A 144179-nucleotide genomic window follows, 5' to 3' on the forward strand; every position below is an offset into this window, starting at 1 on the left:
GTGGTGAAGTGACGAACAATTCACTCGTTCTTGCAAAAATTTACAAACTTCGCTGAAATGTACTCTTCATCATTATCAGTTATCAAGCACTTGACCTTCTTTCGACCACAGTTTTCCGATGCTTGAATGTATTAAATACATATGCGTTTTTCTTTAGATCCATACCTTATTAGATAAATCATCTATGAAGGAAACAAAGTATAGAGATCCACCTTTTGAAACAACCGATGCAGTGCCCCATACATCTGAATGAATATAGTTAAGAATGCCTTTTGTGATATGTTTTGATATGTAAAACTGCACCCTACACTGCTTACCATAAACACAGTGCTCACAGAAGTCCAACTTGCACTTCTTCACGCTATTGATCAATTGACGGTTGCTAAATTCCTCTAAAGTTCTCTCCCCCATGTGGCCCAAACACATATGCCACAACTGAGTTCAGTTAGAATCACCATCATCAGATAATAAAGGTAAACTTTTAAGGGTATTTATAGAGAGAGAACATTGTAGAGAAAAGGCTTTGTGAGAGATTGAGTTTCTGGTTCTCTCAAGTAAGTTGCCTTGTAATTTTCTTTATTTGATTTACTGGAAAAATAGTGATTGTTTTCGCTCATGGATGCAGCCCTTCTAGGATGAACCATGTAAATCTTTGTGTTCATATGGTATGTGTTTCATGCTTTATTTCTCGAAATTTATTTGCCAAAAATTAACCCATCAGGCTTCCGTGCGCAACAAGTGGTATCAGAGATTGGTTTGGGGTTTTCAACATGGCAATAAAAGTTTCGAATGCAAGGTTCGAGGTGGAGAAATTTGATATCTAGCATTATTTTTAAGCAAGAATAATGAAGAAATTTATTTGGCAAAAGATGAAGAATCCATAAAGCCATCCAATGAATGTTGGCATGGTGAGCAGGTGATTTTGATATCAAGGAGGAGATTATTGGATTTGGTGCTATCCAAAATCACCCACATTAAAAAATCCTATATATCATGTGGGATTGAGATATTATCCTATTATGTGAGAGTGAGATATTCTCATATTATGTGGGATTTAGATATTTCCTTATTATGTGAGATTGATATTGATATTTGATAAGTTTTCTAAAGCAAATAGAAATAAAAAGAGGATTAGGACTCTTTGATATATCTCTTAGTCTTTTGAGATATATATAACATTTATAAGAAATTTCTTATTTAGTATGGACTTCTAATCTTATATATATAGGGTGAAAGTGTAGAGAAAATTTGTGTGCCCTATTTGGGTCATCATATGAGAATGGTGGTTCCTCTACAGAGAGAGGGGGGTAGGACCTCCTGTGCATAAGATGCAACGTCTCCTCTTAGAGAGAAGACAGCTTCTTATGAAGAGAAATATTGATGGTGCCTCCTAAAAACTCGTGCAGGATGAGATGTTGGTTTCTTGTAGAAAAACGGTTCCTATGGAGATTTTGGGTTGTTCGCTTTTTAGTGAGATAAAATATCATTTGCTCTCAAAGTTCTCTTCCTAGATATTGGTCTAGTTATGGTCTCTTCCTAGACAATGGTCTAGTTATGGAGTTGAGATAAGAGATCAGCAGTGGTGCTATCGTCGTTTGGGAGAGCAAGTTCAAAATGGTTTGCTCGACTTGGGTTTTGTTAAGGTTTAGAGAGGTAACTCTATGTTTCAAAATCTTTGATGTAACTTTTATTGGAATAATGGATTTCTGTTTGCTGTGCCCGTGGATGTAGCCCTTTTAGGATGAACCACTTAAATCTTTGTGTTCTTGTGGTATGTGTTTCATGTTTTATTTCTCGTAGTTTATTTACCAAAAATCAATCCATCAAGTTTAGAGCTCCCGCGCAAAACATAGGGAAGCATAGAAAACTTGCCCTTTATCTAAACCTTAGATGTTGTTTTCTGGCCCTTACTCTAAGAGCCCTGAACTTATTCAAATTAACTTTTGAGTGCATAAGGAACTGGAAAATTATATGGAAGCTAAATTTAAGGGTGAGAATTAGGCTTTTAGCATAAATATAAAGTAAAGCTTCACCACAAAAACCGTTGGAGGATATAGTTTCAGCATTGGAAACCCCAATAGTAGTTTCACGAAATTTGAGAAATCAAATGTGTCTAAACCTAAACAAAAATTAAAATATATTTTTTCACATCCATAATTGTTGAGATAGAGTTGATCAATTTTATAACAACATTTTTTGCCATGATATGAGCGGCATCCCTATTCTAATGATTTCCTTCACAGGATGTGCGATGTTTAAATAATGGTACTCATTCAAGCCCCTACAAGTTTGTAGCTAGTGGGAATGGGGATGAGGTCATGGTGGTAGCACCACCTGAGCGTTAGCTATCGATTTAGGTTTTCATTCTCATTGGCGCAGTCAAAAACTACTAATTGGTCTTAAAACAGGTCATATATTCCCCACGAATTACCAAAAAAAAAAAAAAAGAAAGAAGGGAAGTTTAAGTTAGTTTCTAGGATCTCACTCCAATTTAGTCCAAGTAGATTGTTAAGCCAATTAATATGGTAAACACTATCGACCCAAAATATGGTAAACACTATGTAAAATATCATATTTAACAAGTGTTTCTATCCTTCTCGATAAGTTGTAAGAATTGGTGGCAGCACTGTTGTTCATTGTCTCCGTTGCAGTTCATCGTGTGTTGACAAAAGTAACAGACGACCCCCTCTGAACATCTTATCCAAATTTTGTCTTCAATACTAACATTTCCGATCAAAGCATGTGAGAGGCACTTTTTAGTTTTGTTTGCTTTCATGATTCATCTCCTCGTCGTGATCATTCTTAGTTTTTATCGCTGTTTGACAGGCGGTCCGAGTTCCGAATCCTTGAGCCTAGTACTCGGGCTCACTACCCTAATGAGCCTGAGATTTTTTGAGTTGGGTGTTTCTTTCGAGGATACTTAAAAAAATTCAAAAAATTATAATAAATTCCAAAAAATAAGAAATTTATCTGTGACATGTCTTTTTATGTTTTCTATCATTTTTGCAAAGATGAGAAAGTGTTTTGGCTATGAATGCTTATTTTTACATTTTTGTTCATCTGTTTTAGATTATTTCAAAAATACCCTTAATTACAAATTGATTCTTCATAATCTATTTTTTTTACTATTTTTTTAAGTGAGGTTTTTCTTCATCTTACTTTAACATATATTTTTTTATTTTTTTGGATTTTTCATATTTTTTTTAAAAAAATTTGCTGCTATAGTACTCTGGCCGAGTTACTCCAACTCGGTCTAAGTACTTGTATCGGGCACGGGCCGAGTACTCGGCCCGATTAGTGGTTCCGAATACATAGCTCCAATTTTATTTCACATCCTCACTTTGAATCTGAAACCGAAAGTTTGAACCACATAGAAAAAATAGTTAACGAAATTTAATACCACTCATTTCTAATGTCTCACTAGGCTTGGCTAAATTTGGTAGTTCAAGAATTTTCATTCTCTTATTTCTTTTTAGAGAAACAATTTCTCTCTCTCTCTCGTTCAAGAATTTTCATTTTTTTTTGAACGATAAGAATTTTCATTCCCCCTCTCTCTCTTCGTCTGTCTCTCTCTCTAGTTCAATAATTTTTATTGTCTTAGTTTAAGTTATTTGAACTTAGGAAAAGATCATGGGTTTAATTGGTTAGCTTTTGATAATTTGCAATGCTATGTCCTAGGTTCAATGGGTTTAATTGGTTAGCTTTTGACAATTTGCAACGCTATGTCCTAGGTTCAATTCCTACCAAAGGTAGGAGCTCTCTCCCCACTTACTCACCCCAAAAAAAAAATGAAAAAAAGCTATTTAAACTTGACCTAAACATTTTCTGTTTTAATGTTCTCAATCTTTCAACCAAACAACCCATAATTTGGATCTTCAAGATCATAAATTGGCTTAGTGATTTGTTGGCAATTTTTTCCAAAAGTATTTTTTTATTTTCAAATTCCAAAAACTTTTTAATTTTTGGATTTTAAAATCCAAAAATATTCATGGGAAAAAAAAAAATCCATGAGCATCTTTGGATTGGATTTTTAGAATATGAAAGTTAAAAATTTTCAGATTTTCAAAATAAAAAATTGCTCCTTGCATGCTTCTAGAGAAAAATTGTAAAAAATTAGGGCAAGTGAATTTCTGGATTTTTTGAATATCCAAAAATTCCAAATAGTTTTTAGACTTGAAAAATCTAAAAAAAAAGACATTTTCAGAACAAAAGAAGAAAAAAATAAGAGATTGGTTTTGAAAGCAAAATTTGAACTTTGGAGGGCACTTTTCTAATAACAAAAGTTACAAGCGACGTATCTGTAATTTATTCTATGCTTTATATGTGAGTGATGTCACAATTAAAGCTTTTTCTTTAGAATTAGTTATAAACTGATTTTAAAGTATAAAAACTTTTTGAAAGATGAAATTTTTATAGTTTAAAAGTCCTTAGAAAATAATTTAATAATTCATCAATGAAATTTAAAAGCATTAAAAGTTCAGAAATTAAAATTTGAAAAGTTTTTAAAACCAATTTTTTATTTATTGAAATTTATAACAAGAAGGGAAGTTTTAAAATTCTGGAAAAGAAAAATAGAATTGAAAGTTTAAAAATATTGAAATATTAATAAATTAAAATTACAAAAAATATTCATAAACTATGTTTTATATACTTAAAGTTATAAATCCTAGAATTTTTTTTAAAAAAGAACAAACGCTAGAGTTCTTAACTTGGCATAGCTAGGTAAGTTTGAACAACTTGCAATCTAATATGGCCCCAACTTCAAGTCTTCGGGTGTGTTGGGTTGATCGGCCCTGCTAGGTAAGTTTTTGCATTTCATGTTTATTTCCTTTAATTTAGTTTTTTATTCAATTTTACGTTAACTTAGTTTATTTTTCAATTTAGGGTTTTTCAGTAGGATTTTCTTGTGATCTTTAAATAAATTTAAATATATATATTTTAAATTGAAAAAGAAACTAAATTAATAAAAAATTAAATGAAAAAATAAATTAAAGGAAATAAACATGATCAAAAAACTTACCTAGAAAAGCCCATTAGCCCAGCACATCGAAGACTTCAAGTTGGCGCCATATCAGACTGCGTGTTTACACCGTGGTCCTTCACTTTTTCTTAAACAATTTGGTTAATAATTATTAGGTTTTTACAATTGTTTGAAATAGTGTTGGAGGTTTTACCCTGAAATAAGGTTTTTGAATGACCTAGGGTTTTTAGGTTTCTGGATATAGGGTTTTTTCTCTCTCTAAGGTTAGGGTTTATGACTAGGGTTTATACGGAGACTTTAGTTCCCAATGTTGAGCTCACCTACTTAGAGCCATGTCGCACGAATGCGGATATACGTTGCTGAACCAAGATATATGAGACACAAATATGCCAAAGTTGATGTGTGTATGAGTGGGAAAATATATAATAAAGTATATAAAAAAATAAATCTTATTAGCATCAGATTTACATGGTTCATTTTTGCATACTACATCCACAGGAAAAAGAGACGAATCCACTATTAAACTCACAAGTTACAATATTCTTCCAAGAAACAACCTTTCTTGGGATCATCGATTTCATCTGCAGACTTCTCTCACTAGGTTTTTCCTTTCTAATATCAAAGACTTTTAAAAGGTTCTCTCTTTCTCTCATTTTCCTTCCCTTCTCCCTCTTTTCTCTTTCAACAAAGAAAGAACTTGAGAAGATAATTACTGACTCTCTTTCATCTTACTGACTCTCTTTCATCTTTTTCTCTTTAAGAAAAGAATAACTCTCTCACTTACTCTCTTCTTCTTTCGTAGAGAATGATTACTCTCTCTCTCTTCTTCCCTCATAGAGAAGGAAGAATCTCTATTTTCTTCTTCTCCATCTTACAAAGAATGATGAATTTCTATTTTCTTCTTCTGTACAGAAGGAAGCTTCATATATCTCTGATACATCAAGAAAAGTCTACCCAAAAATGCCAAAAAGATGCATGCCCAAAAATGCCCTAGAGAGGCTCACACTTAAAAATGGGCTAGAAAGGTTTACACCCAATTTGGTTAGGACAAATTCCATTGGTATCCCTCCCTAATGGGATGTGATGCCTAACAATCTCCCCCTTCAATCCCAGGAGGGATGTCTCCCTTCGCAGATCAACCCGATGCTCAAATGGCACTTGTGCCATCCATGCTTCTCCATGACTTGCTTATATTTGGCCAAGGTCTTCGTCATCATATCTGACATGCTCCTGTCGATACAAGTTTTCCTTGGTTTTAACAGTTTCTCACTCTTCTGTAGCTTGGACTGTCATACAATAACTCCCCATACAAAAGTAATTGAGTATCCCAATATTGACTTATTGGAGTATAGTTCTCCAGTGATGTCTTCATTTGTGTACCAATGTAACACATATTTCCTCCCCTAAAGCACAAATACAATGTAGATGATCCTCTGAGATACTTGAATATCAAATTAACTGTTTTCTAGTATTCCTTGCTAAGATTAGCTATACTTGAATCTACTCACGATGCTACTGTCAGTCCATAGAGTCACTGGCGGTTAAAGTGATTCACTGTTGGTCAAAGTGGTGATTGACGATCCATTGGTCAATACATTCTTTGTACAGTGGTGATTCACTGTTATACAAGGTGATGAGTAATGGTCCATTGGTCAATAACTTGTTTGTACAATGGCGATTCATTGTTGGTCAAGGTAATGACTAATAATCTGTTGGCCAAGACTTTCTTTGCGTAGTGGGCAGTCACCGACAATCTCTAACAGAGCTCACTATGCTTCTGCTGTTGTGCTTCCTACGACCGACCCATAGGGAACTTTCTGTGTTTATTCATTCTTCCTCTTGGTTGAAGGGATCTCCTGGCACTTAACTCTCGTTCCTTCTTGCCTTTCAACAATTTTACCAGGTCATAGGCGTGATTTTTATGTAAGGATATATCTCATCTTACGTAGCTTTAATCCACATCCCTTTGTGTTTGTCGTCCTTCCTGGTAGATTTTTTGTCCACTGCTTACGAGGTAATTGATAGAGGGTTTATGTCCCCTAGAGGACCTTCTTAGTTCAATTGTAGGTGGCATTTCTTGAACATGCTACTCCCTCTACTCCTCATCATCTTGAACTGGCTTGTCAACTCTTTGGACTCATCATCTTGTTTTACTTTTCCTCCATATTTAGTTACCACGATGGAGGAACTATGACCGATTCTAAACCATTGAAGATTCGTGGCTTTGCTGCATTCTTCACGTCTTCAATAGTAAGGTCTTCATAAACCCATACCCCTGATCACCTTCCTGTACTCAGGATCCCACAGCCTACAGTTGAACTTTTCATCAGAGTATCCTTAAAAGATGAATAAGAGTGCTTTCTCATTCAACTTGGATCTTTGTTTCTTAGAACGCGCATTAATGCCTCGAACACTGTCAAGTGTGAATAAGAGATATCCTTTTCAGTTCAACTTCTCTCTGAGATTTGACCATCTAGAGGAAAAAACTGGATTGATATTAGGTAGCATGCTGTGATGACTGCTTCACCCCAATGCGGCTTGGTGGTGGATAACATGCTCTTAACTTTGAGACACTTTAGCAACTCGCGTGTCTCCTTTTCCACCTTGCATGGAAATCCTGAAAGATCTCAAATACCTGATCTTTCGATTTCACCCATACCTTTCATGAAGCATCATCGACAAAGGTGATGAGGTATGATGTACCACCAAACGATTCTGATGCTCCAGTATCCACAACTCAATTCGAGTTGCATGATGCGATATTAATGCACCCTTGACCACAATTTCCAACCACACCATCATTTGTAGTCATTGGAGTAGTTTGCCTGCCATCATCCATAGTATTGTCATCATTCTGCTCATTCTTTCGCTTCCAGCAATCTTTCTTGATGTGTCATTTCATGTTACAATAAAAACATTTGATTCCTTTTCTCATCTTCGATTAGATGTGGTCCCCATTCATGGACCTTCTTCTATTTGTGACAAGGGCTTGCGAGTACGATGTGTCGGAGGCTTTTCTTCTCTCCTCCTCATTCAGCAGGCTACTAGTGACCTGACTCATGGTCACTTTCCCATCCTGTGCTGAGTTACTCACAAAGAATACTAGAGTCTCCCAACTGTCTGGCAGTGAACCGAACAAAAACAATGCTTGTAGCTCATCTTCCAGGAACAACTTCATCGTTGTGACTTGGTTAACAATGCTTTGCACCTCATTCAGGTGCTCTGCAACAGATTCCCCGTTTTGAACTTCATGTTCACTATATTCCGGATCAGGAACGCCTTATTCTTGGTGGTCTTCTTCTCGCACAAGTCGTGTAGCTTATCCTACAATGACTTTGAGGATGTCTCCATTGACACATGGTGAAACATATTTTTTTCTAACCATTGTCGGATAGTTTTGAGAGCCTTTCAGTCAAGTCTCTTCCACTCATCATCTATCACACCTTTGGGCATGTGTTATACTCCTTTAATGGGTATAATAGATTTTCGATCTTTGGCTTCTAGATCATCCAGTTATTCCCATTGAGCGAAATCATTCCGCTCCCGATAGTGGAATCCATCTATCCACACCATAGTTAGCAAATTGACGATTAAAAGTTTATTTTTTCAAAAAAAAAAAAAAAAAAAAAACAGAGCTTTTATGAAAAACGTTTAAAATGACATTCTTTTGAAAAAAGTTCAGGAAAAAAGCACACTTTTTTAAGAAAAACGTTAAAAATGTGAGTTTATGAAAAAACGAATTATATAGGACAAAAAAAATCACATCCATTATTTTTCTTTTTTTGAAAGATAATTTTTTTCCCTATTTTGTGTATTTCTATTTTCATGCTTTCTAAAAAAAGTATGGTTAAGAAGAAAAATTACATATTACATATGAAAAAAATCACCTCTTCTTTTTCTCTGTCTAAAATCAGCTCCACCATCTCTTCTTGTCTTCCCAAATATCTACAAACATAGCATGGATAGGGTTTCTAAAATCTCTATCAGCTCCACTATCTCTTCTTGTCTTTCCAAATCTTGCCCGAGCCCTAAAAATGAGTACCTAAATCTCTACCAATAGTGAGTGCATGGCTAGGGTTTCTTTCTCTCTCTAAAATCTTTAAAATCAGCTCCGCCAACTCTTCTTGCCTTTCTAAATCTTGCCTGAGCCTTAGGGTTTTTTTCTCTATATAAAAATAGTGATCCCAAATTTTTCCCAATCCTGGTTAGGGTTTCTTTCTCTCTTTAAATACGGAGCAACGGAGTTCCGATTGTTGCCCTGCTCGAGCCCTGTTTTAACCTTCTTCAAAACATTGTATTAGAGGACATGAGCTTTCAATATTACTCATTTCACAAAAATGAGGACAAAAAAATTATATGCTTTAAGGATCATAGTGTACTTCCACACTTAATTAGAAAACATTATTGGGATTATTGTTAAGCTACCATGCTATTTTATGTTATTGGGATTATTATTAAACTACTATGCCAAAAAACTATAATACAAAATAAATATATATTTATCTAATTTTTTGACTCCGAATTTTTTAGCCTAGTTTATTTATTGATAGTTCCTGACTTGCTAACTATGGTCCACGCACACTGTCTATCCCCCGTGCGTTCTAGTTATTAATCGCTTGTACGTTATCGTTAACTGCCGCCCGATTATTACTATTAATTGTCTCTTGATCATAGTGTCGCTCTGTCGTTACTGCCACCTAATCATTACTTCTGCCCAATCATTAGTGCCGCCCGATTGTTACTGTTTCGCGATCGTTAATTGCAACTTGATCACTACTACTGCCCAATCGTTGTGTTGCCCAATCGTTACTGCCGCCCGATTGTTGTGCCATCCCGATCGTTGTGTCGTCTAATCGTTACTGTTATCTGATCGTTATTATTGTACAAGACTCAGTCAGGCCTTTGCAAAAAATTTCATAAAATTTTGTCAAAGCTTCATGAGGGTTTGAATCCCCCAAAAGATCTCCTAAGCCCAATTAATCGGAAGTAAAGCCGGGGCAAAGTCCAGAGCGGTGACTAAGATTAAAGGAGTGGGATTTGTTTTCTTCCTTACTCGTCCTACGACAGCTAGGTTTGCTTTAGGTGTGTTTTTAGTCACATATAAAACTAAGTGTGTTCTAACGAACGCTTGATATATTGAAGATGCCAATATAAAGCGGAGTTTCTAACACGCGCTTGATAACTATCTTAACATACGGACGATAAGATACGCGAATGATTCTTGATAATATTTGTTCAGATATGCCCCATGATATGAATATATGATACTCAGGATTCGTGATATGAAGGCCACAATATACCTTCGGAACCCTGACTCGTCAGTCAACCTTTATATATTCTAACTCATGATCGATAACATATATGATAGCTTGTTAGTTAAGATCAATGGTTTAAAAAACGTATCGGTGACCCGGATCGGGCTCTCAAAAAACTGATCCGCATCGGCGAATCGGCGATCCGGATCGGGAATCGGCGATCCGGATCGGGAATCGGGTGAATCGGTCAGAATAAAGCTTAAACAAAATCCGAAAAAATTATTAAAATTCATTATAAATATCGTTTTTTAGGAATTCAATAAGAAATGAGGGTACTCTATTAAGAATTTTCATGTTTTTGAATGAATATGCGAATATTGATATGTTCTTTCCCTGCATGAACCGCCATTCAGCATTTAATTTACATCACACAAAAGGATAAATATAGAATTATCATGGAATAAGTATATCAATATACATGGACTACAATAAAGCATAAAATTAGTAACATATGATCTAAAAATAAAATGATAGACGACGTTATTGTTCTTCTTGGTCACGCTGGTGCCATTGATTGAATTTGTTTAACAATTCATTGATTCGATCTAAAAACGAATCATCGATATTAGCAAGCGCTTGACTATTCCCAAATCCCTGAGTGTTAGTGTTTTGTTGTGTTCCCAATCTAAAATCCCCGAAGATTGTCCATCCTTCATGCTCACTTGCACTGTCGTGCTCATCCCTACACTGTTGCTGTTGGGACTCGATATGTGAATAATATGGCTGGGATAGGGTGGCCTCAGAATCATCGTCTCTCTCATTTTTTCTTTGAATAATATGGATTAAAAAAAAAAATTAACAAATTTTCAAAAAAATAGCTCATGGATTAAAAAAAAAAAATCACAAATTTTCAAACAAATTCTATCATGGATTAAAAAAAAAAAATCACAAATTTTCAAAAAATTCAATCATGGATTACATAAAATTCGATCATGGATTACAAAAAAAAAACAAACAAAAAAAACAAAAATTTCGATCGTGGATTATAAAAAAAGAAAAAAACAATTCAATCATGGATTACAAAAAATTCAATCATGGATTACAAAAAACTCTATCATGGGTTACAAAAAAAACAAAAAACAAAAATTCGATCATGGATTACAAAAAAAACAACAAACATTTCGATCATGGATTACAAAAAAAAAACAAACATTTTGATCATGGATTACAAAAAATTCTATCATGGGTTACAAAAAAAAAAAAAAAAAAAAAATTCGATCATGGATTACAAGAAAAAAAAACAAACATTTCGATCATGGATTATAAAAAATTCGATCATGGATTACAAAAAATTCTATCATGGGTTACAAAAAAAAAAAAACCAAAAAATTTGATCATGGATTACAAAAAAAAAAAAAAAACAATTCGATCATGGATTACAAAAAAATCGATCAAGTATTACAAAAAAATCTATCATGGCTTACAAAAAAAAAAAAAAAAAACCGTACCGGACTCGCCGATTCCGTACAGTGAATCGGCGAGTCACTGTGCAGAATCGTCCGGTTCTCTCTAGAACCGGACGATTCCCGTTTTTTTTGCCAATTCGATCCGTCCATGATGATTCTCGAGTCGAACCGGGCGAGTCCGGTTCTACTCGGCGTTTTTTTAAACACTGGTTAAGATTGTTAAAGTTTAACTTACGGTCGATGATAAAAGATATGAAGGCCATCTCATTTTAAGACAAGTTCTAGGATACATATACTCCTAAGGCCCGATATGCATATCTATGTACTATGTGGAGGAACCTGATGCAATTTGATATACAAATTTTCTTAAATCAATCGTTACTTATGCATGTGCATCGTAACTTACAGTCTATAACAAAGAGATCATGAAGATATTTCAATTTGAGACGAAACTCTAATATACATATACTCCTATGGTACATGGATACCTCTCTACTAGATATTTGAGGAGTTTTGGGTTAGATGTGATATGATTTTTTTAACCCGTCAGTTAAGAATATGAGGTTTTAATAGACGGAGCATATGAAAACCTCACCATATATTGATATATTATAGTAAATCCTTGAAGATATACATGTTAAGGCCTCATATGTCTTAAAGTTCAAGAGTGATATAACTTGGGCAATGTTTGGACTTGGCTGAACCCATGTCCATATTAACCGAGCAGTTCGGATATGCCTTGACTGACACCTCTAGAAATTCATGTTTTGGAATTAAGTTTCATATCAATCGGAGGTGGCTTTACCCATCATCTACATCACTTGGCAGTTGGAGCCTTAAAAGCTCTATCCCTTGTGCGTTATAACTAGGATGACATCTAGTCACCAAAATTGGGATTTCTCCCTATATATGAAAAATTATTTCATGGAACTAAGACCGTTGGATTCGTGATTCAATTCTTTATCATCCTTAAAAGGTGCAACATTTATCGACTTGTACATTTGAAGTGGCTCATCCGTAATCCGCTAGTTATGCTAACACAATTTCCAATAGAAACACAATAAATTGGACGGACCATATCTCTCTCATCTGAGATCCATTTGAGGCACGAATTGGACCATTGTCTTCATCTCTAAGTCCTCTACTATATTACCAAATTTTATATCCAAAGGATTTTTCATTTGAAAGCGATTGCACCCATAATCCACTGGTCTTGTTGACACAATTTCTAACAGAAATAGGTTAACTTGGACAGACAAGATCTCTCTCATTCGTGATCCATTTAAAGTGAGACTTGGACTGTTGAATTTGTATTTAAGTCCTCTTTCAGCTTACAAAATTTCAAATTCAATGGATTTTCCATTATGAAGCGGTTGCACCTAAAATCTATTGGTATCATACTGGTTCTGCTGACGCAATTTACAACAGAAATAGGTTAACTTTGACGGACGATATCTCTCTCATCCATGATCCATTTAAAGTAAAACTTAAAGCATTGTGTTCGTATTTGAGTCATTTTTCATCACTCCAAATTTTATAATCAATGTATTTACCATTTGAAATCAGTTGAAGAAATACAAAGATATGTTGGGATTGGGTTACCTAACAAAATTCTTGATTTTTCTTATGTAGTGTCCTTGTTAGATCTAGGATCCGTGAATTCAAATTGAGAATGAGCATTAACTAAAATATGTGATTGTCATCTGTAGACATCTGTACGACGATTTGAAATATATAGTTATCACTTTGAATACTGGATTAACAAGGCGAAGACGTATGATCAAAACGTATGCGATGATAGCACTTTCGTGCTTATCATTTTGTAATTTTGAGGATGCAGACAAGTAGATGGATAAGGATTGAAGATTTTATGGTTAAGAGTTGATAAATCTATATAAATCTCATTCTTTGATGATGAGAGGGGTACGATTCCTTTGAATCAACGTGATAGTGAGAGAGAGAGAGATAGAAAGTGACTGTATCGCCAAAATCAGTCCCTTCTACAACTGTTTTCTTAGCCATATCTGATATAGAGCGATATATTATAGTTTTTAAAGCCCACTTAAAGCCTAATATCGAAGAAGAACATGTTATACCACAATATTGGCCCATATGCCCCTGGTGTTGTTTTCATTCATGTATGACTGTATATTGTCTTTCCTAGAGTCAAATATATAGGTTTCAAGGCTCGAATCAAGGGTAATTGGCCTAAGTCAGATTGATGTAAATTGTAATAGATGATTAAATCTCTGGAACTTGTTTGTTCCCATTATATGACATATGAAAAACCTATGTTTCTATTATATAGAATGCATGGGCGAATTTGGCCCCAAATGTGTAATTATCAGGTTGTTCACTTTAGAGTCATGGGTTTTCTTAAAACATTGTTTTTAGTTGATTACGTTTAGTAATTCACTTTTCAGAGCATCCATCGCTATACCGAAAAAACGGTGACAGGGAGAACCAAGCAACGAGGGAAAACACACTCTAATATTATTTATTGGGCTCACCCACTTAGAGCCCTCTCTCACGAATACGGATATGCATTACGGAACAAATATATATGGGACACAAATATGCCAAAGTCGATGTACGCGTATGGCATACAATAAACCATCTAAAGAAATAAATCTTATTGATACCAGATTTATGTGGTTCACCTTTACAGGCTACATCCACGGGAGAAAGAGACGAATCCACTATTAAGCTCACAAGTTACAATAGTCTTCCAAGAAACAACCTTTCTTAGAATCACCGATTTCATGTAGAGATTTCTCTCTCTAGGATTTGCCTCTCTGATCTCAGATACTTCTTTTCTTTCTAAAAGAAAAAGTTATCGTTTTCTCTTCTTTTTCGTCCTTTCTTCCTCTTTTCTCTCTCAACAAAGAAAAGACTTGAGAAGAGGAGTGTTGGCTCTCTTTCATCGTCTCTCTAAGTAGAAGAATAACTCTCTCAAAAAATGATAACTCTCTCTTCTTCTCTTTCGGAGAAGGATAACTATCTCACTTCTTCTCTTATAGAAAATGATGAATCTCTATCTTCTTCTTCTCTACAGAAAAACGCTTCCTGCTTCTCTGATACATCAAGAAAAGTCCGCCAAAAAATGGCACAGCGAGATGCGCGCCCAAAAATGGCCCAGAGATATTCATTCCCAAAAATGGGCCAGAGAAGTTCACGTCCAATTTGGTTAGGACAAATTTCATTGGTGTCCCTCCCTCATGGGATGGGACGGCCAACACCCAGTTTACCCTGTTTTTGGTCCTCTTATAAAACTTATAATCCGTGTCCAAAACACGTTTATAAAAGCTTCCATTGTGTTTATCTCTAAAAAAATTTGACCGGTCAAACGCATCCTAAACGGCAATGTATCTGGTGTCTGGATGCATTTAGGTCAGACGGCACATCTTCTGACGTTTGGGACAAAATTAGGTAAATTTGGTCTGCACGATGGACACTTTGGCGTTTGGATTTTTGCAACACGAAACATATATCATCATCTGAAGCATTCTAGAATTTTTAGCAAACAATTTTGTACGGGCCATAAAGTTTGAACTATGTGTTCGATTCGAACAATTCTTAGACAGTTGGAAAGCTCTTGAAATTTTCTATAATTTAGAGCCTTGGCCCCAATTTGGATAAATTTTGAGGGGTTTAGAAGGCTAGGACTTTTGTGTATCAGTATCAGGTATTAGGCTGTTGGATTGATATATGGGTTGGTTTCCTATGTATATTACGTTAAGGGCTATCTAGCGTGATTAATTTAGGACTTGCATAAGTCTAAAGTTGGGTTTTAGATTTGAAAAGTGATTAAGGTCTACTAAGATATTGTACTCCCTAGGGTTCAGGTACACAAGAAATATTGCCGAATTTTAAAATGGGGTATATACAAAAAATACCAAGTCACCATTATTCATAAAAAAAATTAATTTTAATATGATTTTTCTTAGTTTTGTTACTTTGTGAGATTTTCGCATGTGTTTAATAGCATTAAGCATCATATAAAGAAGGGAAAAGTTTATATAGAGCCAAGGCTCTAAACAATCAAAATCGAGCCTACCTATAAAAAAAACATGGGATGCTCTTTAACTCAAAATTGCAGAAATTAGCAAATAAGTATAAGGGGAACGTAAAAATTACTAGTATTCATGAGATATGAAATTAAGCATTTCAAAGAAAATATCTTTAAAATAATATCTTGGACCAAAATTGATAGACGAGTGCATATAAAATTCAAATAGAATAAGTACGTACCTTGGCAAAGGTAAGGTTTATCTATAACAAACTCATTGCAAACTTGTTTTATAATGCACCGGAAGTAATAAAATTTATAATAAATAAAAAGAAAATCGACGAACTTATCTTTAAAGCTGAATATGTTTGACCTTGAAAGTTAAGGCAAAAAATCTATAGGTGAAAGCGGGCATGGACTCGACTGGTAGCAGTTGACATTCTATATGTCAAGTTCGACTCGTACCGCTAAATTACAAAAAAAAAAAAGTAAAAATAAAAATAAAAATAAATAAATAAAAGTCTATACGAAAATACTTGTAAAGTTCAAAAAATATTAAAATAAAAATAAAGGACATTTGGGAAGGATATTGAAGTTCAGATTGGTTAAGACATGAATTAAAAGACATATTTTCAATATTGTTATAGAAACTTAGAAAGTGTCAATAGTACCATGGAATGTGTGTTGTGGGTGTAAACAATGCATCCTTACATGAGAGAGAAATGTGTTGTCGGTAGAGAGAGAAGCTGTGAAGAATGTTATAGAGAGAGGGAGTTTGGATTCTAGGTTTGGAAGCAGTTCCAGCTCAGAGGGAGAGAGAGTATGGATTCTGGGTTTAGGGAGAGATTGGATCTTGAATTTCATTAGAATTAAGTGTCATAGTAAAAAAACTTACCACTCATTAAAATCTGCATATTAGGTAGTGAATTTGTTCAAAGATATAGATTTCTATCAGCAAGCCTCATTTGCAATTTTAGAGAGAGAGAATAGAAGCTTAAGCTCATCTCCATGTAGAGAGAGAGATAGAAAGAGGTGTCATGCTTTTTCTTGTAAAAAATCATTTCAGGTAGACTCACTCTCTTGCAGACCTATAGATAGGATCAAACTTCTCAACTTTTTAGGCGGACTCCTCTACAAACCTAAAAAGATATAGTATGTCCTCCCAAACCCTTAACTTCTTGTCCTTATGGCTGGTTTATTTTTTTGGGTGTCTCTTCTCCTTTCATTAGGCATACCCTTCTTTATTTCCCAATTGTGCAAAGAGTATATAACAAGTGCATCACTTGCATTCCTTGACAAGTATTGGAAGATGATAAAACAAAGATAGAGTGCGTACTCTACTCTGATATTTGCACTGTTTGTTTACAATAAATGGTTTAAATTGCATCGAAAAATCAATATTTCGATGTAATCTGCAATATTTATTGTAAGTGGACATTACAAATGACAATAGAAGTCCAACAACTGTATCCCCTGACACACTTTATACTTTTCCATAAAACAAAAGAAATTTCTAATCGTTTAGATGAAGTATCAAAAGTGATTTTTAAAAAGGTATAAGCAGGATACTTGTTAGCAAGAATACCTATTTGCTAAAAGTTTATATAAGGTTGCAACCTTAAAATGGAGAACTAAAGATTCACTTCAAAAATCCATCATAAAAGGTTGTTTAGATGTTGGAAAACCCTCAAATTGATCATCTCGATATCGAGATCCATGAATATGAAAAGAAAACAATATTTCGAGTCCACAAAATAGTGTATCTTGGAACACATTATCTGGACTGTCCATTTTCAAGATTATCATGTGTTTATAGATCTACTTGACTTGAATTATTTTTAGAGTTTAAAATTTTATAATTAGGGATAAAAATAGATTCTCAAGCCATCTTAAAAAAAAATTATCTCAAAATTACATTTATGATAAAATTTAGAGGTGCACCTTAATTTTATTGTTTAAGGTTGCAACCTTATGCAAACCACACCCATATATATTTCTATGAGGAGGCATCAACTAGACATTGCAATTGATTTCTAATAGGAAATAAGTAGGGAAGTCCTTTTAACGGGGGAATTGATTTTGAGCTCTCAGTATCCTAGATATAATTATTCATCATAGTCCAAAATCGACTTTAGAGTGGAAGTTGATTAGGAGGAATTCGTAAGCTCCAAATAATTGTCATTGCGGTTCGAGATGAGTATAAGATAATTTAGAGTTTTATTGTTAAACAAATTCTTCTTGGTGATTTTGACATCAGATCAAATGTATAATATCGAAAAATAGAACCACAAAACTTTCTTTATTTTAAATTAACTTGGACTTAGTCACAAGAAGTGTCCACTAGCGCTCGATGCGATCTATTCGTAAATAGTACACCATCCATCCGGTACATGAGCCTCATATAATCTCTATGTTTTGTGGAAGAATCTTGGATTAGGAAGGTTGTGGGAGCTCTCATGTTTCAATTTGTTTCCAAGTTAAAGTGCTTAAGAGCAAACCTTAAAAAATGGAATAAGGAAAAATATAATGGCGATTAAGGATAGGTTGGATTATATTCATGATGTGCTTGCTATTACCCCTGGGAGTTCTCTTCTTTAGGATGACGAAAGCCGGATTACAAAAGAGCCTAGGGAATGAATACCTGAAAAGAAAATTATATGGAGGCAAAAATCGAAACAGAAGTGGCTGAGGGATGGTGATTCGAACACCAGGTTTTCCACCTTCTATCGTAGTGCGGAGAAGACAACGTAGGGTATCAAGGATTCGGGTTAATCATGGTAATACGATTTTAGGGGATAAGGAGGTTAGAGAGCACATTATGATTTATTTTAGGAACTTGATGGCGACCGCATTCTCAAGATAACATTTCTTTTAATTCTCATGAGGGCTTAACTAGATGCTAATTTCATATGATGACAAAAATTGGTTTATAAGGGAGTAGATAAGGTGAAAAAAATAAATTGGGAAATGAATAGTGAGGGTGCTCCTGCCCAGATGCTTTTAATGTTTACTTTTTTAAAACTCAACTAGGATATTATCTCCAAAGATTTCTTAACAATCTTAGATTTCTTCAAGAAGGGTATTGTATATCTACTTCAGTTGATTCTCTGTAATTGCTCTTCTTCTGGTATTTTTAAGGCTATTAGAGGTTTTCGACGAGGTGACCATTTATCTTTATACTTGTTTCTTTTTGTAATGGATTATTTTAGTAGGCATATTGATAATGGCATGAAGAATGATATGTTGACGAGCCCTTTTCCCTCATGGAGTGATTATGGTGTAAATAATTTTGTTGTATGCAGATGATGTCTTATTGTTTTGTAAGGATTTTACATCTTCAGCCTATGCGTTCCATTCCTTGTTAACCAAGTTTTGTAGTTCCACTAATCAATCCATTTAAATCTTCGAAAAGTAGGGTTTTTTTCTTTGGAATGGGGGGTTCCTTCAAAGGTCAGATTTTGTCTATCTTGAAGTTCAGCAAAGGGTCATTTTGTCTCTTTGTCTGTCTCTTTTCATGGTTGTCTTAAAGCTTCACAATGTCCTGCAGTTGGAAGGACATTTACCAAGATTGGTTCATGGCAAGCCTCGAGTCTTTCCTATGCTGGGTATCTGCAACTACTAAAATCAGTACTTTGTGCTTCATTTATGTATTGGTTGCTTTCCTTTATTGCTTCATCTAAAACATTCCTCTCTATCGAGTAGCTTCAAAGGAATTTCTTGAGGGCAGGTAGCAAAGATTCTTGTAGTTATCATTTGTTGAGCTGGAATACCATTTGCCTCAATTGAAGAAGGGATCTTGGGATAAAGAAGATGGGAGACTTTACTAAAGTGGGGATCATGATGGTGGCATAGAGGATAATTACAATTGGAGTAATAGTACATCTCTTGATGTTTACTTAGCTTATCCATGTCATCTGCCAATCAACATTACTGAATCCTTACAAAAGAAAATCATTTCCTTGAAAAGTAGCGAGTATTCTATTGTTACTTGGAGATATCAGAGGTATTCTCTTCATGGCCTACCAGTGCTCCAGATCTGGGTTGGTTTGGTAGCTACTAGTCCTACAACATAACTAATATCCGGTCTCATACATTAAACTACCTACTGCACTTTTACACAAGATATCTTATCGGCCTCTATTTTTTGACAAAGATTTAGACTTAGGGCATGAACCTTTTTTATTGGGGTATCAATGGGAGTAGAATCATGCATTGATAAGTCACTTGAGACAAACAACAAACAAAGGAGCCTTCTAGAACAATTGTGCTCAGTCTTAATACCAAGCCACATAATGCGCCTCAGTCATGTTGTTCATATCAAATTTGGAGGACAATCACTCTTTAGTAGCATTCATCATCTCCTTGTAATTACCTATCACAAGGATATCCTCCACGTATGGTATGAAACACTCCTTCTGGCATTTGACATATCATAGTGGTCCTACACAATCATTGAAAATCCATATCTATAAAATTTCATGTACCATTGTCTAAAGGATAGTTTAAGTTCATTAGACTTAGCAAGCTTACAGATTTTCTACTCTTTCCCATGGATTTCATAGCCCTTTGATTATTTCATTTGAAACCCTTCCTCTATATTCTTGCTAAGGAATATCATCTTAATGTCCATTTGGTAAAGCTCCAAATCTAATTATGCCACAATAGCCAAGCAAATTGAGGTCATTCTCACCATTAGGGAGAATGTCTCCTTGTCATCTACCCCCTCGATTTGGGTAAACACTTTTGACACTAAATGAATGTTGGACTTATCTATTGTTCCATCGGCCTTGCTCTTAATTTTCAGAATCCACTTATTCCCAATGGCCAACGACAAACTTGTTTATATTTAGTGATCTCAGAACTCCCTGATGTGAACCTAGATCATCATCATCGATGGAGATGCATGTCAAGCCTTCCCCTTCAATCTCAAAATGTCTCCAGGGGATTCTGCCACGTGTACTCCTATGAGTAACTAGAATAAATGGTAGCTCACTCTCACTATTCTCAACGATTATGGGAACACTCCCACTATTGTCCTCTGATGGAAGAATCTTATAACCATCCCCCATTTGAGATTCTATTATCTCTTAGAGGTCTAAGGTCATCATAGGTTGCTTCTTGCTTGGGATCTTCGACTTAATGAAGTCCACATCATAGGATTCGATCTCTCTCAGTCCACCCTCTTCAAACTCATAAGAAAGGACCATACCCCTTAGGCTTCTTGGGATACCTAATAAAAGTACATTCCATAGACCTCATGTCTATTTTACTAATCAGCTAAGATGGGATATGGACAAAACTTGTTGATCCCCAAGTATACAAATAGGTGAAATAAGGTTTTATGGTAGTTCATAAGTCATAAAGGATTTTAGACAACAATTACGATAGCATCCTATTTAATATGTACACATCAATTAATGGAGTATCTCCTTAAATACTCACATAGACATTTGTTTATGCCATCATGGACTTCACCATGACCATAAGGATAAAATTCTCTCTCTGCAATACCATTTTTCTAAGTAGTATATGACATTGCTTCCTGCCAACTAATCGAATTATCCTGACAAAACCTCCTAAACAGTTCAAAGGTGTACCTACACCACTTGTTATTTTTGGTAACCTTAATTCTCTTTCCGTTTTTAACTTCTAACTTAAATCCCTTGAAGCAATCTATTGCCTAAGATTTACATGAGATTAAGTACACATAATGATAGCGCGAGGAAGCATCGATGAAATTGACGAAGTATTAGGATTTATAGCAGGCCTTCACAATAAATGGATCATAAGTTTCTGAATGCACAATTTCTAATTGTTATTTTGATCCTTGGGCCCTCACAAAATAACTCTCTAATTGATTTTCCCGATAAACGAGGTTCACATTGAACGTTGGACAAGGTGATCTAGCACGATGCATATCGTTTTCAATTTTTCTTTCTCACCGACTAGAACACATACAAAGGGCTAAGTACAATAAAACTCACTTGAAATAAACAAATAGATAACCAAAAATAGTTCCCACTTACTACCACTAATTACAACTTCTTTTATTCAATGAATAAAACCAACATAATGTTTGTGGGAATAAAAAAATATAATAAATAAAATACTACAAAGCACAAAGCAAGATGCTTAGAAGATTACTTTAACCAGACTTAATACATCTCATACCGAGTTTTATCCTCTAATGGTACACATGATCAATATTTTATCTCAGATATTTGAAGCATGAAAAAGCCTTGGCTACAACCCTTAATCAATATGAAAGCACCATGGGACATCACATAAACCACAAGGCCTCAATACCTTGTATGTGTGGGGTGTGCCCCCTCTCTACTCCTAGCGTGGGGCATGCCCCTATTTCTAACTCAATAAATATTTTTTTCAAAGGAAAAAAAAATCTTAGAGAAAAGAGAGAGAGAAAAGATGTAAAGAAATTATAGAGATTGAATTAGGGTTTTTTAGGGTTAGCCATCTTATGGAGGTTAGATTACTATTAATTATAGGAGACATGTGGGGTGAAAGATATGAGTCATCCATTCCTTAGATTAGCCAACATGATTCAAAATAAGGTACTGGAACCTTATTATCTAAGTTCCTAAACCTTATTTCATCAAATATAAAAAAATATGAAAAATATTAAATAATATCAACCTTGGTATAAATCCTTTTATTTATGCATATCCTTTTTAGATATCCAATCTTCTTATATATTTATATATTCATATGTCTTATTTAATTACCTTAGTCAACAAGATAGGATTACTAAATAATATATCCAATACGGGTGGTGTGATCATCTAGCGGCTCCAAGTTGGCCCCACACGCACGTCCCATAAGGATCTATGGTGGGCCTTCATAGGCCCCCATATCCAATAGGATTTATAAAAATATAAAATAGATTTTTAGAATACAGAAAATAAATTTTATTTTCTTTGATTATTTAAATACTGAAATATAAATCTATTTTGTAAAAATAAAATAACTAGATACTCACAAAAATTCAAATAATCATTCTAAAAAGCATTAATCATCAAAATAATTAAATCCAAATGATTTTGATGGGAATCATATTCATCTAGGTCTAGGAATTCTTATATCGTCGAAGTACTCAATCTCCTATTATGGATTATAATACATACTTGCTTTCTAAAACTAACCCAGCAGTTCCCATTACCCACAAATCACTGCAAGGGTTCAAGATTTGGCTATCAAAGTCAACCAATACGCAAATGGACACAATCATAGCCTACGTATTACATGTTCTCCCCTTAGAGATGAGTCCAATATTATATAGACCTGACGCAACCACAGTTCTATGATGCATAAGGGTAATATCTCGCACATGTATATACTTCATCCTCAATGGTGACTCGTTTTTATGATATAGCTATCATATGTATATGTCGTGTGATGGTTAAGTAATGAGGTTTGGGCCCTCATCTCTATAGGCCAACCATCACACACAAGGGTCATACAATCCCTTGGCTCACACACTCAGACAACTCTGACCTCATCAAGGGATAACTAATAATACCCTCTTCGGTTTTTATTCCATGCCCAGGTAACGAGGATTTTCCAACTCAACTGATTTAGCTCGTCGAGCCAAGTGTGAGTCCCTCTGAACCGCACTAACACATGAATTCTATTGATTCACCATGTCAAGTATTGATTATATGCTCTAATAAGACCTTTAATGGCGAAATAAATCCAACACACATATGAATAGGTCTATTTTGGTCAAGGACCCTAACAATCATCCTATGTTTAATCTAGTCATCTTATCTTTACTTATGTGCCTGAATCTAGCATGTCACATGATAGAAGGAAAGACATCATCATGCACGAAAAAAAATAAGTGAAGGTAGGAGGGACGATACACCATTAACAAATGAAAGAGAAGAAGAGGAAGTAGAACACAAACAATCTTCTATATCCAAAGTAAAAAGTCCATCAACTAAATAGCTAACGAAAATTGAATCATCCTTAAGTTTAATTTTTACATTATTGTTTTAAAAAGAAATCAAATGCGTTGCCTGAGAGAATTGGGAGACAAAGAGTAGGCTCCTCCACATCCTAGGAGTGTAGAGAATATCACGAAGAAGCATGATTTGACCATATCAAAATTGAAACCTAAAAGTCCTCATGCCCACCACATCGTTAGCAATGTTAATGCCCTTTGAACATCTTCATGCCTCTCACTGGAAATTGATAAACCTCTATGGATCCATCTACATCCCTCGTTATGTGTTTCACCTCTCCTGAATCTATAATCCAACAATTAGAAAGTGGATGAGCAACTAGCGCCTCTATGTGCACACTAGCATAATCAATGGAATGAACCTTTGTACGGTTCAATGCATCCACGAGTAAAGTTTCGAACCACGCATAGTGATCAAATTTGGAAGCAAACTTTATGAAGTCACAGGAAAAAAAAAAATCTAAGAGCGGACCTCTATTAGTGACTTCAATATTAATATTAGATACCATATGCATCCTAATGCAGCAAAAACTACCATAAAAACTCAAAAACACAGATTGGATGGAGGTTATGTATCTTTTCAGGCTTCATCTCCCTTTTGAGATGGAAGGATTTGAACCTCATAATAACATGAGTAATATTTGTTGTTTTATAACTTGGCCACACACGACTTAACAATGAATACTAATATCAGTATTGGTTGTTTGTCAGTGTCAAACTAAATATCTTTTTTATAAATAATAAAAAAGTAATAACATATTATAGTTATATAAAACAATATTTTTATTACAAATAGTTAACTTAGATTCAAAGTATTTTATTTTACTAATAAGTGTACTTTTGGCCTCTCGCGAGTTTATTAATTGGGAGGGCTTTCTATGTGAACCCACCCACATATATGGTATATATGTGAGGGAAAGGCCGAAGTTGTACAATAGAGATAAATTTGAGATGTAGTGTAATCCTAAGATACTACACCATACATATACTCCCTCATGTGGAAACTTATTCTAAGAATATTTTTTTAATTTAAATTTACGATGTTAAAGAAAAAAATAAAAAAAAAAAGAAAAGAAAAGAATGAGATTAAAATTTTCAACACAAACCCATTGCTCAAGATTTATAAAGCACACCCTCTGGGAGAGTAGAGCTTCGTAAAATCCTAACAAAACCCACTTAGCAATAATAATAATTATAATAACAAAAACAAAAACAAACCCATATGATGTTTTATTTAGGGAAAATTGCTGAAAAACTCCTAAAATATACTTTCTAGACACTCTACCCCCACCCTAAACTTTTTTAACTTCTTTTTCTCAAAAACCATCTAATACCCCCCAACTCAAAAAGTGATAACTTTTTTGACGAAAATACCTCTTCCCGTACCTTCACCGCAAGAACAAATCATTTGGACGAACCCCAATAATACTTTCACCAGACCGTGGTTGTTATTTGCCAGGCTGCTTATTTAGACAGTGATACGTCGGACCGTAGAATACTAACGTCGGACCACCCTACTCACGTATCTAAAACGTCGGACCGAGACCATGAAATGCGGAACTTACGTCTCCAGTAGTAAAATCACCAGAGTGAAGTTCGATAACGCCGGACAGCGAGTAAGATATTGCCAGACTGCATCATCTCAGTGTCGGATAGATTGACCATAACGCTAGAGAGAAGCTGTGAAACGCTGGACTGAACATCATTCCAGAAACGCATGTCGGACCGTACATTGCAAATGCCGAACTGACCCATTCCAGTAAGTAAATTGCCGGAGCACTACTTCAAATCGTCGAACTACCCACATTACAGTAAACATATCGCCGGACCGCATACATACACTGCCGGACAACTGCATCAAAACCCCGGAGTGATTTTATTATAGTATGCAAAACGCCGAACCGCACCCACAGAATACTGGACTGCCTATGAAAACGTTGGATCGACGGTCACAAAATGCCGGACTGCCTACGCAAACGCCCTTTTTAACGTAGAAGTTAAAAGGGGGGGTACTTTTGTCTTTATTTCTATTTTTTTTAGGTTGGGGGGTATTAGTCAAAAAAGATGGTTTTTGAGAAAAAGAAGTGAGGAAAGTTTAAGGTGGGGGTAGAATGTCTAGAAAGTATATTTTACGGGAGTTTTCAGCAATTTTCCCGTTTATTTATCCGAACCTCTAACCTAACTTGGGAAGCTATTAAAGTATGCCGCGTGTGCACAAGCCTCATTCATACTTTATATGTAAAAAATTAAAGGACCCGGTTTCTATGTGGGCAAGCTCGCATATGTAGAAATGTGGGCCTCTTATATAATCTCTAACATGGAGATCACAAATATGAAAAAATAAATAAATTTCAAAAACTAAAAATAATAATTCTAGTAAGAAAATATTTGGATCGTTAGCTTTCATTGTGTTTAGATGAAATACCTACTTGCATCCATCCATAAGATGAACGAAAAAGTTTATATAAGGTTGCAACCTTAAAATGTAGAATTAAGGATCTACCTCAAAAATCCATCGGAAAAGGTTATTTTCATGTTAAAAAACCATCTAATTGATCATCTTGACATCGAGATGTATGAATATGAAAAAAAAAAAAGATTTTACATCCTAGAAATAGTGCATCTTGCAACACATTATCTAGACTGTCCATTTTCAAGATTTTCATATATTAATAGATCTAGTTGATTATAACCATTTTTGGAGTTTAAAATTTTATAATTAGAGAAAATAGAATTTCTGATAATCCAAATAATTTTTTACACCAAAATTATATGTTATGATGAAGTTTACAGGTGCTCATTAAATGGATTGTTTAAGGTTGCAACTTTATAGAAACGACACCTTAAGATGAATGCTTTCCACTTTTTGGACCGCATATGTAGAAATGTGGTCCAGCCCGCATGAAATAATTTTCTAAAATTTAAAATGAAAATTTTTATATAAAGTTACAATTTTATTTGTAGAAATAAAGTGATATTAATTTGTATCGCTCATTTTATTTAGACAGTGTAGATTTGACACTATTTTAAAAGATGTATCATGTATTAATATTGTTTTAAAAAATGTGTCAAATTTACACAATCCAAATAAAATATACCTCAACCGTATTTCTATAAAAGATAAAGTTGCTATAAGGCTTAGGCTTTACAAAAATGAAAGAAAGTCTAACCTCAAGTCCTCATTCAGAAAGCATTTTGGCAAAGGAAGTCTCTATGATGTTCTAAAATCAATTTCTACAATTGAAACTAAAAAAATGGTACAGATCTTAAGAGTCTATAAATACTTATTTTAAGATGTAATAGACCGTCTAGATAATTTGTTACAAAAATACGCGAGCCTAATTTTTTTTTTGTTTTTTCTTTTCAAAATTACAATGTTCAAGCCAAGCCGAGGTTACGGATATAAAGCATTTCCAATCCTTAATTGTAATTTTAGACGAGTTATAAAGCGAAGTTTTACTTATTTTGAACTATAAAACCATTTTTATTATGTAAATAAAGTTGCCAGACATAAAAGCCGCAGAGCCTTGCGCAAAGGGCTAAAGGAAAGTGCTTTATATATGAAAAATTGATATAAGAATCTCTGAGTCTTGAGCAAGGGGCTAAAGGACAGTTGAAACTCTGCTTCTCTCCAGCTTCGATCTCCTTCCCGTCAAATACTATGGATGTAATAACTCAACCATATCTAGTTTTCAGTTTTTCTTTTCTTTTTTTGTCATTGTTTTATCATGGTTTTGTTCTTCTGTTTTGTTCTTCAGTCTCTTGCTTCTGATCCTGTAAACCAGTGCACGGCGACGAGCTTTGAGATGGACTCACAGAGGACACAGTAAGTTCTCTCTTTTTTCTTTCAGGTTTTTTCTCATAAAAGCCTAATTTCTTTTTACCTATAGACGATTATGTATAAGTTCTCCGGTTTGTTGGTATCTTTGTTCCTTGCTTTTTATTTTCTTCGCAAATATGGAACCCTTATTTACAGTAGTCGGACTCTGTTAATTTAGATTAGATTGGGTTGATTTCGTCTGCCCCTTCGAAATTAACAATTTGTGTGGAAGTTTGTTGAAAAAGACTGCGTGCTCTTTCTAAGATGTTGGTGAATTTCTAGAGTTTACTCCTTTATTCAGTCATGTGATCGGTTGAAATTGGGAAATTTATGCAGACAACGGCACATTATGCATGTTTTTCCCATGGATAAATATGTGAATGATCTGTGGTTCCTTTTCTCTTTTAATTTTATTGTTCGAATCTTTTATTGAATGGTGGTGTTCAATGCAGGTATCCATATGTTACTGGGACCTCTGTGATAGGTGTAAAGTATGAGGATGGGATTCTTATGGCTGCTGATACGGGAGGTCAGTTTCCAAATTTTTTCTAATTTTATGAATTGCATAGGATTGGGTAACATAATATTAGATTTCAATTGAAGGTTATGTTTCTAAAGGTAAAAAAGGTGACACTGATTTGATTTTATATTTAAAATTGAGTTACGTCTGCATCCAAAACAACCTCCTGACATTGCAGCAGAATCATGGGCATAGGTTATTTGTTTTCCATGTAGTGAGTCACTTTAGACTAATAAATTCACTAAATAACAAATTCAAGGTGCTTTCCCATACTGAATGATACATAATGTGTAGCCTTCTTTGAAAGTTACTGTCTCGTGGGAGTCGATTACCTAGCTTTGTTTTTTGGACCTGATAAAAAAAAAATTCATTTTTTATTCTATCTTTTTATTTTTTTATTGATGGAGTTAACTGATTTTTTACTCTCTCTTAATACATGAAAGAGAATCAAGATGGGGTTACTGATGCATGTTTTCTTTGGAAAAATTCTAAATAGGATTCGTTCAAGAAACAATGTTTTCTATGTGGATTAAGGCCACTCTTGTTTCAGAAGAATCTAGCTTTTAAGGAGAAGAGATTTGGTTACCAATCCAATAAGCTGTATAGATAACTTACTTTCATTATTCTAGTGTTCCTTTGAAGGTTAGTGGTGGGATGAAGAGATGTAGGTATTTAATCCATAGACTCGGGGAAAAATTTCTGGCACAAGTAAAACCTTATTCAGATCTGTACAATTTTGATGTGATTGTCTGATTGAGGAATAAATTTTTTCACGGTCATCCCTTAGATTGCCACAGTCCGGAAATGAGGTTCCGAATTAAATGTGATTCTTTACATGCTCCTCCTGCTAACGAGTTAACCTCAGAGTTCGCCTTTCTAAAAACATGGTGAAAAGAGATAGGACAGTTTAAAGTTGAGTTGAAAAATCCTGACTCTTTGAGCCTCCATGGGTCATCACACGTGGTCCTGACACCTGACTAGCCTAATACTGTTATAAACAAATCACCTTCCATCATGAGGGGGTAACACAAATATTTTGTTTTCCCTTGGAAGGTATAATGCAAATTTGGTATTGTGTCTCAATGACCACTGAGTAATGCTCAAGAGTCTGTTCTTTGATGAAATGTAAAACCCACTAGTCCATAATAGGCATAGATGTTTGTAAGGAAATATTCCGTCCTAGTTAGCCTCGAGAACCCTCTATTTTCTTGAGCCCCTTTATCTCATTTGTCTCCTTCATTCATTACTTATACTCAATAGACTATGTGAGACATTGTGAGAAGAGAGGTCCTACAATGCTCATACTTGGAGAAGGTTCTCTCATGCTTTTTACTAGAGACCTCAATTTTTGGGTCTACTAGGATGCACTATAATGATGTCTTGAGATGAGGCCATCTAAGAAGTTCATGTTTTTGAAGTTACTTTATGGTGGGAAAAGTTGCGGTTTTGCAGTCCAATACCACTGTAAAACCACCACATCTTGTATAGACGATCTTAGTCCACTAACACAGCGAGCTAAGGATTATTCTTCCCCTTCAACCACATCACTACAAGCTATCGACTCATAAATTTATTGGTATACTCCTCTACACCATTTTCTCCTTGATGAAGATTAGTCATCTTGTGCTAGAGGGATTGCAAATAATTTTCAAGTAGGTCTTTTTCGTTTAATTTATTTTTTATCTTCTTCCATGTATTAATTTTGGGCTTTCCCATCCACTCTCTTCTAGCCCTAAGTTGTTCCCACCATGCCAAGGCTCCTTTCTTGGCAATAATTTTTACCCTTTTATATTTAATTTTCTCCTTATAATAAAAAACCCGTTCTACTGTATTTAACCATTCTATAAACTCCTCGAGTTGAGGCTTATCGTCAAAATCAGGTATATCTACCTTCAAATCAACATCCCTAGAGTGATGCACCCCACGTTTAGGTCTCCAGTTGCTATCCTTATCACTCGACTTCACACGTGGAGCGTGATGGTGAAAAGGATGGCATTCGAGATCCTCTTGGGCTGAAAGATCACTGTCTTGCCCATTATTGAGGGTTGCAAATTGTTGTGTCTGTAATTGAATTTGTCTTTCAAGTTCCTCAATTCTCTTATTTCTAGGATCACAGAGCGGGTCCACGAAAATGCCCCTTCTCTGACCGCTTCTCGCTGCCATGGGTTTACCGAAATCACAAACCCTAGGCAATTAATCAATAAAAACTGTTGAAATCAACAAGATCTAAGTTGTTTTGGCAAAACTTTAGACAAAATCAGCAAACCCTATACCCCACTATAATTTCCTCTCTTTTTTGTTGACCTAGGGCGTAAAAAACAGTAGTGCTGCAGTAAATTCGTATGTGCTAGAGTAAATTATGTACTTGCTATAGTAACTTCCGTGTAGATCACGGGCTCTAATACCACTTGATGTAGGAGAACTTGAATAAACATAAAAAAATCAGCAATAAGCACCTTGTCAATAGCAATTTTGGATAAACCCTACGGCTTTCTCCCACCTAGGGCTCAAGCTTGAGGCTTCTTTTACAAGATAAAGTCTTTCTTTTCTTAAAGAGGAATACATGATGACTCGCCAGCCCATCTATGCCCTTATTTATATTAAAAATTATTGTTTTGGACAATATTTGTCCATATAATTAACTTTTGACCAAAAGGTCCTAACTAAAGTATAACTTAAAACTAAACTCCCTAATTTTAATTAAAATATCGAAAAAGTCCCTAACTGGTCCAGAAATGAAATAAATAAATAAAAACATCTGAAATAGTCTAAAAAAAAACTAAAAAAACACCCAAACTATTTTTTGCTCTTCTTGGAAGCCCTTTTAGGGTTTTCATCTTCCAAATATGAGCGCAAATTAGGAGGAATATGTCTCTCTCATAGAAGATACTCGTGGCTACTTCTTGTGTTCTGATCTCCATCAAATGCTCTAGAATATGAAAGTTTTAAAATTAGTCAGACTAAAACATATATAGAATGCAAATTTAATAATAATAGGAGTAGAGATGATGAAGTAGTTAAGATTAATGGTCATGAAATATGAAAAAGAGCACAAGAGCCCACTTTTGATATCTTGGGTCGATAATCCAGGAGAATGGGGAGAGTGAGGAAGATGTCGCACATAAAATTAAAGTTGGGTGGGTAAAGTAGAGATGTAAAACCGGAATTTTATATGATCGCTGCATGCCAATGAAGCTGAAGGGTAAGTTCTATAAGATAGTTGTGAGACTAGCTTTGTTCTATGGGATGGAGTGTTGGGCGGTTAAAAAACCTTATACTTGTAAAATGAGTGTAGCGGAGATGAGGATGTTGAGATGGATAAGTTGCAAGACAAGAAGAGATAGAATTCGAAAGGGCACCAATAGCCGTTAAGATGAGAGAGAGTAGCTCTAGGTGGGCTGGCCATGTGTGGCGTAGACCCAGTATAAAACCTGTTAGGAGATGTGAGTTAGTTCAAGTGGAAGGCTGATATGGTGATCAGAGCACAACAATAGTCAAAGTATCGTCTTTGGGAGCGACAAATTCTTCCTAATTTTTGCTCATATTTGGAAGATGAAAACTCTAAGAGGGCTTCCAAAAAGAACAAGGAGAGTAGGAAATAGTTTGATTTTTTTTTTAAGATTTTGAGGCTATTTCAAATGTTTTTTTTTTTTTTTTTTATTGTTAAACCAGTTAGGGATTTTTTAGATATTTTATTGAAAGTTTGGGAGTTTAGTTTCAAGTTATACTTAAGTTAGGACCTTTTGGTCAAAAGTTAATTGTATAGACAAATGTTGTCCAAAACAATAATTTTCCAATATAAATAAGGGTGTGGATGGGCTGGAGAGGCATTCACATATTCCTCTTCTAAAAAAAGAGAAGACTTTGTCTTGAGAAAAAAAGCCTAAGGTTTGAGCTGTAGGCGTGAGAAACCTAGGGGTTTCTCCAAAATTACTTTTGTCAAGGTGCTTTCTTGCTGATTTTTTATGTTTCTTCAAGTTTTCTACATCAAATTGGTATCAGAGTCTACGATCTACACGGAAGGTACTGTAGCAGTGCATGAAGTACTGTAGCAGTGTACGGAAGTTACTGTAGCAAGATTTTTTGTGCCCTAGGTCAACAACAAAGAGGGGAAGTTATAGTGGGATCTATGGTTTGCTGATTTTGGCCAAACTTTTACCAAAAACAACCTAGATCTTGTTTATTTCAGCAGTTTTGTTGACTAATTGCCCAGGGTTTCCGATTTCAGCAAGCCCATGACAGCAAGAAGGGCCATAGAAGGGGGATTTTCGTGGACCCGCTCTGTGATCCCAAAGATGAGAGAATTGAGGAACTTGAAATATAAGTTCAAAAGTTGACACAACAATTTGTAAGCCTCAATAATGGGCAAGGCGCTGATCTTTCAGGCCAAGAGGATCTCGAATATAACTCTTTTCACAATCGCGCTCCATGTGTGTAGTTGAGTGATGAGGATAGCGACCGGAGACCTAGACATGGGGGGCATCACTCTAGGGACGTTGATTTGAAGATGGATATACCTGATTTGTCTGTAACCTCAACCCATGAACTTAATAGATTGGTTATATACAACATACAGGGTTTTTTTATTATAAGGAGGTACCTGAAAATAAAAGGGTTAAAATTATTATATAAAATTAAAACAGGGTGCCTCGACATGGTGGGAACAACTTAGGACTGAAAGAGAGAGGATGGAAAAGCCCAAAATTATTATATGAGAGAGGAATAAGAAATTAAAAGAAAAGTATATGCCTGAAAATTATTTGAAGTCCCTCTATCACAAGATAAATAATCTTCATCAAGGAGAAACGAGTGTAGTGGAGTATATCAATGAATTTTATGAGTTGATGGTTCGTAATGATGTGGTTGAAATGGAAGAACAGTCTCTAGCTCGCAATGTTGGTGCGCTAAGATCGTCTATACAAGATGTGGTGGTTTTATAGTGGTATTGGACCTTAGATGAGGCTTACAGCCTTGCAGTTAAGGATGAAACAAAGCTGAGGCATCAATCATCAAGGTGGGCTGTAGGCCATCTCAAGTGGCCATGGAAGTGAATTTAAGGGAAAAGGTGGAAATTTTGTGGCTGGATAGTCCTCACAGTCTGCTGGTCCATCCAATTTGCAGGAAACTGCTGGTGTTGGGGCTGGTTTTAGTCGCCCAAACAGTAGCACCATAAAATGTTTTAAGTGTTCAGGGATTAGTCATGTCTCTTCTCAGTGCCCAAATAGAAAATTTGTGGCACTTGCTAAGGAGGTTTTCGAGAAGGACAGCAAACTATCTTTTGATGGGGACCTTGTTTATGATGAAGAGCCTAAGGGAGAAGAGCTTGAAGTAATCTTTAGTGGCCATGGGAAGGCTTTGGTGACCTGGCGCAGCATGGTGACCCCCAAGGTAGTAGATGAGGTAGATTGGTTGCGCATTGATATTTTCCACACTTGATGTACGGCCTACGGGAAAGTTTGTAATCTTATCATTGATGGGGGGCAGCTGTGAAAATATTGTTTCTCAGGAGATGGTAGACAAGATGATGTTGGAGAATTAGGTAACAGTTTCTAAGCGCTGTCTAATTTCTTTTTCTATTGAAAATCATTATAAAGATGAGGTGTGGGGCGATGTTGTGCCTATGGATGTTTCATTTATTTTTGGGTAGACCATGGCAGTATGATAGACGTACCATATGATGGATTTAAAAACACTTATTCCTTTGTCAAAGATGGGATAAAAGTGGTTTTATGTCCATTTATGAAGGAAAATGCATCCAAATCAGATCAAAGGTGTACTAGCCTTCTTTCTTTGGTAGAGTTTATGGAGGGATTGGAGGAGTCAAGGATGTTGTTTGCAGTGGTCCAAGTGGAGGAGCTGCATATGAGTTCAGTTCCATCACAGTTAGAGCCCTTAATGAGGGACTATAGTGATGTCAATCTGGATAAGCTACTAGAGGCGTTACCACCCATGAGAGACATCCAACATCACATAGACCTCGTTCTTGGGTCTAGCCTATCGAACAAGGCTGCGTATAGAATGAGCCTAAAGGAGCATGATGAGTTGCAGAGACAAAGACCGGTCACAGAGCTTCTACAGAAGGGGTTCATACGAGTGAGCATGAGCCCTTGCGCTGTCCTAGCCCTATTGATGCCTAAAAAGCATGGGACTTGGCACATGTGTGTGGATAATAGGCCATTAATAAGATCACAATCAAGGACCCCTTCCCAATTCTTTGCCTAGATGATATGTTAAATACATTGGCTGGTGCTATTGTGTTTTCGAAGATAGATTTGAGGAGTAGGTACCATCAGATCCGTATTTGACCTGGAGATGAGTGAAAGACTGCATTCAAAACATGAGAGGGCCTTTATGAGGTTGGTGATCCCATTTGGTGTCTCCAATGCATCTAGTACGTTTATGAGGATAATGAATCAAGTGTTCCAGCCATTTATTGGGAAAATCGTGGTGGTATACTTTGATGATATTCTTGTGTGTAACATTGGTGAGCAGGCACATATGGAGCACTTATGGTTGTTGTTTGACTTGCTATGGGAACAACTGTAGTATTTGAATCTTAAAAAGTGTGAATTCATGACAGATAGCCTCATCTTTCTTGGTTATGTTGTTTCAGCTGAGGGAATTAAGGTTAATCCAAGGTAGCAATTATCAAGGATGGACCTATTCCTACAACTACAGTGCATGACGTTCGCAGTTTTCATGGGTTGGCTACTTTCTATAGGACGTTTATTAGAGGCTTTATTTCGATCATAGAACCTATCATAGATTGTTTGAAGAAGGGGGGATTTGTACAGTTTGATGAAGCTAAGAAAAGTTTTCAGTTGGTGAAGCAAAAGATGATTGTGGCACCCGTGTTGGCTCTTTCAGTCTTTGGAAAAGTCTTCGAGTTGGATTGTGATGCTTCGCATGTTGGAATTGGTGCAATGTTGAGCTAAGAAGGTCGCCTTATCATCTTCTTTAGTGAAGTTGAATGACACCTGCCAACGGTTTTCTACTTATTATGTGGAGTTTTATGTTATTATTCAAGCGTTAAGGCATTGGCAGCATTACTTGATTCAGTGGGAAGTTATTTTGTTCTCAGATCATGAAGCATTGAAGTATATTAATGGGCAACATAAACTAAATCAACGACATACTCGATGGGTAACCTATATGCAAGGGTTCATTTTTTGTTATTCGGCATAAAGCAATCAAAATAGAGTGGCAGATGCTTTGAATAGAAGGTCGACTCTAGTAACTACCATGACGACTGTTATTATTGGGGTTCGAGTTTAAGAAGAATCTTTATGTACATGATGATGAGGACTTCAGAGCTATATGGGACCAGTGTTGCAATGGAGTCATCAAGGATTTTCTTATTAAAAATGGATTTCTCTTCAGAGGAAATCGTCTTTGTGTTCCTACAGATTCCCTTAGAGAAACCCTAATAACAGAGCTTCATGGGGAGGTCTTGGTAGATATTTTGGTCGAGACAAAACTATAGTATTGGTGGAGTCTGTTCCTGCAGGCTCCCTTAGCGAAGCCTTAATAGCAATTCTTCATGAGGGAGGTCTCCATGGACATTTTGGTCGAGATACAATCATAGTATTGGTGGAGTTTAAGCACTATTGGCCAAAATTGAAGAGAGATGTTTGTGCGGTTTGTTGAGATGTGTTGTATGTGCCAACTGCCTAAGGGGCAACGACAGAATACTGAGCTTTATTCTCCACTTCCTATTCCTCATGCACCTTAAGAGGATGATAGTATGGATTTCGTGCTAGGACTTCCACGGACTCAAGGAGGTATGGATTCTATATTCGTGGTGGTGGAAAGATTCTCAAAGATGACTTTTTATACCTTGCAAGAATACTCTAGATGCCACACATGTTGCTAACTTGTACTTCAAAGAGGTGGTGAGGTTGCATGGTGTTCCAAAGACAATAACTTCAGATCGGGATACGGAGTTTCTCTTGCCATTTTTGGGGAACTTCGTAGAAGATGGGCACTCGGTTACAGTTTAGTAGTGCTTATCATCCGCAAACAGATGACCAGACTGAAGTGGTAAACCGTACTCGGCAATCTTTTTTAGAAGTATTGTGAGGAAAAAGAAGAAACAATGGGACCTAGCACGGCCTCAAGCTGAGTTTGCAATAGATCTACTGTTAAGAGTCCATTCGAGGTGGTATATGGGAAAAATCCTACTCACTCACTTATCTTGGTTCTTGTCCAGGCCAACGGGGAGGGTCATGCTATTGTTGAGGACTTAGTTGAACAAATGAAAGGAGTTCATGGACAAGTGCATGCTAGTCTAGAAGCCAATACAACTAAATACAAGAAAGTAGCGGACAAGCATCGTTGTTTCAAGGAGTTTAATGTGGGAGACTGCGTAATGGTGTATCTCAGGAAGGAATGGCATCCAGTGGGAAATACAGTACGCTGAATGATTGTAAGGCAAGACCATTCAAGATTTTGAAGAAGATGGGCAGCAATGCTTACAAGGTCGCTTTGCCTTCACATATGGAGACTTGGAAGATCTTCAACATTGTTGATATGTCCAAGTATCGTGGTCTAGAGGTGCATGAAGATGAAGATGTGAACTCAAGTGCAAGTTCTCAACTAGAGGAGAATGATGATGGTGATCAGAGGACAACAAGTAGTCACAAGTATCTTCTTTGGGAGTGACAGATTCCTCCTAATTATCGCTCATATTTGGAGGATGAAAACCCTAAGAGGGCTTCCGAGAAGGACAAGAAGAGCAATAAATAGTTCGAACATTTTTTTTTAGTTTTTGAGGCTATTTCAGATTTATTTATTTATTTTATTGCTGGACTAGTTAGGGACTTTTTAGATAGGGAATTTAGTTTCAAGTTATATTTAAGTTACGACCTTTTGGTCAAAAGTTAATTATATGAACAAATGTCCAAAACAATAATTTTCCGATATAAATATGGGTGTGAATGGGCTAGAGAGGCAGTCACGTATTCCTCTTTTAAGAAAGAAAAGTCTTTACCTTGGGAAGAGAAGCCTAAGGCTTGAGCCTTAGGTGGGAGAAAGCCTTAGGGTTTCTCCAATATTGCTTGTGCTATGGTGCTTTATTGCTGATTTTCTATGTTTATTCAAATTCTCTACATAAAAAGCTTAAAAGGGCAAGGGATAGGCCAAAAAGGATATGGCTGGAAGCGGTGAGAAAAGATACGAGGACTTGTGGCCTCATTGAGGCTATGACAGAGCAAAATGGCGGACCAAGATTCATGTGGCCGACCCCAACTAGTTGGGAAAAGGCTTTGATAATGATGACGATGAGGATGATAAAAATTAGGATTTGAAATATTTGAAATTTTGATTAATACTGCTCTAAAATTTTCAAGTTTTCGGATCTCCTAGATTCCAACTCAAAACCTAAAATTGCTTGGGGGTTTTAATTGGGGGTTGTTTGAGGAAGCTTTGACGAGGATTGGGGGCGTCAATTAGCACCAAGCTTGAAGATTAGGGATCATCCTTAAAATTTCTGATAAAGTTCTTTTTTAATTTAAATCCATAATTTTTTTTCCTATTTTCACATATTTTAAGATTTTTCTGATTGTTTTTAATCCACTAACATCAAATTTCTTTATATTTTATGTTTTATATACTTCTTTTACTTTGTAAGACTTATGGAATTTATTTTTTATTTTTTTAGGGATTTGTGGAATTCCCACCCCACCCTCTCCCCCCTCTTTTTTGTGCTTTTTTGTGGTCTCAGGCTGGTTTCAGACCAGTCAACTCGGACTCGCCCGAGTCACTTGGCTCCGCAATGGCCCAAGTACCTTGCCTGAGCCGTGTTTTAGAACATCCATCAAAGAGAATCAAGATGTTATAGTTTGAGCTGGGGTGTTTGCTTAGCATAAAGAAAGACCTAGAGTTCGCTGTTCTGATATTATGCCATACTCTTCTGGGCTATGGGATATGGTTTAGGGTATACAGATTATCTACCGTACACTTTTAATGATAGATGATTGAGATTAACTGTTGTTCCTCTGATTGTTCCAGTACAGTCAATTTATTTTATCCATCATGAGAATGGATTATAGGTGCCTCCGTGATATAAAATATGTGCCGTATGCTATATTTTCTTTTAAACAGGTTATGATCCATCTTAAGTTGAGCTGATCTCCACCTGCCCTCAGAAGGAAGATAGGACAAAGACCTGAATTTTAGAGTATAAAAGATAATTAAATAGAACATTCTATTAATCAAGGGAATAAAAAAAGGAAGATCACTTAACCAAAGGGAATAAACACCTCTCTTTGTGAAGGTGGCTGAAATTTTGCTTTTCTTTGAGGAATTTGTGATTCAAGCATGAGCAAAAGGATTGCTTGTGAGTGATTCTGGATTCTCTTCATAAATTGGTGAGGAATTGATAATTGACTAAGCCTTTTTTTTCCTGCCGTTTTGTATGCATTTACAGCTTCCTATGGATCTACCTTGCGATACAAAAGTGTGGAGAGAATCAAGCCTGTTGGTAAACACTCTCTTCTAGGTGCAAGTGGAGAAATAAGTGATTTTCAGGAAATCTTACGGTACCTCGATGAGCTCATGTATGTGACTTCCTTCCTAAGCAGAGTTTTGCTTCGTGTGTGTGAAAATCATAATAATAGATTGATGCTTGTAACAAGTGCACTAGTTTTTACTGCTTGATTGACTTCTAGTGGTATTTTTGAGAGGGCGGCAAAAGATGTCAAGTTTGCCTTGTTGGCTGTTCTTTATGGGGGAAATGGCTTTTGTTTAGAGAATATTTACTTTCTCTAATACAGTTAAAAATATTTCAGCTTATACGATAATATGTGGGATGATGGGAACTCCCTGGGACCCAAAGAAGTGCACAGTTATCTCAATCGAGTAATGTACAACAGGCGCAACAAATTCAATCCTTTGTGGAACTCACTTGTCCTTGGTGGAGTAAAGAATGGGAAAAAGTATCTTGGCATGGTATATATCTCTCTCTCTCTCTTCATATACTGGTTACAACTGCTGCGGGAGTTCTTCATTGTCATGCGCTTTTTCAGGTCAGCATGATAGGTGTGCATTTTGAGGACAACCATGTGGCTACTGGATTTGGGAATCATCTCGCTAGGCCAATTCTGCGGGATGAATGGCGTGAAGACATGACCTTTGAGGAGGCTGTGAAGTTGCTTGAGAAGTGTATGCTTGTACTTCTCTATCGTGATCGATCAGCTATCAACAAGTTACAGGTAATAATTTTTGCTGTGTACCACAAGTTACTTCTTGGTGAGTTGACTATCTTTGGAATGACATTTACTGTTGAAGAATCATGGTTCCTGTTGTCCAAAGTCTTAACAATGTTGCTGTGAGTCAGTAATTAAAAGGTAAATTTGACTTATCCGATGGCTTGGCTTTTCAACAATCCTGTGGGTTAAACCCTATACATACCATATTATGATTCCCATGGAAAGAGAAGTGGAGGACATCAGGTTTTATAGGTTTGTTAGTTATTCAGGTGGGTTGTCATTAGTTCTGTGTGGCTGTGTGGCTTGGAGAACGTACTCTAGGCAGAGGTAGTAATGGTGGCCGGTGCCCGAACGTGATGTCTTGAGTTCCATTCTTGCCAAGACCCAAGTTAACATTTCCCCCCCCCCCAAACAAAAAGAAAAAAGAGGTTTTATGAGTGGTTTGTATAAGGTTGTGTGTTATGGCTGATGGATTGGCATGGCACATAAAAAATTTGATGGCGATTTTTTGGGGCTGGAAATTTTAGATGCAGTTGCTCATTGTTCATGGGATAACCTTCAATAGTGACCTCGAATTAAAGGATCCCTTTACATGATTGGAAATATGACATTTCCTTTACGTGGATTGGTCAGACAAGGGTGCCTTTGTGTAATCACAAGTCTGATTTCTCAATAATGGTAATTGACACCCAGAATTTAGAAACACAAGGTTTGGGGGCGTGCTCCATTTGTTTTTCTTGTTTATAGCTTCCCTTCTGCTGTTTGTGTGTGTGTGTGTGATAGTGCACAAGTTGTATGGAAACACAAATATGTGGCCATCTTTGATTTGTCCATGTCCCCATCCAAACTGGGGGCTCAAGAGCTGATATGGTTGCAGGCCATTGGACACAATAAATATACAAAAAATAATATTTGCATTAGAAGTACCTTAAAAAAAGTATTGGGAGTATTGTAGTACATTGTAGTAATAATATAATATGCATTGTTAAAATAATCCATAATTGTAATGCACACATTTATGTCTAACAAATTTTATTATTGATATGTAGTAACCTGTTATGTTATTGTTTTGATATCCGTAACTCAGAATTATTTGAAATTGAGGACAAGTGTATTGAGGACGCCTCTAAAAAATGATGTTATGTTCATGTGTGAGATTTTGCGGGTGTGTTCGCTTTTGGTTTTTGGTTCCACTAAGAATATTAAGTGCAAGTTGGTCAAGGGAAATTGCGGAAGATGAGAACTGTGGTAAGAGGCATCAATTGTAAGCCTGACTGTTCTTGCTTCCATTGTTTCCTTGCAATGTATTATCTGAAGAAAATTAAAGCAGAAAACAGTTTGGATTGGCCACTTCCAAATCAGTATGAAACAAACCTAAATCTGTTTGTGTATATTCTCAGAATAGTAATATGTATCTATCATCCACAACAAGGCTTTGTATGTAATTTAAAGGACTCGTTTCTACCCATGCAGATTGCTAAAATCACAGAGGAGGGCGTGACCATCATGCCTCCTTATGCCTTGAAGACATTCTGGGGCTTCTCTGCTTTCGAGAATCCAACCAAAGGGGCCGAAGGATCGTGGTAGCTCCTAGTAAGGGAAAGTGTGCGTTCCTTGCAAGTCTTACAATTTCTCTCTTCATTTAGATATATTCTAGTTGGAGATTAAAACTGAAGGCCCTACCTGGATTTCACTTGAAATATTTTCTCAAATTTCCTTCCTCATATATGGTGTTGCCTATTGCTTCGATGTTTTCATTTTTGCACTTCTTACAAGGTCGTCTCTGATGTGGTGAATTAATGCCAATCTCATTGCCACAGAAAGTGTCATACAAATACATTCATAGGGAGGGTTACCTACCTGTGTTACTGGATCTCTAGACTTAAGATTTTGATGCTTTTGGATGAGAGATATTTTAGCTTCAGAAAAAATTGCACAATCGTCTTAAATTTAGTGTGCATTTGCATTTGAGCAAGATTGAGATCATTTGCTTTATGCTTTCTTTGAGCTTCCCATTGATTGCGAGGAAAAGAAAAGGGAAAAATACAATGTATCCGTCATTAAGGTTATAGAGAGGGCATTGCTCTCGAGGAAGATATAATTTATCTGCCATTAAGGTTATAAAACGGGGGTGTTGCTGTGGAGGAAGATATAATGTATCTGCCATTAAGGTTATAAAATGGGGATTGCTCCGTGCAGCTCTTGTTAGGCCCATCTTTTGTTTATTGTTTTAGTGTTGGATCCAGAACATGGGTAGGAATAACGAAGAAAATGTGGCAGAATGTCCGCATGGGCGTTTATGGCAACATGTGTACAAGTAAAAGCTATAAAAGTAGGTAGTGTGTGCTATGTGAGCATTTAGCTTCGGTATAAGGAGGAAGTCCATCAAACTTGGTTGATAGCACGATGTAAGGTAAATATTTTATTGGGCACTTTTTCATAAAATTGTTGGTTTTTAGCCATTTTTAAACGGGTGTGGTTTGCATAGAGCCGAGGCTTTAAACAATCGTATTAAACTGCACCTTCAAATAGCGTTTAGATATGTAGTTTCAATACTACGAATTTTTGTGATAGCTCTAAATTATATTTTCATCTCTAATTATAAAATTTCAAGTTTAAAAAATAATGTAGATCGAGCAAATCTATGAAAATTTGAAAATTGACCGACCAAAAATACATTTTAAGATACACTATTTCCAAAATTTCAAAATCTATTTTTTTTTTCATGTCCATGTATCTTGATGTCGAGATGATCAATTTGAGGATATTTGAGTAATAATCATTCTCATGAAATTTTTTAGATATGCTCTAATTTGATTGTTTAGAACCTTTTTCTTTTCAAGTAGGGTGCAGTTTGTACAAGGCTTAGACCCTAAACAATCCATGTACTTTCACATAATGTTGAAATGTTGTTCCAGAATTAAAAATCTTATGATGGCCTGAAAGCTTAATTTCATCTTTAATTGTAAAATTTAAAGATTAAAAAATAAAAAAAGGTAGAACGAACAAATCCATGAACACTTGGAATTCTTGAAAATCGACAGTCTAGATAAATTCATTACAAGATGCACTATTTCCAATATTAGAGCAATTTTTTCTCACGTTTATACATTATGAAATCTAGATGATTGACTGGAGGGTTTTTCAACATCGAAACATCTAGTAAAATTTTGATGCGCTTGAACGTTTAGGGCCTCACTCTAAATCTCTTATATAACCATTTTCCTTTTAAATACTTGCCTAAATGGAGCTCATAATTTACTTTTATTTTTATTTTATTTTTTTGGTTTTTGGGTGAGGTGGGTTTAAAATTCTATAGGGGCTACCAATATGGATTACTTCAAAATAATTTAATAAAATCAATCTCAAAAAACAGGGAAACTGCAGGGGAGATTAATTTATTAAAGAGTTCCAACTTTGTTAAACTTCTATCATGATAAAAAAAAAAGATGGCATGATACTCTAGATCTCGAAATTTGTTGGATCTGCCCTAACAACGGCCCGGTATTTCTAGCTCTCCTCGAATTAGTCGTCTATAACCAAATTGCCTCCATTAGGTTTAGGCAGTAGCGTAAATGGCCCTTAGCTTCAAAACTGACCCTTTCGTTGAAGGGAGCCCCAAATTGTTTTGAACTGCAGCTTCAAAAGTGACCCTATTGTTGAAGGGAGCCCCATATTATTTGAACGGATCTTTCTTTATTCGGTCCAAAGCCATTAAGCCCGTCACAATCCCTCTTTAACAGTAACAACACACCAGTTAACCCAGCACAGCTTGAACAATCCAGTATCACAGGATACCAGATAGATGAAATTGCCCGGGGTGCCCCTTGTGATTGAATGGGTGCTTTCTTGCTTATTCTACCCCAGCAAAGCCTGTGATCTGGCTCTGCCATTTTGGTTTTTAAATCAACCAAAATTTCAGACATTAACTTTGCACAACTTCAATTAGAGTTTCCCTCACATTCTGTGAGAAAATTGTTGGGCAGGCTTTGAGCTGATCCTAGAGGTCCCTGTTTTCCTGACCATGCTAAAGAAAGCGGACACCTAAACATGAATGTTCAGTGTTGCATAAAAAAGATTCTAAACATTTGATTCAAACAATTTTACTCCATAATTGTTCCTATATTGATAAATAACATAATTCACCTTTTAATTAATTATTTTTAACTGCTCAAATGCGTAAAGGCACTAAAAAGTGCATAGGGGTATTCACTTCTGACCAAAATATCAAGCATCCTTTTAGGCTTAATTAACTCTAGAAAAACTAAAGAATGCTCATCAACTTGCCCCCCCCTCTCTCTCTCTCTCTCACACACACACACACACAACAAACCAGCATTTTAACAATGACTGAACAGTTCATCCATGTATACTTGAGAAAAAGAAAAATGTTGCTTCGAGTCTGAGAAGTGTCAACCTGAACATGGATAGCCTCGAGTCTTAATTATCAGATAAACAAAAGAGGAACTGCATGCATGTCATGAACTAGAAGTGCGTAAGTACTGATAAAGAAGAGCTAATCAAAGAATCGTGTATTTCCCTAAAGAAAGGTGCTCAATATCCAGTCTCAAGTACAGCGCAGCCGACATCTCATCACTATATAACAACAAGAATAATGTGAATCCCGTGGAAACAGAAACATAGCAGAAGATGGATCACTGAAACATCAAATACAACGCACACCACACTGCTTTACAAGATAAGTTAGAAAAGAATTGATAGGGACAAAACCAACATGCAGAAAGGAATTCACTCCCAATAGGGTGATAACAGCGGGGCTAGATAAAACTGAAGAAAGGCCAAAAAGAAAGCAAGACTGGAACAAAAGTAAAATAAAATAAAAGATTAAGCACTCAAAAGCCATGCCGCCGCGTAAATTTACAGGAAAATCAGAGAAGGAAAATGACCAAAGCAGAGGGTTAAGATATGGGATGAAACAGGGCTGCTTCTTTGAATGCGCATGCTCTAGAAATTCCACGTCCATAACATGTAGTGTTGTTCATAGTGGAATCAAAGCAAACAACTCAAAAAAGCACCCCAACCCACTTTGGAGAGAGGGAGAGATTAGCTATACACGGTCACGGGCAGGGCGGCCAATAAGTCTGCATTGTTCCGGAAGTAATGAAACAACCACCTGACCACCAACCATATGAAGCTCGCCATCGATACCACACCCACCATGGGTGTTCTTGCATGGTATGAGCTTCACCGACTTAACCTGCAACATAATTTAAAGTTCATCCACATCAAATGATCTCAGAATTATATGAAACTGAATTAGTACTTCTGAATTTTGACTAATTTCATGGTGAAGGGGTGACTTAAGTTGCTCAGATTGCTAAGATAAAATGAATATTGGTAGCAGGGCTACAACTTGGCAGTACTAACAAATCCAAGATGGGACTTTAACATAAATTATATTACGTTCATAACATAAATTGAATAAATTATGCCTTACAGTACAAGGTTCTATCATTATTTTCTGAAGGTTACTAGCATTCATTAATTATATGTAATCATGAGAAAATTGTGTAGTCTTGACTGTACACATACACCATAACCTCTAAATATGTAAGTATGTGATACTGTTGCGACCACAACAGCACAAGCAGTCGATCCTTCCTGGTGAAAGAATTAGCTAATTGGTCAGATTGCAGCTCCCATTCAGGGGGATAGAGCGTAAATTCATTATGACGCGAAAGCGTTCAGGACTTTTTGCATTGCAGGTGCTTGTGAAACCCAAAAATGACTAACATTTATCTGTATGTTAAGGTTAACATTCTAAAAAAAAAACATTTATCTGTATGGCCTGTAAATGCACCCCGAAATCTTGCCGGGCCAGAATTGCCAGCAGAACTTCAATCGAAGTTCAATTTCATAGTCCCATGATTGGGTGATCCAATTGGAGGAATGAGACCTAGGGTTGTGTTTTAGTAATAGCCACAATCTTCCAGTTATATTGCCAAAAGGCCCCAAAATTCTTTCCTCGCACCCGCCAAATTCCTGACGTTGGCCTTGGTGATAACAATCAAGGCATCCACTGCTAAATACCAATCCTCAATTGTTCGTCAATTATCCTCCAGCCAAACCCCCGCCATAATAGCCATTTGCAAAGCAACTTACCTCTTCAGGGGAGGGGCAGATTGAACCATGATTTAAAGAGGCATTCAACTGAGGCTGGGGCCACCCAAGGTAATCAAACAGCCCTAGGAAATGGGTCCGGATCATTCAGGTCTACACATTTTGCTACAAAAGGATGTTGAATGGAGTCTTTGTCACATTAAAAAGACATGCATCCTTCAGTAACATGATACCTTTATGTATGAGGCGGGGCAGGGACAGACTATGGCTTGCTCTCCACCCATCAGTGCACATGTGGGGCAACCCAAGCTTTGTTAAAAGGACTTGACAGCATTTTTCTTGGAAGGATTGGGAGCCCAGATGATGGCATCTTCTCCAATGCTCCATCTGAATGGCTTCATGACAGGATGTTTGGCCTCCTGATCCGTGGCCAAAGGAAATAAAGCCAGAAACCTATTAGCTAAGCATCTATCTCCAACCTGAATGTCCTTCCAAGATCTAATTCTACTCCCACTTCCCACCAAGTAACAGAGGTGCTGATGAATGTCAGCCAAGTTGGTCTTATCCCCTTCCAGAAGCCTGGGCCCAAATATTAAAGATATCTTTTTTTTTAGAATGTTAACATTGTATTACTATAAATAGTTGTTACAAGCTATGCCCCTGAAACGGGGAGACAAACAAACAGGAAAAGCAGGAAAAAACAGACTGCTCCCATCTAGGGTGGAAGCCTAATATTCAAGGTATCATTACAAGAGCTCCCCCAAAACAAATTTAAACCACATTTGCTCATCAGTACCTGCTTCCACAAGTGCTGTTGTTTCTGTGCTTCAGCGGGCGTCCACCATTTGCCCAACAAAGCCCTGCTGTCTTCTCTCAGCTAACGGACTCAAGTGACCCTATTTGATAACTTGGAAAAGCCTGTTCCTTTGCAGACCCCTTCAGATGAGTCCCATAGGAAGTCACACTACAGTCTTTCAATCTTTCCTGTTACATTGGCCAGAATATTGAAGAGTGATAAACTTGAAGATTACTTAGAGCAGCCTTAATCAAGGTGATTCAGCCTCCAAGTGAGATATCTTCAGTTCTATGTGGAGAGGTTGCGCTGAATACTATCAAGGATCTCATTCCATTGCTCTTTTTGGGGGATACGAGCAAAGAGGTATTCTGATGGCAGTCAGTGTCATAATCAATGCATTTATGGGCTACCAAAGCCCCTTCTAAGATTTGCCTCCCATGTACGAAGGCCCCTTGAGATGGGCATATAACTTGAAGTAGCACTTACTGTAGTATTGACTCTTGATACTAAAACCTTGGCGACAATCTTGCAAGTGCTATTGACAAGGCGGAAGGAATGAAAATCAGATACGTCCTCAGCTCCTCTTGACTCTAGGGATGAGGACTAGAAGGAAGAATTCTTGGCTTATTGAATAAATGCTAGGTCATGGAACTTCACAAACAGGTTGAGAATGTTCCCTTTTACCTCCCTGAATATTTGGAATAGGGTCCGTGCAATTCATTTGGGCCAAGGCTCCTCATCCTTGGCTAAGACTGCCTCTTTAAGGCCTATCGAGCAATGAAGCCGATGGTTTTGAAATTTGGTCAAAACACTTTCCAGATGAACAATGGGTGTGTCCAAGATTTGGAGGTGTACAAATTCTTGAAGAAATTCGTGATTGCATTGGAAATCCAACCATATTTTTGGAATGAACTACCATTCACCTCGATAATCATAATCAAGTTGGATCTCCTTCTAGAATAAGCAGTACAGAGAATGAAGTTTTTGAGATCTTTCCCCTTGAGCACCTTAATTCCGGATATGTGGTGCCAGTACACTTCCTCACATTTCAGCAGATTGTGGAAGTTCATTTTGGCCAAAGCATTGCATTGTAACTCAGAGATTGATAGGTTCCTAGTTTTCTCTACATGGTCTAATTCTGCCAACTCCGAAAGAAATCCAGTTTTATTATCCTCTACCCCACCAAAAGATTGGTTAATCCAAACTTTTTCTGGAGAGCCTGAATCCCGTCCAACCTTGGACCTAGAAGGAAGCCCACAATTCCTCAACCAACTTGGCTAATTGCTTATTCTCCTCCATACACTCAATTCAAACCAAAATGGTTTAGGCCCTAATCAAGCACGTTAAGTCTAGAACAGGATGGGAAGATGGTCTGATGTAGGTTTAGGGAGGCAGAGGATATGTCTGATGGATAAGAAGCATCAGGAGACACAAGGAATTAACCAAATTTAGCAAGCGATGGGAAGGCAACATGATTAGAGCAGGTGAACTTCGCATAGTTCAGAGGTAGGGTTCTTGTCTACCTAAGGAAATCGATATATATACAAATTCTTGCCTCCAACTCCACTCCAAAACTTTACGAGGTTTGGCCTATTGAGCCTATACACTAAGGAGAGCCTATTTGGTCCATACACCATGGTGAAACACCACCTAAATCCATCTGAGGTGTTTCTGAAGACAGTAATGACAGAGAAAGTCTCGATCCCACTGTCCTCCATTGGAATTGTATCAGGGTTCAAGAAGACCCCAAATTCTCTAGATGCCCCATCAGCCAAAAGGGCAACCCATTTTACAAGATCACTTCAACCCTTAAAGATGACTAAAAGTTTGAGGTACCCATCTTTGCTTCGAAGAAAGTTAAAACATCCAGCTTCAACTTTGATAGAGCACATCTTTGTGTCCCCCGATCCCCTGATGTCCCAGGCTATAACCTCCACTAGGAAGGAAAGGAGCCTGCCCTGGTAATTGACATGGCAGGTTTGGTGAGGGAATCGGGGCAAACTCGAGGACAGCTAAATCAATGTTGATGTTAAATGTCAAATTTTTGAGCTCCTTCGCTTCCATTCTCAGCCTTCACGTCTTTAGCGCTGCCCTCTTTCCTCGTCTTTGGTGCAATAGCTTTGTAGGCTTCAGTTTCTTTGTCAACCAGATCATCATCATGCAAATCCAAGACTACCCAACATCATATTGACATTGTCTCTTGCGCAAGCAATTCTCTCTCTTCTAAGTAGAATGAGGCACATGAAGCAAAGTCCCATTGATCATCATCCTCCATCGGGGCACCTCAAATCATTCAGTGCTCTCTGATCTACTGGGGAGCAACAACTACATTCATTGGGATCATAATATCTTGTGCAATTTTCTGAAGAAGACTAACTTGCATGTTGGCCCCAATGGTGGGGACATGACTGGGTGGGGTTAAGGGGTGTTAGGTACTCGTATAGGAAGTTCGAAGTTGTGCCAGACTCCCATTCAGAAGCAAACAGGAATGGGGGTCGCAGCAATCCAATTAAGAGATCATGCAATATAGAATTAAAACATCAAAGGAGTAAGCCTGAATCCGGATGGAATCATGGTTCAGTACAATCAATAAAGATACACTTAAGCCTTTCATAATTATGTTAAGCAAAGGAAACTTTCTATATCTGCTTTTTTGATGAGAGAGAGGAGACCAGAATATATTCAGTGGGGAAAGGGTGGAGATAATTTGGTTTTGAGGTCCTCAGGGTGCAAATGTAGGGGCAGCAAATGTTGAACAGAAGAGGGAGGTGTGGGATACGAGGTCACCTGGAGAGAAAGATGGTTAAGGTTGTTCACAGTGAATGTTGGTGGAGGGACCGTGGTATTCTGGAGTTCTATCAGGTGGGATAAACAGGAGAAATGCCAAACAATCCTGTTGAGACCTTTAATGATGGGTAACATGGCTCTATTCTGGCCAACCATATGAGCTATTTGAACAGCCAGGGTAAGTGGTCAATGGTTAGATGTAGGAATAGGATTTTGTCATGTGGCTGGATTTTGAAGATTCCAGGCATGTAAGGGGACATCTTGGGCCATTAAGCACTGATGGCTCAAGTTTTGGTGGTACCACAGAGGCATATGGAGTCCAGGGTTGGATCTCTAACCGCGTGCCCTAAAATTGTGAAGTACCTGGGGTCAAGAGAACTGTCTGTGCATCAAGGCAACATAAACAGCACATGGTTATTTCCCAAAAACTTGCAGGAGACAGTTTCAGATATCTACCAACTTGTAGCAGCCCAGGCAGCCATCCTATTTGAGGGAGTGTCTATGGGGATTGAATCCGCCCACCACTGTAGTCTGCAGAAACTCCAACCTCTCTTGGATTATCTTGTCTCATACTTTGACAGCAGGGAGTCTGCCCAGTTTCTACATATTGTAGAATCTGGACACTTCTCTCTGCAGTTGAGGTGATACCCACTTGGATTCTCTGCTGCGTTTACTCCTAAAACAATGGGCATCATTGCTATTTTATGGGAAGTAGACTGTAATGATAGGATTAAAGGGTTCATGGCTATAGTTGCAATGGAAAATTTGGGGATGGGAGGGCATAGGATTTGGTCATTGTGTACTGTTTAAGATGATGTAGACATGGATAAATGGTAACTGGGCATGGGGGTTTGTGATGCATTGGGCCATTAATGCTGTGGTGCACAGAGATTAAGATAGAAAAATCCCGGATATGGGTCAGGCAGGTCATAGTTTTGGTTATGATTTAGGTTAGGCTGACGGGAGGGGTGATGGTTTGGTTGGTTTTGACACAGCTGTGGTAGTGGTCTTCAAGTGTTATGAAGGCTCACAGTTCTGAATATGACAGGGTCTCTAGATATGATGGTGGGGTCTTCAGTGGGGAAGGCTAAGGATATGCCTATAATTGTTTCTCCATGGCAGAACAACTCACAGACTCTCAGCATGGAGCTGGAAGATTACTTTAAAAGCTGCATACAAGGTTCTATCATACATCTTCAATATATCTTCAATAGTTTTAAATATATCACATCATACATTGTGAAACATATCATGTTATTATACACTCTTCCCTATTTTACGCTTGCATTTTTATATTATAAGACTTTTATTCATTTTTCATCACTACTGGTACATTATTCTATAAATATCTCATCGTATCTGCTACTATATTGATAAAGGATCATATGAAAATAAAAGGACAAGTAGAACAATTTATATAGGCCTTTTCGATTAGAAGTTCCTTGGGAGAAATCTCAATCTGTTTTTATCATGATAAAAAAAAAGGAATTTTCTTTTTCTTAATAGTTTGCAAAAAATGAGTCACTTTCCCTATAAGGTTTGACAGAGAAAAAGAAATTTGGAATTCACATCCCTCTAGAAAACTTGAGGATCATCACGAGAGACCATAGTTTTAAAGATCTTTACCTTGACATATTCCACAAAGGGCAGGGAAAGATGCGTTCCAAATTGCATGCGCAGGAAAAACCTCAACAATCTAAGCCTGCCACTCCCACGTACCAATAACAAGTCCAAAGTGTTGTCATCATGTTCAGCACTTGGCGCAAGCACCTGTGAGCTCAAATTTTGCACAGTTTTACAAGCATGGTTACATACCAAAACCCCAAGAAATCTCCCCTTTTGAGAAACCCATTTCTCCTCAAACTTAGGCACCTCATCCTTCACTCCCATCTCTAAATCCTCCTCAGTTAACTGAAAAGGATTCCCTGCAGACCAATTGGGCTCTGTGTCCCACTTTGGCTCAGCATCCCACTTGGGTTCAGTGTCCCATTTGGGCTCAGTGTCCCATTTTGGTTCAGTATCCCAATTGGGTCCAGGATCCGACACTGTCGATGAGTTATCTTCCTTGTCATTCATTGCTGCATTACCCCAAGAACATCTAGTCTCATTGGCAGTGGTTAAACCTGTCCATACCTTATCAGTTCTTGATTTTGATCTTGTTCTCGGCCAATTGGGGGTTGTGGATAAGGGCAATTGGGGGTGTATAACTTCTTCCGGTTCAGCCACTACATTGCTTTTACCAAAGGATTGACGTTTCGATTTTGGGTCAAGGCCACGAACATAGTCAGAAGGCTCACTGCTTGCAAGAGTGCTACAAGTTACAGTGTCTAAGTCTCCAGACATTCGGCTTGGGGTAAGAATCGAATCAATGCTTGACAAGCTCGAGGCTCTTGGGATACCTCCATCCTTACTTTTCTTGGTGGAGTCAGGGCCTTCATTAGAGTTATCACCACTCCCAGACATCGCCGGATCTCTTCCTTCAAGGTCAGAATCTGGCTTCGAAACAGGAAGATATTCAACCTCGAAACTGTACTTTGGCAAGCATAACAATTTGAGGAATCCTGCAACAAAGTAGCGGAGAGGACCGAAACGTTTCTGGTACTTTTCAGAGAGCTCCAAGACTGCAACAAAACAAAGTATGTCACTGGAACATTGGATAATGGAGCTAATGGTAGCTTAAAAGAAATTTTTTCAATAAGTTGTATAGCAATTTGTACATTCTTATAGTTATAAGCACAGTCAGACAAACATGCATAAATCAGCAGGCATCTGTTGTAGGTCCATCTTTTGTAGAGCTTTAGAATTTTTCCTATTTTCCATTTAGTTTTTATCATAATAATTATAGACAGCTAGGTGTCTAACCAGTAATTTCTGGACTCATTCTAAAAATATGAGCTCTCTGATTTAATTTGTGGACACCATGAGAGTTTCAAAATCAGGAAAATCTCATTGTTGGCATTCAAAGTGTTTCAGAAAGCACTGATTACTGCAGAAGCCAGTCCTCTGGATGGTCTAAATCAAGATCAAAAGTGTGTTCCCTCCAAAATTCGGATGTCACATCTTATACTTTGCATATCTCCAACAAATTATTGAAGTTCCAAACATTGAAGAAAGATATCTCTCTAAATGGTCAATATAGGCGGCAAATGTATCCAGTACAAGTTTGATTCAATTTCGTCCTATCATATTATTGACCAATTATTCACAAACTTACAAACTAAATACTAACTTCCAAAATAGTCATTTTCCAAAGAATAAAAGATGTTATAGTGCATTTAACATCTGCAATCAATCAACATAAATAGGCGATAAGATGAGAGCGAATAGGCTTAGGTGGGCTGGTCATGCGTGGCGCAGACCTAGTGCAACACCTGTTAGGAGGTGCGAGTTAGTTCAAGTGGAATGCTCAAAAAGGGCAAGGGTTGGCCCAAAAGGACATGACTGGAAGTAGTGATAAAAAATATGGAGACTTATAGCTTCACTGAGGGTATGACCCTTAATAGAGCAGAATGGTGGACCAGGATTCATTTACCCGACTCCAATTAGTTGGGACAAAGCTTTGACGATGATGAATTAATCAGCATAAAGCAATGCTTCCTTAAGGAAATCAGTCCACTAGGAGATCTACATCAGTCCAATATTATATCAAGTGAGAGCCCAAATCTGGAACATCCTACTCAATGCATACCTCTCTACATAAGGTGAATAGTTTCTCCGAAATTTACAGCTTTTCAAATAATCTAGGGTGATTAATATTCCTTTGTTTTTTTTTTGTATTGAATAAAAATATTCCTGCACTGTCACGCCAATACTGAAAGGCATATGGTATCGTCATACAAAATTCCTGTTCATCCATATTGAGGTTTTGGAGAGTGAGTGAGCAATATAATAGCAAGTTTCCTACAACTAAAAGGGTGAGTTCCCACTTAGGCCTCAACACAGTTCAAGGTTCCATGTGTCCCTCGACGAACATACATATCAGGCCTTTGTTAGTTGCCAATGAATGACCTAGCACACATGTTGCTGGAATCCCAGCCTGAAAGAACTCAATCTATCTAATGTAATCAGCTCCTTGACAAGTGAAACTGCAACCATCAGTGACACTCAATAACCCGAAACTTGGTATACAGATTCAAAACAAAGAACGCAAGGGATATCCATCAGTTAATGGTAATGAAACGTGACATTCAACTAGTAGGAACCTACAAAAAGAGAAACTTCAAGGTAGGGCATCTATCAGAAACCCTACAAAGTGGGAGTTTTGGGAAACCTTCTAACCCAATTCAATTTCTGTCTATTCCAATATACAGCTTGAGAATTATCAACTTTATTGGAAAGTCATTCTTAATCCTCAAATTATAGGATCTTTTAAAATTATTTTTACGCATTTCTTTTTACCGGTATTCTATTTTTATGCATTTTTACCATCATGATCTAATACTAATATAATAGAATAATAGCATTGCACATGCCTCCCGCTGGTAAACTCCACAAATGATACAACTGTCCACCAGAAAGAATGAGATGAATGACTGAGCATAGAAATAATGAATTTACCATCACTCACAAAACCATAATATGAAACCGTCATGCCAAAGTGAATAACACCACTCTGTATCCACTCAACAGCAAAAACATCTGTCGCTGTAAGGCCACCCTGTAAAAAATAATAATTAAAACAGAGTACATTTGTGAACAACGATAATAACACAGTAAGTTCACATGAGAACTGCTACTTTAGGATCAAATATCGTGATGGAAAGATATGAAGCTGTATAAGATTAGGAAGAAATGCTGCTCAAGAACCACATAAAACTCACAAGAAGGTTATCATCTCAAGGAAGCATTGCTTGAACAAAAGTGCTAAACCATTAACAATGCACAAATTCAGGAACTTCCAATATTACATGCATGTAGATGCTCAGCACAAAACTTCTGATCGTGATACTGGAGCATAGAAAACGACTGTGAAAAGAACTAAAAGTTAACAATCGGAAAATGCTAATGGTTCTTGTAAAAATATTTGAAAGCATGACAAGAATGATAAGAAAACATCCAGGAACATGTTGTTTATCCTCAAACTGGATTAAAATTAATCTGAATCAGTTAACAACAAACAGTACAGATATCCAAAAATGCTAATATTGATGGTGAAAACATTTTGTAGAAAATTTGAAGTAGAGTAAGAAACTCAGGAACTTCCAATATTACATGCATGTAGATGTTCAGCACAAAACTTTTGATCTTGAGATATATTGAAACATAGAAAATGGTCGTGAAAAGAACTACAGTTAACAATAGGAAACTGCTAATGGTTCTAGTAAAAATATTGAAAAGCATGACAAGAATGATAAGGAAACATCCCAAAACATGTTGTTTATATTCAAACTGGATTAAAACAAATTTCTGAATCAGTTGACAAACAGTACAGATATCTAGAAATGCTAATATTGATGGTGGCAACATTTGATAGAAAATTAAACTGAACAGGCGTCAAATTAACTACTGTTATGTCCTTGAAATTTTAGTAATTTATATGTTGTAAGACCAAATAATGCCATTTCATTTAGGAAACATGTTCAAGTCTCTTCCCGAAAAAGTATCTTACAAATTGAGCATCCACTATTGAAAAAACAGCAAATAACCCATGTCCAGTAGTTATGCTGCTATGATCGTTCAACTCCTTAATTTAAAACATGAATCAAGTGCAATCATGCATGAACGTCGAAGTGTTTGTGTGTACGCATGCAACCATCTCAATAATGTTGCAAATTGCTCATGCAATGACCATGAATCTAATGTCCTTTCAATCTTATAGTATGAGTAAGGAGGAGACAATTTTTGTTAGAATTTGTTTTACGAATTGCCGAGAAATTTCTACAATAACTTCAGGATTTTGACAACTAGATTGCTAGATGCGTATGAGGTCCTAAATCTCAAGTCATTCAAAAACTGGAAGTGGAACTACATTTACATCCTCATAAGTGTTGGCAAAGATGCAGAGATAGAATCAAATGGACATCAAATCCTTGTCAGATGCTCGAGAAGCAGGATGAAAAATCACAAAAAAAAAAAAAACTGATGTTGTAGCTGTGCCGCAGCCATATATAATAAGGTTTCACTCGGATATATAGCATGGGGTGATACCTCTCTCTAGGATCATTTCCAGAGCATTATTGCTCTTGCTTCACATTCAGAAGCTCTGATCCAGGATTGCTACAATCAACTGCAATGGTTATAGACATAGGAAAAAAAGATACAATTGACTACATGCATATAAATATATTACAACCCGAAGCATTAGGTTATAAAATTACAAATAATAATCATAACAATAATGTATTTCTATAATACATACCGTTACAAATTAGAACCTAACTTATACAAAGAGATATCAATGCATAATAGACCGGACTTGTTAAGACCAAACCAGCGTGGGCACCAGTCCATGTGACCAGCAGGTCTAGGACAATTCACCAGTTGGACAGGTCAAACAATTAAAAAATAAAAAATAGGAAAAATTCAAAGAAAATGAAAAAAACAGGAAAATATGAGAAATTAAGAAAAGTATAAAAAAATCACAAAAACAATTGAAAAATATTAGAAATAATTCATAAATTCATGTCCAATAACCCATCAAACAATACAAAAGAAACACTATAAAGTAAATATTGAACTATTGAGGGAAAAAGGACATAACTCATAACATAAATCGATAAACAAAAACCGACAGCTCCCAAGATGATACTATAAGCAAATTTGTGAACCAAAATCAACAAGATGACACTCACTTAAAACATATTAGAAGATACAATCCATTGCATTATTTTGAAAAAAAAAAAAGGCTAAAAAAATATTTTCCTGCAAAAACCCTAAAATCTATTCCTGGACCAGCCAGTTCACTGGTCCTACAACAGTTTGTTTGGTACGGCTACTCAAGGGGGCTAGCCGGTTTGGCATCGGTTCACCAGTCTACCAGTTGAACCAGTTGTCCAAATCCAGTTTTAAAAACCCTATAATAGACAGACATAATGTTGCAAATTATGAAAATAATATATATCATATACACACATATGATATAGATCATAGATTAAAAAAATAGCCCACACAGGGCCAAGGCAGATACCTAGGCACCCAGGGGACCCTAGACCGCCTTGCCTAGGCATGGGTAGGTATGTATGAGCACCAATTCCAACTCCTGCCCAGGCAGGCTAGGTGAGCACCCAGAAATTGGACCTTTCTTGGCATGAAAAAAATTGCTTGTGAGGACATCTTTGGTCCTTTTGACCCATGAGAAAGGGGAAAAAAGGAGTTTGGGAGTATCCTAAACTCCTCAAAGTGCAAAAACTCAACCCTAAACCCTGAAAACGCACAACATTGTTTGTTTTGGTAAATTTTTTCAAATCAAGAACAAATTGTAAAGTTTGAAGAATCTTCCCCGAGCTTACCCTATCTTATTGTACGAATTATTAACTATGAATGAAGTATGGACTATGCCACTATGGAATTATGGACACCGATACAACATTGACTTGTTTATGTTTTTCACTATTTCAGTCACTAAAAGAATCAAAATTTTGATTGATTTGAAGTTTTGAATATGTTTCAACATTCATACGTAGATACTGGCATAAAAAAGTTAGTTAGGATACATATAAGAGAGAGGTTTGTATCAGGTGTCAACCTTATACTATTGAAGTACGGTGCACCTCAAAACGATGCCAAAAATGCAGTTTCGGTGACGCAAAGCCTTGTGATGCTATGAAAGTCTATTATTGCCCCCAATTATGAAATTTAAAGGTCCAAAACTACTGACAATCAAGCAGATCCCTAAATGCTTGAAAATCTTGAAAATGGACAGTCCAGATAATGTGTAAGAAGATTAACTATTTTTAAGACTAGAAATCCCCTTTTTTCATGTCTATGAATCTCGAGGTGGAGATGATCGATTTGAGGGTTTTCCAGCATGGGAAGAACCTTCTCTAGTGGGTTACTCATATAGTATAAGGTTGACACCTTATATAAACTTTTTCCTACATATAAATACAAGAGAAAACATAAAATTAACACAAATACCTGCATAGCTTTTGGACAGCACATATAGTTCATACTTTTGAAAATTTGTCACCTCAGTTTGCCTGAGGTTCTGGAAGCCCTAGGGCAGGCCGGGCGCCTAGGGGCTGCCTAGTGTTTTCTTAAAAACCTTGATATGGATACATAATAGATGTGTATGCCGAAGGATATGCATGTAAACACATGCGCATACATGCAACAGAAACATACCAGCCATCCTACATTCCCATGGAAATATATATGGGAACAACTGCCAACTGTCAACAGCCAAAGGGAAAGGACTGAGACCCCTCGAAGCACTAGCACCAGTAAGCCAGCAGGTCTACCAGCTGTGTGCTGAGAAACAAAGCTCTTGTTGCAGGCAGTGATTTAAATTTGGTGCACCTCAATGCCAAGGCATTGGCTTCAGGCAGGCAAGGTCCTAGGTGTTCAACTGAGGTGGGGCCCTACAAAAGGCACCAACCTTTGGGGCCAAGATGCTTACGAGGCACCTGTCTAGGCCCTTGGCTAGCCTTATGGGCCAAGGCTGGGGGGGTGCCCCCTTAGAGGGAGGAAACAGGTTTTCGGGGGTATTCTACCCCCACAACCCCCTTTTCATTTATTTTGAGAGAAAAACCAAATCAAAAACAAGTTTTTAAGAATTTTTGAAAATTGGCAAAATTTCGGTTTCTTCCTATTTCTTGCAAAATCTAAAGGCATAAAGTATGGCAGAAGAGGTGTTTCGGCAACTTTGAATGGGTTTTGAAATTTTAGTATATTTCGATTTTGGATCTAGGGTTCGGTGATATTTTTCAATATTGGGTTTGGATTTGTTTGTTCTTCATTTTTGGTGTTTGTTTTTTTCTTTCAAGTTTGGATTGTTATTTATTGCCAAATTACAAGATTGGGTTTCGGTTGAATTTGTTAACATTTTGTCAAGATTGAGTTAGGTTTTGTATTTTTTCTAGTTTATTGCCCCCTCTCAATTTTTATAAAAAACAAAGCACCTTAAAATAGGTCTTTTTTATTATTTATTACATGAGACAATGTGGATCAGGAATCCAAAGCAACCCCCTACCCCATTCCCCCCCCCCCCCCCCCTCCCCCCCCCCCTTCCCCACCCAAAAGAAAGAAAAAGGCAACAACACTATTGAGACCCTGACCAACCCCTCCCCCTCTCTCCTCTGCCTTCTTTTGGCACCTGAATCATAGGGTACCTGTCTAGGTGGGCAAGGCGCAACCTACGTGGTCACCTCCGCATTGTTAAACACTAGTTGCAAGAATTGTAAGGCCTTTCGATACTGTAAGAGGTTCTGCTACTGCTAATTGGGGACGACATTGACTACAACAATGCCAAATTGTGAAACATGAGGCAAGATTGACATAGTGTATGGTGAATTCTTTCTCATCTCTAGATACAACTTCTCAAAGGGTTATTAAGAGACACCAAAACTTTGTCTTACACTGTTGGATGACAAGACACAAAAACATGGAGTTCTTTTTTATTTTTGGTTAAATCCTTTGGATTATATATATATATATATATATATATATATATATATATGGAAAAGTCTTCCTAACACCTATAGTAGAAAATGAATAGTGATTTCACCTACCCACATCACCGTCCAAGTTTCATCATGCTGTCACGATTGTCCGATAGTGTTTTATTTTTCATTTTTTTTCATAAATCGGAATGACCTGAAATTTCGAGGGTATGTATATCTTCCTAAGACGCATCTAGTAAAAATATAAAAAATTAAAACCGTGAGCACCATGTTCCTTCCATCTTCATTATCATCATCATAGCCTTTTCCCAATTAATGGGGGTCAGCTACACGAATCCCGGTCCACCATTCTGCTCTATTAAAGGCTATATCCTCAGTGAGGCTATAAGTCCCCATATATTTCCGAACTACTGTCAACCACGTCCTTTTGAGCCTACCCTTTGCCATTTTAAGTCGTTCCACTCGAACTAACTCGCACCTCCTAACAGGTGTTGTACTTGGTCGGTGCCACACATGGCTGGTGCACCTAAGTCTACTCGCTCTCATCTTATCGCCTATTGGTGCCACAACTAAATTCTTCCAAATAGATTCATTTCAAATTTTATCCCTTCTTCTCTTGCCACTCATCCACCTCAATATCCTCATCTTCGCTACACTCATTCGATGGGTATAGTTTTTTTTGTCCATCGAACATTCAGTCCCATAGAACAAGCTGGTCTCACCATTGTCCTATAAAACTTACCCTTCCACTTCATTGGTATGCGGCAATCACATAAAATTCCAGTTGCACATCTCCACTTCTCCCACCCAGCTCTAATTTTGTGTGCGACATCTTCCTCAATCTCTCTATTTTCCTGAATTATCAACCCAAGATATCGAACGTGCAAACTTTTTTGTATTTCCTGGTCGCCAATCTTAACTACTTCTTCGCCTCTACTCCTATTATTACTAAACTTGCATTCCATATACTCTGTCTTAGTCCGACTAATTTTAAAACCTTTGGATTCTAGAGCATCCCTCCAAAGTCCTACCTTGATGTTGATGTAATTTCGGATCTCATCAATCAAAATTGTCACCTGCGAACAACATGCACCACGGTACCTACCATGTTCCTTCCATATGCACCAATTAATAGCAATGAAATAAACCTCCATAAGATATGGCCTCTTCATGTGGGAAATGGCAATTTCCAACCCCTAAGTGCTAATCAAGAGATGCTAGTAGTTCGCTACAGGCTTAGGAGAAAGTGCCTTATACTCTTTGTAAAAACCATGGAAAGTCTTGAAGAGCAAATTATTAGACGTGCAAAATATTCAAGTGTCAAGAACCTACAGTACACTGGATCCAAGTCCATGTTCTCAATCTTGGAACAAAATAGCCTCAGGTCCATGTTCTCAATCTTGGAACAAAATAGCCTCAGGTCCATGTTCTTAATCTTGGAACAAAATAGCCTCACCCATTACTGGCTACTAATTTTAAGCCTAGATAAAACTGAAGTAAAAAAACCAGTCCATGCAGACTAGATGATCCCCACATAGTCATTCAGCAGCCAGTACGAACTACACAGTGCTAGTATGACCTGGCATTGAGAGGGAAAATAGCATAATGATGAAAGGGATGCAGCGAGATAATCAAATTTTAAAGAAAGGAGCATCAAAAGCCAAACAAGTATAAGGCTCTCCTGCCTTCTACATCAATAGTAAACGGAACTACCACTGTACATTAAAAACAAGTAACAGCCACCATGCATGATACACTATTATGACGAACATATTGGTAAAACACTGTCCAGAATGTATAATACATATTTCATTACCTTCACAATTGCTATTGCAGCAGACACAGGATCTCTAACTCCCAAAACGGTCCAAACAAGTGAGTTATCTGATCCAGCAGGAATAATACCAATTGGAATTGAAATACCTTCTTTTTGGTCACGTCTACCAAGTAAACCATTAAGAACCTACAATACCAGATAAATAAAGTGAACTTGTCATTCAAAGAAACTATCTCGTTTGTGCAAGCAGATTGCATCTCATTTACATCATAATATCAACAGAATAATAAACACAAACATATAGTAACTGAGTTTAAGATTAAATTCCAATTCAGGAATATTCAAGTCCATCATAAACAACACCATTGGTGTTATTGTTTGCTAAACAAAATATATATTCACAAAATTGACTATGAAGGTGCTATCAAATGAAAGCATAGAAAAAAATATTTTGCACCTGAGTCTCCAGTCATCATTCTATACAATAATAAACTATGCCCTCACAAATAAATAAATAAATAAGGAATTGTAGTGCTATGGAAAACTTTGACTGAGTAACCTTAGTCTAAATGTTTTGTTCTAGTTTCAGCCTTTTCTTTTGATGGGCCTTCCCTCTGCCTCTATCCAGAATCTGTTTCTTGGGATCGTTGAGAGTTAGCTAACCATAAGTCACACATTAATTAGTATGATAATTAAGATATTAATTAACATTCAAAAATTAAAACTCTCATTAATTCATCATTATCATCATCATCCAAACCTTATCCCAACTATTTGGGGTTGGCTACCTGCATCATAACATATGAAATAATTAGAAGTACTGAGAGCCATGAATGCCCAGGGAAAGGGGGACCACCTTACCAGTTTCCAAACGGTAAGGGAAATGGATAATAGCATTCAAGTTTAGTGCCTTCACATGGATAGAATTGAGGGATAAGGTCTTGATCAGCTTGTTGACCAGATGGGCTTGTAACTGAGAACTAGTCTAGTTTCCCCTTGAACTGAATTTCGGAAAAAACCAATCAGAACAAGGATCATCTGGTCAGAATGGACATGTTTAATGGGAGTTGGCATCTGGTTTATAGTTACCAGAATTGTCCACCATAGGTAACAATTCCTGTTCGGAATCATGATTCCTCATTTCTATAAAGGAATCGTCACGGATCCCATTTCCTAGAAGTTAGGAATCACGATTCCACATTTTTTTAATCTCATTCAATTGTCTTTTGAATCTAGATTCCACCTCAACAAATTTTTCCATTCATAGGTGCATTAGACCATGATCCAACCAATACGATACCTCGCTTCCAATTTTTAGGAATAGCAATCAGAGATATTTGGAATCCAAATCCACTGCATCGAAATTATTACCAAAATTTAAGGAATGCTTGGAATTTTTAAACATTATTTGAATTTTTTTGTTATTTAAAATTAATAGTTGTTAATATTCAATGGCTATCTAAAACAGTATGGTTGTTGACTACTCTACTTTACATCATTCCTAAATTTTGAGAACTTGTAATAAATGTCTTATTTGTAAATATACATTGTTAAAAAAAAAACTAATTTTATTTCATTATTCAATCTAAAAACTATATGAAAATATTTAGTTAAGGGTAACTGACCTTGTTTCCAATACTTGTGATAAAGGGCAATCAATACTTTGACTTCAATGTTAGTGGAGGGTTGTCAAAGACATCGATTCCAATAATAAGGGAGCCCTGGGCAAGTGTACTCAATTTATGAAGTCCAATACTAACGTATTCAATTTATGGAGTCCAATACTAAGGAATTCTTGCTTATAAAAAATCTAAAACCTTAAATCATTAGCCTTTTGGAACTCCTTTCTTGATAATTTCTGGTCTGATTCCAAGTGATTTGGAGTGCGATCCAGTAAGTTAGGAATCTTGAATCCCAAGTTGATGGGACATTGGGACCACAATACCAACAAGGTAGGACTCTCAATTCCTATTGGATTATAGCGCCATTCCCAAATGCTAGGATCACACTTCATGTGATATACATTGTATGGATAACGATTCCAGTAATAGGAATCACCTGACCACCCACAATTCCGTGATTTCAATTCTTAAAATGATTCAGAATTATAGGCATTTCCAACAACTATAATTTAGTCAAATTGGACTGATTTAGTGAGAAATAGCTGGTTCTTACGCATGTCCTAGTTTCCTAGGTCATTTTCAGCTATCAAAATAGTAATCTTCAAAATCTCCTGGGCACTCGAAGAAATAATTTCAGTCTGAACACAACCGGTCCCAAACCCCCACCCCGCCCCACCCCCTCCAAAAATAAAAAAAAAGGAAAAGAAGAAAAACCAAGAAAAGCATTTTCTTTTTTTGGTTTTTGGGGTGGAGGAGCTTTAACAAAGGTTCCAAGCACCACTCTTTAAGAAAGAGATGCCATTTCTTATTTTTGAAATCCTCTTAGTTTTTCAAATATTTTAGTTTTAGAAAAAGTTTATATAAGGTCGCAACCTTATACTATAGAAGTAAGGAGCACCACAAAAATCCTATAAGAAAGAGTGTTCCGAAGTTAATTGATCATCTCAACCTCGAGATGTATTGATATAAAGAAAAAAGAAAAGAAGGGAATTTCAAGTCCTAAGATTATCATCATCATCAGAGCTTTTTACCAATTATTTGGGGTCGGCTAGGGTTTATGGAAAGTGTTGGTAAAGTTTTACATTGGCTACCTACCTAACGCAATCCATCTCCTTTACCTGGACTTGGGACAAGTTAAGAGAAAGTTTAAGGTCCTCACCCTTCTTAAACCAATCCTAAAAATAATACATCTTGAAACTAATTATCTAGACCATCTATTTTCAAGATTTTCAGGTGTTTATAGACTTGCTCGATCTGCACCACTTTTGGAATTCTAAATTTCATAATTAGAGTTGAACATGGATTTTCAAAGCCATCATAAAGTTTCCTACAACAAAACTCCATCTTCCGGTGAAATTTAGAGGAGCGCCTTACTTGTACAGTATAAGGTGGGCACTTTATACAAAGCTCACCCTTTAGTTATTGTTAATCACCATTCATTTTTCAGTGTGAGTCAATGTTTCAAAAAAAAACCGCCCAGCACCTAGGCGATCCAGAAGGCTTGAGTGCCTCCCCAAGACTAGGTGGCCAAATTAGACGGTCAGCCCTTGGGTGGCCGCATAGGGCCAACACCCCGCCCAGGGTCGAAAATGCCCCTTGTTGAGTTTTGGGTTTTTTTGAAAAAAAAAAGTTTTTAAAGGTGGGTTTTAGTTTTTATTCGACACCTAAACGCATTAGAGCCCATTTTAGAAAGAGAGAAACATCAAAAAAACTAGAATTTGTGATTTTCATTAGATCAAAGGATTTCTCAAAGTTACGAGAAATGGATCCAAACATCACCCACTGGTATTAGATTTAGTTTTGGAGTTTTCTTAGGCCTATTAGAGCGTGTTTTTAAACATTTTTGCACAAGAAAACATCTCAGAGGTGGAAGTTTGGAGATCGAGCAATCAATGTACAAAATTTTATTTTTTAGATTGCTTGTAGTATTTTGAGATGTCTTCTTCAGGATCTAGTTGAAGTAGTGATCCAGGTTGGAAATATAGATATAACTCGAATCCTTTAGATAAAAATTGCATAAGATGCAATTATTGTAAACATCTTGCCGGTATTAAGGGAAATGTTGCCCCTTGTATAAATATCCCTGAACCTATGACAGAGGACATTAACCAATATATGAGTTCAGTAAAACACAAACAGAAATAAAATCCTTGGCATTTGGATAAGTCTATGTTTGGTTCTGCCAAAAGAGGTGATCCGGGTTGGAAGTATGGTTATAATGCGAAACCAAACGATAAAAATTGTATAATACAGATTATGGACTATCTAAATTCTCCTCATTCATGAAAATATGGATTATGGATTATGTGTTATACAACATATTAGACACTTAGACTGTAGACATTTTTCTTTCTATTGGGCCGCCCAGGTTCTGGGCGTTCGCCTAGGCACTGAGTGTACGCCTAGGCACTGGGTGGCCTAAAACCCCCGACCGCCTAGCATTTTTTGAAACACTGGTGTGAGTTATCACTATTGTAGTGTTACACTCACGCATTAAAACCATTCTATATAAACTCCACTCTAGTGAGTACATGCAAGTGAGGAGGATTCGTAAGCCCTAGTCAAGATCTTGAGAGTAGTCTAGTAGTCTTGGAACAAAATTTCCCAAAAACAAAGGATTCAAAGTTGGGACTTAATTATCCTAGTCCTTGGTACTAAAGCAATCAGTAAGAAAGTTTCTGATGCTTTCTTGTGAGACTTCGTTGAACATTGAAAATTCCTCTCATCTAACATAGACTCCACAAGGAAGAGGTTCAGTAGGATTTACTCATTTACATAGAACAATAGAGCTCGTATGGGGAGAACAAGGTCAAATGAGTGGAGCCCAATGAGAATCCTGAGCAATATTACCAGCCAGATTCACAGAAATTTGAGTTAACCACCTAGTACCTAGAAGAACTACGATGTTCTAATAATTTTCAAGAATTTTCAGAACAAATGACCAACTTGTGTAATTTTTTATGTCGTTCTCCTTTATATGAAAAACTTTTCCTTACACAGGTGAGTATTATTAAAAACAACTTTCGATTAAATAGGCATTAAATTTTTCCAATGTTTGGAAGCATCTATCAATAGAATTTTCAGGAAGGTCACTTAATCCATCTCCAGCCAACATTGACCTAAACAGTTCACTAAAAGCGAAATAATCGCAATAAGGAAGAAATTCCATAACACCTTAATTCCCAACCTAGAAGGATAATCATAAAGCATACAAGGTGCATAACAAGTTCAAGTACAACATTCAAATGGTAAGATGTCGAAATTTTGATTTGAGAACATTGAGCTCATAACAGATGAAGAGAAGGTCTAACCTCATTCACAATTCCATCACCCCCGACACATATAATTCCTGTCAGAAAAGTGCAATTATGAAGAACAAAAAAGTCAAGCCATGTATAATGAATGGAAATGATGTGATGTCCTCCCAGATTGCATAAATTGGTGCTTCCCCAACTTTGAAAACCATTTTTGAGGCCTGTGAGGGGCCATAGAAGTTCCAAATTAACATCCTTCACTCCAAAAACAGTCTCATCCAATAAAAAAGAAAAAGAATTTGGTCCATAAAGATGCTTTAAATGCACCATAGTGCTAAAATAAGAGATTTGAATGTCCATATGGATGAATGGCAGATCTAGGGGACCTAAAAGCTTCTATGGTAATCCAGTTAAATATTATTTGGATGAGAATAAACTAGAAAATGTTTGAAGTGTTTTTAGGTCCCTCACATACCTCAAATGGTTTTTGAGGAAGGGGGAGCAACAATGGCTATACTCTCAGGAGAGCAGACCATTACTCCATAGAGAAACACTAAACCAAAGGGGGAATGAATGAGAACTACCATCAGGAAATTTACTGAAATCGGCAGTAGATGCCAGAGTTTGTGCATGACCTGCTGATTGGGTTTCAACCACTTCCATCCTGAAACCTGCAAGCTGCCATTGACAATGGAACAGGACGTCAATACTATCTCTTGAGCAATGATGCACAAAAACACAGACAAATCAGCAAATATTGAAATCCTGTTCAAGTTTACCACATCAGGAAAAGGTTCAGTGCTTTCTGATGCAAAACTTGACATGCATCTGTCAGTAGAAATGTCATTTTACTGCAAAAATTAACATTTGGCAGTGCTATTCAAAAACTTCGTCTATATATTCTGTGTTGTTTCATAATAATTAGATTCATATACTTCATCAAAAAAAAAAAAAGATTCATATTAATTTTTCATCCCAAAAATCTGACAGGACGATGCCATTTGGTGCAGGTAGTGAGCATCACATAAATGAAAAAGAACAAGGATGCTCAATCAACATTGATGGATTAGGCAGCATATATAGTACAACTTTGGAGATCTGTGTAGGGCAAAATGCTCAATCAATATTGATGGATTAGGCAGCATATATAGTACAACTTTGGAGATCAGTGTAGGGTAAATTAGCAACCATGTGTATGCAGAACATAGAAGCAGTAAGAAAAACTTGAAAACACCAAAGAAGGAAATTTTATTTCACATATCAAGCACTTGCCAAAGTTCCCCACAATACAAGTCTACCAGTGGATGTGTAATTTATAAAGTGATAGCAGAACAGTAACTACAAAACTAAATAATGAAACCATTAAATTCAATTCACTACTTAATGGGGGAAGGTATCAGTTACAAAATTATGAAAGCGAAGATGCTTCCCTCCTGCAATTTATCGTTCCATTAAAAATTTTCTTTTTTTTTATAATTAACTCTTATTAACAAGGAAATAAGTATTAGAAGACATATATCCGAATCAAAAAACTGCGACAGGGAAAAGAGCCATGAAACTCAAACTCTCACTACTGACTCCTGCTATGGCTAGGCCTTCAACATGTATTAAGAAATTTCTACATTAAAAGCATTGCTTATTGTTGCTTTCTGTAATCAATAATTTTAAATTTTAATTCATTCTGAAATTCAAGAGAAGACCCCCAGGCACAATTTATCCCACCAGCCATATCCATACATATGAGAGGAACCATTGTTCTACCCTCTTAGAGAAACAAAAGGCTACAACAGCCCATACTTCTTAATTCTCCCCCCACCCCCCACACCCCAACCCCCCCCTCCTTGCAAGGACCTTATTCTGCCTTAATTACATCCAAAACTTGCTCTCATCATAATCATCTGGGCCAACCCCATCCAGAAATCACTCCAGTTATCCTTATCAATTTGCATTAAATGTAGAAAGAATCAAAAGACACATCCCAACATACGGATAACATCCAATTTAGAAGCCGTTACAAAATAGCCAGCATGCCAACAGAAGCTCACATTGTGCACTATAGATTCTAACAAACCAAGTGTTCTAGTGAAACCCACATTTTTCCTGTTTTCTGGGGACAATAAAAGTTTGCAAACAAAGTAACACCATGTTATATTGTCATCCTATGTTACACAGTGACAGTGACCAATACACATCAGAATAGTTCATGAAATAAGTAATTGAGATCACGAAAATAAGTAGAACATCAACCATTTGTTGCTGATGTGATTGTAAGAGTAAGCTTATATGAGAGGATGGGCTTTTGGGAGAGGTCAAGGAGGTGAATTGTAGCATGCATTACTAGCCATGGTTCTTAGTGATGATTAGATAGCTTTTTGTGAGGCTTCATTGGGTGTTCTAGGGGACCTGGACATGAAGACCATTTATCTCTCATCATTTTTACAATTGTGGCCAGGCCCTTAGTCACCTGCTGAATAAGGCAGTTAGTTCCCATATGACACAAAGATGTGGTGTTACACCAGCTGGCCCTTCATCTTCCATTTCCAATTTGCAGAATGTATGAAATAGAGCTACTCTGCTTAACTATGAAATGACCACTGGAATTTTTGTATGGACTAGTACAAAAATGACCAGTCGGGTCATCACAGCCTTCTCCATATGTAGTATGCACACAACCTCTGTCACCCTTCTTTCTCAGAGGAGGAGACGCAACTGAGAATCTGCCTCCGTCACACAAATGTACCTTAAGATCAGGAAATGGCCAAGGCCAGCACAACAACGTCTAAACATAAAACCTTCACAAGAATTTCATAAATGCTCCAACTGGGCTAATGGAATGGCAATCCCCTACCCTCGGCATTAAGAACTTTGGTATATGAGCCACAAATGTAGCATTCATCCATCTGTCAATAAGGATTTCTAACTAAGAATATCCAATACATTTGCCTGCCCCCATTTCTTTTTCTTGTCTTTATATTTCTGTACAACTCAGTACACCTTGATCTATGTACATCTCGAATGAAAATTCATTTGTAAGAAAGAGTACATGATGTAGCAATCATTTCTCTGGCAACCTTTGAAATTTTGTATGATTGACTATTGAAGTCATTTAAATAGCTATGTATTCTAATCAAGTATGGCTCAGTAATTGAGAGGTCTCTACTGAAATAATTACACTCATTTCATAGTTGTTAAAAGGGCAGCTAACCCAAATAATACAAATTTCTTCAAAGAAATCACACTCCTAACTTCTTAAGAGACATCAGAACTCAATTATTTGCAGTGATTTGAAATGATATGGAGGATACAAGATCAAGCCAGCTTTTACGTTCATTTTTCAGCATAATGGTGGCAAGGAGAGATCAGTTAGTACTATACCTGAAATTGATTTCTGATAATCAAATAATGAGCAAATTGGATGTAAAAGCATAGGGAAAGACATACTAGGGAGCAACCCCTAGCAGTTGCAACCCCTGGCAGTCAAGTCCAAGGAATTGCTACCATTCATCAGGATCGTTGTTAAAACAAGACTTAACCAGGAGAAGGAAATATTTTAATAGAGTTCCCATATCTATCAAAACCTTACCACAAAGTGTACAACATCAAGAGTAAAATTACTGCTTGGTGCTCCTTAATAACTTTATGCATGGTTTGATACTTGAAATTTTGGATGGAAAATCTAATGGTAGAACAGAAAAAAGCATATGAGACACACATAATACAACTGACCTTGAATATTGGTTCCACCTCGTGGCGAAAAACTTTACTGGAACGGCCACGCCCAGACCGTGGATTTAGTATCACAAGAACTGTTGGTGGGGTTTTGCATTTTATAGGTTGCTCAAGTGGAAAATCGCTCCCAATTATGTTCGATCCATGCCTCTTGGAAGCCATTAAGGGATGTGGTGAACAATTAACAAAGCACTGTTGATTTGCAAATTGGGCAACCCAACTAAGGGCTTCATCTGGATTAGAAGCCAAAAATCGGTAGTCTTTCCGAATTCTTTGAGGCTTCATAATGCATGCAAGAACACATGGTATCCTTTTCAAGGGATACGAATGCACGGTGAAATGTCTCACTCCATCACTATAAGAGACCTGCCAAAGATAGTGACATGAAATACATTATCGTCATTAACCCAATCAAAAATTAATGAAGCACAAGAACAGCATGAAGAATGCAATGGAACTCACAGAAATTACATCCGCAAGATACAACGTGTGAGACCCCCAGACCAACGCTTTGCTTGTAAGTGTTGCATCAACCCCATCTTTTTTGGTGCCTTCCTCTGAAGTTTGGACATCAGCAGTTGAACAGGAAGATTTCTTGTCAAGAATGAGTTTTCCAGAAAACACCACATCACCTAATAAGTCAGATTTTTCGTCCCCTATGTCAATCCTATGCTCTTGGACCTTAAGATTTTCAGGTTCTTCATTTACTATGTTTGCCTCAATCGATTTTGAAGACTTCACCCTGCCACGTCTTTCTGGAAACACAGTTGGGGATGAATGCCCAACTGCCAATTGAGGAGATCTACTACCCGAATGACGAGACTTATGAGACAACACTCTCAAGGGATTGACATTTTTGGAGAGAGACCCAGTCTTCTGCATCTCTGCCTAATAGAAAAGACTTCCAAAACAGATCAAAATCACGAGAAGACTCAGATGTATTTTTACAAGAATTGCCGTGAAGATGGATAATAAATGAGGAATCTAGCATAATCATTACCCACCCTGCAAAACAAAAAACTTACAACCATCATATTTTAACACTAAATGGTGTGAGCATAAGTCTCTTTTTTTTTTTGTAAGCATAAAATTTTGTAAACGCAAATTAACAGGTAATATTGTTAAAGAAAATTGTCGCACATAGAACTAGAGTTGGGTTGGCACATAGGAGATATGTTCCGGAGTTTTATATGATCGTCACATACTAATGAAACGAAAGGGAAAGTTCTATACGACGGCTATAAGACCAGCCATGCTTTATAGGACAGATGTGGGGCAATTAAGAAACAACATATCCATAGAATGAGTGTAGATGAGATGAGGATGTTAAGATGGTTGACTGGCAAGATAAGAAAGAATATAATTCGAAATGAATACATCCAGAGAAACTTAAGGGTAGCTCCAATGGACAATAAGATGAGGGAAAGTAAACTTAGGTGGGCTGGCCATGTCCAACATTGGCCTAAAACAACACCAGTTAAGAGGGGAATTTGGTTCAAGTGGAAGGCTCTTAAAGGTTAAGGGGAAGGCCTAAAAGGAACGGATGGAAGTAGTGAGAAGAGATATGGTGACTTATAGTGTGATTGAGGGTATCGCCCTTGATAGAGTGGAATGGCGGAACATGATTTGTGTAACTGACCCCAAATAGTTGAGATAAGGCTCGAATGATCATGATTGCTAAGTAGTTGGAAGAGGCAAGCACAAAAATGTGAACAAGAGAATAAAGACAACCATTGTGATTATGTGGAGAGCCATTGTACTAGACAATCAGTGGAGACCACAAACAATGACAGCAGAAATCCATATTGTTATGGTTGAAGATTGGGTTTAAAGACCCAGAATCAGGTTTTGGATCAGCCCTCCACTATATCAATCCAAGTCAGCAGATCCCATCTAGATCAACGCATTCTCCAGGGTCAAAAATATTAAACTATTGAAAAAATAATAATAGTAAAATTTTCAATTCAAGGAACCACCTGATTCAACAGATCCCAGTAGGGCAATCGCAATTTGAATTGCCTAAGTCTTTGATAGAATTAGGCGACCGATTACTGATTTTGTAAGGGTATTGACATGGGTACCTACCAATTCCAACCTGGACCAACGATTCTCAATTGGATCTAATTTTTCAAAACCCTGTTTAAACTGTGGGACCTTCATACTAATTTCTCCAAAAGAATGGTCAGCAAAGAAGAAACGGAAAATTAGTATCTTGTAATGCAATGAAGGGTGGAATACATGTAGAGGCTTGACACTGCTTTTCAGTATGGTTGAACGGAGCTTTTCATACTAAAGAATGATTTTAGATTTGCGGTTTCTATTCACAATAAACTTCAATTTAATATAAACCCCTTAATGCATATTTAAACCCTATTTTTCAAGTGCATGCCATTGTAATCCTGAATCTGTGAAAAGGAATTTTTTTTAAATTATTATTACTGATTTAATTATCTTTGATGTTTTACTTTTTCTTTTTTCAGCATAAGAAAAAATTAGAACTGACTTTTATTGATTCTAATAAAATAATAAGTACGCAAATATTACTTTCAGTACAAGAAAAATAAGAACACCAAATGGAATAATAAATAAGAACAATACATAATATAATGATTTTGATGAAAATAAAATTTGATAAAATTAAAATTTTATTATTTTTTAAGACTTTACACTATTCTTTCATCCACCACAGAGATTGTATATTTAGTTTTTTTATTTTCCCAAATCTATGCTAGTTCTTTCTCATATTTGTTTTGATCTCTCCAATGCTAATACTTGATTGCATTAAGATGCTTAACTCCATTCTTCTACATTTGCTGGTCTCTCTAACTGATAATGGGTACTGATTATCAAGTGCATGCCATTGTAATCCTGAATCTGTGGAAAGGAATTTTTTTTAAATTATTATTACTGATTTAATTATCTTTGATGTTTTACTTTTTCTTTTTTCAGCATAAGAAAAAATTAGAACTGACTTTTATTGATTCTAATAAAATAATAAGTACGCAAATATTACTTTCAGTACAAGAAAAATAAGAACACAAAATGGAATAATAAATAAGAACAATACATAATATAATGATTTTGATGAAAATAAATTTGATAAAATTAAAATTTTATTATTTTTTAAGACTTTACACTATTCTTTCATCCACCACAGAGATTGTATAGTTAGTTTTTTTATTTTCCCAAATCTATGCTAGTTCTTTCTCATATTTGTTTTGATCTCTCCAATGCTAATACTTGGTTGCATTAAGATGCTTAACTCCATTCTTCTACATTTGCTGGTCTCTCTAACTGATAATGGGTACTGATTATGATCATTTTCATCAATCCATGCATTGTTTTGGTCTTGGAAATTTGATAAGTTCAAGTATTTTCGTATGACAAAATATTATATTACTCATTAGATTGGATGAGACAGTCCCAAACATGCTCTACAATTTTATATTTTTATACTGAATATATGCTGTCTCTGCACCCCTGATAATGGGGCATTGATTTTGTTCATTTTCATTATTCTATGCATTATTTTGGTCAATCCCATAGATCCAAGAATTTTTTTTATATTAAATTTTTAGATTATGTATGAGATTGGATGATACATTCAAACAGTAGCTCAAGTTTCAAGACGAGGGTATCCCCCCATCGTTTTTGCTATCATAGTCTATACTCAACATGAATTTAGTATTCAAATAGAGTAGAGTTTTATTCAGGTACATGACACCTATCCAAAGAGAATAACCTGCCCTCACCTAAAGATCATACGCATACTAATTCATGGCCTTAATCACGAGTTGGCTCAAGGCGAACCTAGTAATCAAATCAAATGGGCTAAGTTTTGAATTTATTGTAGTTATGATAAAAACTAGTCAACTTCTACATACCATGCGATGCCATTTATACACGAGTGTATCTTTCAAAACTTGCTCAGTTCCTTCCAACTTCTCCTGCAGGTTACAAATAGGCCCCTCAATTGTACCTTGACAACGACCACAGTTGGGGGGCCTTCATTCCTTCACTCAAAATCCATCGAAAACTTCAGCAGATTTTAATCAGAATCTTAGGCATTCTAACGAATTTTACAAAGGAAATAAGGAGACCGAGCACACATTATAAGAGAGAAGAAGAAGAATTACGTAATCATGCCTCTATGTTTACAAAAGAGTGCACTATTATGGATGGGCTCTTACCAAGAACATCTAATTAAGTCGAATACGATATGATGGAAAACTTCAACCATTTTTTAGTGATGTGAAGCGATTAGTCTACCATGATGGGCTATGATTTTAAAATAGCATTTGTTGAACAAATATCAACCTCTCGTTGATTAATTGTTCAATGAACAGTTAAAGTTAGCTAATATCCATATTCCCAGTTTCCATTTCCAAATTCCCGAATTTACTCAAACTCCAGGAATCCATACCAGTTCTCAAGCAAGGGAGAGAGATTTGTTGATTCGATATCTCCAAAAACTCCAGTTTCTAAGATACAAGATTTTCGGACCCAATTGTCAAACATTCTATGGGTCATGACAAAATACGCATATCAATGAACAGTTAAAACTAGCTAATATCCATATTCCCAAGATTCCAAATTCCCAAATTTACTCAATATTTTCAGACCCCAATGTCAAACATTCTATGGGTCATGACCCAATATGCATACTAATTTCAGAATTTTGGAAAGTGACCTCCGTAACTCTAATAGAAACCTCTGCAGAATTCACCATCATTCCAATTTCCAAGATGGTAAATAGGGATGATTTCAAAGTTCACCCTTCGTCCTTAGGGGTGAGAATGGATTGAGTTGGGTCAAGGTCAGGCCTGACTTGGACTCAACAAGGTGAGAGCTCAGACCAGATCAATTGGACCCAAAACAAACCAGAGGGGTCAGGTGAGTGTAGGTCAATATATATATATATATATATATAGGAAATGATATCATGTCACCATGCCATTATAATATAATAAATCCACACTTCTAGAAAACCATGTTTATGGTATTTGTATGACCCAAAATTTTGCACATACACTCTCTTCATCTCAATAATCAATCTCAAAAAAAAAATTTAATTTTCACCCTTACATGGTCAAAATGAGTCCCCTCCAACAATGAATCTAGACCGTCCATTTGGTGAATTTCAAGATCTAGGTATCAATTTTTTCTTTTTCAATGATGTTACTCTAATGATAATAAAGTTATCTAAAACATTTAGAAAGAAAAAAGTTCCTTCTAAGGCCTAGATCTAAGTATCTCACTAAAATGGATGGCCTATGTTAATTGGGCTAAAAAATACTTTCTAGGTTGTGTTTTCAAATTTTTCTTTTTTTGTGATTGTTCATTAGAATGAAAAGAATGTATATTTTTAAATTTGGGTCAAACAAATGGCCCTAACATGATTTTTGAAGATTGTTTCATTATATTACTGTACAACCATCGCGCACACACACACACACACACACACACACACACACACACACACATATATATATATATATATATATATATATATATATATATATATATATATATATATATATATATATATATATATATAGAAAAGATCATGTCAGCCCATGGGCCGATTAAATAGTGTAAGCTCAACAGCCTAGATTGAATTTGGGCTGATCAAGCACACACACACACACACACACACACACACATACAAAAAGATATATAGGGAATAGAGCATGTCAGCCCATGAGCCGATTAAATAGTGTAAGCCCCACGGCCTAGATTGAATTTGGGCTGATCTAACAGTCATAACTGCATTTCGTAATTGAATTTTAATCTGTTTTTAAAAATCCAAATCATATGAGATTTGGGACGTCCATTCTTCTCATCAAGGCGCACCTAATCAAAGTATTGAAAACATAATTAGTAAAAATAAATTGACCCAAATACCCTTAAAAGTTTTAGGGGTATTTTCATCTGTTTAATTTTTGTGAATTATGTTTTTGATAGTTTTATTAGATTCGCCTATTTTTTTAATATTAGACGTGCCAAATTTCAAATGATTTGGATTTGTAGAAAAAAATTAATATCCAAATACAAAATGAAATCGTGACCATTGGATCGGACCAGATTCAATTTGGGCCATTAGGCGTTTTACTGTAGTTGTCAGCTAGCGAGCTAATCTCAGACTCTCCTATACATATATTATAATATATATATATATATATATATCATCATCATCATTTTAGCCTTTTCCCAATTAATCGGGATAGGCTACATGAATCCCGGTTCTCCATTCTACTCTAGTAAAGGCCATATCCTCAGTGAGGCCATAAGTCCCCATATCTTTTCCGACTACTTCCAACGATGTCCTTTTGGGCATACGCCTTGTACTTTTCAGTCCTTCCACTTTAACTAACTCACACCTCCTAATAGGTGTTGTACTTGGTTGGCGCTACATATGGCCAACCCACCACCTAAGTCTACTATCTCTCATTTTGTCGCTTATTGGTGACACACCTAAATTCTCTCAAATAGATTCATTTCGAATTCTATGCTTCTTGTCTTACCACTCATCCATCCCAACATCCTCATCTCCGCTACACTCACTCTATGGGTATATTGTTTATTGTCCGCCTAACATTCTGTCCCATAGAGCAAAGTCGGTCTCACCATTGTCCTATAGAACTTGCCCTTCAGCCTCATTAGTATGCGGAGGTCACATAAAATTCCAATTGCACATCTCCACTTCGCCCACCCAGCTCTAATTCTGTATGCAACATCTTCCTCGATCTCTCCATTTTCCTAGATTCTCGACTCAAGATATTGAAAGTGGGGTCTTTTTTGTACTTTCTGGCCATCAATCTTGACTACTTCCTCGACTCTACTCCTATAGTCCTATTATTACTAAACTTGCACTCCATATACTCTATCTTAGTCTGATTAATTTTAAAAACCTTTGGATTCTAGAGCATCCCTCCAAAGTTCTTTGTGTTGACACCGTTTCAGGCAGTGTTCGTAAAATCGAACCGGAACGGTTAACCGGACATGGCCAGAAGCGGTTTAACCGGCCTAACCAGTAAAGCAGCCGATTCAACTGTTCTAACCAGGCAAGTCCCAGGTGCCAAAAAATTGTTGAAAAAAATAAAAAACATGCAAAAAAATTCTACTAAAATATGAAAAACATATAAAGAATGATTAAAACAAAACCCATTCAAATGAAGTTGAAAATTAATGAAAAATAGATTTTAAAAGTGAGTATTAATGACCAAAATAATTTTTAATATTTGCCATAATGTAAAAAATATTAAAAGATGTATTATGAATCAAATTCCTTATTTTTTGGGATTTTATAGACATTTTTTTGAATTTTTATTTTTAAAATACTGAGTTATCACCAAAACCGCTCGAAACCGGAACTGGCAAGGGGCCGGTTCCGATCTAACCGGGAGATTACCGGTTAGATCGGGAAGTCTTTCAAACAATGGTTTCAGGTCTCATCAATCAAAACCATGTCATCTGCAAACAATATGCACCACGGTACCTCATCTTGTAAGTAATCAGTTAAGTCGTCTATAATTAAGACAAAGAGGTATGAGCTCAATGCAAACATTTGATGTAGACCTATTATCACTGAAAACCTATAATCACTAAAAGCTCGCTCATCTCTCCACTAGTTGTTCGTACACTACTTAGCACTCCATTGTACATATCTCTCACCAAGTTGATGAAGTGTCTAGGGACGCCTTTCTTTTCCAACACCCGCCAAATTAAATATCGAGGTACTCTATCATAAGCTTTGTATAGATCAATAAAGACCATGTGGAGGTCTTCTCCCTTCGCCCTAAACTTCTCAATCAGTTGCCTAAGTACAAAAATAGCCTCAACTTTTGACCTTCCTGGCATAAAATTAAATTGGTTTTCAGATACAGTCGTTTCATGCCTTCGTCGTTGCTTAATGATTCTCTCCAATATTTGCTTATAAACTTGATTCCCCGATAGTTTGCACAATTTTGTATGTCTCCTTTATTCTGGTAAATAGGTACCACAATTCTTTTCCTCCATTCGTCTGCTATTTTCTTTGTTCTCAACACCTTGTTGAATAGCTACAACAGCCAGTCAATGCCAATTTTCTCCCATGAACTTTCAAACCTCTATCGGGATACCATCTAGTTCTAAAGCATTTCCTATCTTCATTTTTTCAAAGCTTCTTTCACTTCCGACATCCTAATCCTACAAATGTATCTATGACCTATGTCATCACTTGTACCAACAGACCCTTCTACCACTAGGTCTCCATTGTGTTCGTCATTTAATAATTTTAAAAAATAGATTCTCCACTTTTCGTTGACCTCATCATCCTTCACCAAGACCCTTTGATCCTCACTCTTAATGCATTTAATATGATTTAGACCCCTACACTTTTTCTCTCTTATTTTCAGCTTTTTCACCTTCTCTTGTTCCCAATATATATATATATATATATATATGGGCAATGATTTCATGCAACTGTTGTAGAGTAATATGATGCAACAACCTTAAAAAACCAACTTATGGCCATTTGTTTGATCCAAATTTTGGAATATACACTCTTTTCATTCTAATGAACAATCACAACAAAAAAAAAATTGAAAACATAACCTAGAAATCATTTTTTTAGCCCAATTAACATAGGCCATTTATTTTGCTGAGATGCTTAGATCTAGGCCTTCGAAGGATTTTTCATTTCCAAATTTTTTGGATGGCTTTATTATCATTAGATGAACAATGTTAAAAAAAAAAAAAATGATTTTGAGTTTATAAAGGCTAAGATCTTGAAATTCACGTTTTTGGAGATGACTCATTTTGACCCTCTAAGGTTCAAACTGAACCTTTTTTTCAGGGGGAATTGATTATTGAGATAAAGAGAGCGTGTGCAAAATTTGGGGTCATACAAATACTACAAATATGGTTTTCTAGAAGTGTCGTTGCAATATACTATGATACAACCGTTGCATTGGATCATTGCTCTATATATATATATATATATATATATATATATATATATGGGAATAGATTTCATACGCCCACGGGCTGACTGCTACAGTAAACGCCCATGGCCCATATTGAATCTAAGCCGATCTGATGGTCACGACCTCATTTCATATTTTAATTTTAATTTTTTTCTACAAATCCAAATCACTTGAAATTTGGAGCTTTCATTCTTCTCATCATGACGCAACTAATAAAAATATAAAAAAATAATTCGCAAAATATAAATTGACCAAAATACCCCAAAAACGTTTGAGGGGCATATTGGTTAATTTATATTTTGAGAATTATTTTTTTATATTTTTATTAGATTCTACTATTTTTAAAGAATAGATGCCCCAAATTTCAAGTGATTTGGATTTGTAGAAAAAAAATGAAAATTCACATACGAAATGAGATCGTGACAGTTAGATCAACCCAGATTGAATCTAGGCCGTGGGAGTTCAATGTAGCAGTCAGCCCATGGGCTGACAGGATCTTTTCCCTATATATATATATATATATATATATATATATAACATCTCTGTGTTTTCTCTCAGCAACATCTATTTGTTGTCTCTCTGCAATCTCTACAACATATCTCTGTTGTTTCTCTCGTACTCTGCACTTCTTTCTCTCTCGCTATAATAATACTTACTGCATATCAGGTGGTGTATCTAGCCACACAGGACCTGTAAATGTAAGAATTATATATGTGTGATTGTAACTGGGAGTCTCTACCGAGTTACTATCCAGAAGAGTGGAAGTTATTTTCAAGTTTTTGCAAGTGCCATATGTAAGTGTTTCCATTATTATGCAAGTTAAGTTTGTATTTTATTTGAAAATTAGAATACTACTTATGTGAATTGGTTTGTAGTTGATGTATCACCCTTTTTATGCATTGCTTGCCTAGTTATATATCTTCTTATGAAATTTGTGTACCCTTAAATTAGAATACACTAATCGTTGTACCTTTTCGCGGCTCTTCCTGGCATTTTCGGTAGTGCAGGTCACGACGACTTTTAGTTTCACTTCCTTATTATCTTTATGGTAAATTTTATTAAGTTTCTAACCTTTAGAACAGTACCTAGAATTACAGTTCGCCACTGTAATCTTATGGCTATATATATATATATAGGATTTTATTAGGCTACACCACTTGTGGCGTAGACCCTTAAAGTGCTAAACATTTTTAGACATTTAGATACCCTTATCCTATAGTATAGTAACTTTTTGTTTAGGGCTATTTTAAGTAATTAGTCAAGAGTAAACTACAAATTCCTAACAAAAATAGAAGCATTTATTACCAATAATGAACAATGACATGACCAATATGGTGTGTGATATCACCCACAAGATGCATTAATTGTTTTTAACTACTAATAGAATGCCACTATTTTCTTATAAAAATATCCATTCTACCCTTCTAAATCACAAAAAATGCCCCTACTTGAAAAGTTTTGTATTACAATTCAAGGGTATTTTAGTGTCCAAAAATATTGAGCACTTTAAGGGTCTACACCACCAAGTGGTATAACCTAACAAAACCCATATATATATATATAGATGGGGTGTGGTTTGCATAAGGTTGCAACCTTAAAAAGTCAAATTAAGGCACACCTCTAAATGTTATCATAAGATGCAATTTTGGCACAAAAAATTCTTATAATGACTAAAAAAACTATTTTTATCTCTAATTATAAAATTTTAAACTCCAAAAATAGTTCAAATCAAGTAGATCTATAAACACATGAAACTCTTGAAAATGGACAGTCTAGATAATATGTTGCAACATGTACAGATTTAAAATGATTCATACATTTCAATATTGAGATGATCAATTAAAGGATTTTCCAACAATATATTTTTAAGGTGCACTTTAATTCTACATTTTTTGGTTGCAACTCTATATAAACTTTTTACATACATACATACATTCATATATATATATATATATATATATTGCTTACGTTCTACGATATGTTGCTTTCTATTCCAAAAGGCATTAAGAATGTCAGCACAAACTTTTCTTTCTAACATTTTTTTAAAATTATTGATTTTACCTTGTATTTGAGGTAAAGTTAATTTTTCATTAATAATTTTATGTTTTACTTCTTCTTTTAGATAGAAGAGGAATTTCTCTTTAGTAGAGATTTTATTTTTAATGTTATTTATTTCATGGACTTTAGGTTTGTCAATGAAGTCAAATTTTACTTCATGCCCTTCAATGTCAGCTTTTATCTCAATATTATCAATTTTGATGGGGTAAAGCATGTTTAAGAAAGTAGTTCCAAGAATAACAGGTTGGCTTAAACCTTTGACCATTACTTTATCCAAGAGGTTTACATATTTATAATCATGTAACTTTCTTAGCATATTACAGTTATTTGAAGTTTGCGGATCATCTATCACTTTTGGGAGTGTATCCTCAATTTCGGGTAGTAAAAGATTGTGATTATAATCCGATATTAATCATTAAATTCTTCTTCAGCATTTTCATTACTTCCTTCTTTAGTGGTTGCCATTTCTAAAAATTTTACTCTGGTTTTTAGAGTTATACGTTCATTTCGAACTTCATTCATTTCATTTTTTAGATCAGGAATTGTAGGTTCTTTGTGGACTGGAGTTTTATTTTGAACTCTTTTTAAGATATCAGTAAAACTATAATCTTCTCTAGTAGGGACAAGAGAAGGTTTGGAAGAACTAGAGGGTTCTTTGGTCATATTGATATAATGCATCAAGGCTTCTCTTTTAGCCTCAGGATCACTTATTTTATCAATAAAATCAATGATAAGATTTTCTTCTTTTGTGAGTGTATTAGAGAAATCACAATGGCAGTCTATATTAGTCTTTTCTTCAAAATCTGTTTCAGAATCTGAGCTTGAACAAATTAGATCTTCATCATTTATTTCTCTGATAAGTAAATCTTCATCAGAGTCAAAAGATTCATCAGACTCATCCTTTTTAATTAATAAAATATCGAATAACTGCTTTTTAATCTCAAGATCTCTTTCAAGGGCATTTATTTTCTTTTTTACTCTACATTTATTTTTATAATATCCTACTTTCCCACAGTTGTAACAAACTGGTATTTTTCTTTTCCCTTTTTTTTAAAAGAGTGATCATGTAAGAATTTTTTAGGAAAAGTATTTTTCTTCTCTCTTATAATTAGTTTTAGATTTTCTAGAGTCTCTATATTTTTGTTTGTGAGTAGGCTTGGAAGTTGGTAAATTATTAAACCCAAATTGCTCCTAAAAGTCTCCAAATTCCTTTCTCCTCGTCATTCTTTGCTTTTCTAATTGTCTCTTCAATTTCATATCTGTGCATAATGCAAGACCTTCAGCACAAATTTCTGTTCAGAGTTCTCCAAGGGTATATAAGGAATAGGGAATAATTCTTCAATGTTTATTTTTTAATCTTATCTTAACCTTTTCAGCAAAAAGATTAGGAATTCCAGCAATGAATTTCTTTTTCCAATGATCGGCTTTACTATCCTCCCTGGACAGCAATCTGGAGGAAAATACATCTTTATACCATTTAAAATGTGAGAGTTGGCCAACGTAAGTTTGAAAGCAGATCCTCAGATCTAGCAGATAAAAGGGTCGTACTTCCCACAAAATGAAGTGTAATGGTATATATCGGGTGTTTACTGCATCTCCCTCAGTTACTAAATTTTCTAGGACATGTCCTAGTCCGACCACAGTCTTTATATTATATTAGTTAACAGCATTTAGAATTTGATCTTTCGCTTCTTCATCCATGTGGAAATCCCATCATCCTCTAAGCCATCCGGTAAATCCACATATAATAGCTTTAGCAATTTCGTGGTCTTGACTCCCACTTGCTTTGCATGCGGTGGCATACATGGTCATATGTTTCATAAAATCAAGAATCTGATTTCTAGACATCCCATTTATATTTCAGTTTACTATGGATCTTCCTGAATAGAAGATTAAACTAGCAATAAGGTCTTCCTCTATCTGAAGATCTACAGGAGTTGGTCTAGGATAGTACATTCTGGTTGTTGCAACCGGCTTAGATTTTCTCCCATAATCTATTCTATAAATTTCTAAGCTCTTATTTAAAAGCTTTTTCTATTTCAAATATTTCTAGATTTGAAAAACTTTTATCTTCTTGAAGGACTTGTACATCACTTAATCTTCCTTTTATATCTAATTTTTCAAGTTGTTTTATATCGAGAGAGAGAGAGAGAGAGAGAGAGAGAGAGGAGTTGTTGCATAAGGTTGCAACCTTAAACAATCGAATTAAGGTTTAAGGTGTACCTACAAACTTTGTCATGAGATGCAATTTTGACGTCAAAAATTCTTAGGATGTGCGACAATCTATTTTTATCTCTAATTATAAAATTTTAAACTTCAAAAATGGTTCAAATCAAGCAAGATGTATAAATGTATGACAACCTTTAAATGGACGGTCAAGATAATGTGTTGCAAGATATACTATTTTTAAGACTTCAAATATCTTTTTTCTTCATGTCCATACATCTCGATGTTGAGATGATCAATTAGATATGTTTCCAATATTAAAACAACCTTTTTAGAAAGATTTTAGCGGTGCACTTTAATTCTACATTTTAAGGTGTCAACCATATATAAACCTTTTCATATATATATATATATATATATATATATATATATATATATATATATATATATATATATATATAGCGTTATTTATGGTATCAGAGCCAGTTTTATTCAGTAGAAAACTGAACCAATTTGTACATTTATCTGGTTAACATACCTAAAGTCGCTGTGACCCAAAGACCACCGGAAGCAAGGAAGGCCATAAGGTGCAGGGACTGTTTCCGGTTGACTTAGGGAAAGAAAACTAAGATAAAATGGCAAATTTGTTTAGAACACTTTCGAATAGAACCGCTTCTGGTAGTTCTAATAATAATACTCTACGAGTACATAATAGAGAAGAAATAATAATAGATAATATTGAGAAACAATTGCAAAACTAGAATATCCCAAAGGTCCCTACAAATGATATTTATAAAAGGGGAACATTTGACTTTAAAAGCAGTTTTTCAATAAAAACAATTGAAGAAACTCTCTCAGTTATGGAAAATCAAGATAGCTTTCAACTCTTTTCAATTAGAATGATTGCAGATCATATAAAAAGGGGTTATAACTATCTTCATATAGGTCTTGTACAAATAGCAGTAAAACCATTAAATAGAGGAGATAATAGACATAGAAGATTCAGTGACTCTCTTTTAGGGATCGTTGAGTCGAGTGTCTGCAATGGACCCATATATTTTAACTGCTTTCCAAATTTTCCTGTGTCCTTATCCGATCCAAATTTATTAAAAGTGCTAACCCTTAACCTTAAAATTCAAGGTTTTGACATGGACCCTGGATCCTAGAATTTGGCTTTTGTTTATAGAATTTGTTATAACGTCATGAACACTCTTTGTCCTAATGTAAGATTAATGGATAAAAAAGGACAAACAATATTTTTTCAAACAAATATGGAAAATCCAATCTTGTCACGCCTAAAGCTATATGCTGGAAGCAGGTAAACTTACCTGAAAATTGATCTCTACAAAATGAGACTCGTTTACCTATTCCCGAAAATAAAGAGCCTGAACAAATAATTGAATATCCAAATGGAGAAATTGAAATTCAATTTCCATCCCTTAAAAGAATTAGATTGAGTATTCCAAATACTATTTTAGCTCATAGGCTACACGCCATAAATACTGTACCTTCAACTTATACTCCTAGAAGTTCGACTTCTTCAGTACCTCAATCTAATTATGAAAAAGCACATCATGACAAAATCATTTTAGAAAGATTAAGAAAAAATGAAAAACAGGTACAACATCCAGTTTATACTGTAAATACTCTCAACTCTTCTCAGACTGAGCCTGATGAGCCAACCATGTCTGAATTCGATTTCGAAGTTCTGACAATTCAAACCCAATATAAGTTTGTCATAGATAAAGAATGGGTAAAAAGGGATTTTTTGTCTGAAGAAAATAAACAAATAAGGGAATGGTTCCTCAAAGAACGTTTGGAATCCGTCCTCCCCGCTTCTATAAAAGGAGGACCATGCCTCAGAAGGAGAACACCTTGGGATTTCTTTCTACATATCCTAGCTAAGGTTTTAGTAAGTCTGAGTGATTTCTGAGTGATTGTTGTAAGTTTCAGTGATTGTTGTAAGTTTGAGTGATTTTTGAGTGATTGTTGTAAGCCTAAGTATTTACTAGGAGTACTTTAAGTTTGCCTCTCACCTCTACTTCGAGCTTTCATGTAAGTGCTTATCTCTGTTCTGCTTCTATACTTCTGTTTTATTTTATAATTTAATGTTATTATGTTAGAATGTTATTCTTTCTATTTAATGAATTTTATTGAATCTCCTTCCGCAACAGTGTCGACAATAATGCTTCTTTTACTGTAGCAATAGTGTCGACAATAATGCTTCTTTTACTGTAGTAATAGTGATTTATGTGTTGACAGTCTTCTTTTACCGTCACTTTGGGACACGTGTCCTGAATGGTGATGGAGTCATACCGTCCCTAATATTTTATCTAATTTAGTTGGGAAAACATCCCCATACAATCATGTTAATTTGGAGGATCCAAATCTTCGATTTCTGTATCATTTGAGGAAGTTGGTATTTTAACTTCTACTTCTTCTTCCAAGGCAAAGAGTAATTTTCTCATTAGCTCTTCTTTTGACAGAGTGGGATTTTTCTGTTGCATTAGAGCAATGTAGTCGGAGAATCCCATATCTGATTTTGGTGAAGAGTTCGAAATTGCCTTCATACAGATTTTTCCCGGATCTAGAGAATCATTCTTATAGTTGTCCCACCATTTAATTGAAATTTGCCTTTGTAGTTCTGGAATATAATCCCACCGGTCTGAATCATCTTCAGAACTTTGGTAGAACCATTTTAAAATCCAGGGAACCTGATATAGGGCCATGAAATATATGTGATAGTCTCGTTTTAGACTAGCTTTATTATATTCAGAGAATTTTCTCTGTGATATTTGGAATTTTTCTGAAAGTATTTGGTTTAATGATCCCCATAAAAGGAACCAACTTTTAAACCACTTTGGAAATTCTATTGGCTCAGTTATTTTAAACTGCACATACCAGCTGTGTACATTTTTTGCATTTTGGCAGGCAAAGACTTCGTCCCATGCCTTAATGTATTCAAAATAATGATAGGATTTGATTTTAAATCCTTTGGTAATTAGTGCCCTTGATTTTAAGGGATTCAAACCCCAGTCATTATAAGAGATAATCTTATGTATTTGAAATTTTGAATAATGCTATTTTCGAGTCATTGTTTCTATAGTGGTGTACTATTGACACCGACCCGGTTTCCATTAAAATAGTTTCATACCATTCTCTACATCTTTCTCCCATATTAAGATGTAGATGATGGCGTAGATATATGGCGGCTCATTCAACAGGGTCTTTTTCCCTGTATTCATTTTCTATTATGATCAACGGGATATAGGTTGTATCAAGAAATGGAGTTCTATCAAGGTTTGGACTATTGTAGCTCAGAGGGGATTGTTGAGGAGATATTTAATCTCTTGAGCTTGCTTTCTTATTAAAGCATACGGATTTGACGAGGATGCCAGGGATTTTCCTAGGCTATAACTATTTGTAACCAGGTGTTTTCCTGGATTATTATATATAGTCGGGCCTTTTCCTGAGCTAGGGACTACATCCATCGGAAGTATTCTCGACTATTGGCTTCTCCTTCCCTCCCTGCAAAAATTCTCTAGTCAAAAAGTCAGGAAGATGATTATTTTTCCCTTGAATATGTTCAATATCAAAATCAAAAGCGGAAAAAATACCTTCCCATTGAGCGAAAATTTGCTTGGCGACGAGATTTTTAACGTCCTTTTCTAAAATGTCTTTGGCTGATTTGCAATCAGTTCGTATGAAGAATTTTTTGTTAAGTAGGTCACTTTGAAATTTTGTGACACAATGTATTATTGCTAAGACCTCCTTTTTAACAGTAGAATACTTCTGTTGCACCAGATTCCAGGCTTTAGAGGTAAAACATATAAGTTGTTCCTCATCTAGGATTTTCTGTTTAAGGATACCTCCTAATCCTATTTCAGAGGCATTTGTTTCAATAATCTTAAAATCTCTAGGATTGGATAGAGCTAAACAGGGTAATTCTTTGGCCTTTTGTTTTAATTTTGACTGTCATGGTATGCTCGTTAGTCCACTCTGAAGAATCATTTTTTAGTCTCTAGAATAAAGGTTTAGCATCTAAGGCTAAATCTTTATAAAAATTTGAAATATAATTTAGACAGCCTAAAAATCTCTGTAATTCTTTTTTATCTTTTATGATGTCAAGAAATCTGGAAGCAAATTCAATTGCTCTATCGATAGGAATTATCCTTCCTTGAAAGATATTATGCTCAAGAAACCTAATTTTTGTTTTAAAAAGATTTATTTTCCTTGCAGAAACAACTAATCGGGCATTTTTTATAGCTTTTAAAAATATATTTAAAAGTTTCCAATATAGACAATAATGAATTTAGTATATGGATTAAAAATGTCATTCATAATGTTCTGAAATTCTGAAGTGGCATTTTTAACCCAAAAGGCATTACATTCCATTCAAAGTGCCATAAAGGAACATTAAATGTTGTTTTATATTTATCTTTCTCCAAAATTTGAATTTGCCAATATCCTGATTTTAGATCAAACTTTGAAAAAATACAGGCATTGACTAATCTATCAAGGAGATCCCTTTTATTTGGAATAGGGTAGCGAATCCATCTCAAAACCTTATTCAAGGGTTTATAATTTATAGTAAGGCGTGGGGCTCCCCTTTCAATCTACGAAGCTTTTTCTACATAAAAAGTTGCACAGCTCCAGGGTGAAGAACTTTTCTGATTAGTTTTTTGTCAAGGAATTCTTGTATTTAAGTTTTACAAATTTCTAGGAGTCTGCTATTCATTTGTATTGGCCTAGCTTTAGTTGGAATTTTCTGTTCGTTAAAGCCTAGTTCATAAGGAAATTCCACAATGTATTGCTTTCTACTCCAAAAAGCGTTAGGGATTTCAGCACAAACTTCTTTTCCGATACTGTTTTGAAGTTATTATTTTACTTTGTATTTGTGGAGATGTTAATTTTTCATCAATAGTTTTATACTTAACCTCTTCTCTTTTAAATGAAAGAGAAATCTTTCTTTTGTAGAAATCTTATTTTTGATGCTATGATTTCATAAATTCTTGGTTTATCAATAAAGTCAAATTTTACTTCATATCCTTCAATATTAGCTTTTATCCCAATATTGTCAATTTTAATGGGATAGATCATGTTTAAGAAGGGAGTTCCAAGTATCATAGGCTGGCTCAATCCTTTAACCATTATAAAATGAAATTTAAAGCATGCACCATTATTACAAACTGCTCAATCAGATAGTTTATATTTTATTTTCATTTTACTACCATCAACAGTATTCAAAACCTGGGTTGTTTTGCTGAAATATTTGGTTGGAACCAAGCCATCATTTATATATGGGTTTTGTTAGGCTACACCACTTGTGGTGTAAACCCTTAAAGTGCTCAACGTTTTTAGACATTTAGATACCCTTATCCTATAGTATAATAACTTTTTGTTTAGGCATATTTTAAGTAATTAATCAAGGGTAAACTAGAAATTCTTAATAGAAACAAAAGCATTTATTAACAATAGTAGGCAATGAAATCACCGATATGGTGTGTGACATCACCCCACAAAATGCATTAATTGTTTTTAACTACTAATAGAATGCCACTATTTTCTTCTAAAAATATGAATTCTACCCTTCTAAATGATCAAAAATTCCCCTACTTGAAAATTTTTGTATTACAATTCAAGGGTATTTTAGTGTCCAGAAATGTTGAGCAATTTAAGGGTTGCACCACCAAGTGGTGTAGCCTAACAAAACCTTATATATATATATAGGGTTTTGTTAGGTTATTACAATGGTGAACTGTAGAAATTTGTTTGAAAGAGTTGATATTATAGTAAAGATCTAAACTCACAATGACCCAAAAATCATTGTTAAGCCAAGAAGGCGTGTGACAGCGTAGGGACTCTGATCTAAGTTGTAATATTATTCTAATGGCAAATTTTCTCAGAACCCTATCTAATAGATCGGCTTCTATTAGTTCTAGTTCAAATATATTACATGTTAATTATAAGGAAGAAATAATTATAGGCAATATAGAAAAACATATTCAAAATTGGAACATTCTTAAGGTTCCAATTCCAGATATTTACAAAAAATGAACTTTTGATTTCATAACTGACTTTTCAATTAAAACAATTGAAAAAACTATATCTGATATGGAAACCCAAGATAGTTTCCAGCTTCTGTCTAACAGAATGCTAGACGATCATAAAAAGAAAAATTTTAATTATCTACATATTGGGTTGGTTCAAGCGGTGGTTAAACCATTAACCAGAACAGGGTTAAATAACTCTGTTCTACTTTGCCTTAGAGATAACAGGCATAGGCGTTTTACCGATTCCCTTCTAGGAATTGTAGAATCAAGTTTATGTAATGGCCCTAATTATTTTAATTGTTTTCTCAATTTTTCTGTAGCTTTATCAGATCCAAACCTCTTAAAGGTTTTAACCTTAAACCTAAAACCCAAAGGTTCGATATAGATCCAAGATCCCAAAACCTTGCTTTCGTTTACAGAATTTGCTACAAGGTTATGAATACCTTATGTCCCAATGCTAGACAAATGGATACAAAAGGACAAACAATGTTCAATCAAACAAATATAGAGAAGTCTAATCTAGTGATACCCAGAACGGCGTCATGGAATCAGATTAAATTACCTAAAAGGTGGTCTCTCCATTCTAAAACTCAACCAAGAGTTTTAGAAAATATGGAACCTGAACAGATAGTTGAATACCCTGATGGCGAAATTGAAATACAATTCCATCATCCCGAAGAACGTGGCTAAATATAGCAACTCCTCCCATGGTACCTTTTAGGGTTTCTACCTCATTTGTTCCACAATCAGATTATGAAAGGTCCCATAATGAAAGAATTGTTTTAGAAAATTTGAGAAAAACCTCTGAACAAGTTCAACAACCTAGGTACAAGGTAAATACCCCTGATTTCCGTCCTAGAACAAAAGGTTGAGCAAGAAGAGCCTACTTTTTCCGATTTCGAATTCGGGATGTATGCCATTCAAAAACAAGAAGAATTTCATATAGATAAAGAAGGATTTTAACTCTGATGAAAATAAAGAAATAAGATAATGGTTTTTCAACGAGTTTAAGGGGAGACTCAGAAAACTTCTCCATGAAAACTATAATAAATTTATGATAGAACATAAAAAGAATGCTAAATTCTTTAGGTGGCTTAGGTATATTATTAAGGGGAATTATTGTTCCAAAATATCCTAAACAAGAAATTAATCAAGAACTTTTCAAACTTTTCATACAAATGATGGTCAAACTATAAAGGCGGTTCACCCCCCTACAATTGCTCTCGTATTAAAATGCGAGAAGGATGAAGCTAAGGCCACTCCTTTTAAAATAGAGCCTCAACATAAAGATCAGGTGGCCCAAGTTAAAGGTATAGCCCAGGTTATTGAACAAAATAATTATACTAACCTTTTTCCTTCAATCTTTAGGAAACCAAACTACTAGAATTGAAAATATTCTTAACACCCGAAAAGATGCTTCTAAAAAAGAAGAATAAAAACCCAAAGAAGCTTTATTATTCAAGTCTCCTCCCATTATAGAAGCAGGGAAATTTAACTTACAAGGAATGAAAAAGAAAGGAGACAATCAAGAACTTGTAAATGAATTGTTTAAAAAACTTTCAGAATTAAATCTCACTGAAAAAGGAAAATGAGTAAATGTTGTACAAGAAAACAATCAGTATACTGATCAGGAAATAATAGATATAGAAAATTCTTTTAAAACAGAAAGCCTAGAAATAAATAAAATTGATTATGGAAGGAAAACTAGGCCTATAGCTCAAACCAGGATGTATTACCCCAAACCTAATCCTGTAGATCTTCAAATAGAAGAAGATCTTATAACAAGTTCAGTCTCTTATTTGGGAAAGTCCATTGTAAACTAGAACATAGATGGCTTTTCTGAAGCACAAGTGTTTGATTTAATAAAGCACATGACCATGTATGCTACTGCTTGTAAAGCTAGCGGTAATAAAAACCACGAAGATGCTAAGGCTATTGTATGTGGATTTACTAGATGGCTTCAAGGATGGTGGGATTTCCACTTAGATGAATCTGCCAGAAATCGTATTTTAAATGCTACTAAAAAAGGGGTTGTTAAAACAAAAATAGGCTCAGGACAAGTTGAAGAAACCGCAGTAGACGAAGGAGATGCAGTAAACACTTTAATCTACACAATTACACTCCACTTTGTACGTAGTGCTGCTCTTCTAGCCGCTCAGTCAGAAGATTTATTATCCAGTCTTTGTTGTCCAACCTTATCTCATTTTAAATGGTATAAAGATATCTTTTACTCAAGACTTTTGTCAAGAGAAGATAGCAAAGTAGATCATTGGAAAGAAAAGTTTATTTCAAGACTTCCAAATCTCTTTGTTGAAAAGGTCAAAACCAGCCTTAAAAAACAAGTATAATGGTATTATACCATACTCACAATATACACTTGGAGAATTATCGAGAGAAATCTGCACCGAAGGTCTTGCCCTGTGCACAGATCTCAAACTTAGAAGACAATTAGATAAACAAAGAATGACAGGTAAAAAGGAACTTGGTAATTTTTGTAAACAATTTGGTTACAATAATCTTTTACCATCTAGTTCACAATATAAAGAAATATCTCGAAGGGGTGAGAAGTATAAGAAGTATAAATCATCCTCGAAGAGAGACCAGTATTCTAAAAGAAAAAGAAAATTTTATAAAAAATTTGTGAAAGATCAATCCTTTAAACAAAAGGAAAAAAGAAAAATACATGTTTGTATTAATTGTGGGAAAGTACGACATTATAAAACAAATGCAGAGTTAAAAAGAAGATTAATGCCCTTGAAATTGAAGATAGTATTAGAAAATAATTATACAATATTCTTTTAATAAAAGAAGAATCATCAGACAGCTCTTCTAAATATGGTGAAGAGATGTTAATCGAAGAAATTGAAGATGAAGAATTAATTCTTTCAAGTTCCGACTTCGATTCAAATGATAGTGACAACCAAATTCAGGGAGACTCTTGTCACTATAATTTTTATAAAGTCATCATTGATATGAATGGGTGGAGTTTAAATACTTTCAACAAAGAAGAAAATCTAATCATCGAGCTGATTAATAAAATTAGTAATCCAGAAGCTAAGAAGGAAGCTTTAGTCCGATACATTAACATGACCAAAACAGTTCCAAGCCTTCCACTCCTAAGCCTACTCTTGTTCCTACTAGAGAAGACTATAGTTTTCTAGATATGAGAAGAGTTCAAGATAAAAATCAAGATATAAGAGAACCCTCTATCCCAGAATTAAAACAAGAGTTGAATGACATAAAAAATGAACTCATGGCTCTAAAATTCAGAGTCTAGGTACTAGAATTAGCCACTACTTGACAATTAGATGATGAAAATGAGTTTAAAAGTCTAATGAATAACTACCAACAACTTTCCCTGCAATAGAAGACACTCTTCCTCACATAATAAAAGAAGGGGAACCTTCATCAATAGGAGCATGTAATACTCTTGAAAATACTACATTAAGATATTTAAAATATGTAAATCTAGTAGATAAAGTCATTACTCCAAGATGGCTTACCTTAATAACTATAGTGGTTAATAAAGAATTTAGTTTTCAAACCACTGCTCTCATAGACTCTGATACAGATTTAAACTGTATAAATGAAGGACCAATTCCTACTAAATACTTTAGCAAAACTAGCCAGGTTTAAATACAGCTGATGGCAGTAAAATGTTAATTAATTATAAATTGTCTGACACAGCCGTTCGCAATAACAGAGCATGTTTTGTTCTACCATTCATTGTAGTTATAGGTTTAAGCCAACCTGTGATTATTGGAACACCCAGGTTAAACATGTTGTCCCTGATTGTTAAACTTGATGAGACTGGGATTGAATCTCAAATAGAAGGGCATCACGTTAAATTCGATTTCATTGAGAAGCCTAGGGTGCATGAGATAAATAATATTAAAGAAAAGATAATTACTAAACAAATGTTTCTCTTTTATTTAAAAGTTGAGATAAAGTATATAGTAATCGAAGAAAAGATTAAATCTCCCAAAACTGAGCAAGCGATAAGTGTGTTTAGAAACACCATGGAAAAAGAAATATGTTTAGATATTCCTAATGCTTTCTGGAATAGGAAGCAACATATCGTTGAATTACCTTATGAACCTGACTTCAATGAACGAATAATCCCTACAAAATCTAGGCCTATTTAGATGAATAGCAGACTAATTAAAATCTGCAAAACAAAGATACAAGATTTGCTTAATAAAAAGCTTATTAGAAGAAGCTCTTTCCCTTGGAGCTATTCAGCTTTTTATGTAGAAAAGGGCTCTGAAATTGAAAGAGGAGCACCCAGATTAGTCATAAGCTATAAGCTTTTAAATAAGGCTCTTAGATGGATTAGCTATCCCATTCCCAATAAAAAAGACCTTTTAGATTAATTGGTTGCTGCATGCATATTTTCAAAATTCGACTTAAATCTGGATATTGACAAATCCAAATTTGTGAAAAAGACATACAAAACAGATTTTAATGTTCCTTGTGGGCATTATGAATGGAATGTATGCCATTCAGGTTAAAAAATGCCCCTTCTGAATTTCAAAATATTATGAACGGTATTCATGATTGTTTATATTAATGATGTGTTGATCTTTTCAAATTCTTTAGAACAACACTGGAAGATTTAAATATCTTTGTGAAAGCTGTAAAGAATGTAGGCCTAGTAGTCTCTGCAAAGAAGATGACTCTCTTTCAAACGCGGATTAGGTTCCTTGATCATAATATCCACCGAGGGAGTATTATTCCAATTGAGAGAGCTATACAATTTTCTGACAAATTTCATGATAGTTTAAAAGATAAAAAGGAGCTACAAAGGTTTTTAGGATGTTTAAATTACATCTCGGATTTTTATAAAAATCTTGCTTTCGATGCAAAACCCTTATTCCAACGACTCAAAAAGAATCCTCCTGAATGGACGGAGGACATACAAAGGCTATTAGAAAAATAAAAATAAAAGCTAAAGAATTACCATGCTTAGCCTTATCTAATCCTGATGCTTTTAAACTACTCGAAACAGATGCATCTGAACAAGGTTAGGAGGAATCCTTAAATAAAGAATCCATAATAAGGAACGACTAGTCAGATTTACTTCTAAAGCCTGGAATCCTGCCCAGCAAAAATATTCCACATTGAAAAAGGAAGTCTTAGCCATTATCCACTGTGTCACCAAATTTCAAAGTGACTTACTTAATAAACAATTTCTTATTGGGGCTGATTGCAAATCTGTAAAGAAATCTTAGAAAAAAATGTTAAAAACCTGGTTTCAAAACAAATCTTTGCATGATGGCAAGCTATATTATCAGCATTTGAGTTTACGATCGAGCACATTAATGGTAATTCAAACTATTTGCCTGACTTCTTAACTCGAGAATTTTTGCAGGGCCGAAAGGAAGGGTCAACAGCCGATGGATATTGTTTCAAGCCCAAGTAAAAATCTGGCAACACCATCAAATATACCAAAAGCTTTAATGAAAATGCCTAATAAAGAGATTGCAATATCTCCTAAACCCTTAAGGATTCAAAGTCCTAATGCCCAAGGTGAAAAAATACCATCTATAGCCTCAGCGGCAATTTCATTAATGATAGTGGAAAATGAGCACAAAAATAATCATCCGACTGATATTGCAACCATATGTCTCAAGGATTATAGTCATCGTTCAAATGGGTTTAAAACACAAGAATATTATGAGGTTGTTTTAAAAAAAACAGGATATGTGCATATAATTCATAACTATAGAAATAATGGACAGCACTTTGCCTATTCAAAGTTTCAAATCCTTGATATTATATCATATAGAGAGTGGCTTTGATCCATTAAAGCCTAAATATTTTCGAGAGATAAAAATGGCTATTAAGCCATTTAATTATTATGACTATATAAAAGCATGGGATTTAATATTTTCATACCAAAATCCTACTTGTACACACGACTGGTTTTTGAAGTTCAGGTTAAAAAGCCTACGAGATATCCCAAACTGGTTTAAAAGCTGGTTTTATAAATGGGGACCTTTGCCTGATATACTTCCTGGCTCGATTAAAGAATCAAAACAAAAAAATTTCGAGTTCAATAAAAATACTGGTAAAAGAGACGTAAATTTATATTTCTCGATTTTATATGAAATCCCATGGATTATGAGATGGGAATATGCTATAAGCGAGGATAATGATAAGTGGGATTATATCCCAAATCTTGAAAGACAGGTTTATATTAAATGGTGGGATATTTTCACCACCACACAACTTGTCCCAAAGAAAATCACCCTTAAAAAGGTTGGCGCAGTTAATTTAACTGTTACTAGTGAAGCAAATGAATTACCTGACTACTTAAATCATGTAGAAACAAAACGCATTTCCAAAGCTGAGCTTAAAATAAGGCTCTTAATGGCCCTACGAGAAGAAGAAGACAAAATGTCTACCTCCCAGCCAGATGACGAAAACCAGAATGAAGAAGGCTGAGCCTTTCGCATCATAACACAGTTAAAATACTATTCAAGATAAGGGACAGCCCGACTTCAATCAAGCCAGGACATGTGGCCCGATAGTACCTGAAAAATCATGGGAAAAAGATGAAGGAATCTAGTTTTTTCACAAAAACAACAGTTACTGTAGCAACGACCACTGTAGTAAATACTGTAGCAACGACCACTGTAGCACTTTTACTATGCAATCACTGTAACACTTTTCACTATTCAGTCACTGTGCGGACTTCAAAATACATCAAGTCCACCGACAATCTATTGTGCGGACTTAAAATTAGTTCAAGTCCACCAACACTATGCGGACGTCAAACGGGTTCAAATCCACCAACAACGAGGGTCTATAAAAGGAGGCACTCCCTCTTCAGAAGACATCCCAATTTATCTCAAGTTTTCGAGTCTTGAGTCTTTCCTCTAGCTTGTAACATTCCCATTGTTCCTCTATTTTCTCCCTCCCTCAAAGTCTCCTCCTCTGTTCTTGTTCTTCAAAGTCCGTTATATTCAGTGGTGTACTCTGCTCTGGTGTGTGTGTCCGGCTTCTTTCTCTACTCCAACACTTGTATTACTTGTCCTATCTAAGTTTTAGCTCTCATTATATAAGAAGTGTTACTCGTTGCTTTAATTAGATTGTGTTGCTCTGTATATCATTACAATTTGTTCTTCATTATTTGCTTCCATCATATTTTGAATATTATGAAAATATTGGTATCAGAGCTTTTTCAGTGATATTTAATTCTGAAAGTTTTCTAACCAATTTATTTACAAGTTCTTGATTGTCTCCTTTCTTTTTCATTCGTTGTACGTTAAATTTTCTTGCCTCTATAATGAGAGAAGGCTTGAATAATAAAGCTTCTATGGGTTTTTCTTCTTCTTTTTTAGACGTATCTTTTCGAGTGTTAAAGAATATTTTCAATTCTAGTAGTTTGGTTTCCTACAGATTGAAGGAAAAGGTTAGTATAATTATTTTGTTCAATAACCTGGGCTATACCTTCACCTAGGGCCACCTGATCTTTATTTTTAGGCTCCATTTTAAAAGGAGTGGCCTTTTCATCCTTCTCGCTTTTTTATACGAGAGCAATTGTAGGGGGGTCAACCGCCTCTATAGTTCAGCCATCATTTGTATGAAAAGTTTAAAAATTTCTTGTGGCTACATTAATTTCCTGTCTAAGAAATTCTGGAACAATAATTCCCCTTTGCTTAAGAATATACCTACTTCATCTAAAGAATTTAACATTCTTTTTATGTTCTATCATAAATTTATTGTATTTTTCATGGAGAAGTTCTCTGAGTCTTCCCTTAAACTCGTTGAAAAACCATTCTCTAATTTATTTATTTTCATCAGAGTTAAAATCCTTCTTTAACCATTCATTATCTATCTGAAAGTCTTCTTGTTTTTGAATGGCATACATCCCAAATTTGAAATCATAAAAAGTAGGCTCTTCTTGCTTAACCTTTTGTTTTGGGACAGAATTAGGGGTATTTACCCAGTACATAGGTTGTTGAACATGTTCAGAGGTTTTTCTCAAACCTTCTAAAACAATTCTTTCATTATGGGACCTTTCATAATCTGTTTGTGGAACAGATGAGGTAGAAACCCTAAAAGGTACCCTGGGAGGACGTGTTGCTATCTTTAGCCTCGTCCTTCGGGATGATGGAAATTATATATATATATATATATATATATATATATATATATATATATGCCACCATGCCATTATAAAATAATGAAACCACACTTCTAGAAAACCATGTTTGTGATATTTGTATGACCCAAAATTTTGCGCACACACTCTCTTCATCTCAATAATCAATCTCATCGCTCTAGACATTACATCCGCACATCACTCAGCCAAAAACATCATCATTTGGGCATCACATCGCTCAACTTGGCCATGACGTCTTGACGACATTTTTAAAGAAATTTTGCACATCACCAAAGACCTCAAAGTCACCTGGCAACACATGTATAGAGAAGCCATTTTTTATGCTGATAAGTTGGCCAAGGAGGAGGCATCCAGTTCCACTATAGGGACTTAATGCCACATTCCCTCTCTAACTCTTAGCGTGATCCTTTTCTTTTTTTTTCTTTGTCTAGACCCTGATTGGGCTGCTACCGAGTGACCCCTTGGGGGTCACCACACTTCTTGAAATTTTGGTTTTCATGAAATATAGTGAACTTTACTCAAAAAAAAAAAAAAAAAGATTTACATTTCACCCTATATATGGTCAAAATGAGTGCCCTCCGACAATAAATCTAGACCGTCCATTCGATGAATTTCAAGATCTAGGCCTTTATGAATTCAAAATCAATTCTTTCTTTTTTAACATTGTTAATCTAATGATAATAAAGCTTTTTCTTTTTTAACATTGTTAATCTAATTATAATAAAGTTATCTAAAAATTGTGGAAAGCAAAAAGATCATTTTCAAGCCTAGAACTAAGTATCTCACCCAAATGGACGGCCTATGTTAAATGGGCTAAAAAACAATTTAAAGTGTTTTCAAATTTTTCTTTTTTTGTGATTGTTCATTAGAATGAAAAGAGTGTATATTCTAAAATTTGGGTCTGACCTTAACAAGGTTTTTTAATATTGTTTCATTATATTACTATACAACTGTTGCATGAAATCACTCCCCTATATATATGATACAACCTTTATAATACAAAAATAAGCAAAATATACTAGGTAGGGTCGGGTTGGATCGGGTTGGGACTGACCCAACTTGGTTAGGTCCGATCCAACTTGGTTTGGTCCGGAATGGACCCAAACCCATAGGGTTCAAAAGCTAGACCTGAACCTGAACCTTGGTCAAGACCAGATGGGGTCGTCTCTACCAAATTGCTAACCCTAAGTCCTAAAAGGGAGAGAAGGAGAGTTATAATGGATTACGTTACAGGTCCCTTAGGTGATACGCCATAGATGAGGCTATGCTTCTTCCCATATCCAGGTGCTTGGGGGACTCGTTCCAGTTGGGAAAAGTTTGGATTTGCCTCTAGTGGCTTATCAGCTACTCAATCAAGGTGTCAAGATGGAAAATTGGGTGTAGTTCACACGTTAGACTCTGAGAAGAGCAATGACATGTGCACTAGACTTCCATAACTAGGTTTTGGAGCTAATGAAGCACATGAAGTGTTTGTTGGATTCCACTATAAGTGATGGAACTCTTAGACATTATTTCCAATGATCTGGGAAGCTTCAGCAAGTTGATCAATCGCAAATCACCCTACAATATTCACAATCCTAAATAAATTCTAGAAACCCTATGAATGTAAGTTACATTGAAGTCTCTAACATCGGTCGATGGTGTTGACAAGATGCAGCATCTCCAAGTCACAATAACTATTGTGTCTGCTGACACTACAGCGGATCAAGATCAACATAAACATTGTAGGAAAGTTGAGTAGAGCAAACGAGCCCCGAAGCAAGTGAGTATGTTGTGCAAAATGTGACTATGAGTTTGGCAGTTATTGGAAAAAATTGGTGAAAATTTGCCGAAAAAGACTAAAAGGTGGCAAAGAAACTATTTTCCATTTGCAATTGCTATAAGGGTGCCAGATTTGTGAGTGGGAATACCTATTCAAGTCCAAGGTTCCATATCAAAGGTGATGGGATCATAGCAATGGGTGTTTCTAAAGCACACATAGGACTTACAGCTTTGGGAGAGATTAGGAGCACATTAGAAAGGTCAAGATCTGGGTGTGTTCCTTAATACAGCCCCTGATCCTTTAGTTTAACAGTCCTGCTACCCTGCCAAGTTATTTCTCACATCTATGTATGATGTATCTACCAGTAATGTAAACTATCTATGCACACAGTGCGATATATACATGTTCATTGGTAAGAAAAATAAGAAAGCTGTACAGAAACAAACATCATAATTTCTCATACCCCCGGCCAACACAAATTATTCTCTATGCAACTGGCTTATTCCTCTCAAAATATGGTCACCTACCTACCTTCATTCTTCTACCCTTGAAATCTTTGATTGATTTTCTGTTTTCCATATTTCACCCACAATCCTCCTGAGCTATTAACACATTTATCTCGAGAGAAAGCTAGCACATTTTTTTTTTAGAGAAAGCTATCCTTCTCCTGTAGCATACTTTTTGTTTCCTTCTCCTGTAGCATACTTTTTGTTTCACAAATTTCTGAATGGTACTCCTATAGGATTCCAAAACAATGATAGCATGATTTTTCACATCTGAGAAGTTTCCTCTCTGTTGAGTATTTTTCATACTCCCGCCCTGCTTCAAGGGATCACATGCACTTCACCAACTTAATCAAAACAAACTCATGGCCGTTAGGTCTACTACTCAACTAGCTGGTATATGTACAGCATAAGCCAAATTCAGTTCCACTCTAATCACTCATAGAGTATAAAGTTTTCAGGGAGTCGAGAAAAAGCTTCACCTCAATTCATCTCCTGAATATTATGCTTGCTTATTCCTAGAAAGTACAATACCAGTAGCCAATCCCGTCATGCAGCTAAGATGTTCGAGAAGTTTTACATAATAATTCAAACCAACTAAGACTATAGTGAAATAGACTTGCTAGTTTTCATTTCAATTCTCAAGGTTCTGGTTCATCACATGTCCAGGCATCCAAAATAAAAATAGAAATCCGTAAAGTGTAGAATACTTGTGGGTCTCATCATGCCTACTCAGAAAATAGTGACAAGTACTTGAGCTCTTTAATATATTCCTCCATAATCAGAATATATAATACAAAACAGCGTAACAAATCCCCAGCTTTCTAGGTGTTTTTGTACAATCATAAAATACCATGTTTTCATTGAGCTCTACAACTCCTTTCGATCTTCTTTCCATTTAATCATAATATAAGTTCCAGAAATGTTAGATAATTCTCAAGTTCTAGGCCTCTGTCCAAAAACCCAAGCGAATAGAAATGTTTAACAATTCCCTCCTTCTATCTCCTTTCCCTTGATGCTTTATCCTTACTACCCAAATCAGTTTTGATTTTCAATCCATTGAAAAGCAATTCATTAAGAATGCCAATTATATCAATCCATGTTTTATAAAATTCCCTATCATCACATGAACCAATTAAAATTATAACATGTTAAAATAAATGAAAAAAAAAAAAACATTAACTTGAGCACGTCAGTCATATAAATACTTCTCCCAATTCCCCAGGGGCTCATCAAAGATATAATTATGATACACAAAAAAAAAAAAAAAACCGCAACCATATCATCACATGGCACATTTAAAACCACAGAGAGATAAAGCTGGATGGATTGAGAGAGAAATGTACGAATGATAACACCTACCTGAAACCAAAGCTCCAAAGAAAGAACTCCTAATTCTCCCAATTAAGATCAATAAATGACATCTCCAGTTCCAAAAAACCAGAGCCCTGATCTCCCCCCACAGAGAGCATAACACATCCGACCAAAAAACCCTAATTCAAATCAATCAGACCAAAGATCCAGCAATCAAAACACAAGCCCTAATCCCAAAACTCAGACATTGATGAGAATTAGGGCAAAGTTAATGGCGAGAAGCCACCAGAAAATGTTCAGAGGATGTAGAGGAAATGAGAGGGACAGAGAGATCAGGGGCCGTGGCTTTTGAATTATGAGTTGGGTTTTTGTGTTATTTATGGGAGGCGAATATTGAATAATTAATTATTTTATCTTATTATTATTCCGTTTTTAAGAGTGTTTTCAAACGGGTAATTTAAGGCAGCTGGAAGACAGTGCAGTTTCTCTCTCTATCTCTATTTCTTCCTCTCTCTAACTCTATTCTCTCTATCTCTCTCTCTTTCTTCTCACTTTCTCTCTCTAAAACTCTTTTTCATCCTCCTGGAACGCAGCTAGGCGAGCGGGGAGAAGGACGGAAAAATGTGTACGGGGCAATTTATTCAATTTTTTTTATTTAATCATAGGGGTATTTTAGCTATGACTAAATTGACCCTATGTTTTCAGTAATTTTCTGGACTATTCCTAGTTCGCGTGTGATATTACTGGGTGGTCTCCGCGTGTGAATTGTTGGCGCGGGGGGGCGAGTGCTCTGAGGGATACCCTTGTTGGTCCCTTTGTGGTGGACATTTTGAGGACGGAAACGCCCCTCGATATTCAAATTTCTGTGTGTATATTTATTCATATGTTGAAGTGGGAAATACAGTACCAACAAGCTTTATGATGATGCGTTTTCTCATTAAAAGGTCGGGGGCCTACATGCTCTTTTTTTTTTTTTTTTTTTTTTTTTTTTTCATCAAAAAAAATTTGAAAAATGCCCTGTACAATTGTAAGATTATTATGGGCCCTACTCCCCATAGGGCCGGCAGGCTTTCTTCCCATAAGTTTCAGCCAAGGCCCAAGCCCTATGAGGGTTAGGTGGGGTGAGGCCGGACCAACAAAAATCAAAAAAATAAAAATAATATATATATATATATATGTGGTAGATATATATACATATGGTAGGTCGAGCCGAACCAAGTCATCTTTGGCCCAGGCGTGGACAGGCCATACCTGGGGCTGTGGTTGCCTGGGCCCATAATTTGGAGCCTAGGATCTAATTTTTTAGGGACAGGCTGATTGGGCTAGGTTGGGTAGGTTGGGCCACTTGGTCACTGCCACCCTTAAATATCGGGCATGCATGCTAAACGAGCATTTAGGTGGCAACCCTTGAATAGTCTGATGTCAACGGTTGATGGTTAAAGAGTGTGTTTTAAAATGATGGAGCTTGAGCGATGGAAAGAAGAGTTTAGCCATTGCTTGTTGATGGGTTCTTGAGAATGGCTGTTAATGAGTTGCTATACACATAATTTTGATGGAAGTCCATAATTTTGATAGAAGTTCACTGGGAAAGCTTAGGCATACAAGAAGTTCACTATAGAATCTTGGGCGTACAAGAGTTTGTGAGAGTTTTGCGGGACTGGGATGGCACTATTCTTTATTGCATCGGTGGGCAATTACAATAACTAATCAAGCAGAGTTAGCTTCCGTTTTACAAGGTTTGAAAGTTTTTAAGGAGAGGCATATGAGTAGTTATGTCATAGTTGGAGGTGATTCTTTAAATGTGATTAAGTGGTGTAATAAAGTGCAAAGATTTTCTTAGAGTTTGAGGTTTATTTCAAGTACACATATAGAACAACTGAGATATCTGAAGGACATGCAAAGAGTGGAGTATCTTTATGCAGGCTTGTTGTTTTCGATGAGCCGTATGCGTTATCATAGTTATTAGTTATGTTAAGATGCTCACGCTATAGAGCATTTTATAATTATACTTAACAAATATTAGAAGTTTGTGTGCCATTGTTTCGTACAAAGAGCATTTTTTTAGTAAGTGTATTTTTATTATTAGGAGGGACGAGACATCATCTACATGATAATGACATAACCCACATAGAGCACACTTGTGGCATTTAATGCTTCATGTTGGTGGCATCACACCCCATGTAGATGATGTTACACCCATCATAATGACAAAAAATGCCATTACTAAAAAACTATTGTATTACAGAATAAGGGTATATAAGCGTTCAAAATTTGTTGTGTATAATAAAATGGTATATAATGTGAGCACCCTAACATAACATTTTTCTAAATCTCTGATGAATAAAAAATTTGAACAATGTTAGAAAAATAATAATAATAAACTTGGTTCCTTCTAAATTTTTTTAAAAATACATAAATTGCCTTTTTAAGGATTGGGAACTATGGAGAATTATGCGTATTTTTTGTAACTTAGATCGAGCCATATAACATAAGCACTCTTATTTTGCCTAAATAACCAAATTGGCCAAATTTGTTCAAATAACTCAATCTTGAACGACGATAATTTAGATATTTTTTGGGAAAGTACTAAATTGAAATGTAAGTTAAAAGCCACTATTGCATCATTAAATGAGATCATTTGATCCTTTAATGATTTTGTTAGGGGCTTTGATCTATTGTTGATATTTTATTGTCAATTATTGTAGCCATTGCTTTAGCCAAAAAAAATATTATTAGATCAATTGATATGTAGACTAGAAAATTTTAAAATGTTACAATGAAGTTTATTTTAATTAAAGGGGTCATCATACTTTTAAATTTGAAGGGAGGGACAAATTTGAAAGGGTGTAGCTTTTGTGAGGGTCCAGCTTGTATAATATCTAAACTACATTATGAAGCAAGAGTTAAGGGGTGAATACGTAGGAAGAGAGAGAGACTAAAATTTTATGCATGTAAAGTAGAGATTTTAATAAAAGAGAGAGAGAGAGAGAAAGTAGAGATTTTAAGAAGAGAGAGATCTTGTTTCCATAGCTTATTGAGAAATAGGAAAAAAAACTTTTATCCAACCACTTCCTAAAATTTACGTGTGAAGAGTAGAGAAAAGAGGATCTCTACCAATTCCTAATATTTTATGTGTGAATAGTACCTATTTTAAAAAGAGTATAAGAGATAATCACCCAATTCAATATTTTAGAAAATCAACATTTTAGTCGGATTTATTTGAGATATAATGAGAGATTTTGAGAAGGAGAAAGAATGTGAGATTTTAGTAGGATTTATTCGAGAGAATATGCACAAAAAGAGATAATGAGAGATTTTAGAAGAGATTTTGAGAAAGAGAAAGAGAGTATATGCAAGAGAGAGAGATTTTAGAAAAGATTTTGAGAAGGAGAGTGAGAGAATACATGCAAGAGGGAAGTAGAAAAGGAGAAGAGATCTCAATCTATATCTCACCTATATCTTAAAATCTATAGTTACTATTCCATCACCTAAAATATCTATCTCATGCTAAGAGAGAGAGATTCCATATATCATGCTATGTTAAGACTTTTATCATAATTAGGTTTAGGAGTCTTATAAATAGAAGTCTCTCAACCTTTCAAAATAGTTTAACATGCCCCTCTCAACAATGTGTGTTTCCTCTCTCTCTCTCTCTCTCTCTCTCTCTCTCTCTCTCTCTCTTCAGTTTATGCGCGAGTTTCATAAATTTATTGATTTATGGTTTTTAGTTTGTTATTTGAATTAAGGAAGTTATGAATTTTTTGTTTTTAATCAATGTTTTGCCTATTTGAAATGAGAAGTTGAGTTAAATATATGTTAAGAATTTTGATGGTTATTGCATGATCTTCATGTTATTCTTTTGGCTTTTGGTAGTGAAATTTTGGATAAAAGAATCTTAAGATTTTATTCATGGATGACTTTTAGTTTTTTAATCAATGTTTTGGTTATTTGAAGTGAGAAGTTGAGTTAAGTATATGCTAAGAATTTTGATTGTTATTACACGTTCTTCATATTAATCTTCTGGTTTTTGGTAGTGAAATTTTGGATTTCGTACTTTGCACGTAGAAATTAAATATGTTACAATAGAGGATACATATATATGCAATAAGCATTTATATACATAATTATATAATCTCTGTCCATAAGAGTACGTTTGGTTCCCGCATAAATATTCCCCGAGAAATATTTACATATGTATATCGCCTTTCATACGTTTGATTCATGCAAATGCATATGCAAATAAAATACCATGGTAAAAGCTTTTACCTGGAAGGGTTTAATTCAGGGTAAAATAAAACCACACTTATTGAGGTGGGGAAACATTATTTGTATTTGTTTTCACTTGGATCCACTATTCACTATTTATAGTATAATATATTAATTTATTAATATATAAATTATATATTTATTATATAAATTATATAATAATAATAATTAATATATAATATAATATTTTATATAAATGGTATATTATTTTATAATATACTATATATTATGATATTAGAGAAAGTTTATGATATATATTCTACAAATATATAAGAGTAATGATCCGACGAGACCCTCCGACACCCATGTGTGTAGGACTCCAAATGATCACCATTAAATTTAGCGCATATCTCTAGAAAAGTCAAGTCTCACACTTATGTGATAACTTTTCTAGAGATCTGTGCCAAATTTAATGGTGATCCTTTGGGGTCCTACACACATGGGTGTGGGAAGGTCTCATAAGATGATTATGTATGATATAATATAATATTAATTATAATACAATATATAATATAATATATGACATTTATATATTATATATTATAAAAATAATATATGCTATATAATATACATATTACATTATGGGTGCGGTTTGTATAGAGCCGAGGCTCCAAACAATCAAATTTGAGCCCACCTCCAAATAGTATAAAAAAATATGGTTTTAATATTAGAAATTTGTGTAATAGCCGTAAAATATATTTTCATCTTTAATTATAAAATTTAAAATTTCAAAAATAGTGTAGATTGAGTAGATCTATGAAAATCTTGAAAATTGACGGTCAAAAAATGCGATACAAGATGCACTATTTCCAAAACTTGACATCTATTTTTTTCTCATGTCCATGCATCTTGATGTCGAGATGATCAATTTGATGTTATTTGGGTATCAAAACAACCTTATCTAGTGAAATTTTTGAAGTAGGCTCTAATTTGATTGTTTAGAGCCTAGCTCTCTCTCTCTCTCTCTCTCTCTCTCTCTCTCTCTCTCTCTCTCTCTCTCTCTCTATATATATATATATATATATATAATGCATTTAGTACATAATATACATAATATATAATACAATATACATTCATTTAATTGTATTAGGATTTACTATATAATTTCAAATGATAATTTGTTAACGATTATGCCAAGTTACCGAAAGAGTTTGATCCACCAAAATCCACAAGAGAATATTAATATCTAACAAAGAGAATATAACATGCTTTCATAAAAAATACTAAAAAGTTCCTATACAAAACTAAACATTTAGTCCTAAAAGATTTAAATACGTAAAAATTAGTAACTAAAAATATAAGTATTACCTCTCCAAAGCATGTCTATTAGTATGTTTTAATATAAGATTAAAACAAAAAAGCTTCAATCAATACACTGGAATCTACATTTAAAAATCATGAAATTAATAATATATAAAAATAAAAAATAAAAAAATAGAAACAATGCTAGTATCTTAGTTCCCATTTTTAGGGGTGTGTGCCTGTCATTAGTTTAATTTAAAAAATTAGAATATTTATTTGAAACTGTAGCATATTTTTATCAAAAAAGGAAATGTGAAAAAATTATTTGGAAAATTGTTATTAGAATTTCTTAAAAATAAGTCATTCCTAAGTTTTATAATCATGAAAATTTATTTACAGAAGTCTGTGTTATAATAATATTAAAAGAGTATTTAGAATTTCATTATAGAAATAATAAAATATAAATCGTTCACAATATTTAAAATCATGAAAACTCATTAGAAACTAATAAAATTTCTTAAAATTAAGAAAATCAGCTAGTGAAAGTATCTTTTTAACTCATTATTTTGGGGCGAGAATAATATTATTTTCTATAATATTATAGTTAAATATAATTGTATGTGAATATGTAACTAAAAGTCTTTATGACCTGTATATTATAATAATCGCATTACACTAAAACTAATGAACCATGCGACATGCAGAAAACACTAATAACAAAATTGCCAGTATTCTTGATATAATCGATTATCCAATTAAAAAAAGAAAAAAATGGTAATAGAACCAGCCTCTAATTGGAAAGATTCAACATATTTGACATAAAATGAATAAACATATAGTTTGATAATAATGAAGAACACTAAATATTACATGTCACTTTTTTCTGAGCAAAATGAGATGGAGAACAATAAATATTTCACATTACCTTTTTCCAAACAAATTGAGAGGGAGGAATATGACTTTATTGTTCCTCTCTTCCACCATAGACAATAAATAACACTAAGTATCATCCGAGAAAAAAGAGAATATATTTGAGAAAATAAATGTCGGTTATAAATAAGAGAAACTGATCTGAAACAAAAATAATTGTAAAATTTCACCATCTTTTTTTCTTTTCCATCTCTTGAAAGCTTTAGATATGGAGGAGGAATACGCAGAGTATATATGAATAAAGAATATTCAATTCTCCACAAACACGGAAAATAAACATTGACATATATCCCATTTTTCTCTCTAATGTTTTAATATTTTAGATATAGCACATGACTCTCTCTCTTCCCTTAAAATGTGTCCCTTCAAAAATATAATATTTAAATAAAGATGAATATGACTTCCTTCTAGCTCGCATTAATTTTAGGATGCTTTCAATCTCTCTCCTAGCCCGCATTGATTTTAAAATATTGCTCTCTCTCTTTTACACATCCATGACTCTCTAATTTGATTGTTTAGAGCCTAGGCTATATCCAAACTGCACCCATATTATAGTATATTATATTATATTATATAATATTATGCTATAGTAATAATATATTGTATTATATATTGTTAATATATAATATTTATTTTATTAAATATATTATATATACTTATTATATTTATGAGCAAATTTTGTTGAGTCACTGAAAAATTAAAATGCCATAATTTTATATTTGCAATGAGATTACTACAGGGGTTAGAAACACTGTGTAACTAATGTAACATCTATTATATGTTAATCATGAAATTGGTGTGTAATTTTGTCGGTGATGTTCCATACCGTTCTACTATGGACTATACAAAATCCCAAGAGTGTGTCATGAAGGCCATGGTTAATCCCTCAATTGTAAATTTAGTATTGTGATATTATTATCCCTTAGGATGGAGATTTACCTTCGTGGATCAGCAATGTGATAGATCATACACCATGCATTTGCTGCTTGATTGCTTAGAGAGAGATTCTTAGATGAGAGAGAAAGAGCAAATTTATTGGAGCTTATGGATTTAGAGAGTAGAAAGAGATAAAGATCGAATCATACGGTCTTGAGGGTAGAGATGATATTTTTTTATTTTAAATATCAAAGGATACTGACAATATTGATCGGTATTTTGACTTTGAATAGCAATCTACCATCGTCAATAAAAAAACCACAAAAGGAAATATCATGAAAATAAATCTTACCATTCTCGCATCTATCTCATCTAAAAATAAAATCTGCAAAGTTGTAAAAACTTGACAAAAATATTGGAAGAAGGGTTCACCATAAATCGGTATATTTATTTTAAATCACATTAATAGTTTATCATAATAATACTATATAAGCCGATGTCCATACAATTTCAACTTAAGAACATAATGATATTTTTCAAAGTGACATGAGGCCCAAATATATAAAGCCGTTGCCCAAAAAAATTAGATGGGTGTCTCAATTTATCCATGAATAAAATTCTAAGATTCTTTTATCCGAAATTTCACTACAAAAAACTAGCAGAATAACATGAAGAACATGCAATAACCATCAAAATTCATAACATATATTTAACTCAACTTCTCACTTCAAATAGTCAAAACATTGATTAAAAAACTAAAAACCATCTATGAACAAAATCTTAAGATTCTTTTATGCAAAATTTCACTACAAAAAACCCGAAGAATAACCTGAAGAGCATGCAATAACCATCAAAATTCCTAACATATACTTAACTTCTCGCTTCAAATAGCCAAACTATGATTAAAAAATTAAAAAGTCATCCATGAACAAACTCTTAAGGTTCTTTTATCCAAAATTTCACTACAAAAAACCAGACGAAAAACATGAAGAGCATGCAATAACTATCAAAATTATTAACATATACTTAACTCAACTTCTCACTTCATATAGCCAAAACATTGATTAAAAAACTAAAAAGCCATAACTTTCTTAACTCAAATAACAAACTAAAAACCATAAATCAATAAATTTATGAAACTCACACATAAATAGAGAGAGAGAGAGGGAGAGAGAGAAATGAGGGAGAGAGAGAAATGAAACGCACCTTGTTGAGAGCATAGTTAGCAAGTTGGCATTTAAAATGCGACCTTTTACAAAATACGGAGTTTTTTTTCAAAAACGTTTAAAACTGTGACTTTTTGAAAAGATCGGCAAAAATACGCGTTGTTTTCATATAAACATTTAAAACGTGCCTTATTAATCTTTATGAAAAAATCGGTCCAAAAAAACTTTACCTTTTTTTCCTGTATTTTTTTTCTAAAGGATGAAAACTGTTATCTTGTTTTATGTAATTGTTATTTCTATGCTTTCATAAAAGAATATTATTTCCAAAAAAAAACATTCCCTAAAAATTTTTTTTGTATCCCCAATATATTATTAGGGTTTATTATCTTAGGGTTTATGTTCAAATCCATTGAATCAAATTAGAATAAAATACCATAAAAACCATTAAATAAAAAATCCCCAAATTTTGACTTGGCAAAAATTCCACCATAAAATCCATCCAAATTAGGGCTCAAAGACCCAGATATCACAACTTGTACAACATCTTAAATCCCTAAAAAAAACGCTTAAAAAAAATAATAATTAGAGCTCAATCCCCAAACCAAATTCATGATTAGAAATCTTGGATTAGTAACTCCCTAAAAAAAAAAAAAAAAAAACCCAGATTAGGGCTCAATCCCCAAACCTAATTCATGACTGGAAATCTTGGATTAGGGTTTATATCTATCGTGTTCTTCATCTTCTCTGAGATTTTATGTCCATCTTGTTTATCTATTGCCTTGTATGCTCTCTCTCTCTCACTCTGCGTTTCTTTATGGAAGATTTTATGTTTGCTTCTCTCTCACTTTGTGTAATACTCGTCTTCTTGTTATGCGTTTCTTCTTGGTATATTATGTTTGTTGCTCGTCTAACCAAAAAAAATGTACATCTTTCCATCGTTTAAGTATAGTTTTAAAGGGACGGTCATATACGGAGAGAGAAATGAATATACCCAACTCAATTCTACTTATCTCACACTGCCTTTTTTTTTTTGTTATGTACTAAGTATGTGTGATGTTTGTTAAAGCATTTAATGAGAAAATTCATACCGTATATTTATCAGTAACTTATTATTTTATTTTTTTATTCCAACTTAATTTTATTTTAATTTTTACTTAATTTTATTTTACAGATCTTCATTTTTTTCACTCCGATTTTTTGAGCCCAGTCCGATATATTTGCGATTTTTTAAATAAAGTATTTTTGTCGATCCGTATTTTTTACCCAATTTTTTCATCCGACTTTTTAAAATAAAAACGATTTATTTCTGATTTTATGGTGAGCTGATATATTGATCTTCCCCGACTTGCTAACTATGGTTGAGAAGGGCACGAAAACTATTTTGAGAGGTTGGGAGACTTTTATTTATAAGAATTCTGAATCTAATTATGATGGAAGTCTTAACATAGCATGAGATATGAAATCTACTTCTCTCTCTTAGCATGAGAGAGATATTTTAGGTGAGGAAATAGTAACTATAGATTTTAAGATATAGATTGAGCTCTCTCTCCCCCATTTTTCCTCGTCCCTTTCCTCTCTTTTGCACGTGCTCTCGTCCCCCTTCTCAAAATCTCTCATTTTCTATCATTTGCACGTACTCATTATCAAAATCTCCCTTAAAATATCTCATTATCTCTCTCTCTCTTGTGCATATTATTTCAAATAAATCCAATTAAAATTTTGATTTCCTAAAGTCTCTCATTCTCTCTCTCTTGTAAGTACTCTATATCTCATTCTCAAAATCTCTCATTTTCTCTCTCTTTTTCTCTTGCACGTACTCTCTCTCATCCTCAAAATATCTCTTAAACTCTCTCTCATCCTCAAAAATATCTCTTAAACTCTCTCTCATCCTCAAAATATCTCTTAAACTCTCTCTCATCCTCAAAAATATCTCTTAAACTCTCTCTCATCCTCAAAATATCTCTTAAACTCTCATCCTCAAAATATCTCTTAAACTCTCTCTCTCTCTCTTGTGCATATTCTTTAAAATAAATCCTATGAAAATGATAATTTCCTAAAATCTTATATTAGGATATTATCTCTTATACTCTTCCTAAAAAGATACTCTTCATGCATAAGATATTAAGAAAGAGTATAGATCCTCTTTTCTCTACTCTTTACACACAATTTTTAGAAAATGGTCGGATAAAAAATTTCTCCTATTTCTCACGCACAAATTTTAAGAAAGGGTTGGATAAAAAATTTATCCTATTTCTCAATTAAAAAAATTTAATGGTGATCATTTGGGATCCTACTCACATGGGTGTGAGAGGGTCGCATAGTATCATTTCTCTTTTCAATAAGATATGGAAATAATATCTCTCTCTTCCTAAATTAATAATATCTCTCTCTTCCTAAATTCTCTACTTTCTCTCTCTTATTAAAATATATACTCTACATGCATAAAAATTTAGTCTCTCTCTTCCTCTAAACATGAGGTATATATCCTACAATTTCTATAACATTAGGATCTCTTCTTATTTTCGCGACACGTATCCACCCCTTAACTCTTGCTTAATAATATAATTTAGATATTTATATATTCAATAATATAATAATATAAATATAATATGGGACAATATACGAACATTTACCTTTGCTACAAGGTGGTCACAATTAATCTTGACTATCGGATGTGAAATTGGGTGGTTACATTTATTTCATTTACCAAGATCAAAGTTCAATAACAATTTTTCTCGAACTTTTTGATGCACCCAAGCTATCAAGTTTCATGAATAGCTATAACTTATAAGTAGTTTTGACCTCTATGTGCCAAAAATTCTTTGTATACAATCCGTTATAATATATATTCAAATGCGGAATTTTTGAAAAATTAGAATGATTTCTTTATAAAAGAAATTTTTTAGAAAAATAAATGCGCCTTTAGAAAGAGAGAGAGAGAGAGAGAGAGAGAGAGAGAGAGAGAGAGATTTGATTCACCCCACTTGGACATATGGGTGAAATTTCCTATACAACTAAGGTACATGATTAAGGGCCTATGTAGATTGTTTAGTTTCCTTTTTCCTATATATTGTTCACCATTGTTTGAATTTTAATAAAAGCACTTTGTACGATATGTGCATTGAAAATTGTTTTTCATAATTTCTTTTAAATATTTATTATTCTTTATCCTTTAATAGAATAGAATGACGGACTAGAATTCCTTATGTATGATGATGGTAATTATTATGATTTATTATTCCTTATGTATGACATATTAATAACACCTGCAATGCAAGTGCATGATTATTTATTTTCCTATTTTTGTGGAATTATTCAGGTGAAAATACATATCCAACAAAAATAGAAAAAGGGAAAAGTAAAAATGATTAAGTCTTTTAATTAATTGTTTCTTCACTAGATCTAATAATGCATCTCTTTGCTACTTTTATTATTTTTTGATGTTTGATTTTTCATGATTTTATGGTTCATGATTGTTTATTGCGTATCAATATATTTTTATGTGGTATATTTGTGATTAGTTGTGTGAATGTACATTGCATTTATATGTTATCTACATTGCATATTTACACAATTATTTACGTGATAGCTGCATTCATTTTCTATGTGCAATGCACATAATTCCTCTAGTATGTTATAAAGCCGCATCTTAGAACCCAAAAAAACGTACAACTTTGGTGCCAGTAAAACTTGATATGATATATAAAACTTTTTTTATCCATGTCTTGAAATTGAAACTCCAAAATTGATGCAATCTAGTAGGTCCATAAATAGTTGAAAAAAGTGGTAAATAGTTGAAATAAGTGGTAAATAGTTGAAATAAATGGCCACTAAAAAGTGTTGCAAGAAGAATCATTTTTAGAGCATGAAATTCATATTTTTTTCCAAATCTATGGTTATCAATATAGGGATGATAGATCTGTAGACTTTTGGCACGGCAAAAAAACATAGTAGATAGTCCATTGATCTTTAAGGTTAAATTCTCCTTGGCATGGATAATTGACGGTGGTGTTTTTCATCTCATCTAAGGTTCTAAAAACAGGTTGGTGACTTGGATTGCCTAACCAAAAAACTATTCCGGCTCTGCAGTTCAGCAGTTCTGATTAGCAATTCGACCGAGTGAACAGGACAATAAAAAAACTAAAAAAAAATTGGCAAAATTTAAAATAAAATTGGAGTAAGTTCTGACCGGGTCTGCTAGAGAAACGGTCACAAAGCCGGTCCATAGAGGGAACGAGCCAGTTCTTGATATTTTGTAAGAGTTGGGACGGTCTGATTGGTGCCTAGTCGGCTCGATCGGTTCCAATTCGAATCATCATTTTTCTAAACCTGGATCTCATATCGTTTTCAGCCGTACATCGAACATCAACGCCACATTGGATATTTCCATATGTTTTAGATATTTTATTGTCCCTTAGGACCACCGTCTCTTCCCTTATGAGTTATTATTATTTTTGGAGACTAGCTTAAATTAGGTAATGTGGCCGCTTTCATGGAGCCAAACACACCGCTTTCCCACATCATGGAACCCAAGATGATATTCTATGTGAAAAACAAACAACATCCACTAATTTTATAGCTAAAACCCTGAAACTCTCTCTCTCTCTCTCTCTCATATATTTTAAGCTCTATAATATATTATTGGGAAAATGACTCATATTTTATGCTCTATAATATATTATTGGGAAAATGAAACTCTCTCTCTCTTTGTCTCTCTCATATATTTTAAGCTCTATAATATATTATTGGGAAAATGACTCATATTTTATGCTCTATAATATATTATTGGGAAAATGACTTACAAACCTGTCCAATTAATTTCCATCCCAGTTAGACTATCAGGTTTACAAAAATCCTTTATATCCCTTCAAGTTTTAAACTTTGGAATGGTTAGCTCCGTTTTCTTTTATTCTTTTTATAAATTTATCGTTTTGTTTTACTGAATGTTAAACCCGTCCATTAATCATTTATACATATTTTTACGACTTTATATACAAATTTTAACCACAAAAACAACAATAACAATATGTTAATTGTTAAATAGTTCATCTTCCATATATATTTTGATAATTTTTTTAATAAATAAGAGCTTGATTAATCATTTTGCAAGTTCAAAATACATTGATGATATTGTAAAATAGGTCATAATATTAAAAAAAAAATTGTTTTCTTTTCAAGTGTAAATTGGTAGAGTATGGTCCACGGTGACTGTGATCCACATAGGTAATATTGGTTTTGGGTAATGGAAGAGAAACGAAAGGGAGTTGACTAATAGATGGGTTTGGTATTTTGTAAAACAAAAAGATCAAAATTGTAAAAAGAACAAAAACAAATATAATCCATAATCTAACCCTCCCAAAGTTTTAAACTTGAGGGGATACAACAGATTTTAGTGAACCCAAGGGTCTTATGGTCTCTCTCTCACAGTATATGATCGATAATATATTTTTGGGGCAAAACTATTCTTTTTACTTTTATTTTTTATTATACTTTTTGGAAAATTTTTATATAACATTGCAACCATATACTATAGAAGTAAAATATATCTCAATAATCCAATAGAAAAGAGTGTTCTAAAGTTGGAAAACCTTTTACTTGATCATCTTGACCTCGAGGTATATGGATATAAAGAATGAAAAAAATCAAGTTATAAAAATAGTGCATCTTGCAACAAATAATACGGATCATCTATTTTCAAGATTTTTAAATATCTATAGATTTACTCAATCTGTACTGTTTAAAATTTTCATAAGCATAGATTTTCAAGCCACCACAAGCCTCCCTAAGTAGAACTATATATTCTTACAAAATTTAGAGGTGTATCTTACTTGTATAGTATAAGGTGGGCACCTCATACAAACCTCACCCTCCGCTTTTTATTTTTTATTTGTTTTGTTTTTTTGGGGGAATCATTGGGCGCAATCGCAAACAGCTTAGTGGTGACCGTGGTTATGCTGAGAAGCTTCCGATCACATTTTATTTTCTTTTCTTTTTGACCTAAACCGAAATTCTAAATTTCGGGTCAAAAACTGAAAGCAAAAGTGCTCATTAGAATCCAAAAGGCAAGATAATTGTCTATACCCAATTTTTTATCATGAAAATTCTAATTTTCTTTTCTTTTCTTTTGGACCTAAACCGAAATTCCAAATTTCGGGTCAAAAACTGAAAGCAAAAGTGCTCATTAGAATCTAAAGGCAATTTTTTAATATGAAAATTGGCATTTGCTGCTTTACCTTTTCTCAAAAATTGAAAAAAAAATAAATAGAATTTTCGGATTTGAAATTTGACAATTGCTCCTCTCTCCATAATAGTGGATTTGCTGTGAATTTAATTTAAATTTGGCACTGTGGAACTCCTTATTCCTTTTAAATAATGGAAAAAGTTATATAAAGTGTCAACCTTGTACTGTACGAGTAATGTATGCCTAAAAAACGCACCATCTTGACCTTGAGATTCATAGACCAGAAAAAAAAGAGATTTCTAATCCTAAAAATAATTCATATTCTAACACATTATTTGGACCGTCCATTTTTCAGATTTTCAAGTGTTTATAAATCTTCCTGATCGTCACCATTTTTTGAACTTTAAATTTCATAATTGGGGCCAATAATAGATCTTCATATCGTCGCAAGGATTTGTGGCACCGAAATTGTATTTTCAGCACAGTTTTGAGATGTACCTCACTTTAATAGTATAAGGTTGACACCTTATATAAACCTCACCCTTTAATAATAAGAAAGTATAATATAATCCATGTGGTCATGATAGCAACTCGGTCAGGAAGGATTGTCACCGTCCCATTTCTATGTTGGTGGAAAGAGACGTGGATCCCACTTTTCCACCATCGCCATCCAACTCATTGATTGGATGGTGATTACCCTCATGACCATATTTTTATAACCATACGTGTCATATACTACATACATTTTCTTTAACTTTTGGCTTTTGTCTTAAACTAACATTGTGTTGAAAATGATTCCACTCTACTAGAAAATTGAGTTAACAACCAAATAAGTGATCAAGATTTTGATGTCTTGGTTTGGTGGTTAGGGCACAATGGCAGTTAACCGTTCAAATCCGTGCTTCCCAGCACAAAATAAATAAAATAAATAAATAAACTAATATTGGTGTACAACCCTTTAAGGTTAATTGAAAGGGAAGACCCTTTTCTTGCTTCTTTTGTCCAAGGAACATGCAATATGGTCACTAGGGAGCACATTGTAGTCTTGCATCCTTGATCGCCATCTACCCCTAACCATCATTGGACAATGGAGAAGGGACAAATCGAGCTAGACCGAAACAATGTTTAGGAACTCGCCTTAGGCAGGTATTAGGCCTACGGCTCCTCTTTGAGGGAGTTACTCAAGCAACTCTGAGTGGACTCGTCTTAGGACTAAAAGCCATAAAAATAACATATGTCTATAAAATTATTATAAAAATATTCAAAATAAAATAAATTTAGTAAAGGAAAATAAAAGGTATTGAAAACACGACCATATTCTTTATTCTTTCCACTTGCATAACATTATTTTGAACTGTCTTCTATTTCTCTCTTTCCATATCTCCTAAATTAAAGTATTTCAAGATTTTCCAAACCACATTAAAGGCATCGGGTGAGCATGCAACATTCAAATGATAAGGAAAGGCAAATTGTGCCAGGTCGACCCCGCTGATCTGATGGGTTGGATCTGGGACCAAAAGCATGGCCTCGATTACAAATCGGGGCAGATCTAGGTCTAGGTGAACCTAACCCGACTTGATTTGTATTACTGTTTAATATAGTGAAAGTTTTATATGAATCAATAAAAGCGCATTTAACTTAATTGACCCCAAAAACTTAACAAAAACATCAACTTAAACTATTTGACATTAGTTATCTCTAATAACTTAAAGATAAAAATAAATCAACATAACTAAGAAATTAAATTTTAAAAATCAAACCTCTTAGCTTTCGTACCATTGTGGATGATAAACGGGTCGGACGCATGTTGGATTGGCCCCACCCAAACTGGATCCTCGGGTCGGGTCCAGGTCCCTGCACCCTATAGCACAGGTCCAGGTATGGGTAGAGTAGTCTTGGACCTGACTGGTCCATGGTCTCGATCCAAGACTACTTCATAGATTTTCGGATCAGGTGGGGGTCGGGCACACCTAGACCGGACTGGACCAATTCCTTGCATAAGCTAGTAGGCATGAGCATGCTGGATAAGTACGACCTAATAAAAATGGAGGCCATGCAAAATCATATAAATTTTATCAAGACAATTCACCATGATGATGTCGGTATTTAAAACGTTGTACTCTAGCTCCAACTTGCCGAAGTCCTATCTCCCTAGTCCAACTCGATGCTAGCGAAACGGGAAAAACTTTTCAAACTTATTAATAAGTTTGTGTTAATTTTAATAGTGATTCTTTGAGGGTTCTACACGCATGGATGAGAGAGAGTCATATATGATCATTTCAATTATCAAAAGAGTAATAATCCTATAGGACCCTCCCCCACGTATGTGTGTAGGACCCTAAAGGATCACCATTAAAGTTGGTATTGATCTATAGAAAAATTATCACATGGGTATGAGACTTGACTTTTCTAAAGACTTGTGCCAACTTTAATAGTGATCCTTTGAGGGTCCTACACACATGGGTGGGAGAGGGTCTTATATGATCATATCTTTTTATCAAATTACCCATATAAGATAAACAATATAACACTTGACTATATCTTTTGATGTAATTTAAAAAAATCATAAAAATAAAAAAATAAAATAAAAATAATGGTATTCAATTAGAATAGTTGCAATTATTAGGTATTTTGATAAGAGAAATGATCCTATAGGACCATCAAAGGATCACCATTAAAGTTGGTATAAATATCTAAAAAAGTCAAGTCTCACACCCATATGATAATTTTTCTAAAGATCCGTACCAACTTTAATTATGATCTTTTGAGATCCTACACATATGGGTGGGGGAGGGTCCTATATGATCATTACTCTTTGATAAATTTCACAAAATTATATTAAAAAGAAGCGTATGGTTTGTGTAAAGCAAATGTTTTAAACAATCAAATTAAAGCTCACCTTCAAATAGTATCGAAAGATGTTGTTTTGGTACTGAAATTTGTATGATGCCCTGAAAATTTATTTTTATTTTTAATTATAAAATTCAAATGTTAAAAAATAGTATAGATAAAGTAGATCTACAAACACTTGAAAATCTTGAAAATTGATGGTCTAGAAAATGCATTACAATATGCACTATTTTCAAACCTTGAAATCCATTTTTTCTTATGTCCAAACATCTTGAGGTTAAGATGATTGATTTGAAGATTTTTGGGCATCGAAACAATGTCTTCTAGTGAATTTTTGGGGTGTGCTTTAATTTTGATTATTTAGGGCCTCACCCTTATATAAACTTTTTTCTAAAAATAAAGACTTATGTGATTCCAAGATTTTCCAGTCTAGAATGACATGGCTCTTGGATCAGCCGACCTAGGACAGGGGGGGCTAGACCCGATCCGAATCCGGGTATGGGTAAAAAAATTGGATCCAGTGGGTCGGGTCCGAGTCCAAATCTTAGATCCAAACACTATATGGATCCGATCGGGTCAGGTCGGGTCAGGTAATATTTTTGGGTCACAATATATGAACTATGTTTAAATATACTTTTATATATACATATATATACATATATATATATATATATATATATATATATATATATATATATATATATATATATATATATATATATATATATATATATATATATATATATATATATATATATATATATATATATATATATATATATATATATATATATATATATATATATATATATATATATATATATAATTTTTCAAAGGTCCCACACAATTTTTTTGAGTCCGAGTCCGACCCGATGCCACCTCTAAGTATGGCATCAATCTCATAAATCTCATAAGCAGTGAGGATCATAAAGTTCAATACATAAAAACAAAACACATGGGGATCATATTCTTAGCATGAAAGGAATTGGTGAAATCAGGGTTTAAAAAAACGCCGAGTTGAACCGGACTCGCCCGGTTCGACTTGGGAATCGCCATGGACGGATCGAATCGGCGAAAAAAACGGGAATCGTCCAGTTCTAGAGAGAACCGGACGATTCTTTACAGTGACTCACCGATTCACTGTACGGGATCGGCTAGTCCGTACAATGAATCGGCGAGTCCGTACGGTTTTTTTTTTTTTTTTTTGTTGTAATACTTGATCGATTTTTTTGTAATCCATGATTGAATTTTTTTTTTTTTTTGTAATCCATAATCGAATTTTTTTTTTTTTTTTTTTTTTGTAACCCATGATAGAATTTTTTGTAATCCATGGTCGAATTTTTTGTAATCCATGATCGAAATGTTTGGTTTTTTTTCTTGTAATCCATGATCGAATTTTTTGTTTTTTTTTTTTTTTTGTAACACATGATAGAATTTTTTGTAATCCATGATCGAATGTTTTGTAATACATGATCGAACTGTTTGTTTTTTTTTTGTAATCCATGATCGAAATGTTTTTTTTTTTTTTGTAATCCATGATCGAATTTTTTGTTTTTTGCTTTTTTTGTAACCCATGATAGAGTTTTTTGTAATCCATGATTGAATTTTTTGTAATCCATGATCGAATTGTTTTTTTCTTTTTTTGTAATCCACGATTGAATTTTTTGTTTTTTTTTGTAATCCATGATCAAATTTTATGTAATCTATGATCGAATTTTATGTAATCCATGATCGAATTTTTTGTAATCTATGATTGAATTTTTTGAAAATTTGTGATTTTTTTTTTTTAATCCATGATCGAATTTTTTTTTGTAATCCATAATAGAATTTTTTGAAAATTTGTGATTTTTTTTTTTAATCCATGATCGAATTTTTTTTTGTAATCCATGATAGAATTTTTTGAAAATTTGTGATTTTTTTTTTTGAATCCATGATCGATTTTTTTGAAAATTTGTTATTTTTTTTTTAATCCATATTATTCAAAGAGAAAATGAGAGAGATGATGATTCTGAGGCCACCATATCCCAACCATATTATTCACATATCGAGTCCCAACAACAACAGTGTATGGGATGAGCACGACAGTGCAGGTGAGCATGAAGGATGGACAATCTTCGGGGATTTTAGATTGGGAACACAACAAAACACTAACACTCAGGGATTTGGAAATAGTCAGACGCCTGATAATATCGATGATTCGTTTTTAGATCGAATCAATGAATTGTTAAACGAATTCAATCAATGGCACCAGCGTGACCAAGAAGAACAATAACGTCGTCTATCATTTTATTTTTAGATCATATGTTACTAATTTTATGCTTTATTGTAGTCCATGTATGTTGATATACTTATTCCATGATAATTATATGTTTATCCTTTTGTGTGATGTAAATTAAATGCTGAATGGCGGTTCATGCAGGGAAAGAACATATCAATATTCTCATATTCATTCAAAAACATGGAAATTCTTAATGGAGTACCCTCATTTCTTATTGAATTCCTAAAAAACAATATTTATAATGAATTTTAATAATTTTTTCGGATATTTTTTAAGCTTTATTCTGACCGATTCACCCGATTCCTGATCCGGATTGCCGATTTACCGATCTGGATCGGTTTTTTAGAAACCTGATCTGGGTCACCGATCTGTTTTTTAAACCATTGGGTCAAATACAAACAGATTGTTCTGGCACTTTCCCACGTGTGATGTTGTTTGATTGTATGAAAAAGGTATTATGATTTAACGCTTCTTCTCTCTTTTTTTTTTTTGTTGTCTATAGATGATTTTTATGAGTCCATGCGGAAATGAGTGTCGTCGTCTCTTAAAAATTTATTTTTGATATGGATTTTCAGACCCAAGTTTTAAGGATGTGTAATCTCTAACACGGAGATTATGAATATAAAAAATTTAAATAAATTTTAAGAAATAAAAATAATGATTTTATGAAAAAAACATTTAGATTGTTAGTTTCAAAGGTTTTTGAATGAACCACCTATTTGCTTTTATTTTTAAAATGGATGCTTTATACCTTGGGACAATATTTTTTTTTTAACAAGAATACCAACATTTATTAGATCAAATGTGCATCATAATACAATGTCAAACAAAACATATGAAACAATCAACAATTCTAACGAGCCAGTTTTCGTGAATCTATCTGCAACGTTATTGGCCTCTCTACATACATGAGTAAAAGGCACCCACCACTGAGACGTAATATCCAAAATCTATAGCTATAACAATCTTAAATATTAAGGCAGTCTACAAATTTTATTGTACCAATTAATCACATTAACCAAATCACCTTCAATTACTGAACAGTTTCCAAACTCAGCAAGTACATTTCCACAAGATCTTCCAAATAAAACTGCCATATTACCTCTACTGTCACGGCATTGTGATTTTGACACATCTATCATGTACTATAACTATTTAAAGTTGGTCCTTGGGTGGATCAATGCACGCCAATGACTACGAATCACTGTGCATAAGTGACCTGTACGCTGGTCATAAGTGACAGCTCACCAAGTCGACAAGAGAGATTTAAATAAACCAGTCTGTCTAAAGCTTCAAGTTGGCAAAGACTAATGTCAGTGTTTGGGAGTACCACCAATTAAAGTGTTAGTGAAATTTATGCATTTGTACGACTGATCAAAAGCCAAAAGCCAAAAGCCAAAAGCCAAAAGCCAAAAGCCAAAAAGCCCTTGGATTTTTGAGCTTTGAGGATTGAATAAAAACGATGTCAAGGGTATTTTAAAAAATAATTTAATTTTTTTTCTAAAATTCCAAAAAATAAGGGATTTGCTTGTAATGTACTTTTGAATGTTTTTTTTTTTTTTTATCATTTTGGCAAATATTAGAAAAAGTTTTGGCCATGAATATCTATTTTTACATTTTTTCATTATTTTTAAAAAAATTTAAAAATACCCTTAAACACAAATCGATTTTTTAAAATCCATTTTCACTAATTTTCAATTTCATTTGGATGTCTTTTGTTTCATCATACTGTAAATACAAATTTCATATTTTTTATATTTTTTGTTTTTTTTAAACACTTTTAGACTAGGATCTGTCTAGTTAGGCCAGTTGGACCAACAAATTAGGTCATTTGAATCGGCCAGTTTACCGGTTACTCAAAACTAGCCATTAGCTAATTTTCAAGGCCGGTTCAATTTTTTGAACACTACTTGACAGTACTCATAGCAATGCTAATTTGATAACTTTATGGATTGGGCCACTTTCATGCAAATTCAGACATGCATATGGGTAGGGGTGTGGACCCTGACCCGACCCCAGCCCAACAGGTCCTAATTGAACCCAGACTACAACCTTCACATCGGGTTGGGTATATGTGTGTGTATGTTTTGCACATACATGCATTATATGCCTATATTTGGGTAGGGTCAACCTCGACCTGGACCCAAACTTGGACCAAGGTAGGGTTAACGCGACTTGATTGACACCCCTGCATACGGTAAAGCCTGGATGTAGATTAGAAACATATGATATAAAATTAACTTGAAGAGTGTGTACATGACTTTGTAAATTAGAAACATATGATATAAAATTGTTTACCCAATGGTACCAATTTAAACAATGAACCATTGTTTACACCAAGGACCATGATAAAATTGACTCCTGCATTTGGTAAAGCTTGGATGTAAAATAGTTGCAAAATTGACCTGAAGAGTCATGTCAATACTAAAAAAAATGTCATCTCTTTTGCAACTAAAGGAGTTGGGAAATCCATGATAGAATGCTGATTGACACTGCCTAAGAAAGCACCAAGGGCCTTAAGTTATTTTAAACAATGGTACACGACAAAATGTCAACATTGAAGAATCGTGAATTGGTAGAGATGGCTCCTTTTAACATAAGGGATTGTACAGTCTCGGACCATTTACAATAGTTAGAAGGTCATTTGTCAAATTGGATGGTTTGAGACGTGTTACAAAATTTGGAAAAATTTTGTTTTGAATTTTGAGTCTATTCATTAATACACTTACAACCACCAAATTTAAAATATGACACCCAAGAATAGTTGTAACCTCCTTTGTCTTTTCCTATAATTTTTCTTTACATATTGTAAAAGTAATGGAGCACCCAAAAAAAAAAACCCTTTAGCTTAACGATATAGTGTACACATGCAAATAGTTATATGTAATATTTGTGCAGTTTTAGGAGAGGGGTTGGCTCGTGGTGGTAGCACCCCGATGCCTAGTTACCATGTTGTGGTTTTCAATCTTACTGACACTATCTATTAACACTTTCAAAAAAGTAAACTCCCTAATCTATATGAAAAAAAGGGTAGGGGCTGTCTTCCCCACTTAATCATCCAAAAAATAAAAATATTTATGCACTTTTTTAGGATTTCGTGTACATCGTCCTAGTTACTTTTGTTAACAATCTTGGAGAATTTTCACAAAAAAGAAGTCACTTTCATTAGGGAATAAGAAAAAGAAAAATTACATAATAATACTATTTATGTTTGGTACATGAATGTTACAATCAAGGCAGGACCTGAAATCTGGCGGTTTGGATGTCTTATTGATGGCTCAAAATCCAAAAAAAAATTTAAACTTTGTGGCACACTCCATATTATCAAATTTTCCTTATTTGACTGCAATGAATAAATGTGATCTCCTTGTGTTAAAGATAAAATCTTATAGTATACAATCTCATACAAAACTACCTATTCAATCAGTAGTGTTTCAAGCATTACTACCTGCATTTGGGGAATAAATAGGGTTACAAAAATAGTTTCCCCGAAAATAGTGATAAGATTGCTATCTTTGTTAAGAGTAATGATCCTTTGAGACCCTTCCACATCCATGTGTGTAGGACTTCAAAGGATCACTATTAACTTTGGCACAGATCTATAGAAAAGTTATTACATGGGTGTGGGACTTGACTTTTTTAGAGATTTGTATCAAATTTAATGGTGATACTTTGGATTCTTACACACATGAGTGTGGGAGGGTCTCACAAGGTCATTTACCCTTTATTAAATATATGCATATCAAAACAAAAAAATATGGCACCGGCTCCAAGTTTGAGGTATCAAGTTGAAGGAACGACATGTGTCCTAATACAGAATAGGGTGAGGCTTATATTATGCCCCTTCTTATACTGTAAAAGTAAGGCAAACCTTTAAATTTTGCTTGGAGATTGAGTTCTCATGTTAGAAATCTTGTGATGACTTGAAAATATATTTCATCACTAGTTATGACTTTTTAAATTTAATAAATAGTATAGATCAAACAGATCTATAAACACTTAAAAATATTGAAAATAGACGGTCCAGATAATTTGTTACAAGATGCACTACTTCTAGGACTTAGATGTAAAAAAAAGTTAAAAAAAGGGAGTAGTATCGATGCCCCCAATTTGTATTATCTAGGCATTCCCTGCTTGCTGCCCCACCTTATCCCCCACCCACCAAAAAAAAAAGTACATTTACTGACACACTGTTAACCCCATTACTATTTATTTATGCACCCACCCTTAAACAAAATAGTTGATTTTTAGAAAAAAAAAAACACCCCATTTTAACCCACTTTTCCAAAATACAACCCCCCAACATATGCCAATCCGGCACAAAAATGTGCCAAACTGGCTTGTGCCGGTATGACACAAAATGTGCCCAACTAGCTTTTGACTAAAAGTGTCGGTCCAACACAAAATATGTTGGACCGGCTTCTAAAATTCAAATATGTGTTAAACTGACTTATATTGAAATTGTGCCAATCCGTGCTGATTCGCACATTTTATGCTAGACCGGCTTCTATATTCAAGTTGTGTTAGTCCGACACATTTTGAGTCGGACCGGCTTAGAGAGAGAGAGAGTGAGAAACACTAATGAGGGTATTTTAGTATAAAAAAATAAATTTTTTTAACTGTGGGGTAGATATAAAAATAAACAATATTAGAGAATGTAGATAAAAAAGATTAGGGGGTGGCATGTCCAGAAAGTGCGTATCTATATTTTTCTCTTCAAGAAATTTATATAACATTCACAAATTATATGATGGGCCACGACATAACATGCTAAAGGAAAAAGAACCTTATCCTATGTATGTTGAATAAATAGTGTGAGGTTGCGGCGTGGGCGGTGTTTGCCGTAATAAATGGACGGGCGGTGGAGAGGAGCCACTGTTCCCTTGGCATCATCAAAAAGGATAATTTTGACTTCACTTTAGGAATGATTATGCCACCCCTGTCAAAGCGAGACCCCATGCTGCGCGTCAATAAGACATAAGACATTATATTGCTTTTTCTCTCTTGATTTGCTGTATTAAAAACAGAAAATGTTTGGGTGCATACGGATGCATCCGTAGGTGTAGAGGTAAGGTCCACTTTCAAATTTTTTCGTGCTATATAATTTTGACGTAAAATATGCTTTGGATTATCCCAAAATCTCTTTTTATATCTAATAATAAAAATTTAAATTTAAAAAATAGTTAAAATCAAGTAGATCTATAAACATATGAAAATCTTGAAATTGGATGGTGTAGATAATATGTTGTAAAATGTAATATTTATGAGAATTAAAATCTTTTTATTTTTCATAGTCATTCATCTCGATGTCGAGATAATCAATCAAAGGGTTTTCAACATTAAAACTACCTTTTCCGATGGATTTTTGAGGGGCATCCGTAGTTCTACATTATAAGGTAGCATCCTTATATAAACTTTTTCTAAAATGTTTTGATAGGGCTCAAAACTCACTGAAAGTTACACTAAAATATTCAAACTAATGTCTCAGATTTGGCCATTATGGTTGTAATAAAGAAAAGGATTTCAATACTTAAAAATAGCAAATATTGTAATGCATTATCGAGACTATCTATTTTAGTTACCCAAAAAGAAAGACCATCTATTTTGTCCTAAATGCAAGTGTTCACATATCCACAAAATCTGTACCATTTTTTGAGCTTGAAATTTTATATGTAGTATTGGAAATTGATTTTAGAGTTATCATGTATATTTACGATGCCCAAAGTGCTTTCCAAACGAGGATTTAAGGTGATGGTTTACTTTTTTTTTATAAAGCCTGGTCCTTATAGAAATTGCATCCTCTCAAAAAATATATTGTTTAGTTTTGGGTACGGGTGGTAAATTGGTCGGGTTGACCAACAAATCTAATGATGGGTCGACCCAATTGTGTCTGAGTCTGGACCAAGACACTAGACCGAGTGGGTCTGGTCTAGGTCCACTTGACGTTGACCCAACCTAGGTTGAATCTGGGTCTGGTTCCACATTGGATCCGATGAGGTCGGGTTGAGTCTGAACAGGGGTTATTTGCATAATATAAAATATATAAAATAAGTTTTTGGTATTTTTTATCTATAGACCTAGACCGCCCCATCTTGATAGATTGGGTTAGGGTTCAATTAACTTGGACCTGGTTCGCGTCATGTCCGGGTCTACCTTAGACTTAATAGTGTCAGTGTCCACCGTACTTTACCTAGTCCAACCCATTTCCCGCTCTTTGTTGTAGGGTTAGCTGCTGGGAAGAGGTGGTCAGATAGACGAGATGTTGAGATAAAAAGGTGAGTGCTCTCATATGTTTGGTTGGTCAGAGGAGAAGCTTGAAGTAAGTAGGGCATAGGCACCTCCCAGCCGATTTAAGGGTTGGCTATCCCTCCTACCGTGTTCAGGGTAAGATGGGGAATGCCTTTTCATAGTTGGTCGACCTGAAGATTTAGGTAAATGAGAAGGATTCATTTGATTTCCAAAATGCATAACAAGAAAGTATATAATGAAACCTTTTATCTTTAGTACAAGGTGGTCACAATTAATCTTTACCATTGGATGTAAAATTGGGTGGCTACATTTATTTCATTGACCAAGCTTAAAGTTCAAAAGAAATTTTTTCGAACTTTATAATACACCCAAGCTATCAAATTTTACATTGGATGGTTGTAAGTAATTGTGACTTCCCTGTATCATGCATAAATCCCAATAATCGTATTACTTCGAATTTTGGAAAAAAATGCGCAAATCCTAATTATCTTATTACTTCCAATTTTGGCAAATTGCATAAATCCAAATCATCGAGTCACTTCAAATTTTGAATTGAGATGCTCCCCCTCATAATTCATATGTTGGGTAGTCTCTCACTCTCATAACCTCATTATCTTAGGGCCATTTGGTACGCTATCAAATTTTACATCGGATGGTTGTAAGTAATTGTGACTTCCCTGTATCATGCATAAATCCCAATAATCCTATTACTCCGAATTTTGGAAAAAAATGCGTAAATCCTAATTATCTTATTACTTCCAATTTTGGAAAATTGCATAAATCCAAACCACCGAGTCACTTCAAATTTTGAATTGAGATGCTCCCCCTCATAATTCATATGTCGGGACGTCTTTCACTCTTATAACCTCATTATCTTAGGGCCATTTGGTACCTGAAATTTTATTACAGGGAAACATAATATGAGATTTAACAGGGTACACTTCAACAGTAAGAAAATAAAAATAAATTACACAATATTTCTCCAAAATACGTGAAATCTATTAGGCGATGGATAGTTGTGAAATCCATTGCGTATTGAATGGGCAATCTAACTAAGTGCGTCTGTTGCCCAAAAAATTCCTCTATCTCCCGCCATTCTCCCTCTGTCCGTTAAGATCCATTTTCCAAAATCCTCTATCTCCCACCGATCTCCCTCTGTGCCCAAAACAATCCTCTATCTCCCGCCATTCTCCCTCTCTGCCCAAAACAATCTTCTATTTCCCGCCATTCTCCCTCTCTCCACCGATCTCCCTCTCTGCCCAAAACAATCCTCTATCTCCTGCCATTCTCCCTCTCTACCCGAAACAATCCTCTATTTTCCGCCATTCTCCCTCTGTCCGTTAAGATCCCTTTTCCAAAATCCTCTATCTCCCACCGATCTCCCTCTCTGCCCAAAACAATCCTCTATCTCCCGCCATTCTCCCTCTCTGCCCAAAACAATCCTCTATTTCCCGCCATTCTCCCTCTCTCCACCGATCTCCCTCTCTGCCCAAAACAATCCTCTATCTCCCGCCATTCTCCCTCTCTGCCCGAAACAATCCTCTATTTCCCGCCATTCTCCCTCTCTCCTGTTAAGATCCATTTTCCAAAATCCTCTATCTCCCACCATTCTCTATCTCCCACCATTCTCCCTCTCTTATGTTAAGATCCATTTTCCAAAATCCTCTATCTCCCACCATTCTCCCTCTATGTTGTTGATATCCATTAAGAAGCCATTCTCCCATTGTGAGAACTCTGCCATTCTCCCCTTCTACTGTTGAGATCCGTTCAGAAGCCATTCTCCCTTGGTGAGATCTCCTGATTAGATGAAAACTAGACGTCATCAATCCAAAAGGGATAAATTATGATTATTACTAAATCTTTTGAAAAAAAAAAAAAAGAATTTCTTTGGGATTAGGTTTTAAATCTTGATAAAAAAAAGAGAGTGATAAATTATATTTTATTTAAATTATAATGATTACTCTTTTGAAACAAAAAGGATTTTTTGGAATTAAACCCATAAAAAAGTGAAGATCAATATAAGAGCAAATTTAAAGTGCAATTTTGTATTTAAATCGCTATGTCCAGTAAGGGGAAGATAGACCCTACTCTTTTTTTTTAAATAGCTTAGAATTTCGTTTTATGAAGGCTTTAGTGGGGTGGTGTTAGTGGAAATAGAAACCACAAGGGGTGCTAGCACCACGTTTTCAATAAATTTTCTTTTTTGATCCTTCGTGATAATGAAGGCCAATGTTTTAATTGCAAGAAAATAGGACTAAAATTTGTTGCTTATATCCGAACCTCTAACTTCTATTGTTTTAATTGCAAGGAAATAAGACTAAAATTTGTTGCTTATATCCGAACCTCTAACTTCTATTGTGCCGCTTGTAGCATTTTCTCTTGATTTTTCAAATCACCTTATTTGTTATTTAATCAGTAATTTGTGATTTCAAAGCTTTATCAAAATTGCTTACAAAGTATCTTTGGAACTCTACCAAAAGCCCTTTTGGTTGTACCAATGGTTTAAAAAGCGGATCGGCGATCCAAATCGGTGAATCGGGGATTCAGATCGGGAATCGGTCGGATTAAAGCTTCAAAAAAATCCGAAAAAATTATTAAAATTCATTATAAATGTTGTTTTTTAGAAATCCAATAAGAAATGAGGGTACTACATTATTAACTTTCATTTTTTTCATCAATTTGTGAATATTGAGATGCTCTTTCCCTGTATAAACTTAAGTATTAAATTTGCATCACATAAAAGAAAAATCATAGAATTATCATGGATAAAATATATAATTATACATGGACTATAATAAATAGTAGACTAAATCAATGAAAGAATGGCCATTAAAATCTCGTTTTGGCAAAAAACCCTAATCCGCTAAAAAAACCCAAATTATTACAGCCCAATGGTTTAAAGAACGGATCGGTGACCCGGATCGGTGACCCGGATCGGGTACCTAAAAAACCGATCCAGATCAGCGAATCGACGATCCGGATCGGGAATCTGTTGAATCGGTCAGATTAAAGCTTCAAAAAAATCCGAAAAAATTATTAACATTCATTATAAATATTGTTTTTTAAGAGTTCAATAAGAAATGAGGGTACTCCATTAAGAATTTTCATTTCCTTGCATGAATATGCAAATATTGATATGTTCTTTCCTTGCATGAATTACTATTTATCATTTAATTTACATCACACAAAAGGATAAACATAGAATTATCATGGAATAAGTATATCAACATACATGGACTACAATAAAGCATACAATTAGTAACATACGACCTAAAAAAAAATGACAGACGACGTCGTTCTGCTTCTTAGTCACGCTGGTGCCATTGATTGAATTCGTTTGACAATTCATTGATTCGATCTAAAAACGAATCATCGATATTAGCAAGAACCCAAATCCCTGAGTGTTAGTGTTCTGTTGTGTTTCCAATCCAAAATCCCTGAAGCTTGTCCATCCTTTATGCTCACCTACATTGTCGTGCTCATCCCTACACTGTTGCTGTTGGGACTCGATATGTGAATAATATGGCTGTGATAGGGTCGCCTCAGAATCATCATCCCTCCTATTTTCCCCTAGACCCCCTTCCCACTCTCCCTCATTAGGTGCAATATCACCGACATCTCTGACGAATTGTGGATACGTTGGCTGGCTACTTCCTCTTTCATGCTGGTCATCACTTTCTTCAAGATCTTCCTCACCGATAGCTTCAAGGAACGCTCTCTTGTACAACATTGGTTCCTCCTCTTCTACTACCCATCGGTCTGCTGTGTCTGTCACAAATATTGTGTCTAAGTCTATCGGCCCATATTCTTTAACCTTCCTTCTTATTTGTCGCTCTCGGAGGTTTAAGTTATAATGAACGTAGACTAATTTATGAAGCTTCTCTGAAGCGAGTCGATTCCTCCTAGTAGTGTGCAACCATTGGAACGTACTCCAGTTGCGCACAGCCAGTAGCAGAACATGTCTGGGAGAGCACCTTGATTGCTATCCTCTTTAGGTGAGGTGCATCAGTACCATATATCTCTCACCATTCAGCTGGATTAAAATGTAAAAAGCATTGTAAGGGCAAGAACAATTCATAAGATTAAATATATGAATGAACAAAATATTAGCGAGGGGATAACCTGGATCCATCTTAGTTCGAGAATTCCTGGCAAGTCTAGTTCCTAAGGATCCTATAGGATCCCTATACACAGCAAGCTAAAAAAAATATATTTCGTTTAGTGCATTATTCCTCATAAATATAACAACTCATTGAAGTTCTTATCCAAACATTAAATAATATTTGATGGCTTCTCTCCAACCTTGCAATAATGCATCTGACCCCTTCCATAATCTTGTAGAGATGTTCATGTGTCAAACAAAAAAATTTTGGGTTGAAGTAGTAACCTAAAAAATATATTGATAAAAAAATGTTATTTACAATTTCATAAAAAAATGATTTAAAATGAAACATTCTTATGATATAAATATATATTTACCAGCATAATGAATTGGACGTCCAAATTTGGTGTTCCACCTCCTTTCTATAATCTCGATCACTTTGCTAGCAAAACTACACTTCTCCCCAATAGCTGATTTCGCCATCTCGATACCTTCATAAAGGATGCCCATGGTAACTTTCTTGTCAGCATCCACCATTCTTAACACCGTGACCAAAGGGGCAGTGGCCTCTACGACACTGGAATATCGAGACTAGAACCTCCTATTTGAGACTATACCGTCTACTTTTATACCGGTACTGGACTTCGAGAGGCGGTCATTTAACCACTCTTCACAGGTAAACAATCTCTTTAATGCACCTTCAGATTCTCGAATGGAGTCCACAGCTAAGTAATCGGTCACAAAGCGGGTTATGGCAGGCCTGATTATCTCTTTTTTCTTAGAGTGTTCTCGAACAGAAATAAAATTTTAGAGTGGCTGTATATAAATCTGAACACCAACCTTGCTTCCTCTAGAGTCTCCTTCATAATTTTGATCTCACTGATCTCCTCTAACATAAGATTGATGCTGTGTGCAGCACACGGGGTCTATACTAGATGTTTCCTCTTATCCATCAACGTGCTGCCCGCAGAAACACATGCGCGTTCATTGTCCGTAATAAACTGGACTACATGCTTATCTCCCACCTCCTCCACTATCTGATCATATAGTCGTACGTAGAAGTTTGCATCCTTTTTTGTCCCTAATACGTCTTTGCTAGACAAAAAAATTGTACCTTTTGGGGAATAGGCCAAGAAGTTTAAAAACTCTTTTTTGTTAACTTTATTCCACCAACCATCACTCATGAGAGTAATGCCTGTCCTTGGCCAACTCTGTTTATATTTTTCAATCCACTTTGTAACTTCCTCCTCCTCTTCATCTAATATTGGCCCACTGAGCTCATATGCAGTCGGTTTGCACTGACCATAGGTGGAAAATATGGGCTATTGGCTGCATCAAAGGGAATCCCTTTATTGTAAAACCATTTATCGACATATTTCCCCAACATGTTTCTTATACCTTTAACCATGCCTTTTAGGGTCTTCTGTTGCGATTTAGGCTTTGAGAGAAATGGGTCTATACGATCATGACCTGTAACACTAACACTCCTAGGTAACCTAGAAACAATTTCTTTAATGTCAGATTCTTCTTGATACATATTGCCACCAATCCCTCCATACATATTGGAGTTGGGCTCGCCATACATGCTCGAGCTGGGCCCGCCATGCATGTCCTAGCTAGGCTCACCATGCATGCCCATGTCATAACCACCAAGCATTCTAAACCCCCGTTCCCTCTGGTATGTTTCATGTAAATTCATTTCTGTGGCCATCTCCAAGTCATTATTATATTGCTCTTCTAGGTCATTCCTGCTTGATGGCGTATATAAAAGCTATCTCCTCATCCATCATTTACTTTGCAATTTTTTTTTTTTGGTAGCCTTGAGAAACTTGCCATCTGCTTTCTTACATTATTAGGGACACTATTGCTCGCAGAAACATATCTTTTAACCCCTACCAAGTGTTGCATGAACCTATGTACCCCACTACTTATCACTCTTTGGCAGTAATTACAAATAATTTTGTCTTTTTTGTTGGGATCAAGTCTGACCCCATGTTGCCATGCAGGGTCTTCTGCAGATCTTGCCATGGTTCAACTTTAAAATGTTAAAAGGTTAAAAATTAACCTGACAGTTGAACATGAAAAATAATCACCATGTGTAGTGATAATATGTAGGGGTAGTTCATGAAGTTATATTTGTTAGTTAATGCAAAATACTTCTATTGACAGAAATATTTTAATTCCTACTGGTAAAAATAATTTATTTATGCAACATTATAGACAAAAATAGCCTATATCAGCCACTACATAAAGAACAATAAATTTACATTGATATAGTATCAATAAAAAATATATTTACAATGGTATAATAATTCACAATGCCAATATATATGGACTTGTCACAAATCTTCATTTCGACAAATATGAATTAGTTCCTACTGAGAAAAAAAAAATATTTATGCAACATTATAGATAAAAAAAAGTCTGTATAAGTCACACATGCTAAATATTCATACATCTCAATTACAAATATACAAGATAATATAATAAAAAAAAGCAAGCTCCAAACATACCTACAACTCAATTATCAAGAACATACATTTTTTGTATTAAAAATTTAATAACAAAATTGATAATTACAAGTTAATATAATTATCATACATGATATTTTACAATGATATTCACTTTAATTCCTCATGATAATATAGTTTAACAACATGTATTTTTTGCATTAAAAATTTTTAAAAAAATTTTAATGCAAAATTGCATTAAAAATATAATACAGTTTAACAACATGTATTTGTTAATGTATTTTTTTGTATTAACAACAAATTAAAAAATAAAGTTTTGCATTAAAAATATAATAACATGTATTTTTTTGCATAAATAATTTATCAACATGCAATTTTTTGAACTAGAAATTTAACAATAAAAATATAAAATATTGTTTAATTCCTCATGATAATCAAAAACAATTTTCAAAAAATCACGATTTCTCAAAAAAATTGATGATGAAAAAAAAAAAAAAAAAATCTTCACAAACCAACCTAACATCAGTCATTCCAACTAAAAAATCCACCTCAAATCGAATAAATTACATCAAATTTAATACATGTTTTGATAAACAATACTATAAGGAATCAAAGCCCTATAATATTAACACATTATTATCAAAATATTAAATAAAATCGATTGAATTGAGAGAAAAAAAAAAAAATGCAGTTCTTCACAAACATTAGTCATTCAATCTCAAATTGAATAAATAAGATAAAATTGAATACATGAGATGAGTAACAACACTACAACGAATCAAAACCCTATAAATTTAATACATGATTTGTAAAATATTGACTGGATTTGATCAAATGGAGGAAAAAAAAAAAAAAAAGGTTCATTTTTTTTTTAACAGACATCACTCTTATTTTCTATAAAATCCAACTCAAATTGAATAAATATAATCAAATTGAATATATCTAATGATAAACAACACTATAAAGAATCAAAACTCTATAAATTTAATACATGATTTGTAAAATATGGATTGGATTTGACCAAATGGCGGAAAAAAAAAAAAAAAAAACAGTCCACTTTTTTTTTAACAGACATCACTCTTATTTTCTATAAAATCCAACTCAAATTGAATAAATATAATCAAATTAAATATATCTAATGATAAACAACACTACAAAGAATCAAAACCCTATAAATTTAACACATGATTTGTAAAATATTGACTAGATTTGATAGCATGGCGGAAAAAAAAAAAAAAAACAGAGTTTCTACTTATGCTTCGTGTATCCGTGCCTTCAAACTCAAAATTGATATGTATTCTTCCACGATAATCACAAATTATGAACACAAAATTCTGACCAACACTCTTACAATCACTCAGCTTGAAATTTTACAAAAAATGAAGCTTTATTTCCATTGAAATCACTGAAATGGCAGAAACCCTAAAACTCACTCTTCGATCCAAATTTGTTGATAAAAAACGGTGGTTTTAATTCGTTTTATTGAGTGAAAAATGATTCAAAATTTGAATTAAAGCCTGTAAGATTCGTTTATAACGCTGAAAACGTTGAAAATCGATCACAAAATGACAAAAAAAATCGAAATCCCGTGAAGAACACTGTGCAGCCCGTGTTCTTCCAAGTGACTCAATCTGACTCGGACGAAATCGCGAGTCTACTATTGGGAATCGCCTGGTTCTCTCTGGACACATGCGATTCCCGTTTTATGTGCAGAATCCGGCGTGTCCTCGGGCGATTCCCGAGTCGAACCTGGCAAGTCCGATTCAACTCGGCGTTTTTTAAAACCCTATTACAGCCTAACTAACTATAATCCAAAATTATTACAACCTAACTAATTATAATATTATATACTGAAATTATAATTATTAGTTTACATTTTATAATTATTTTATTAGATAAATAATAACAAATTAAAAATATTTTATAATATTATCTAATTTAAAATGTATTATTGACAACTGTAAGAAAAATAGTACATTACATGATTTATAATGTAAAAATTAATAAATAAAATAAAAGATTTGGTTATTAATGTAAAAATTAATAAAATGCGTACAAATTTTGAAAATAACACTTTAATTTATTTAGCTTAAGAAGGGATAAACTATTATAAGGCCCAAGGGGGGATTCGAACTTGAGAAATCAAAAGAAAATAACATTAATGATAATCATCATGCCTCCTTAGCACATGTGTTTAAAATTACCTATTAATAGCATATATTTACATTCTGTTTTCATTTAAGATGTTTGGGAATTATTCCACATCGAAGGATGAGTATTCAAATATGCTATATAAATAACTATGTAATTGGAAGATAAACATGAGTGTGAAAACACTAGGGCATTCGTACATATGCATGTGTGCATGTGCTTGCCGCACGTGTGGCACATTTGGGAATGGTATGGTTGTACGTGTGACGCGTACACACGTGTTAAAGTGTTTTTGAGGCATGCACATGTAGGAGTGGTATGTGTTGTACGTGTGACGCGTACACACGTGTGAAAGTGTTTTTGAGGCGTGCACGTGTGGGAGTGTATACCTGTCGCACATGTGGCACATGTGGGAGTGGTATGTGTTGTACGTGTAACGCGTACACACGTGTGAAAATTTTTTTGAGGCGTGCACGTGTGGGAGTGTATACCGCTCGTGTCACACGTATACACATGTGGGAGTGGTGCGTATCGCACGTGTGTAGTGTGGCACGTGTGGGAGTGTGTACCGCTAATATCACACGTACACAGTTGTGTGTACCACTCGTGTCACACATACACACATGTGGGAGTGGTGCGTATCGCACGTGTGTAGTGTGGCACATGTGGGAGTGTGTACCGCTTGTATCACACGTACACAATTGTGGGAGTGGTGTGTGTCGCACGTGTGACGCATACACACGTGTGAAGGTGCTTTTGAGGCTAGAACCGGGAGGGAACCGCTAGAACCGGGAGGGAACCGGACAGAACCGGGTGGGAACCGGCAGTTATGCTCTAGAGTTGGGCGGTTCTCGGTTTTTTGCTGGAACCGATACGGGTTGTGCCGATTCCCGAGTCGAACCGGGCGAGTCCGGTTCGACTCGCCAAATTTTAAATCATTAGGTTGTACCAATGCTATTGAAACTCCGTTTGGGCCTCAGACTCGGTGTTGGCTTGAGCCAATTTACTTGGGCGAGTATGAGTTGACTCGCCCGAATAGTGTACATTCCCAAAAAGGATTCAAATCTGATAAAAAAATAAAAAAATTTAAAAAATAAAAAATAAACTAAAGCATAAAGAGCTCTAAAAGACTGAAAATGATAGAAAATATATAAAAGATAGGAATTTGTAAAGAATTATTTGTAACTGAAAATAATTCAGAAATTTTTCGAAAAGGAAAAAACATAAAAATAGAGAAAATGATAAATAAAAGCCCATAAATCGTCATCAAAGACATCCAAAGTGTATATAAACACGTATATACATTTTTTTTTTTTTTGAAATGAAAAATTACATTGTCATTACAAAAATTAAAACAAAGATTGAGAGATAACCAACGAATCTAACACAACTCATTTCATGACTAAATCATTCGCTACAAAATTGGCGTCTCTGTATACATGGCTGAAACTGACTATGCCACCCGAAGATAAATCGGGAACTTTCCGCCAAAGATATCTAAGAAGCCACGGAGGTCTAGAAGATCCATTGCACTAACTGATGACATTGGAAGACTATCCTTCTAAAATCAAAGAGTTCCCCAAAATTTTATCCCTCTAAATAATTAACCCTTGAAAAAGTGCTGCCAATTCAACATGATTAGTATCTCTTCACAAGGGATAGCATAAATATTATCCCATCATTAAGACAAACACCCCCGGCTCTTGTGGAATCCCAAAAGATGATCCATCAAAATTGAGTTTGATTCATCCCCTTACTGGTACTACCCATATGCATCTTGGTCCTACTTTAATAAATTATAAAACAACTGAAGTTACAATGGATATCCACTTTGGCAACACCCCACCCCTCCATGGTCTATATAATTTCGCTGAGTCGACTCCACCTACTGCCTAAACATTGGCTCTACAAAGTTAAATATCGAATAATTGACAAAGTGAATTTTATCATGCTTCTTTAGTTAGTGCATATGTTGCCCATTTCATGTAGCGTGCGGTTTGTATAGAGGCTCTAAACAATCAAATTAGAGCCTACCTTCAATTAGTGTCGAGAAATGTGGTTTCAATAGTAGAAATCTTTATAAGAGCCTTAAAATATATTTTCATATTTATTTATAAAGTTTAAAGTTAAAAAAAATAGTGTATATCGACAGATCTATGAAAACTTGAAAATCTTGAAAATTGATGGTCTAAAAATGCATTACAAAATGCACTCTTTCAAAAACTTGGAATCCATTTTTTTTCTCATGTCCATACATCTTGATGTCGAGATAATCAATTTGACGATATTTAGGCATCAAAACAACTTCTTGTGAAATTTTTGTGACAAGCTCCAATTTGATAATTCGATTGTTTGGAGCCTCAGCTGCATATAAACTTTTCCCTTTAATATATGTTATGTGTTTTTGAGCAATCAAATATGCTACGATAGTGCACATTAATAATATTAATTGTATGGGTACCTCATCATCTTTATGTTGGGCTCAAACCAACCTCACAAGATCTTCGAATCTGCCGCACAACGTAGGTAGAGGAAACCAATCTACAAAACCAATTCAAGATATCAATACATGATATTTGAGAATATATAATAACATAAAAGAAAATGAGACTGAACGTACCTATTTAGAGAAAGAAAATGTGGCCGCCGTACAAAAAGGAATTGTAAATGTTTGTAATGCATGTGAAGCAAATGATTTAGAGAATGAAGATGTGATCACCTTGGAGAGAAGATTGCAGTTGTTGTATGGTTTGTGAAGCAAAGCATAGAAGTTTAGGGAGAGAGAGTGAGAGAGAGAGTTGCATCTCTTTACCAGTTCTAATAAATATATGATGTAAAAAAATAAAATCAGAAAAAAAATAAAAATAAAAAGTTGAGAATATACCCAAAGTCTACAAGGGAATTTCTCCCAAGGTTGAAAGAATATACCCCCTCTCAAGGTCTACGAAGGAATCCACCCCAAAATAATCTCTTCATGAGACCAAATTTTATTAACTCGTCCACTTTTTTTACATTGAAGGGGAACCTCCTTTTAAATAGACTAAAAAATAAAATAAACATTAACAAGAAAAACTATCTCTACACTTTTCCTATTTTACCTCTTCTTCCCTAACTTTCTCTCTTTTTCCTTTCAACCAAAGCCTAAAAACTACTTTTTATTTAATCTTATCCTTTTACATTCCTAAACTAGCTCTCCTAATTTAACCTTATCTATTTATACTCCTAAACTAAGCCAATCCAATTGATCAATATGCACAAGATAAATTCGATAAATTCATGCCCACCTAATTATCTTTGCGCACCCTATTCCTGAAGAGATAAACAAAAGAATAATTAAAAATTAAAATAACCCTAATATTATTTGCATCAATATATAACAAAAAGTAGGTGAACATGATTATTTGGGGAGAGAGAATAAATGAGAGGAGAAAAAGAGTCGTGTATATATTTACTAAAGTAACTATCAATGAAATAAGGAGGCTGCTTTACATGTGAGGAGAGAGACAAAATGGAAAAATTCGTGATTCATAAATAATTGAAAACTTTTTCGAGAGGAAAGAAAGCTTATTGAGAGAGGAGAGAGAAAAAATAGAGTTTATATAATAAATATTATGCTATAAATAAGAAAGAGAGAGAGAGAGAGGTGGGAAGGGAAGAGTTATGATCAATAAAAATTAAAGAGATTTTAAGAAATAGGAGGAGAGAGATAGATAAACCTTGATGATATAAATAAGAGAGAGATAATCTCGTGGGGAGGGAAAGAGTAATGATAAACAAAAGGTAAAGGCCTTTTAAGAAAGAGGAAGAGAGAGATAGCGAAATGTAAATGATATAAATGAGAGAGAGAGAAAGAGAAAGGGTTGAGAGGGAGAGGTTTTAAAAAAATAAATGGAAGAGAGATTTTATGAAAGAGGAAGAGAGAGAGATAGAAAAGATAGAGAGGAAAACCCTAGATGATATAAATAAAAGAGAGATGAGAGATTTTAAGGAAATAAATGGGAGAAACATTTTAGGAGAGAGAGAGAAACGGTAGATATAGGGGTGCAGTTTGTATAAAGACTAGGCTCTAAACAATCAAATTAGAGCCTACCTTCAAATAGTATCGAGAAATGGTTTGAATATTGAAAATCTTTTTGATAGCTTTAAAATATATTTTTATATTTGTTTATAAAATTTAAAGCTTCAAAAATAGTGTAGAGCGACAGATCTATGAAAACTTGAAAATCTTGAAAATTGGCGATCCAAAAATGCATTGCAAAATACACTATTGCAAAAACTTGAAATTCATTTTTTTTTCTTATGTCAATGCATCTTAACGTTGAGATGATCAATTTGACGATATTTGGGGATCAAAATGACCTCTTCTAGTGAAATTTTTGATGCTCTAAACAATCAAATTCGAGCTTACCTCAAAACTTTCATTAGAAGTGGTTGTTTTGACGCCCATACATCCTCAAATTGATCATCTCGACATCAAGATGCATGGACATGAGAAAAAAGTGGAATCCATGTTTTGGAAATAATGTATTTTGTAATGCATATTTGGACCGTCAATTTTAAAGATTTTCAAATTTTCATAAATCTCTCGATATACATTATTTTTGAAGCTTTCAACTTTATAAATAAATATGAAAATATATTTTAAGGCTATAAAAAAGATTTTCAGTATTGAAACCACATTCCTCGATACTATTTGAAAGTAGGCTCTAATTGAATTGTTTAGAGCCTAGGCTCTATTCAAACCTCACCCTTTATACAATATGTAAAGAGCTTTTTAATGAGAAAAGGACATGTGGTGCAAGAATAGTGAGAGTATATCTCTCGCTAAATATATAAAGCCTTACCTTATAACTCATTGAAAATTGCAATTCAAGCATTAACATCAATCATCTTGGCTTAAACATTATGTTTGCAAAAATAAAAAGGGATTTAAAGTTCTAAAAATAATGCATATTGCAACGAATTATTTAGGCCATCAATTTCACCCTAAAAATAAGTATTCATATATCCGTAAGATTTTTACCATTTTTTGAGTTTCAAATTTTATTATTGGTGTTGAGCATTGATTTTAAAACCATCACAGAGATTTCTATTACCAAAAGTTCTTTCTAGACAAGGATTTGAGGTGAGGCTTTATTTTATTTTTATAGAGCCTAAGCCTTATAGAAACTTCATCCATAAACCCTTATGGGCCAAAAAAACGTTCCAAATAATCTTACCCTCATGGTTTTATTATTGGTGTTGAAAATTGATTTTAGAGTCATAATGGAGATTTCTGTTACTAAAAGTACTTTTTAGACAAGGATTTGAGATGAAGCTTTATTTTGTTGTCACAGAGCCTAAGTCTTATAGAAACTTCATCCATAAACCGTTAGAGCCATCATGGAGAGTTATGTTTAAAAGTGCTTTCTAGATAAGGATTTGAGGTGAGACTTTATTTTGTTTTAATAGAGCCTAGGCCCTCCTGGTTTTGTTTGCTATGCCTCCTATCATTGATCTAAAGAATGGCAGGAACTACTTTTAAAGCTGAGCTTTAGCTTTAGGGTCTCGAGCATGGAGGCCAGACGTAGGATTTTTTGTTTTGAACCGATTAGAATTTGTTATCTCAGGCCTCAAAATCTATAGAGCTAATTCCCTAAAGGTCCTTTCTCAATTTAGCCCACAACATAACAGTAATTTTCATCTTGGCTTAGAGCAATCTTACCTCCCCATCAATATTTCCAAAGATCTTATTATTTTGTTCTTTCCGAGTTGGTACTACGGAAATAATGTATAGAATACGACCATGGAAGAGAGTTGGGTGAGGGCCATTGCACAACAAGACTCTCCATTATTGTCCATCTGTAGAATCAGCTTTAATTTATAGGGTGAAATGTTGGGCAGTCAAAAAATAATATACCAATAGAATGGGTGCAGTTGAGATGATTAGGTCGAGATGGATGAATGACAAGACAAGAAAGGATAGAATTCAAAATGAATACATTTAGGAGAATTTAGGTTTGACACCAAGAGACGATAAAACAAGAGAAAGTAGACTTAAGTGGGTTGGCCATTTGCAACACAGACCTAATATAACACCTGTTAGGAGGTACGAGTTAGTACAAGTGGAAAGCTAAAAAATAGCAAGGGATAGGATCAAAATGATACAGTTGGAAGTAGGAAGAAAATATACGGAGACTTATGGCTTCATTGAAGGTATAATAGAGCAGAATGACAATCTGAGATTCCTATAGTCGACCTCAATTATTTGGGAAAATGCTTTGATAATTATGATGTAATGAAAGAGGCTACTAACCACTTATGTTGTCATTCTTAAGTAGGAGACAAATATTTGGTAACATTGGTCATATTTTTTGGAGTTTGTGAATGGTTAGGGATTTTATGAGGGTCATCATTTAGGCAAAATCTTGACATTTCTGTTATTGCATAATGTGTGTTGCACGTTGTAGATCAATTTATATAAATACAAGGTAAAGCACGATTTCTTGTAAATTTTCAATATTTCCATCTAAATTTTGGATTAAGGTGATTGATCTTTTGGAGAGAGCAAGAGAATGCCAATATTATTATTGGATATTTAAAGGACGTTCAAAACAGGCTCGGCCTAATCCGCTTAGGCATTGATCTTAATTTCATATACAAATATTATTTACAGAATTATAATAAATTGTAATAAGAATATTTTGTTTTAGAAATATCGTTTTAGTCATAACAACATATTTGAATAATGTAATTACAATATATTATTGATAAGGTAATGATGATGTTTAATCTAGTTCTAATTGTGCAATTCACGTCATAATTATGGCAAAAGTTTAAATAAGGTTGCAATCTTAAAATATAGAATTAAGGTGCACATCAAAAATCCATTAGAAGAGGCAATTTTAATATTGAAAAGCTATTTCTTATTAATCATCTCGATGTCGAGATTATATATATATATGATTGGAACCATTTTTGGGGTTTAAAATTTTATAATTAGAGATGAAAATAGATTTTCAGGTCATCTTAAGAATTTTTTAGACCAAAATTATATTTTATGATACAATTTGGAAGTGTGCCCTAATTTGATTGTTTAAGAGTGCTACCTTATACAAACTACGCCCTATAATTATAGTTTTATAATTATAGATATTAATAATACTATTAATAAATATAATTATAAAATGGATATCAATTGTTATCGATAGGTGGCCCTCTACTATGAAAGTTTTTCTTCTAGGTCCCAAGTGGCAAAACTATTTCGAAAGAATCTCAAGAACTAAATTTTTAGGAAGAGATAGGCAATTCATTTTAGAAGTTGCGACTTTTCGAAAGACAAAATATATTCATAAGGAAAAGTTGCGAAATTATTATTATTATTATCATTTTTTCATTTTTGACATAGATTTGCTACGTTTACATGTGGAACTATTGACTATCTCCCTATGTTTTTTCTGAAACCTTTCATTTTCCATGGATTTCACTGACCATATCTATGCTCATCATTTTCCAAAACCTTAACATGATACCCCAACAATAGATTAATTATCAGTGGATTGAGGATAAGATTGAATGGCTGGAAAATATCAACATGGAAGTCACAAAATCTATTTGGAAATTGGGTATCGGCTGGCAGATAGAAACCACCTGAAGACCAAAAAAAAAGAAAAGAGGAAGTTCAAGTCCTCTCTTCTTCTATCAAGAATGTCTCTTACCAAAAGACCTTAATCCTGAGAGAGATGATTCATGAAAATCCATCAGAGCCATACAAACACCCATAAAATTCTGTGTGTTAGAGAGAGTAAGCAACATGACAAGAACCGTTTTTCAATCTACTATGTAACTCTTTATCACTATAAAAGATAACCAACCCAAGAGAGGAACAAAAAAAAGCTGCATAATATATGGGGGTAATCTCACTCTCTCTTTCTCTTAACTTTTTGTTTGTTTGGTTTTATGATTTTGCGCTGTGCTCTCTCTTTCTTCCCTTTTAAATTGCTTTAGGTTCTCTTTCTCTCACCCTGTTTCACTAGTTTGGATCCTTGGATACTAAGAATTGGCTTTCTGTCTCTGTGTAGAACCCATGTTTTTGTAGATATGAGTTTCTAGGGTCCCCATGATGTAGGGAGGAAGGTGAAAGAAATTAAATAATTGCTTTACACCCGATTCCGAGATCTGAACAGACTGATCAAAATCCGATCTGTTTGAGGTCATGTCCAATTTTAAAATTTAAAGGGTGTGTCTTGTATAGAGCCAAGGCTCTAAACAGTCTAAATAAAGCGCACCTTTAAATATTGTTGAGAAATGTGATTTTAATATTGGAAATCTTTGTGATAATCTTAAAATATATTTTTATTTTTAATTATAAAATTTAAAGCTTCAAAAATAGCGTAGATTGAGCATATCTATGAAAACTTGAATATCTTGAAAATTGACGGTAAAAAAATATATTGCAAGATGCACTATTTCTAAAACTTGAAATTTTTTTTTTTTCTCATATCCATGTATCTTAATGTCGAGATGATCAATTTGAAGATATTTGAGCATCAAAACAACCTCTTCTAATAAATTTTTTGAGGTGGGTTCTAATTTGATTGTTTAGAGCCTCAGCTATATATAAACTTTTTCCAAATTTAAAAGTTAGAAAATGTGGGCTTTGTTAAATTCCAATCTATAAAGAAACCATTCTAAAAATAGCTCTTGGCAAATCTGCGGTTGAGTGGCGTGGGTTGGTGCAAAATCCATAACAAAAAATAATACAAAAAGGGAATAGGAATAGCAAATATACTAAGAAACTAATAATGAAATAAAGATGGAAAAAACAATGAAAAGACCAATAGTAAAGGGAAAGTAAAAAAGAACCTAGAATGTGGGGTCTGTAAGCCTGGCACCCAGAGTTGGATCCAGATTAAATGGCGAAGATTGGTCCTTACTCCTTGATCTTAGAGAATGATGATCTTGAATGAATAAATGATCTTCAGGGAAGAGAGAAAGGCTTAGGAATTTTCATCTAGGGCTTTAGTTTGACTTGAAAAGGTTATTTTTATCTCTAAATTCTGACCGAAAAAAGTGTCCTAGATTTGGGATTTAACTGGCCAAGATACTGCAGTATCCACTTTACCATTAAAACTTCACCGTTATCGAACATGGAGGTGCTACAGTACTGGAAAGGATTGTACCTTTTTCAATATATCAAGATAAGCAAAACAACATTGTTCAGAAAATTGATGTTTTAGTCCCCGTCAACATGGGCCACATTGACTTGCTGACACATATGGCATCGTTAACATGTACCGTGTTGACAGGTTATTCTGGACTCAATTTTGGTCTCAATTTTTTTCGAGGGTTCCAGATGCAGTTTTAAGGTTTCTGGAATTAACATTTGATCATTTTTTGGTTAGGTTATCCCTGTAATCAGGGAAAAGAGGATTTTTAGGATGTGTGAGAGTCTATTCGCATTGGGACTATAATTAGTCGTCTTCTCTTTTAGAATCAAAAAATATGAATCACATCAAGAAATGCAGAGGAAAGAATAATTAACTAGTTTACTTGTCCAAATTTTTCTGGTATCTTGTAGTCAATAACAACATCGAGAGACCTATTAATTAGGAAAGAAGTTATATGAATTGCTTCTACC

The 144179-nt window shown here is 34.8% G+C and overlaps 2 protein-coding genes across 7 annotated transcripts; one reads left to right on the forward strand and one right to left on the reverse strand.

Moving 5' to 3' along the window:
- The first annotated feature begins 27277 nt into the window (after window positions 1-27277).
- Window positions 27278-41609, forward strand: PBG1 (20S proteasome beta subunit G1). The gene is made up of 7 exons (XM_006851842.4): window positions 27278-27359; window positions 27451-27518; window positions 27965-28041; window positions 38459-38588; window positions 38820-38979; window positions 39057-39242; window positions 40713-41609. Exons 1-7 carry the CDS (start codon window positions 27354-27356, stop codon window positions 40824-40826), a joined length of 741 nt encoding a protein of 246 aa, XP_006851904.1. The 5' UTR covers window positions 27278-27353; the 3' UTR covers window positions 40827-41609.
- Window positions 41610-43756: 2147 nt separating this feature from the next.
- LCBK1 (long-chain base (LCB) kinase 1) lies at window positions 43757-100226 on the reverse strand. 6 transcript variants are annotated; one of them, XM_020671760.2, is made up of 10 exons: window positions 99847-100226; window positions 72730-72858; window positions 69308-69850; window positions 68843-69211; window positions 65701-65794; window positions 65174-65211; window positions 60280-60426; window positions 53461-53560; window positions 50530-51524; window positions 43757-44457 (listed from the first exon to the last, which is right to left on the reverse strand). In XM_020671760.2, the coding sequence occupies exons 3-10, from the start codon at window positions 69725-69727 to the stop codon at window positions 44308-44310; spliced, it is 2313 nt and encodes a 770-aa protein (XP_020527419.1). In that variant the 5' UTR covers window positions 69728-69850; window positions 72730-72858; window positions 99847-100226; the 3' UTR covers window positions 43757-44307. The 6 variants fall into 6 exon arrangements, with proteins under 6 accessions (XP_020527419.1, XP_088702017.1, XP_088702018.1 ...); XM_088845891.1 differs by having other exon boundaries at window positions 72730-72881; window positions 99847-99979; XM_088845892.1 differs by lacking the exon at window positions 72730-72858 and having other exon boundaries at window positions 69308-69733.
- Between the last annotated feature and the right edge of the window lie 43953 nt (window positions 100227-144179).

This window comes from Amborella trichopoda, chromosome 9 (assembly GCF_054954075.1).
Source record: "Amborella trichopoda isolate Santa Cruz 75 chromosome 9, AtrichopodaSantaCruz75HAP2 v2.0, whole genome shotgun sequence".
In the NCBI taxonomy this organism is placed as follows: domain Eukaryota; kingdom Viridiplantae; phylum Streptophyta; class Magnoliopsida; order Amborellales; family Amborellaceae; genus Amborella; species Amborella trichopoda.

Excerpts from the sequence above, each read along its gene's own strand:
- LCBK1 (XM_088845892.1), bottom strand. The coding sequence starts at position 69,727 with ATGCAGAAGACTGGGTCTCTCTCCAAAAATGTCAATCCCTTGAGAGTG. Across the intron at positions 65,212-65,700 it reads TTTCAGTAAATTTCCTGATG|GAATTATATGTGTCGGGGGT; the intron begins GTAGTTCTCATT and ends CTTTTCTGACAG. Across the intron at positions 44,458-50,529 it reads CCTTTGTGGAATATGTCAAG|GTTAAGTCGGTGAAGCTCAT; the intron begins GTAAAGATCTTT and ends ATTATGTTGCAG.
- PBG1 (XM_006851842.4), top strand. Across the intron at positions 27,519-27,964 it reads ATGGACTCACAGAGGACACA|GTATCCATATGTTACTGGGA; the intron begins GTAAGTTCTCTC and ends TGTTCAATGCAG. Across the intron at positions 38,589-38,819 it reads CGGTACCTCGATGAGCTCAT|CTTATACGATAATATGTGGG; the intron begins GTATGTGACTTC and ends AAAATATTTCAG.